The sequence below is a fragment of the Nannobrachium achirus genome (genome assembly GCF_963921795.1).
Source record: "Nannobrachium achirus genome assembly, chromosome: 21".
In the NCBI taxonomy this organism is placed as follows: Eukaryota; Metazoa; Chordata; class Actinopteri; order Myctophiformes; family Myctophidae; genus Nannobrachium; species Nannobrachium achirus.
In genome coordinates, this window is record NC_137828.1 from 4,780,972 (window position 1) to 4,925,150 (window position 144,179).

At 42.7% G+C, this 144,179-nt stretch overlaps 1 protein-coding gene and 1 long non-coding RNA gene across 3 annotated transcripts; one reads left to right on the top strand and one right to left on the bottom strand.

The window, feature by feature from the left end:
* Positions 1-9,258: 9,258 nt before the first annotated feature.
* LOC308307028 (complement C3-like) lies at positions 9,259-81,893 on the top strand. 2 transcript variants are annotated; one of them, XM_080752120.1, is made up of 45 exons: positions 9,259-9,355; positions 14,642-14,837; positions 20,423-20,585; positions 21,487-21,590; positions 22,672-22,760; positions 23,439-23,521; positions 24,074-24,161; positions 25,257-25,359; positions 26,530-26,650; positions 27,190-27,305; positions 28,160-28,306; positions 28,561-28,660; positions 29,346-29,440; positions 29,743-29,934; positions 30,183-30,338; positions 30,780-30,909; positions 34,088-34,138; positions 35,613-35,739; positions 36,709-36,797; positions 38,198-38,337; positions 38,664-38,882; positions 39,823-39,880; positions 39,971-40,060; positions 41,790-41,996; positions 43,119-43,194; positions 43,736-43,898; positions 44,567-44,662; positions 46,209-46,365; positions 46,741-46,826; positions 48,359-48,436; positions 48,816-48,971; positions 49,185-49,247; positions 49,569-49,650; positions 50,536-50,584; positions 51,111-51,201; positions 51,478-51,567; positions 52,426-52,528; positions 53,624-53,719; positions 54,865-54,990; positions 56,440-56,742; positions 58,437-58,632; positions 59,267-59,430; positions 72,942-73,079; positions 74,433-74,581; positions 80,345-81,893. In XM_080752120.1, the coding sequence occupies exons 1-45, from the start codon at positions 9,276-9,278 to the stop codon at positions 80,579-80,581; spliced, it is 5,643 nt and encodes a 1,880-aa protein (XP_080608246.1). In that variant the 5' UTR covers positions 9,259-9,275; the 3' UTR covers positions 80,582-81,893. The 2 variants fall into 2 exon arrangements, 1 of the variants encoding a protein (XP_080608246.1); XR_013963195.1 differs by lacking the exons at positions 74,433-74,581; positions 80,345-81,893 and adding an exon at positions 67,079-67,223 and having other exon boundaries at positions 72,942-73,080.
* Positions 81,894-91,834: 9,941 nt separating this feature from the next.
* Positions 91,835-94,285, bottom strand: LOC308307029. The gene is made up of 3 exons (XR_013963196.1): positions 94,150-94,285; positions 93,753-94,025; positions 91,835-91,965 (listed from the first exon to the last, which is right to left on the bottom strand). It is a non-coding gene; the product is annotated as an uncharacterized lncRNA (long non-coding RNA).
* Between the last annotated feature and the right edge of the window lie 49,894 nt (positions 94,286-144,179).

Genomic DNA, 144,179 nt, shown 5'->3' on the forward strand with positions numbered 1-144,179 from the left:
CTAGTTTTTCATTAGCTATACAGTATATACTGCACATATTGAAAGATTTGCACACATTTTCAAGATTTTCTAATGTATAATAATGTATGGTTAAAGTGGTTAAAACTATTGTGATGTTATATTTACACATTTTGCTGTGGACCCCCTGGTGGCCCCCCAAGGACCCCTAGCTGGGGGTCCCGGACCCCACTTTGAGAACCAACCATTGTGTTCCATTCCATTAAGAAGAGACTGGAATAATGAATTGCTCCTTTTGGTTTTCTTTTAAAAGTTTAAAAACTAAATCATTTTTGCGTTCAACTATATTATATGTGTTTCCTCATTATTTTATGTTTTATATTACAGTCAGAGGATTTTAGAGCTCAAACCTTTCCGTGTCAAGGACCCCCAAATTGATGGATGTGGCTGCGGACCCCCATCTGAAAATGTCTAGTGCCAGGGAAAGCCCCAGAAGTGAAAAATCAAAACAAAAATCATCCTTTTCTTTTTAAATATTTTTCAAACATTTCCCAAGAATAGCAGATTTACAAGCTCACAGCGTGGCAAGCTTGTAGATCTGCTATTTTTGAATAGCCAACGTAAACATGGATGAAGTGGTTAACATGATTGTGATGCTACGTATGTTAAAGGACCAGGTCACCTCTGGGACAACCAGATCTTATTTTATTGTTGTGTGGGACACGATCAACACAATCCTGAGTTATTCTTTGTGTTCAATCTGTGTTTTTAGATATGTTAGTATTTCAGCATGCTACAACTGGTCATATGATGCATTTTGCATCATATGACCAGTTGTAGCATGCTGAAATCGGCTGAAATACTAAAATATCTAAAAACACAGATTGAACACAAAAAATAACTCAGGATTGTGTTGATCGTGTCCCACACAACAATAAAACCAGTAAGGCTCCCTAATCGGGAGATAAGCGACCGTAGGTCACTTATCTCCACAAATAGGGCAAAAATGTGTTTTGCCAAAATCTTCCTGATCCATGTTGATGACATGAGTGTAGACATACTGTGTAGTGATTTTCGTGATTTTAGGGCAAAATCTGTAGGAGCAGTGTCCAAAAATGTGTTTTTAAAAATCGGCCTGGAGGTGGCGCTATATGGGAGAGATTCATGTTGATGGGATGAGTGTAGACATACTGTGTACCGATTTGCGTGATTTTAGGGCAAAGATTGTAGGAGCATGTGTCCAAAAATGTGTTTTGCAAGAATCGGCCTCATGGTGGCGCTAGAAGAGGGCCATGTGAGAAATGAGGGGTGGGGTCTCCGCGCCGGCAAGGCGGACGAATAGGTACCGGCCCCGGCTGTCCCGGTCGCTCCTAGCCGGAGTTACGGCATTTTATGTGAGCTGCAGTGTAGGGGGTCCTCCACTGGGGGCGCCACCACTTTTGCATCCGTTCTGGAGCACCAGGAGTCGGTGGTCCCCGGGAATTCCCCGTGAGCAGCCCCGTTGGGGTGGTCATTTGGTCAGTTTAGCACATTTGGTCATTTTTTACATCTGGGGGTCCCCCAGGGACCTGGGGGTCCCTGGAGCTCTGGGGGTCCTTGGAGGTTGTAGTTTGGCAGGTAAGGAGTGTGTGTGCAAAATTTGGCATGGATCGGGGCAACGGTTGCGGAGATATGAGCAGGGCAAGAGTGTGACGTGTGAGGTGTGACAGACAGACTGACGGACTGACGGACTTACACTTTGTGCAGGGTTTGATAGTAAATGCGACCTACGGTCGCAATAAGATCTGGTTGTCCCAGAGGTGACCTGGTCCTTTAACTACTTTTGCTGGGAACCCCCTGGAACCCCCCCCCTCTTTTGAGGGGAGTTCATTCCTCCAGTCTGCCACCCAGAAAGAAAGAATAAAGTACTATAATATGCAGGTTATCTAAATATGCCAGTTACATGCTCAAACATATCAGTAAGCTCATAATATCAGAGATACGATGTGAAGAATGACCATTGGAGTGTTAACAAAAGTAGTTTACATAAATGTATTTATTTTTTCAAGTTGTAAGTCTCACATGAATTGCTAATAGTCAGGGAGCCACAAGCCCAAAAGCTCAAGGAATAGGGTTTGAACCTGTGATGTTCTGCCATACTTTTTATTTCTGTTTTATCTATTAGTTTGGTCATTAAGGTCCACAGAAAGAGAGGCCTGCCCTGCCGGAAAGTTGAGGCCATTTGTATATTCACTGTCCCATCGACTTCACTATACAGGAAAAGAAACATTATTAAGTGTGCCTGCTATGCAATAGCAGAACACTTATTGTAATCCGCCATACTTAAGTAAGTAAGTAAGTAAGTCGGTAATGTTCTTGTAAATTTCGGCACGTAATAAGTGCCGCACGATTTACGCCACCGCCGCAATATATACATCAAAACGTGCGGCTCGGCCGGGAATGGTGTGCTATTACTTTTCTTTCCGATCCGCGTTACCATTGCGACGTAATTCGCAAAAAACTACGCCAAAAAACCCCATTCACTTAGAATGGGGGAAATTTCGCCACGTAATAACTGCCGCACAATTTACGCCACCCCCGCAATATATACATCAAAATGTGCGGCTCGGCCGGGAATGGTGTGCTATTACTTTTCTTTCCGATCCGCGATACGATTGCGATGTAATTCGCAAAAAACGACGCCCAAAAACCCCATTGACTTAGAATGGGGGACTCCGAAAAAAACCCAGAAACTTTGGCGCCACATAACTGTGCCATAGTTTTGCCTAGCAACGTGATTTAAACTTTAAAATGCACACACAACTTTGGTCTTTTTCCGGCCAATAGGGATGAGCTGTAATTGATTAAGCCCCGCCCCCTCTGTAACAGGAAGTGTCCTTCGCCAAACAGGAAGTGCCTCTATAACTCATGAACTGTTTGTCGTACAGACTCGCGGCTGGTGTCATAATTTTTTTTTTTTCTCAAAAATTTTTTTTTCTCAAAAAAATTTTTTTTCTCAGAAATTTTTTTTTTCTCAAAAAAATTTTTTTTTCCTCAAAATTTTTTTTTTCTCAAATTTTTTTTCTCACATTTTTTTCTCTCAATTTTTTTTTCTCAAAAATTTTTTTTTCTCAAATTTTTTTTTCTCTCAATTTTTTTTTTCTCAAAAACTTTTTTTTTCTCAATTTTTTTTTCTCAAAAATTTTTTTTTCTCAATTTTTTCTTTTTTTATCTCAAAAATCTCTATTTCGCCAAACAGGAAGTGCCCCTCACCAAACAGGAAGTGACCCTTTACCTCGTGAACCGTTTGTCGTACAAACGCGTAAATGTAACGCTAATGCTAACACCAACCGCTACACAAGGTTGCACAGACTTAGCGAGCTGCAGGCACACTTAAAATTTCTTAGAAATTTTCTTTTCTAGTTAGAAATAAATCTGCTTTAACACTTTGTTAGCCTGGCCGTACTTGCCCGTACTTGTCCGGACCACCCAGTGCGCCGGTCGTCTATTCCCGTACATTCCCGTACTTTTGATATAAAAGCTACTCGTAGCATCCAGCAGGCCGCGCCGTTCACTTACATTCTAGCTGCATGCATGCCTGGCCATTTGCTCCCTCCCTCCACGGAGCAGACAATCGACCACAACAACACCCAAAATGGCTGGATTACAAGCGTCTATGTTTCTGTACTTGGATCGCGGTCTCAATCACGCTCGGGCACCGCTTCCCTATCGCTATTTTCGCTGTTTCGCCGCACGTAAACGAATGGAAGAGATCTCCCCTCCGCGTCGCCAAAGTAAGATCGCCGACCTCTAGGATCAATATACACGCTCGTACTGAGCCCTCCATTACGTGTGTTATCATGTGGGCAAACATGTTTATACATATGTTTGTAAATAAATAGCTTATTTTTTCGGCAGTACCTCTGTTCAGGGGGTTCTGCCGCGGCTACCAAAGTGTAGCATGTGAGGGGTCAAACTAGGGGTTCTTCATGATTCTGAATCCATTGCAAGCATTTGTTTAGCATGAAAAACATCCATCCATCCATCTTCAACCGCTTATCCGGAATCGGGTTGGGCTAAAAACAGCCCAAAAACGGAACATTGAAGAAAAAAAAGCATGTACAATGCATTTTTTTCCTGTGTAGTGGAGTCAATGGGACAGTGAATATAGAAATGACCATAACCTTTTTTCGCGATGTTTCCAGCTGAGCAGACCTCTCATTCTGTGGACCTTAATGACCAAACTAATATAAAACTGAAATAAAAAGTACGGCATGACATCACAGGTCCTCTCACATAACCTTGCTTTCTGCATTGTAATTTGTCAGTGTGTTTGGTTGGGTTGTGGGAGGGGGCTGTGGTATCTTTATTGTAAAGCTATTGGTCAAACATTCCATAATGTGGTTATTATTATCATGTTTGACAAACTGGACAAGAACAGACAGACATTGTTACATAAATATTGTACTCTAATGCTCAAAAGAAATAAAACAAATGGTTTTGATGAAAACAGAAAGTTGATTGAGACATTTCTTATCATGACAACAGTATAGTACCTTGGAAAGAGATCCTAATATCAGTGGTTTGCCGGGTTCGTAATCCCGGAGAGCCCTCTTGTGGCGAGGATAAGAATTGAAGCTTGGTTGCATTGAACACACTGCCAGAACATCAGACTAGCTGCTTTAAGAAAAAAACACAATCTAGTTTCAAAAGACATGTGAAGAGAAATATAGAAACCCAAAGATTGTAAAGTACAAGTTCTATGCTAATGACACAGTAGTCACACATGAGCAGCCTACACCCATACATTCAATTATACAGGCAGGTCCATCCAAACATCACACACACACACACACACACACACACACACACACACACACACACACACACACACACACACACACACACACACACACACGCACACACACACACCCCCCGTTGTGATTACGATTCAAATATGTTTTCTGTTTTTACTTAATATAATTGTCATGGTTCGGGGGGTTTTGAGGTTCTACAGTAATCAAGCTGAGGTGTCCCAGATTGCAGTTGCAACAGGGGTGTCAATTGGGTATGGCAGGGGTATGCATCTGCCATACCCTGGGTCCAGGGGGGAAAATAAAAGTTACTTTTACATTTAAATCCATGAATGTCTCTGTGTCTATCTGTTCTGGTTATCATGTTGTTAAATTACAGTAAAATAACTACAAATGCAAAATTTAACAAAATGGTCACTTTAACAAGGTATTAGAAATTATGTTCTTCACACTTGTATTCTCCCCATCTTGACAAAATGGTATATTCCCAGGTTCTGCAGGTCAGCTGCACAGGTACAATGCATTATTGTTAATTGTAGCACATTTACTAACATGACAAGTTTAGCTGCACTTGAACAACCGTTCCAGGCTGCCATATCCAGCCCAATAAAACGTATAAATGGGGGTAAATTTTTGAATGTACTTCTTAAAATGAATGTATCATGCCTGTTGCTAAGGTATGGCAACATGACTGGTGTCGCGTGCAAGACACCAGTCATGTTGCCATACCTTAGCTTTTTCTGAACTGACGCCACTGAGTTGCAACTTGCAAGGCAAGCCTGCTGGACACTAGCATTCATTTCAATGGCATGTTTACATTTAAACCACCTCTAGTGCAGTTTAAATGTAATCCTTTACTGATGTTTAAATCGAAGTTTAAAGTAGTGGTGCAACAGGATTAACATTAATCCAGGTTTAGAGTGAGAAAAAAAATAACAAGATTAAAAGGATGATTTAAAACTAAACCTGATTAATGAAAACTAGGTTTAAAGTTTGGTGCAACTGGATTAAAAGAAACCTTGATTTAAACCAGGTTAAAGGACAACTTTAGTTTTTTACAACAAGGGTTCATATTTTCGATTGTAATTAAAGAATATAAAAGATGAGTGTTAAAATGATTTCATTTACTTCTTTCTATTGTTTTAGAGATTCTTATTTCAGTGGTTGGGGGCATGCGTACAAGTGGCTAAATATGTCATTTTACACAGAATAAGCCCATTCCCAAGATACAACGCAACCTTTCATGGTTGGATGTGACTTATGGGGGCTAGAAGTGTTACTGTAAATAGCAATAAAGAAACTGCTGACAACCAAAGTTGTCCTTTAAGGCTTAATCCGTGTTTGTGCAAACCGCCCTTTGTGTTGAGAGCACTGTTTGGCCTCTGTCCTCCCATACCTTTACAGAGAGTGTTGGACTTTATGTCTTTGAAGCCTTTTTGTGTTTTGAACCAAGTTTTGATGAACCGTGAACTTTTGGGATTTTGAGAATTAAAGCCTTTGTTTGTTTCTGGAATTGGACCATTATTTTTCTTGTCCCTCTGCACCTGGCTCTTATTGAGAATGTCTTTGGGTATTTTTTTCCCTCAGCCTGTCAGTGCTGAGGCCGGGTTTTTCCCCCTGGTCTGATAATAATTTAAGGGGTGTGTGTGTGTGTGTGTGTGTGTGTGTGCGTGCGTGCGCGTACGCATGCGTGCACGTACGTGTGTGTAGACAGACAGACAGACAGACAGACATGAATAAGTTGCATGATGTTTTTAGCCTTGATACAAGACAGTCATATATTCTATCAGACATATCATTATGACCGATGACCGTCTTGATCCAAGGCTAGCCTATTGATTGATTGATTGATTGATTGATTGAATACTTTATTATCAGTTCTCCTAGGAAAAGCACAGGACAGTACAGTTCAGATACCAGGTCGACTAATAGGCTTGTTTACATTGGGGAACTTGTGTACTGCTTTCATAGAGATGGTGATACGAGAGTCACTGTTTGAAGTCATTGTCCAGTACGGTCAGGCCTAATGTCTTATTGAATAACATGTTTTTATTAGTGCTGTCCGAGTTAACTAAATTAATCGCAATTAACTCACCGCTATGTTAATCGCGATTAATTATTTTAATCGCAATTAATCGCATATTTACAAACATTGGCTACAATATTGGCTATATTGGCTACAAGGTCCATCCCTGTTGATGCAACAAAATACAAAGCATAAAAAGCATAAAGGTGGACACAACAGTAATCATATTAAGTCAATTTAGCAGATGCCCATCAGCTGCAGTCTGTTTAATGCAATACCATTATGATTTATTCAGGTTTTTAATTGATTTTGAAATAAAAGATTGACATACTTTTGCATAAATCCAGCAAATATTTCCACTCCCAAGTTAATAGGGCCACGAAAGATATCCCTCTAAGTTACATTGTGACCTGATAAAAGCTGATGACTTATTTGCGATTAATCGCGCGATTAACTACATAAATCATGCGATTAATCGCGATTAAAATATTTAATCGTTGGACACCACTAGTTTTTATGTTATATGTGGAGTCTGCGGATCCCAGGAAGATTAGCTGTTGTTCTGCACTACCAGCTAACAAGCAAGACACTAACTGTTCACTCTCTCAGTGCAGACTGCAGAGTCCTGCAGAAACAAGACACTAACTGTTCACTCTCTCAGTGCAGACTGCAGAGTCCTGCAGAAACAAGACACTAACTGTTCACTCTCTCAGTGCAGACTGCAGAGTCCTGCAGAAACAAGACACTAACTGTTCACTCTCTCAGTGCAGACTGCAGAGTCCTGCAGAAACAAGACACTAACTGTTCACTCTCTCAGTGCAGACTGCAGAGTCCTGCAGAAGCAAGACACTAACTGTTCACTCTCTCAGTGCAGACTGCAGAGTCCTGCAGAAACAAGACACTAACTGTTCACTCTCTCAGTGCAGACTGCAGAGTCCTGCAGAAGCAAGACACTAACTGTTCACTCTCTCAGTGCAGACTGCAGAGAGTCCTGCAGAAACAAGACACTAACTGTTCACTCTCTCAGTGCAGACTGCAGAGAGTCCTGCAGAAACAAGACACTAACTGTTCACTCTCTCAGTGCAGACTGCAGAGTCCTGCAGAAACAAGACACTAACTGTTCACTCTCTCAGTGCAGACTGCAGAGAGTCCTGCAGAAACAAGACACTAACTGTTCACTCTCTCAGTGCAGACTGCAGAGTCCTGCAGAAACAAGACACTAACTGTTCACTCTCTCAGTGCAGACTGCAGAGAGTCCTGCAGAAACAAGACACTAACTGTTCACTCTCTCAGTGCAGACTGCAGAGTCCTGCAGAAACAAGACACTAACTGTTCACTCTCTCAGTGCAGACTGCAGAGTCCTGCAGAAACAAGACACTAACTGTTCACTCTCTCAGTGCAGACTGCAGAGTCCTGCAGAAACAAGACACTAACTGTTCACTCTCTCAGTGCAGACTGCAGAGTCCTGCAGAAACAAGACACTAACTGTTCACTCTCTCAGTGCAGACTGCAGAGTCCTGCAGAAGCAAGACACTAACTGTTCACTCTCTCAGTGCAGACTGCAGAGTCCTGCAGAAACAAGACACTAACTGTTCACTCTCTCAGTGCAGACTGCAGAGTCCTGCAGAAACAAGACACTAACTGTTCACTCTCTCAGTGCAGACTGCAGAGTCCTGCAGAAACAAGACACTAACTGTTCACTCTCTCAGTGCAGACTGCAGAGAGTCCTGCAGAAACAAGACACTAACTGTTCACTCTCTCAGTGCAGACTGCAGAGTCCTGCAGAAACAAGACACTAACTGTTCACTCTCTCAGTGCAGACTGCAGAGTCCTGCAGAAACAAGACACTAACTGTTCACTCTCTCAGTGCAGACTGCAGAGTCCTGCAGAAACAAGACACTAACTGTTCACTCTCTCAGTGCAGACTGCAGAGAGTCCTGCAGAAACAGAGGAGGGTGTCTGTCTGTCTGTCTGTCTGTCTGTCTGTCTGTCTGTCTGTCTGTCTGTCTGTCTGTCTGTCTGTCTGTCTGTCTGTCTGTCTGTCTGTCTGACTGACTGACCCACTGAGAACGAGGCATCATCATTCACTCTGACGTAACGGGACGTCACGGAAGAGGCATGGTCCCGAAGTAGAGGGTGTAGAGGGAGAAATACTGATTACAACTACAAATGTGCCTATGTCTTTTATATTAAATGTATTTGGACATCCTTAGGGGGTCCTTAGGTCCCTGCGTAGCCCTCCTTTATGCAGGCACCCTATTCCCTCCATGCAACCAGTGAGTGTCCTTGCATGAACGCAAGAATAAGCAGGCCATGGACTTCAGTGTCCCAGGAAGGTAAATAGAAAGATCAATAAAGCAGAAAGTGCAATGTTTTCTTTGTGTGTGTGTTTGGGGGGAGGGGGGGTTAGGGGAAACCCAGCAGAATGGGATGGGTGATAAGAGTCAGATATGGTGGGGTTTCAGAGCACATTAACAGCAGACCTGGCAGCAAGCAGGATGTGGGAGACATTACTCTGGCTTTGTGCTGCCTCTCTGGCCCTCTCCTCCTTAACTTCTCTGGCTGATGCGTCTCCATTGTAAGTATAGGCCGTCACCCACACCTACCTGTCACTGACGGGACCGCGGTTTTCCTAGAGGACCCTGAGCGCAACGTTGGGGGCTGATGTGCAAGGAGGGTCGCGAGTTTGACGTATTTATTAGAAGTATTCCACTATTCCATAGGATAGACCAGGGTTCCCCAATTAGTTTTCCCCAAGGGCCGAATCATGTCTAGGGTACCGAGCCGAGGGCCACAACTTTGCAGGGGGCGACGCCGGCGTTTCCGCTACTCCAGCAACAGTTCAGATACCAGGTCGACTAATAGGCTTGTTTACATTGGGGAACGTTTGTACTGCTTTCATAGAGATGGTGATATGGGAGTACACTGTTTGAAGTCATTGTCCTGTACGGTCAGGCCTAAGGTCTTTTTGAATATAATTCAGATATCGTCGTCGTCGGGTGAAAATCTTGTATGTCCAAAACCGTTCGTTTTGCATTTATCATTTATTAAATTATTTAAACTAGTGAAAACAGCCGATCTACAAGCACACAACGCCTCGCACCGCGAGGCGTTGTGTGCTTGTAGATCGGCTGTTTTCACTACTTTTGTGCCATGGCCTTGTATAATTTGCGAAAGAACGTACACATTTGGAGATACAAGATTTCCACCCGACAACGACGATATATTAGTGTTGTTGCTGCTCCTATACCACCATTATTACTGGGGTTGGTGTGGGCCAGACAGTAGTCCCCCCGCGGGCCGCAAATGGCCCGCGGGCCGCCTATTGGGGAACCCTGGTATAGACCGTCACCCACACCTACCTGTCACGGACGCGACCGCGGTTTTCCCAGAGGACCCTGAGCGCAAAGTTGGGGGCTGATGGGCAAGGAGGGTCGCGAGCTTGACGTATTTATTAGAAGTATTCCACTATTCATAGGAAAGGGTACAGTTTCATGACCGTAAACCAATATTATTGAGTCACTTTATTATAATATGTACACGTTAAGAAGCATATTTGGAAAAGTAAACGTATATCATGTATTTTAGGAATAGCTTTGTATGCTACTCAGCTTTCCATTTTGCAAAAATGCCTAGATGAGGAACCCATCATGATATAAAATGATGAGAGGCACTCTTGCTAATTTCGTAAGAGACTCGTCGCCAATTGCAAGATATTTAAAAGTTATTTGGGGCCATGATGATGACCTCTTCTTCCCACTACTAGACTAATAAGGATTTATATTGTCTGTGTAATTGTTTACAACCTCAATTATTCACGTTTGGCAAGATCGTGGTTCCACTAGTTTCACTAGTAGGCCAAGAGGCATTTTCAGAAGTTAATTTAATGTTTTCCATTTAATGATTTCCTTTATCGGATGTGATGTAGGGAGCTCGCGACCCTCCTTGCCCATCGGCCCCCACCGTTGGGCTCAAGGTTCCTGGGAAAACCGCGGTCGCGTCACTGACTCATTTTTGGGGGTCTTGTGTAAATGTCTCCTTTTTACTTTTATTATTACACAAGACCACTCAAAACAAGGATCTATAATAGAGAAATGTCAGCCTTCTGAAGTCAGAGTTGATTGAAGTCCAGTGGGAAGTTTCCACATTCAGTTATGATGTGGGGTGCTATGGTATCTGCATGTTTTTTCACACAATATTATAGATATAGATTTCCGGATTGTCATTGGTGTCTGTTTGTACGTATGGCCAGGGTCACTTTGGCCAAGTTTCCTGGGAAGCTTAAAGGGGAAGACCACCCATTTTCAATATTGAACTATGTCATTAATATACCTTAGAGGAGTTGTGTGGAAATAGAAAAAAAGTTCCCCCCCTTCTGTGTTGCCTAGAACTGGAGGAAAATCAATCCTCCATTTCATTTTCTATCTAAGTCACATGGTTTCATGTCGTTGCCGTGTCTCTTGCTGAACCGAAGGCTGTCTTTTGGCCAAGAGATTTGCAAGAGACAAAAAACCACGTGACCTTCATTGACAATGTCTCTAGGAAATGTTGATATTATTATATTAAAGGTCGTTCTGACCCAGTAATTGGTTGAAATAGGCTCTCCAGCCGTGCTGAAATGAGCTTGACAGCAGATGGTAATAGAAGATTTGAGAATGGATTAATGAATTGGAAATATCAGTTGTGCAGCTATTTTGCATGGGAAGTTCACAGAGGTATTTAGTAGGCCTATAAGTCTGGCTGATCATCTGGGGGACCGTACCTATGTTCCCCAGGTTCTATGTTCCCCATTACCCCCCGCCCCCCCCCCCCCCCCCCCCCCCCCCAAAAAAAAAGGTCCTATGTTCCCCAGGTTCTATGGGGACCGTACCTATGTTCCCCAGGTTCTATGTTCCCCACTTCCCCCCAAAAAAGGTTCTATGTTCCCCAGGTTCTATGTTCCCCAGGTTCTATGTTCCCCACTTCCCCCCCAAAAAAGGTCCTATGTTCCCCAGGTGCTATGTTCCCCACTTCCCCCCAAAAAAGGTTCTATGTTCCCCAGGTTCTATGTTCCCCACCCTGCTCCTCAAAAAAAGGTTCTATGCTCCCCACTAAACCAAACTAGAAAAGAAAATTTCTAAGAAATTTTAAGTGTGCCTGCAGCTCGCTAAGTTTGTGCAACCTTGTGTAGCGGTTGGTGTTAGTGTTTCGTTTTGAGAGGGTCGTTCCCCCTGAAAAACACGTTTTGGCATGAAACGGTTACGTTTTGCGCATTTGTGGTGCCCCCTATGGCTCGAAGTGGAAATGCTTTTGGGTATATGTTCAGTATAGCGCCCCCCACTTGTGGTTAAAATTTGGTGTTGACTGGATGTTTCGTTTGTGATTTATGGCTACTTCTTACAAAACGGGCTCCTCCCGCTAACTTTGGAACCCTGTTACGGAAGAACGGTATGGACTATCAAAATATCGTTTAAATATGTTTATCGCATGAGTCCATAGATCGTGTGTATCGATTTTTGTGACATTTGGAGAAAATATGTAGGAAAAGGAGCAAAAAGTGTGTTTTGAAGAAAATTCAAAATGGCGGAAAATCTATCCTGACGCAAATGGGCGTGGCCTATATGAGGAGATGCGTCATGACCCAAGGAATCCAGGGAAAAAGGAATTTTAATTTTCCGACCCACGGTTCAAGAGTTACAGGCCGAAAGGTAAAGTGGACTGTTATAGCGCCACCATGAGGCCAACTGACGAAATTATTTTTTATTTAATCCTTGATATCATTATAAATCTCCTCTCCAAGTTTTGAAACTGTAGCCCCTATGGTTTGCGAGAAAAGAAATATTGAATGTGAGTTTTTGCGATTCCCATTATAAGTAAATGGGTAAAATTAATTCACTAATAAATTAATATCAATTAAACGATACAACTTTTCTCTTAGAAAAGTAATAGCAACCTATTCCCGGCCGAGCCGCACGTTTTGATGTATATATTGCGGCAGTGGCGTAAATTGTGCGGCAATTATTACGAGCAGAAATTTGCAAGAACATTACTGACTTACTGACTTACTTAAGTATGGCAGATTACAATAAGTGTTTTGCCATTGCATGGCAGGCACACTTAATAAAGGTTCTATGTTCCCCGCTCACAAAAAAATGCAGGAAATGGTGGGCGCAAACCAAAAATGCAGGTAATGGTGGGCCCTGGGCAATTAGCCTTCGGTATATCCTTTTCAATAGAGGCATGATCAACATTAGCCATCATCTGCAGTTTCCAGGTGCTTTATTTATAAAGCAGATAAGACAAGTGTTTTACACACAAAAGTAAATAGGCCTACAATTATACAAGCTGAAAGGACAACTTCACCCATTTTCAACTATCATCATATAATTGGTCTTCACTAATGCTAATTATAATATGGTATAACTTTTACTCTGTGTATCAGAGGAGGTCTGTGGACACTACCAGTGACATAACAATTGGTGGCCCCATCTTCACTTAAAGTGGCCCACAGGTTAACATCAGAATTCTGATATATTGTTGATTTCAGCTGTCAAAAAACACAAATCCTAATTCAGTTGCCCAGTTGTCCAGGTGCCCACATGTCCCTATAATGAACAGATGTCTCCACCCCTAAGTGCCCACTCGACAAGGTGCCCACTTGTCCAAATGCCCAGTCATCCCAAAAATATGGTGCCCAGATTTCCCTAGTGCCCCCCTGTCCCACTATATAGTATTTGTAATTGTTTCTTGCATTTTTGTATGAGCGGGGAACATAGAACCTTTTTTTAGGTGAACGGGGAACATAGAACCTTTTCTTTGTGAAATCAGGTGGGGAACATAGAACCTGGGGAACATAGAACCTTTTTTGCGTAAGAGGGGAACATAGAACCTTTTTTATAGGGGAAAATGGGGAACATAGAACCTGGGGAACATAGAACCTGGGGAACATAGGTTGGACCCTGTTCTATGTTCCCCACTTAACCCCACAAAAAAGGTTCTATGTTCCCCGCTCAACTTACAATAGGTTCTATGTTCCCCACTTATCCAAAAATGCAGGAAACATTCCTTTATAATTATTAATAACAACAACTCAAAACACCCAATAATGGGGAGAGATTCTGAATGCTAGTGGGACAGGGGGCACTAGGGACATCTGGACACCATACTTTTGTTATGTCTGGGCATCTGGACGAGTGGGCACCTGGACATCTGGGCAATGGGGACATGTGGGCATTTGGACGAGTGGGCACTTAGGGGTGGAGACATCTGGGCACCTGGGCAAGATGTCCCACCATTTCCTGCATTTGAGTGGGGAACATACTTTTTTTGTGGAGAACATACAGTAGATCCTGTTTTTGGTTGAGAGGGGAATATAGAACCTTTTTGTGGGGAGGGTGAGTGGGGAACATAGAACCTGGGGAACATAGGGTGGACCCCATGATGGGATCATCAAATTATTGGCTTAGGAATGCAACAAAAACAAAATAATCTCTATGAATTCAAGGTTTAAATTAGCCTCCTGTGTGCGTAGTTAGGATGGGGTCTACGTGCCTGTGTTTTAACATCAGTTATTATGGTGGTGCTTGAAGACACATATATTTTCTGAGCCTACTTGGTGTAATAAGGCTGAGAACCACTGGTCTATATCAAGACTATTTCTGCCACCGCGCACACCCGTCTTAACCCACCGAAAACGTCACGTGCATGCACATTGGCGCACGTGCGTGGGGCGTTCATGGGGCGTCCCCCCACTTCCAAATGTAGCACTACAACACTGATTAGACATACTTATTATGTGTCTTCATGATCCATCTCTCTCTCTCTCTCTCTCTCTCTCTCTCTCTCTCTCTCTCTCTCTCTCTCTCTCTCTCCTTCCTGTCTACAGGCAGGTGTTGTCTGCTCCTAACGTGTTGCGTGTTGGATCTCCAGAAAACATCTTTGTGGAGTGTCAAGATTGTACAGGAGGAGAACAGAATGTCCAGATCATCGTGACGGACTATACGAATAAATCAAGGCTGTTGACGTCCACAGCTGTAACCATTAACAGTGCCAACAACTTCCAAGCAATGGGACAAATTACGGTACACTAGAAAAAACCTTTTTGTGCCCTGCAAAATGATGTCAGTCTATTTTGAAGTCTCAACCGAACTTTAAGGGCCCTATGTCCATCCATGCCTAATCCCTTATCTGTACACTTCTTTAAGGACCCTATGTCCATCCATGCCTAATCCCTTATCTGTACACTTCTTTAAGGACCCTATGTCCATCCATGCCTAATCCCTTATCTGTACACTTCTTTAAGGACCCTATGTCCATCCATGCCTAATCCCTTATCTGTACACTTCTTTAACTTTAAGGGCCCTATGTCCATCCATGCCTAATCCCTTATCTGTACACTTCTTTAACTTTAAGGGCCCTATGTCCATCCATGCCTTATCCCTTATCTGTACACTTCTTTAACTTTAAGGGCCCTATGTCCATCCATGCCTTATCCCTTATCTGTACACTTCTTTAACTTTAAGGGCCCTATGTCCATCCATGCCTTATCCCTTATCTGTACACTTCTTTAACTTTAAGGGCCCTATGTCCATCCATGCCTAATCCCTTATCTGTACACTTCTTTAACTTTAAGGGCCCTATGTCCATCCATGCCTAATCCCTTATCTGTACACTTCTTTAACTTTAAGGGCCCTATGTCCATCCATGCCTTATCCCTTATCTGTACACTTCTTTAACTTTAAGGGCCCTATGTCCATCCATGCCTTATCCCTTATCTGTACACTTCTTTAACTTTAAGGGCCCTATGTCCATCCATGCCTAATCCCTTATCTGTACACTTCTTTAACTTTAAGGGCCCTATGTCCATCCATGCCTTATCCCTTATCTGTACACTTCTTTAACTTTAAGGGCCCTATGTCCATCCATGCCTAATCCCTTATCTGTACACTTCTTTAACTTTAAGGGCCCTATGTCCATCCATGCCTTATCCCTTATCTGTACACTTCTTTAACTTTAAGGGCCCTATGTCCATCCATGCCTTATCCCTTATCTGTACACTTCTTTAACTTTAAGGGCCCTATGTCCATCCATGCCTTATCCCTTATCTGTACACTTCTTTAACTTTAAGGGCCCTATGTCCATCCATGCCTTATCCCTTATCTGTACACTTCTTTAACTTTAAGGGCCCTATGTCCATCCATGCCTTATCCCTTATCTGTACACTTCTTTAACTTTAAGGGCCCTATGTCCATCCATGCCTAATCCCTTATCTGTACACTTCTTTAACTTTAAGGGCCCTATGTCCATCCATGCCTAATCCCTTATCTGTACACTTCTTTAACTTTAAGGGCCCTATGTCCATCCATGCCTTATCCCTTATCTGTACACTTCTTTAACTTTAAGGGCCCTATGTCCATCCATGCCTTATCCCTTATCTGTACACTTCTTTAACTTTAAGGGCCCTATGTCCATCCATGCCTTATCCCTTATCTGTACACTTCTTTAACTTTAAGGGCCCTATGTCCATCCATGCCTTATCCCTTATCTGTACACTTCTTTAACTTTAAGGGCCCTATGTCCATCCATGCCTTATCCCTTATCTGTACACTTCTTTAACTTTAAGGGCCCTATGTCCATCCATGCCTTATCCCTTATCTGTACACTTCTTTAACTTTAAGGGCCCTATGTCCATCCATGCCTAATCCCTTATCTGTACACTTCTTTAACTTTAAGGGCCCTATGTCCATCCATGCCTAATCCCTTATCTGTACACTTCTTTAACTTTAAGGGCCCTATGTCCATCCATGCCTTATCCCTTATCTGTACACTTCTTTAACTTTAAGGGCCCTATGTCCATCCATGCCTTATCCCTTATCTGTACACTTCTTTAACTTTAAGGGCCCTATGTCCATCCATGCCTTATCCCTTATCTGTACACTTCTTTAACTTTAAGGGCCCTATGTCCATCCATGCCTTATCCCTTATCTGTACACTTCTTTAACTTTAAGGGCCCTATGTCCATCCATGCCTAATCCCTTATCTGTACACTTCTTTAACTTTAAGGGCCCTATGTCCATCCATGCCTTATCCCTTATCTGTACACTTCTTTAACTTTAAGGGCCCTATGTCCATCCATGCCTTATCCCTTATCTGTACACTTCTTTAACTTTAAGGGCCCTATGTCCATCCATGCCTTATCCCTTATCTGTACACTTCTTTAACTTTAAGGGCCCTATGTCCATCCATGCCTTATCCCTTATCTGTACACTTCTTTAACTTTAAGGGCCCTATGTCCATCCATGCCTTATCCCTTATCTGTACACTTCTTTAACTTTAAGGGCCCTATGTCCATCCATGCCTTATCCCTTATCTGTACACTTCTTTAACTTTAAGGGCCCTATGTCCATCCATGCCTAATCCCTTATCTGTACACTTCTTTAACTTTAAGGGCCCTATGTCCATCCATGCCTAATCCCTTATCTGTACACTTCTTTAACTTTAAGGGCCCTATGTCCATCCATGCCTTATCCCTTATCTGTACACTTCTTTAACTTTAAGGGCCCTATGTCCATCCATGCCTTATCCCTTATCTGTACACTTCTTTAACTTTAAGGGCCCTATGTCCATCCATGCCTTATCCCTTATCTGTACACTTCTTTAACTTTAAGGGCCCTATGTCCATCCATGCCTTATCCCTTATCTGTACACTTCTTTAACTTTAAGGGCCCTATGTCCATCCATGCCTTATCCCTTATCTGTACACTTCTTTAACTTTAAGGGCCCTATGTCCATCCATGCCTTATCCCTTATCTGTACACTTCTTTAACTTTAAGGGCCCTATGTCCATCCATGCCTTATCCCTTATCTGTACACTTCTTTAACTTTAAGGGCCCTATGTCCATCCATGCCTAATCCCTTATCTGTACACTTCTTTAACTTTAAGGGCCCTATGTCCATCCATGCCTTATCCCTTATCTGTACACTTCTTTAACTTTAAGGGCCCTATGTCCATCCATGCCTAATCCCTTATCTGTACACTTCTTTAACTTTAAGGGCCCTATGTCCATCCATGCCTAATCCCTTATCTGTACACTTCTTTAACTTTAAGGGCCCTATGTCCATCCATGCCTAATCCCTTATCTGTACACTTCTTTAACTTTAAGGGCCCTATGTCCATCCATGCCTAATCCCTTATCTGTACACTTCTTTAACTTTAAGGGCCCTATGTCCATCCATGCCTAATCCCTTATCTGTACACTTCTTTAACTTTAAGGGCCCTATGTCCATCCATGCCTAATCCCTTATCTGTACACTTCTTTAACTTTAAGGGCCCTATGTCCATCCATGCCTAATCCCTTATCTGTACACTTATTTAACTTTATTTGTCTTTTTTACAATTTTGAGACATATAGGACTATGTTTCACACAAAAGCAGGATAACAAGAAAAAATCTAATACAAAAGGCAGATCCAATACCATCAATACCAAATTAAACAAAAGATTACACAACAATATACTAGGACCACTGTTGTTCTTAATATACGTAAACGACATGTCATCTGCTTGTGACTGCAATCTGTTTCTGTTCGCGGATGACTCGGCTCTCCTAGTCTCCGGCAGAGACTTATTGCAGGTTGAAAAGGCCCTTAACTGTGAACTTAACAAGATCTGCACCTGGCTCAATGACAACAGACTCTCAATTCACCTAGGCAAAACTGAATGTATCCTCTTTGGATCTAGTCAGAAACTTAGCCTAGTTGAGAACTTCACAATTAAAGTAGGTGACACTGTGATAGAAAGAAAAAACTACATCTGCTACCTGGGTTGCATCCTGGAGGCTAACCTATCCAGTGAAAAAATGACCACCAAGGTAATCAATAAAGTCAATCAACGAATTCGCTTCTTGCAAAGAGTTGCCCCACTGATCAATATTAAATCCCGAAAGACACTAGGAGGTGCTCTTATTGGGCCCCTCATTGATTACGGAGTCCTAGTCTGGTATCGCGACGCCCCAGCTGCCTTAAAGCTAAAGCTCCAAACAGCCCAAAACAAACTAATTAGGGTTGTGCTTGGTCTCCCTCCTCTGACCCACCTTACCGAGCATCACCACGAAAGCGTGGGGTGGCTCAAAGTAGCTGACAGAGTACAGCATCTTGCAATGGGCCTGGTGTACAAGATACACTACACCTCCAAGATTCCCATGTACCTGACAAACTACTTCTTAAAGGTCAAGGATGTTCACGATCATAACACCAGAGGCAGCTCCACTAATCATCATCAGCGTAGATTTAACACTAAACAAGGCGCTAACTCGTTCTCCTGCTATACCATCAATATGTGGAACGCCCTTCCACAAGCCCTAAAGGAGAGCAAATCCCTAGCCTCCTTCAAAATTGGTATGAAAAGTCACCTTCAGACAGCAGCTACCCGTGACTTGTAAATAGACTAAGCCCCCATGCTCCCCCCCCCCCTTTTCTTTGTATTCTGCCTTTTGTATTTGATGTTATGCTTTTGAAACTGATATTATCCTAGATAAAGTACTATGTTCTATCCGTCTGTCTTTCAATGTTATATGAGATACTTAAAGTGTGGTTCCTGTGGAAATAAGCCTCGGCTTTCTAGGATCTCCTTTTAGTTGACCTTGTACCAGTGATTTGTACTGTCATGAAACTGTACTTTTTTCTATTGCAAACTTCTAATAAATTCTTCAATCAATCAATCAATCAATAACAACAACAACAACAACATAGTCTGGGGGCCAAAGCTGATATTGAGACATAAGCAGCTTCTCTGGGTAGAAGCTGCCAACCTATTCAGTATTAATCTTTAACCCCTTGGCATGTGTTCTAGCCAATGAATGTGCAACCATCAAATATTGAAGCTAGGGCTTCTAAAAGTCACCAGAAAATGAATTCAAAATGCCAACCACCTTAAAACGTCTATGGGTAGGCCTACAACACAAAGGTTGTCAGCTTCTACACAAACATTTTTGAAGCACTTTTCAGTTTTGGCCCCCTGACAGGGCTTTTACTTCTAAAAGACTATTTATACATTAAAGTTAAAAAAAACAACACAGAAGCAGTGCTCTTCCGAGCACAGGTCTCCGCCAGACCAGGTAGGTCGGTTATTGTGCCCCCCCCCCCCCCCCCAAAAGAGTGTGATACAAGCACCAAATTTTGCACAAGGTTTCCTCTGGACCTACTTTTCCCAAAAAGCACGTTAGCCACTCAATTTATTTAAAAAACTATGATTTAGTGATGCGTCATCACTTTTCACAGTAGTGTGGGGGCTATTTTTAGCCCAAGGAAAGTTTTTGTGCAAAACAAATGCTTGCATTGTATTCAGGATCATGAAAAACCCCTAGTTTGACCCCTCACTTGCTACTTAAAGCAGATTTATGTTTTTGTATTATTTTACTGTATAGAAAGTCAATGGGACCCCAACCCTTAAAAATAAAAAAAATAGTGGCTAACGTGCTTTTTGGGAAAAGTATGTCCAGAGGAAACCTTGTGCAAAATTTGGTGCTTGTATCACAAACTGAACGATTCTTCCAAAAAATAGACTTAATTTCCTAGACTTGCAGAGACAAAGAGGAAGAAGACAATCTGAATACTACAATTCAATGCCACTTTTAAAAGCAAATGTCCTCTCCCTGTACTGGTTTTAGATCCCCTCTGGTACATTTAAGAAGGACCCCAACTTGAAGCAGTTTGTGTTCCTCCAAGCTCAGTTCCCAGGACGACTGCTGGAGAAAGTGGTCCTGGTCTCCTTCCAGTCTGGTTACATCTTCATCCAAACAGATAAGACCATCTACACACCCGATACTAGAGGTGAGTCCACGTGAGGTGTTATGTGCTTGTAGATCTGCTTTTTTCACTAACTCTGCTCTAAACTTTGCACACTCACTTCTTGAGGGCAAAGCAGAACCTTTTCTCCCATTGTTTTACATCGGCGCCACCAGGAGGCTGCACAGGTTTACCAGGTTTACCAGTGAGTGGTGGGCTTGCGCATCCCCCAAAGATTCACAAGCCCAAGTACCCTATTCATATGGATACTTTAAACCTGTGTGAGCGCACGCATCCCATTCATTTCCAACTGAGTCTTCCTGCATAAGGGTGCAGGAAGACTGGGCACCTAAACATTGTGGGCACCTCAATGTTAAGTTGGATGAAATTATTTCTGTTTGTGGTTCTATATGGGCTGTCAATAATTTTGACCAAAAATAGCTTGCAGCAACCTCTAAAAAAATACATTTGAATAGCCAAACGTATACAAATATTATGGTTAAAAAAATAACTAAAAAGAACCAAGATAGCTAATTTTGGAGAACCATGAACTTTAGTTCAAAAATGTGGAATTATGAACTATGAAATTAACTAGTTCATTTTATAAGTTTTGAACTTGAATTTGAACTAGTTTGTGTTGAAAGTGAACATTCCCAACCCTGTTATTGTTGCCTTCTGTGCCTCGTTGATCTATTTTGTATTTGATTAAAAATAATGCAAATTATGTCTTTAAAATAACTTTTATGGTTCACTGTAAAAAAAAGTGATTGATCAATGTTGTCTGTCTGTCTGTCTGTCTGTCTGTCTGTCTGTCTGTGTCTCTCTCTCTCTCTCTCTCTCTCTCACTCACTCACTCACTCACTCACGCACGCACGCACGCACGCACGCACGCACGCACACACGCACGCACGCACACGCACACGCGCACACACCTCTACAAACTCAGTTAATTTCAGGGTGTTTGGTGTGAACCCTGGCATGGTGCCCATTGAGAGGGATTGGAACGATGCTAATGATGACCACCCTGAACGGATTTCTATAGAGATCGTGGTACAGTATCTTCATATTTAATGATATCAGCTGCATAGCTGTAGCTACAGCGTGTGTCAGGACCTGTGCTACTGGAGCACCATATGTTTTCTAGGGAAATGCATAGTGTTGCAGTGGGTTTTCCATTATTTATTCAGCATTATGATATTAGAACCCCCTCAGGTACCACTGGTGGTCCTCGGACCAGCTGGTTGAAAACCACTGCTCTGGTAGAATCAGGTCAACACATTATTGTTATCACCCAGTGTTAGTGGACATGAGACACAGCGTATAGAAAAGTATTTACCTGAGATCATGGGACACCAGTAAGACTCCCTAATAGGGAGATAAGCGACCGTCAGGTCATATACACAAACATTAGAAGGCAATGGTAGCCAATCGTAGGAAGGAATATGGGAAATGGGACAGATCCATGTTGATGACATGACTTTAGAGATACTGTGTACCGCTTTGAGTGATTTTAGGGCAAAATCTGTAAGAGCAGTGTCCAAAAATGTGTTTTGCAAGAATCGGCCTCATGATGGCTAGAAGAGGGCCATGTGAGAAATGAGGGGTGGAGATTGTGGTTTGGCAGCCAAGGAGTGTGTGTGTGCAAAGTTTGGCATGGATAGGGGCAACAGTGGCGGAGATATGAGTAGGGCAAAAGTGTGGCGTGACATGTGACGGATAGACTGACTGACAGCCGGGGGAGGTTTTGATAGTAACTGCGACCTGACGGTCGCAATTAAACCCTGGAGGACTGTGGTCAATTAGTTCTCATCAGAGCATAGCTAATGCTATACAATATAAGAGGGGAGCTTGTTTCATTCCAGCTGTTCAGCTGTTCTGACGTCTCTCCTGAATTTGTCAGCATGTCTCGTCACAGACAGTCATAGATACAATTATACTTCAGAATGCTAAAACAAAATAAAAACTCAATTCTACCCACTTGAACCCCAGCATGCCTGCCTATTCTGTGTAGAACATTCTCCATGAATAACAGATCAACTTTGCCCAGTTATCAACATGCTTTGTCACAAGTGAATGAATTACCCTGTAATGGTCGTTTAATGGTTGTTCACTATTGTTTTTAATTCACCAGACTCCTGACGGCATCGTTTTGCCTGTGGGGACTGTTGCTTTGAGGTCTGGGCTCCACTCTGGACGCTACGACCTCCCAGAAATCGTCAGGTGTTTTTTCCTTTTCTTACAAGTGACAATTTAAGGACTTTTAAGACCGTTTAATACCTCAAAGAAAGAAAAGAAAAAGACCAACAAAATATACTATAAAGAGATTTGACAAAAGATTTGAAAATTTACAATCTAATCGCTAAATGTAATGCCTCAACTCCTACCATTCCAAATGCTTGTCAGTCCCCAGTTCAAATATGGTTATTGCGGGGGTCACAGCCTGAAAATGTTGAGAACCACTGATGTAGGACAGAAAGTTTCCAAAGATGTGTGACTTGGTGCTATCTTTGTGTCACAACATCTTTTGGTTAAAGGAGTAGTTCACCCCCAAAATGACTTTTTTTCTATTGATTAGTCACGCCATGGAGAGTAGAGTTCAATAATATTTTTTTGTTTTTGTCGCATTCCTAAGAGAAAAATTTGTCTCAGATGGGGGACCCGTTTCGAAACGGGTCACCATCCGGAATCAATGGGGGTAAATGTATTGTTATCACATGTATTGTTATCACATCACATCTTAGGAATGTGACAAAAAACAAAAAATATTATTGAACTCTACTCTCCATGGTGTGACTAATCAATAGAAAAAAAGTCATTTTGGGGGTGAACTACTCCTTTAACGGAGTTTAATGTGTGCGTGCGTGCGTGCGTGCGTGCGTGCGTGCGTGTGTGTTGCAGTGTTGGAGTGTGGAAGGTGGTGGCCCGGTTCCAGAACATCCCTCAGGAGAGCTTCTCGGCTGACTTTGAGGTCAAGGAATACGGTAAGAGTTTTTATGCAGTGGTGGATAAAGTACTCAAGTTTTTTACTTTAAAGGGGTGCCATGATTTTTTCCCCCTCTAAAACATGATTATCAGCAATTATGATTATACTAGGAGGAAGATTTATTCCAAAAATGTGTACAGAAAGAGTTAAAATTTGGTTTTTATGTGGCCACACCTACCTGTTCATTAGTATGCCTGGTTGTCATGGTGGGTGGTGACCCAGCTGAAGTTAGCCACACCCACGTGTGTTGGGTGAATGGTAATTAGGGGAGGGTTTGATTCTATGATGTAATTGTATCTGTGTTTTTGGACCGGCACTTTTGACCCAAAAGGTGGCAGCCTACAGGAAAAAAACAAAACAAATACAAAGAGAATACATAATTGCTCCTAACAACCACACCAGGGGGGTCTAATGAAGTACTGTCAATCTCCTAGACACATGAACACCAGAAAAAGTACAAAACTTTGGCACCACATCTTTAAGTTTGTATAAAGCAAACATGAAATATGAATGAACGGATGAGTGAATTTCACATCCCTCTCTCTACTAGTGCTTCCTAGTTTCGAAGTGAATCTGATCCCTGACAACTCCTTATTTTACGTGGACAACGACCAACTACACATCTACATCAGAGCCATGTAAGTGAAATTGTTATCGTCTTTATATTTATTATATACCTTTTATTGAAAGTCTAACCCCTTGAGATGTATTATCTTGTTTTCAAGAGGGTGCTTAACACAGAAATACAGACAATACAATAGACAGAACAATACAACAAATACATCCGTGCAAACATATAGCAGACACAAAAACACAATCTCTCCCGAAACTGTCCGCTCCCACCTGATCACCCACAGAATGACAGACATCATGCATTAATGTATCCATGAAAGCGAAATGAACTAAAGAAAACATAACCTTTTATCCGTCTGTAAAAAGTGTCCTCTCCAGACCATGAATGCAGTTTTTACTATGGTGAAAGAAACACAAATGCCCCCCTCTATCCATGCCGTACCTGAAGGCAGCGTTCAAGATAATTGCCTTGTCCAAACTCTCCTTAACTTGAATGCAGCATCTTATGTTGAAATAATTGCCCTCTCTGTGTAGAAATCCATACCACATCTCCAGCATTCACTATATAAGCTTAGTTTAGTGTGGTATCAAGTACCAGAAAATAGCCGACCTCCAAGCTCACAACGCGTCACAGTGCAACGGGTTGTGAGCTTGAAGGTGTGGTATTTTCAATATTTTCACCAAAGGCCCTTTTAGAAATGTCATCCCCTGCCTCTCTAACATTCTTGGTGTGTTGTATGATACTCCATTACTTGAGCTACTGTGGATGCTCCTCGTCAAATATTGCTTAACTACAAGTTAAATTGTCCTGTCAAATGTGTACTTGAGTTTAATAAAGTGTGGATGCTCATTGTGAAAATAGCTGATCAACACGCTGCATTGTGACACGAAGTGTTGAGCTTGTAGGTATTGAGTCGAAGTGTGTGTATTTTCACTATATTTGAAATAGAACATAAGTGGTTCATTCATAATGAATTGTCCCCTTCAAGAAATGGAGTCAAACATAGTATTTACCATGTATAGACAAATTGGTACCATATTATAATGAGCATTAATGAGGAACAATTATATGAAGATAGGTTGACATGTTCATGCATTCATTATTTAATTTGGTCTGCATTGTGACCAATCAAATGTCTTTTCTCTACCTCTGCTTTCAGGTATCAGTCAGGTAAAGAGGTGGAGGGGACTGCCTACGTGGTGTTTGGAGTAGTTTACCAGGATGAAAAGAAGAGTTTTCCCCCATCTCTTCAGAGAGTGCCGGTTAGCATAATATTGTCAAATGCTGTCTGTCTGTTAGCATAGTGTCCTCTCTTTTTGATTTCTATGTTTTTAATGCTGCATTTAAACTGTCAAGTGAAAGTGGTCCTATTCCGATCTGCTCGCATGTGGCACAAACTGGATAATACAGTGGAATTGATAGAGAAGATAAAGTACTTCTCTCCAAACCTGGCCAATGTATAATTTCGACCATAGGTCGCAGTTAAAGGGCCATTTCATCTCTGAGACAACCCAATCTTATTTTATTGTTGTTTGGGACACGATCAACACAAGTTAACACAAGTTATTTTTTGTGTTCAATCTGTGTTTTTAGATATTTTAGTATTTCAGCATGTACTATATAGTGATGCGTTTTGCATCACTGATAATAACAATAAAATAAGATCAGGTTGTCCCAGAGGTGAAATGGCCCTTTAACTATGAAAACTGTCCGTCTGTGAGTGAGTAACGCCTCAATGTCTATAGCTGCTGACCTGTATGTTGACATTGTAACATCACATCGTTGTGACATCACAAATTTTTGGCGTACACCGAAATTTAGGCAAGTGTCAGCATTTATCATTTCAACGTGACTTTGACGTTGGCGTAGGGTAGGATCAAATCTCACGTCAGGTTCTGAGGTGGTGTAGGATTCATCTTACACCTCTTATTCCATTGTAGACATGCGGAGCAGCATTGTCTATACTATCTGACTCATGTATCCACTCCAAAATATATAGCTAACACACTGTGAAAATATAACATTTTATAAAAGCATAGGCTATCATGGATATGCACGCCAAGTTTATTTCCAAGTTACAATGACAAGCAATCTAACACAAGTGCTTTAACAGTCATTCAGATAAAATTGCCGATCTGCCATCGGCAAATCTTTTTTTTCTGGGATCTCCCACATATGGAGATATCCCTGATGTCATCAATATTGAGCCCATAGCTTGGAATGCCCATATATGGATATATTGTGTGAGTCTCATGTGGTCTATAACATAAGATCAGTCATGTCCATATTTGGAAAAATATTTTGTCCACATATTGTCCAACTTAAACAACCAACGGCAACTCGAATCACACTTACAAATGAATTCTGTCCTGTCGCTTTTCGCCCTTATTTTTACTCAAGTGACTGCCAAAGTAACATGATGCATGTTTTAGGTGGTAAGAGGTGAAGGAAAGGCCATCTTGCTGAGGAGGCACATCACAGATGTTTTCCCCGATATCATAGATCTGGTGAAGAGCCACATCTTTGTGTCTGTCAGTGTGCTGACAGAGAGTGGTAAGGAGGAGAGAGAGAGAGAGAGAGAGAGAGAGAGAGAGAGAGAGAGAGAGAGAGAGAGCGTGTATGTTTATGTTAACTTTTTTGGTGCCATGATTTTTTCTCTTCAATGTCCCTTGATGCCATGGTCTCCATAGACTTCCATGTAATTTATAGTGCACGGATCATGCACGCCCATGCCTAGATGATGCACCACGTGTGTGCCCACTGTTCACAGCTTTCAAACAAAAAAATCCACTTGGAAATCCATTCAGGCATTCATGATTTATCAGCCATTATGTTTTCTTCAGATGTAAACAAACATGGCTGCCATGTTTGAAAGAATGGGTTGGTATGGGGGTTAAACATGCAATTTCGTCATCGCGATCATGCCTAACACATTTCTGGAGGTCCAAAAAACTTTTTTGAAAAAAAAAAAAAAAAATTGAAAAAGAAATTGAAAAAAAAAAAAAAAAAAAAAAAACTGCCCAAACTCGGGAAATGTTTGTCTGTAACTGTGTGAAACTTGAAGACTGAATAACCTTTGCCTGCTCTTTCAGGCAGTGAAATGGTGAAGGCAGAGCTGAAAGGCATCCAGATAGTCACATCTCCTTACACCATCCACTTCAAGAAGACACCAAAGTACTTCAAGCCGGGAATGTCCTTTGATGTTTCGGTAATAATAATAGCTCTGATTTATTGCATTTTTCTAAGTACCCAAAGTCACATTACATTAAACTAGAATTGAAATATTTCAAGTGAAGTCGTTTTTCTTTAGCATAACAAAGAATATTAAATTCGGCTACACCAGTGTACTTGACTGTTTTGCATTTTTGTCTAATAAATTATTCAATCAGTCAATTTACTCTGCTATAATTGCGACCTCCCAAAAGTACAAAATATTGGGTCAAACATTTTGTACTTTTACTTGTAACTATAAGTGTCGATGCCAACACTTTTGTGCTTTTACTCATTTTGAATTCCGGACTTTCACTTGTCCCCCCAAGGGCCCCTGAGAGCCAAGGGCCCCTGGCACCGGCCCCACCGGCCCAATGGTTAATACAGCCCTGATTAGGAGGGGCACAAAAGCAAAAGCAGGGGGAAATCTCGCTCAGAGTGCGCGATTTCTACATCTTTGCAGCGCGAGTGCGCCATCCAAACGTGCTGTGAGCCTATAGCTCCGACCGGCCAAAACTTCTGTCGGAATTTTCGAGCGCTTCATGATGACGTCGCTTTAGGACAGTTTTGGAACCTGTCTATTGCCTGTGTAGCTTTTAGCTCCACAGCAAAAATTTGGAAGGAACCAAGTTCATTTAGAAAAGATTTGGTCGCATACCCCCATCTAATAAGATTTTGTGCCAGGGACGTCGCCATATTCTAAATTAATCATTATTCATAAAATTGTGACGCCATACTAACACATTCTGCTGGGGGACCCCTGGGACCCCACTTATTTTGATAACTACCTTTCATTACTTGGTGCATGGTTTGAACGGTCAGTTCAGCTGTTTGTTATGTGCTGTACGTTAGGTTGTGGTTCTGAACTCTGACGACTCTCTGGCTGTGGGCGTGCCCATCCGGGTGGGTCCTGGGGACTTGCTAGTGAGAACGGCAGGCAATGGCATGGCCACGGTCACCGTCTCTACAGTAGCAGGGGCCTCACACCTGGACATCACCGTAAGTCTCATTGGGCAATTTGTTTATTTTTCTTTTAGCATAGTACCAGAATGTATTGTCACTCTCATGTCTATGTCTTTGTCTCTGTCTCTCTCAACATAGTTCTTATCACTACTGTATCCTTACTATTTCCTAGCTGCAGTTCATGCATGGGAACTTAAAGTCATTTCACCCACTCTTCTGTGATGTGACAAAGAACGTTTTGCGGGTGAAGTGTGCTTGAACCTCAAAGTGGGCTGTGTATGTGATTCCAGGCAAAGACCGCTGATAGAGCCCTTCGAGATGACAGGCAGGCATCAGCTGTACACAGAGCACCACGATATACTTCCAGAAGCAACAGCTACCTCCACATAGGTACAAAAGAAAGGAAATAAATCATAACAATATTGACTCCATGTGCTTGTGGTGGTGGGACCTAAATCCTGTAGACAATGTACTAGGTAGAGATAGAAGGTAGAGATGCGACGTTCACGAACGAAACAAATCTTTTGATCGGTTCTTTGAAGTGAACAATGGGATCTTGTTCGCGGAGTAGGGAGCTGTTCATTTGGGGGAAGGGGGGGGGGGGGGGGGTTAACACAAAAGCTCCTCCTTGCTACTCCACTGAGCACTGACTGAGTACAGCAGTGAGAGGGAGAGAGAACAAGGGGAGGAGCGATTTCATTGTTGCCTGCTTGTTTTTTTGAGGTGTTGCATGAATAACATTAGTCAAGGTAGCTTAAGTTACACACGTTTTATGATAAGGGTAAATACAAAATTGTGATCTCAACTGTCAGCAGAGGAATGTGGAGCCACCTTGTGGATTCATGTTTCAACGAATGCTTCTTAAAAATATGTAACTATACAATGAGCCAAATGAGCCACTCTTTTGAACAGCTCTTTTAAGTGAGCCAGATCCATGGCTCTGGCTCACTTCAAAGAGCCATACATTGCATCTCTAACCACAGGTAGCTTGCATGCATGTATTTAATCAACGTGTTTAAGCAGTAAACAAAGCAGTACTTGTTGTACATTTGTGTGATTGTTTCTAACATTTCAGATGTGGGCTCATCTGAACTGAGATTAGGAGACAACCTGGAAGTCAACCTGCACCTTCCCAGGCATGCAGAGCCAAACCAAGACATCACATACCTAGTGAGTTGAGCTGTGTTTGAGACCTATGTCTGTATGCATTTACTGGTTTACTGTTTCTGCTACTCTAATGGCTCTCAACGGTTTCTGGTCCCACTAGAAATCTTGAAATATGTTCAAGTTTCATGTTTATTCCAATGATTAATCAATCAATAATTGTATTCCTGCTTGGATCAATGGCCGTTCCTATCTTTCAATAGCAATGAAAACAACATTTTCAAGGTTTTAAAATAAAACACAATCTCTTTTTAAATATTAATGTTATATATTAACTATTCAAATTGTATTCTCATTCATGACTGCAGATCCTGAGCAGAGGCCAGTTAATCAAGAATGCACGTTTTAAGAGACGAGGCCAGTCCTTGGTGACTCTGTCACTGGTCATTACCAAGGACATGATCCCCTCCTTCCGTATCATAGCCTATTACCACACTGGAACTAATGAAGTGGTGTCAGACTCTGTTTGGGTGGATGTAAAGGACAGTTGCATGGGTTCGGTGAGAGAGACACACATGCTTGCACGCACACACATGCTTGCACGCACGCACACACACGCAAATTGCTTTCAAGTGTCAACTGAACGTTCGTTGTCTCAACTACTTTTGTTCACTTTAGTGTATGAAATTGAAGGAGGGCATGTACACCCTTTATACTGTAGGAAAACAGTATAAAGGGTTGTTATAATTCAAACACTAATTGTTATAATTCATTCTACCTCTCCCACTGTCATTCCCTTTCATCATAGCTGAGGATAGAATCAGCCAGAGATGTGACATCGTTCCAGCCTCGTAAGAAGTTTGCTCTGAAGGTCACAGGAGACCCAGAGGCCACGGTGGGACTGGTAGCTGTGGACGAGAGCATCTACGTCCTCAACAACAAACACCGTCTCACCCAGAAAAAGGTATTTTATGTGTTGAGGGCACTTCTTTAAATCTTCTTAAAAAGGTGGTGCTTCCCAAAATTACTATTTTGGATAAAACATTGTTAGCTAATATTCACTGTAACAATATTTCTAAAAACCTGTTTACCCCCCCTCCCCCGCCCCCCCCCCCCCCCCTTTTTTTTTTTTATTGTTTGTTTTTGTTAAGCCCTATCATGGTAACTAAAGTCTAAAGTCCACTGCAACAGACTTTGGCTTGTTCTTACCATAACCGTTGTGTACACAATGGCCTTTGTTTGCTTCCTCAAATCCTTGGTTCACAGCGCTAAATTGTTACTTCTAATTTAGTTCAAATTTATTTTGACCAAATTCTAGTTTATGTGGTTAATTCCCCCCTTATTGTATAATGAATAATGTTATGTATTGTGCTGATTTGCAGTGTTGTGTTTGTGTGTGCATCAGGTGTGGGACCTGGTGGAGAAGTATGATACTGGCTGTACAGCAGGTGGGGGGAAGGACAGTATGGGAGTGTTCTCTGATGCTGGCCTGTTGTTTATGACCAGCGCTGAGGACGGGACTCCATACAGGCAAGGTAAGGTCCTCCCCTCCACTTCCGTCCTCTACTCAAGGGCGGAATCATAGGGGGCGCCTGGGAGCTTGAGCGTACAGTTATGAGAGCCCATTGATTTTTCGCCGACAATTCCTAGCACTCAGTCGTTTTCACAAGTTTTCCCAAACTGGCCAAACTGCATTCCTGGCACTCGGCCGATATCACACGTTGGCTTTGTCCCTTACAGCGTCAAAGACCGCCCCACATCCTGGCTGTATGTATAGCTCTGTTATACTGTAGCCTACCAAGACGAAGACGCACCGTCTCTGCGACCCCTGTGCCCCACACGCTGGACCACTAAAACGGCATCGCTGCAGACTGCAGTCCATTGCTTCCAACTACATTGCACTCAGCCCGTGGCCTGCGTATGCAGCTAGACACTTTTAGCACGTTTTTTTGCTTTGAGAATCATGCTAAAGTTTTTCTCACGTGTGGAAATGGTCAACACACATGTGGAGGATTGTGTTGTCGGAAACAGCGCCTGCAAACGCATGGTGCAATTCTATGGAGACGACTTTGATGAAGCCAGGCTGACACTGCATTGTGACGTTTGCCTGGAGATGGCAAAGACCATGTGGACTCACATTCTTTGCTTATTAAGTAAAAGTATCAATACTGCAATGTAGATGTACTTCAATTCAAAATGAACTTGAGTAAAAGTACGAAAGTATTGGCATCAAAATGTACTTAAAGTACCAAAAGTAAAAGTACAATTTTTTGGAAAATAGCAGATCTACAAGCTCACAAGGCGTCGTGATATGATGCGTTTGGAGCTTGTAGATCGGCTATTTTCAAACAACCTAGGTATAATGGCTAAAGTGGTTAATGTGTGTTTTAAAATATTATAACTTATATCCGAAAAGTAACTAGTAACTAAGTTTTCAAATAAATGTAGTGGAGTAAAAGTACAATATTTGGATCCGAGATGTACTGGAGTAGAAGTAAAAGTATTGGAAATTGGAAATACTCAAGTAGTACAAATACCTACTTAAAAAGGGGCGGGGTCAAAAACGAGCACCCAGCTCAATATTGAAACTTCAACGTCCCTGCCTCTACTTACCGGTATATGGTGTATCTTAATTTAGACAGACATTTGCAAAGCTTGGATGGGAACTGTGGTAATCATGTATGCAGTTGATTTTGCAGATTGATTTGAAATGTTTGCCGATACAGTTCATTCAAGCGCCAGTCTATTGGGAGGCTCCGATATAATTTTTGGTTTATTGCTTGGTGGTTTATTCTGAGCTCATTCGTGCTTGAAATGAAATATGTATCTCTTTACTCATCCTCTAGCGCCACCCTCAGGTAAAAATTCCCAACAAAATATCGCATAAGATTCCAGGTTGAACTGATTTCTGTGACCCGAGTTACCCTTTGGCCCGTTTCCAGATGTAAGGGGCAGCATGGACTCTAGGGTGCAAGTGTAGTTTTATATATACAGTATGTGGGGCAGACTACTAACTAGGGGTGTAACGATACATTTTAACAGTGATACGATACGCATCACGATACATGGTTGACGATACGATACATGGATGATATGGGTTCATTCATGGATTCAATGATTTAAAATCGATATAGTAACTAAATCTGTGGTGAAATTAAATCTGTGTGAAACGTGTCAATAGTGCAGTTTTTTTTAAGGCAAAATCTTTTATTATGCATATAAATGAGTAAACAATGTGATTCTATAGCAAATACATGGACATTATATTCAACACATGGATAAACCCGCACCTTGACATGAACACAGAGATTACACACATTTATCCATAGACCAACAGTAGCTGGAATTAGTAAAAAAAGGTTATTAGACCACAGCATTTTGGATCAGTTGGAGAGGCTTAAGTGCACATGCCGGGAGGCCAGTGAGGAGAGAGTTACAGTAGTCAAGTTTTGATGTCTGGATGAGGAGCTGGGCTGACTCCTGGGTGAGGAAGGGTCTGATTTGACAGATGTTATAGAGTGTGAACCTACAGGACAGGGTGACTGATGCAATGTGTGCCTTGAATGATAGCTGGCTGTCCAGGACCACACCAAGGTTTTTAGCAGTTGGAACCGAGGTCACCAATGCGTTGTCTATGGGAATCGTGAAATCTTGCATGGGGCAAGACTTAACTGGGAAGAAGAGAAGCTCTGTCTTGTCTGGGTTCAGCTTGAGGTGGTGGGCTGACATCCACTGTGAGATGTCGGCCAGACATGTGGCAATGCAACCTCGGTGGCAGAGGGGGGGAAGGATAAAAACAGTTGAGTGTCAACGTCATAGCAGTGATAGGATAGGTTGTGAGCAGAGATGACAGCACCAAGGGATTTTGTGTACAGGGAGAAAAGGAGGGGACCAAGTACAGATCCCTGGGGGACTCCGGATAGGAGGGTGCGGGGGGGTGAAAGCAAACCTTTCCACGATACCTAGGTCGGGACCGTACCTATGTTCCCCAGGTTCTATGTTTCCGAGGTTCTATGTTCCCCAGGTTCTATGTTCCCCATTTACCCCCCCAAAAAAGGTTCTGTGTTCCCCTCTAACCCAAAAAAGGTCCCATGTTCTCCAGGTTCTATGTTCCCCACTTACACCCACAAAAAAGGTTCTATGTTCCCCGCTCAACTTAAAAAGGTTCTATGTTCCCCACTCATCCAAAAATGCTGGAAACATTCATTTCTAATTTTAATAACAATTCAAACCACGGTAAACACCCAATAATGGGGAGACATTATGAATACTAGTGGGACAGGGGGCACTAGGGACATCTGGACACCATACTTTTGTTATGACTGGGCATCTGGACGAGTGGGCACCTGGACATCTGGGCAATAGGGACATGTGGGCATTTGGACGAGTGGGCACTTAGGGGTGGAGACATCTGGGCACCTGGGCAACTGAGCACCTAAATTAGGATTGCCCAAATGTTGCCCCATGAGAGGGGAACATAGAACCTTTTTGTGGGGAGGGTGGGTGGGGAACATAGAACCTGGGGAACATACAACCTCTGGAACATAGGGTGGACCCCACTCAGTAACCCAAAGCATTTTACTGGTGACGTTTAGGGGTGGCCGTAGCTGGGTAGTGAGGCTGTCGCCGGTTCAACCCTTGGCTGTGTAATCCAAGTGTCCCTGAGCAAGACCCTTAACCGCTGACTGCTCCTCCTTTGTTTTGTATTTCCAGAATTAAGGTGTCCAGGCAGCGGCAGCGCAAGGAGGAAACGAGGCACCCTGGGTAACTATTAACCACTTAGTTGACCAGAGTCCCCAAGGACTCTAAGGTTCCTCCAGTTTTCACTCTTATGCTCTAGTACAGTGTCCCCAAGGACTCTAAGGTTCCTCCAGTTTTCACTCTTATGCTCTAGTACAGTGTCCCCAAGGACTCTAAGGTTCCTCCAGTTTTCACTCTTATGCTCTAGTACAGTGTCCCCAAGGACTCTAAGGTTCCTCCAGTTTTCACTCTTATGCTCTAGTACAGTGTCCCCAAGGACTCTAAGGTTCCTCCAGTTTTCACTCTTATGCTCTAGTACAGTGTCCCCAAGGACTCTAAGGTTCCTCCAGTTTTCACTCTTATGCTCTAGTACAGTGTCCCCAAGGACTCTAAGGTTCCTCCAGTTTTCACTCTTATGCTCTAGTACAGTGTCCCCAAGGACTCTAAGGTTCCTCCGGTTTTCACTCTTATGCTCTAGTACAGTGTCCCCCAGGACTCTAAGGTTCCTCCGGTTTTCACTCTTATGCTCTGGTACAGTGTCCCCAAGGACTCTAAGGTTCCTCCAGTTTTCACTCTTATGCTCTAGTACTCTCACCTTCCCTCTCTTTCTAGCTGGGGAGGAACTGGTAAAGTTTATGCACTTTTTTTGCTATGGTGTTAGGTATGCGTATAAGGTTTTCAAAAACCATCGCAAACAAATTGGGCTTGCCCCCCCAGTGGTCTGTTTGCTATGAATCAAATATTAGATAGGTCAGTATATTGTAGACCACTAGGGGACGAGCCCAACTTGTTTGCAATGTTTTTTTGAAAACCTTATACCCATACCTAACACCATGTCAAAATTCAAAAACGAGTTAACAAGGACATATTTCTAATGGTTTTTTACATATTAAAACCCAGTTTATAGGCATTTTTATCTCCTAGCAGCCATTGTGGACGCCATCTTGAAAATGATGCCTTTCTGGTAGTTATTTCTTCCTGAATTTTTAGTATGTTGTTTATCATACCCAATAGTAACAGAATCCATTGAAAGAACTATTTTATCAATTATTTGGGGTTTCAACCATATACTGATGTATCTAATATTTGATTAATTGCAAAATGACCACTAGGGGGCGAGCCCAACTTGTTTGCGATGGTTTTCGAAAACCTTATACCCATACCTAACACCATACCAAAAATCTAAAACTTTACACCAAGTGCACACAATTTTGAATAGATCCTCCCCAGCTTTTCTTTCTTTCTTTCTTTCTTTCTTTCTTTCTTTCTTTCTTTCTTTCTTTCTTTCTGGGACATTGCATGTTCATGAACATGCAATATACATACAAAAATTCAATCAATTGAACAGGATCTCATGTAAACATGCCAGATTTAGCTAGAAGCTCATTTTTGATCAAATGAGCTTAATTGATCAATTAACCTACACCAGATTGGTTATTGGTGAGGAGAGAGAGAGATATCAGGATAATTAAATATTCTTTCCTATATTACAACTTAGGTGAGGAAGATGATTATGATGATGGTTATGAGGACAGCGATTGGATTATTACCCGTACTCATTTCCCTGAGAGCTGGCTATGGAGGGATGTCCAACTGCCTAGATGCGACCGAAGCAGTCCTAACTGGTGAGGCAAACTAAAAGCTACACACATGCACGCATGCACCACCTTGGTAGTAGCATTCTCTGGCCCCACCCCCAATCCCTCCATTGTCTGTATACATACCTTTTGATGCAAATATGTGTTGTACTGAATTGTATCATAATATGTATTATGAATTGAGTACAATGGACCACAATGGAAACAAGCACCCCGGAGCTTTTTGTGTTATCCTTTTAGCATGACGAGCTTTGACTGTATCAACGTGTTAACGTGTTAACCAGTAAGACGCCTAAGGACAAAAAAACCCTGCTCTGAGTATCTGACATCACTGTGATGTCACCTGTGATGTCACAGTGATGTGTCAGGGGAACCAGTGTCAGGCGTGACCCGTCCAGACGGACGGACGGACACCGTTCCCCTGACATCACAGTGACATCAGATGTCAGAGTGACAAAGAGAGAGTTGCGACACTTCCGTCGACTCCCATAGTAAGCGTGGAACAGGTGAGAACAGGTTCCATGCGTGCGCATGCGTAAGCTAGGCTAAGTCAGCTTCCCACCATAGAGTAACTATGGTGGGAAGCTGACTTAGCCTAGCTTACGCATGCGCACGCATGGAACCTGTTCTCATTCCTAGCTAGCCTCTGCTGCTCTTCGGCCCCCATTATAACCGAGGCATTTTCACTTGCTGGTAAGTAGACTAAATCACGTCTTTTTCACCCTTTTAATAATGTTATCTACCTTAGAGAGGCCTGTGAATGCGTTAAAATGGTGAAAAAGACGTGATTTAGTCTACAGAGGCTCGCTAGGAATGAGAACAGGCTCCATGCGACGCCACTTCCGGTCTGCGGCGAGTTCAAAGCGTATCGCCACTCTGCTTACACTGCTCTGGACAAACCCATATACGGTAAAAAAGTGTACGCACACAGACAAGCTGTGACGGTTCTCATAGTAAAACTGCGAGACTCTGAGACTCTCCTCTCTTCTCTTTCAGTGAAACCACATCTATTGTGAGAAATGAACCACTACCAGATTCCATCACCACCTGGATAGTCACAGGCATCAGCCTGTCCAAGACACATGGTGAGAACTTCTTCCTCTTGCCTAGATAAAATACTAGTAAGACGCCTCAGGGCGACATGCGACCTCGCCCTAAAGGGCAAGGTCACAGCAATTCTTGGCTATCTACCCTTGTCTCCCCTACCCTGTACATATACGTGTTTGTATAACTTTGATGATGTTTGTATGTTTTTTGTTATTTGTATAACCATGAGTTGAATACCTTGCGACGTAAAAAAGACGTGAAAAGACTTATTTGCGATGTTCCTTTTAGGCAGGGTGTTTAACTGTACTTGTACTGTATGTACTACATTCTTTAATGCATTGACTATACTTGTTATGTTCTCCACTTTTATCTGGCCAGTGATGTATATCGGACCAGTTACCCAATCTCAACAATGCCTGTTGAGATTGGCAGAACATGCCCATATATGGACATTCCCAGATATGCCCTTAATACTGATGACATTGGGACAGGGATCTCCATATATGGGCATAGAATGGACGTAATTTGCAAGTGTGATCTGAGAATGCCCATATATGATATGGGCATTCCCAGATATGTCCTTAATATTGATGACACTGGGACAGGGATCTCCAGACAGACAGACAGACAGACAGACAGACAGACAGACAGACAGACAGACAGACAGACAGACAGACAGATGGAGACAAGCTGCAACATTTCTCATGGTATACTGCGACCTTCGGTCGCAATCATACTGTATGTTTTAGAGCACAAGTTACAAAGTGCCTTTCCAAAAAGATCAAAACAATCAAATCACATCCAACTACAGCTCTGCAATTCTGGGTCTATGAAGTTTTTTGTCTCCACCAGCCGAAGGCAGGGGGAGAGTATGTTTTCGCCCCTGTCAGTCCGTGCGTGCGTCCGTCCTCCGAGTTTGTTACCAGCTAATCTCCGGCGCCGTTGGCCCGGTCGCTGCCAAACTGAGCACACACCTTCCCTGGATGCCAATTCAGAACCTCTGCCCCACATTTCTCAAATGGCCCTGTTCTAGTGCCATGAGGCAGATGTTTGCAAAACACATTTCTGTACACTACTCCTACATATTTTGTCCAAAAATCCTACAAATCGGTAGACAGTATCTCTACAGTCATGTGATCATCATGGATATGTCCGAGTTTCCATATTCCATCCTGATTGGCTACTATTGACTTCCAAAGTTTGCAGGATTGCTCCGTTTTGAACAAAATGCCTCAAATCATGAACACAGCGTGCAATCTTGGTGAAATTGGGCGTGCACGTTACAACTAGGTAGAGGAAGAAATGTCACTTCAGATTTCTCAAATCAACCTCATGGTGGCGCTATGGAGACCTGTGCTCGGAAGAGCACTGCTTCTATTTTTTTATTTATTTTTTAACGGCAAGACTACTAGTCTTATTCCACCCTTTCTTCCTAAAGGCATCTGTGTGGCTGATCCATTGGCTGTAGTGGTTCAGAAGCCATTCTTCATCGATCTCAGGCTGCCCTACTCAGCTGTCCGTGGAGAGCAGCTGGAAATCAAGGCCATCCTAAACAACAATAGTCCTGATGAAAATATAGTAAGTTATGTTCCTTTAGGTTGTTCTTTGTTTAGGATACAGTGTCGTCTGTCAGGACACAATTTTGCCTGTACATTTAACTGTTTCATTATTTTCTTTTGTTCAAAATATGTAATTTGGAGGCAAAAGGTTGTGTGTGAAAGTATAGACCTTAGCAGAGACTATTTTGTCTGTTCACAAACTGAACGGAAAACAACATGCAATTCAAAACCCTGAATAACATTGTTATTGTTATTATTGCTGTATCTGGTTTGACACAGGGGTTAAACCTTGGATATTTGTAGGTTTCTCTTTGGAGAATAACGCGATTAACTTGAATCCCATAGGTGCGTGTGGAGCTCTTTGATACCTCGGAGCACTTGTGCAGTGCGGCCTCTAAGCGTGGGAAGTATCGGCTCCCAGAGGTGACTCTCGGGCCTTACACCACACGGTCGGTGCCCTTTATCATTGTTCCCATGAAGGATGGCCGTTACCCTATTGAGGTCAAAGCCCAGGTTAGACACTCATATCTCAGCGATGGAATCAGGAAGTTACTACGAGTAGTGGTAAGCAAGACCGACTGCATTGTGTATTGGCATCCATTCAACATGACTCCTTCACACTGCATGCTACGGTATATACCAAGATTACCCACCCCCCAATGTTAGCAATATGAGTTTAGGATGACACAGTTTCAACCAGTCACATGCAATTAATTTCTGCTCATTTTAACCAGTCAGAAGCAATTCAAAGTGTGGTAGCTGTTGCATGTTATGTTGACTACTTGTTCTCACGTGCTATGTACCATAATTTATTCTGTTATTTACTGTTTGCGTGTCCACAAATGTAGAGAGCATGTTGTTTAGGCAGACACTACAGCAGGCGTGATATTTACCTTTAGCCTCGTGTAGTCTGACTTTAAGGACAAAAGTTTTTTCCAATTCCGATTTTCCAGATTTGTAGCACTTAATTTATTCATTTACAATGTATTTAGTTGATCATTACGACCATCAGGTCGCAGTTACTATGAACACCTCCACCGGCTGTCCGTCAGTCAGTCTGTCGCTCCGTCACGTCACACTTTTGGCCCTATTCTTATCTCCGGCACTGTTGCCCCTATCCATGCCAAAATTTGCACACACACTCCTTGGCTGGCAAACCCCCGATTTCTCACATGGCCCTCTTCTAGCGCCACCATGAGGTTGCTTTTTGCAGACAGCTAAACCATGCATTCTCTGGCCCTACCTAAGCAATACATTAGCCACGCACATGCCCCTACACTCAGGAACCAATGCCACTTACAGGGCAATTTGTGTATACATGCGACGTGGCGGTCGCTTATCTCGCGATTAGGGAGTCTTACTCGTTTACAGACCAGGGTTCAAGCCATTTCCTCTGATCTCGCACAACCCCCCTGAGCGTCAGCTAAATGTGTAAATTGTATTTGAAGCTGGAAACGACATTCTGTTTTATTATGCATTTACTTATTTACTGTATGTGTGCCAGCCTGAAGGAGAATTGGTAAAGGATTCAAAGCATGTAACCCTGGACCCTGCTAAACACAGTGAGTTTTCAAATGGTTGGAATACACTTTACATAACATATTATGTATTTTTTTAGAAGGCAACATAAACACTTTCCCCATGTCATTCAGATGGTAGACAGCTTCTAGTTATCAACAGTGGAATTCCTACGGCCGATGTAGTCCTAAACACACCTTCCAGCACCCTGATCTCAATAACAGGTGAAAGATCTGTCTGTCTGTCTGTCTGTATGTCAGTCTGTCTCTCTGTCTATTCTATCTATTCTCTGTCTGTCTGTCTGTCTGTCTGTCTGTCTGTCTGTCTGTCTGTCTGTCTGTCTGTCTGTCTGTCTGTCTCTCTGTGGGTAGGGGCCGCATTTTTTTATGGGTCACAATTACATATCCCTTAACACATGGGTGACTAACAGGTCATTTTGGCCGATTTTGAGATTGCAAAGTGCAATAATTCTCCCCGTGAAGGTCTCAGAAATTTCCCCTTCAATGACTTTTCCTAAATACTCAAGATATATGTTCTGTTTTTTTTTCCCTTCTGAAACATTTCCTAAGTATGAAATATACATTTATACCACTCTGACTGCATTTATAGGTCAAATTGACAGGTCAATTCTTTCAATTTTTTGCCCAGGAGAGCAACACCTCTTCCCCCCCCTGCCAGCGGGGGTTCTATTGTCAATAGAACAACAGACAATAGAACCCCTGCTGGCAGCAGGGGAGGAGGTTTGCTCTCCTGGGCAAAAAGGGAGAGAATTTACCTGTCAATTTGACCTATAAATGCTGTCAGAGTGGTAGTTTTTTTTAATTTTCAGTCACCCGAGTGTTAATAAACCAGTAAGACTCCCTAATCGGGAGATAAGCGACCGTTGGCCGCTTATCTCTACAAATAGGCCAAAAATGAGTTGTACCAAAATCGTCCTGATGGTGGCGCTAGATGGGACAGATGCGTTTTGATTACATGACTGTAGAGATACTGTGCGCTTTGCGTGATTTTAGGGCAAAATCTGTAGGTGTCCAAAAATGTGTTTTAAAAAATCGGCCTGAAGGTGGCGCTAAATGGGACAGGTCCATGTTGATGAGATGAGTGTAGACATACTGTGTACCGATTTGTGTGATTTTAGGGCAAAATCTGTAGGAGCAGTGTCCAAAAATGTGTTTGAAAAAATCGGCCTCATGGTGGCGCTAGAAGAGGGCCATGTGAGAAATGAGGGGTGGGGTCTCCGCGCCGCCGAGGCGGACGAATAGGTACCGGCCCCGGCTCTCCCGGTCGCTCCTAGCCCGAGTTACGGCATTTTATGTGAGCTGTAGTGTAGGGGGTCCTCCACTGGGGGCGCCACCACTTTTTCATCCCTTCTGGAGCACCAGGAGTCGGTGGTCCCCGGGAATTCCCTGTGAGCAGCCCCGTTGGGGTGGTCATTTGGTCATTTTTGCACGTTTGGTAATTTTTTACACCTGGGGGTCCCCCAGCTCCGGGGGTCCTTGGAGGTTGTAGTTTGGCAGGCAAGGAGTGTGTGTGCAAAATCTGGCATGGATCAGGGCAACGGTTGCGGAGATATGAGCAGGGCAAAAGTGTGACGTGTGACGTGTGACTGACAGACTGATAGACTGACTGACGGACTGACGGAGGGACTGACAGCCGGTGGAGGTTTGGATAGTATAGGAGTGCAAGTAACTGCGACCTACGGTCGCAATAACAACAAAAAAACAATCTTCGCACGCACAAACACAAAATCTAAGAAATTCCATTGATTACTAGATTACTAGCAGTAGTGAAAATAGACGATCTACAAAGATCTTCTTTTTTCGCTAGTTTAGGTCCCGGGTGACATACAATCTTTCTTTGGGGGTTTGAGCTAAAGGGTTTGGGAACCACTGGACTAATATATACTATATTATATCTGTGTGTCCACTTTATGTGTTATGTGATTGTGTTTAGGTGGACAGCAGATGGGTGTGTTTGTAGAAGAAGCCATCAGTGGGGACTCTATGGGCAGTCTCATCCGACAGCCTGCGGGCAATGGAGAGCAGAACATGATTCTAATGACTCTGCCCGTCATCGCCACCACATACCTGGACAAAACCAACAAGTGGGAAGACGTGGGTCTTAACAAACGCAATGAAGCCCTTCAACACATCAGAAGAGGTAGGAATGAATACAACTGACTGTACTGTCATAGCACTTTTCACAGAAAATTAAAGGGACTACACCATGAATTTACATTTTTCCAATGTTTATGTATTTTCTTGGTGTCCCACCAGCAACTTCTATCCTCACAAAGTCCTATTTCTGACCATTGTGTCTTTCTCAGTTTATGGGCAGATCTATGTTAGCATGTCTCAGAACAGTCCTGATTGTGAAAGGTCAGATTTGTGATGTCACAAGGCCTGAGAAGGAGGCAGGAGGAGCTGGGAGAGGGTTGGGGAGGGGTGGGCAGGCCTGAGAAGGAGGCAGGAGGAGCTGGGAGAGGGTTGGGGAGGGGTGGGCAGGCCTGCTGAGCAGGAGGTGGGGAGGAGTGTGGGGCCAAAACTGGCTCAATAGCGCAGTCCTCCCACTCAGGACAAGGTGGTACTGCAGCTGAAAATGCTCTGAAAGCCAGGCAGAAATGACAGGGGCTCTGTATTCAGGAGTGGTAATTTAGCCTCAAACCTTTTCAAAAACGTTTTTGGGACACAAACAGTGTTATATAAATTATTTTTAAATGCATGGTGTAGGACCTTTAAATTGTAATTTTAAATGACAATTTAATTTGATGTCATTCAAAAGATTATAATTTAGAGACATTTTCAGTCATCATTACACTCATATGAACGTCATACCTGACAGAAAATCCCTAGTATGCATGGATAGCTGGTGTTGATGTGCTTTCAGCCAAAAGTGTGTGTCCGGCTATATAGAGTCTCTATTACTATAGCATTCAGGAGGTGAAGTTCCAGACTCTATATGACATTCAGGAGGTGTAGTTCCAGACTCTATATAACATTCAGGAGGTGTAGTTCCAGACTCTATATAACATTCAGGAGGTGAAGTTCCAGACTCTATATGACATTCAGGAGGTGTAGTTCCAGACTCTATATAACATTCAGGAGGTGTAGTTCCAGACTCTATATAACATTCAGGAGGTGTAGTTCCAGACTCTATTACTATATAGCATTCAGGAGGTGAAGTTCCAGACTCTATATAGCATTCGAAGATTGTAGAATTGTTGACTGGCTGCTTGAGACTTTTTGTTTATTAACCCCAGATTTGTGTTTGTGTGTGTTCTAGGCTATGAAAACCAGCTTTCCTACCGTCAAAGCAGTGGGTGTTTTAGTGTGTTTAATAATCGTGCTTGCAGCACTTGGTGAGCCTGTCATACACACAATTGGATCAAAGATAGATGCAAACTTAGGACATGTTGAACACATAAAGGAGCTACTGTATGTTTTTTGAAAAACGGATGCTAAAATAAAAATAATGTTTCGAAAATATTTTATAAAAAATAAAAATAAGCTTCATACATGTGTTTCAATTCAAAAATGACCACAAAAGGCTTAAAATAATGATAAAATAATCATTTTGGCCATTGTCGGGCCGACACTTTGTTTACATCCTAGTCAAACACTATCAAAGAATAGACTAGAATGTAAACTAAGTGTCGGTCCGTCAATGGCCAAAATGTTTATTTGATGATTATTTTACGCTTTTTGTGGTAATCTTTGAATAGAAACATAATGTATGAAGCTCATTTTTTTTATAAAATATTTTCGAAACATTATTTTTATTTTAGCATCTGTTTTTCAAGAAAAAGTTGACTATAGCTCCTTTAAGCTAAACTTGTATTACCCCTCCTCTCATCTACTCTTTTCATTCCATTCCCTCTCCTCCCCTCTCTAACCCTACAGGCTGACAGCCTATGTGGTCAAGGTGTTTGCCATGACCAGTAAGATGCAGGTGCCTGTGCAAGACAATGTGATTTGTGATGCCGTCAAGTGGCTCATTTTAAATACACAACAGTCTAATGGCGTTTTCATAGAAATCGGACAAGTGATCCACAGGGAGATGCAGGTATGTACTGTGCACTGAGTTAACAATTACAATTTAGGCATTTTGCGTCATCCTGTTTGGTCAGCCTTTAATGGCAGACATCGCAACTTAGAGATCAGCATTGGAAGAAAGTTTTGTCATTCTCACAGTGAGACACACACAACAGCCTGCCTGCAGGCTGCTGTGCGTCGCACAGGCTGACGCACTCTGCAGCTATATGTTCAGTTGTATGTCCAGCGAAAAAGAACCGTCAGTTGTAAAGTACTGTTATTTTATTCATATTAAGCAGCTGTCAAAACCTGTCTGTTTACTGTTATGAGCTGAATATATCCTTCGCGCTTAATGAGAACCCAGTCTCTGCATCTGAGACAAGTGGTTGGTCACTTTTAGACGCCCACATCTCCCACAGCGAATGACAAATCATTCATTTGCCAGATTGACAGTTCGACGACGAATCAGAGAACACATTTATTTGCATCGCGGGTCGCAGATCCGTTTCTAGACTGGATCCAGACGGATATGGCAGGAATTCGCGGGAGCGGCCGGGATTTCCGGGAGGTTTAGTGCCACTCGCGGGTGTGCGGGAGGAGACGCTGATTTCCGGGAGACTCCTGCAACATCCGGGAGACTTGGGATGTCTGTAATGGTGGTCAGCATATTACAAATGTACATGTACTCTGCATATTCAGGGGAACATCCATGGAACAGATAGTGATGCCTCTATGACTGCCTTCGTACTCATCGCCATGCAGGAGGCACGCAGAGTGTGTCATGGCAAGGTTAATGTAAGGAACTCACACACATGCACACACGCAAAATATGTCGTTTATTTTTTTATGAAAACATGGTCATACAAAATAAAGTTGAATATAAAGTAACATTAGCCTTGATACTAATCTTAAAGGAATATCGTTGTGGTTGCCTCTGCATTTGAGATGACTCTTTCATCCTCAACACAGTTTTGTCTTCCTTCTCTTACATTTTTGATTTAGTCTTAACCCTTTTAGTGCCTATCCCGAACTAGTTCGGGATATTCGGGATCAAAAACAAATTTTTATTTGCTATTTTACTTACCCCGAGCTGCTTGGAGCAACGTGGGTGGTCCCGGCTCGCCCAGCGCTCACCAACGAGAGACGCTAGATGCTCCGACGATTTATTCCATTGAAAATGGTTTAAAATAAAGTTTAGACCCCCCCAATGTTCACCAAATGTTCATTGTAGGCGGCGCGACGTATTCCAGGGTGCCTATCCCAAACTAGTCTGGGATATTTAATAAAATGAATTATTTTATCAGAGGCCTCAACGAAGCCCCGGTCTAGACGTCCATCCTTGGCCGGGACTTAGACTCGGCCATCCACGGGCCGTATTCGCGCTAACGGCCGAATCGCGCCGCCCACTCCAATAATAAATCACATCTTTAGACAGGATTTTCTCCGGATTGTGTCCCCAGACCCAACGAGAAAGTTTTTTGCGGCTGAAATAGCTTTAGATCGGGCTTCTCAATGGGTTAGCATTTTGGCTACGTGTCAGCTAGCTTCCTCCTCTGGACACCCATAGGATTGACCGGAGTGAAAACACAGGCCAGTTGGGAGAGGGTCGACGAAAGCTATAAAGAAGGTCAATGGAGAAATTTCTGGCACTCTAGCACCCCTTGTGGCCGGATGGCACTGTATGAGTTAAGACTAGTCTTAGTCTTTTGGAATTAGTCTTAGTCTTTTAGGCTAAATATAACCACATGACTGAACAAGTAACTTTTCTACTGTGCAATATCAAACAGAGTCAGAAAAATACAGTGCAATTCTCAAAAAATAATAAACAAAGCACCATCTTGGCTGTAAATGATGCCATTGCACCTTAATATACAGTAGCAAATACAATACTTATGTAAAAGTAAAACTGCTATGGCTAGGCTACAATGCTTAGTGTGTGCCACAGTGCCACTGCCAGGTACAAAATCTCTGCTCGGCAAATAATATAGTAACAGTATCAATCACATCTGACACTGTCTGCTACTCTCTGTGCAAAATCAACCAGATTTGAAAAGAACAGATAAGTGCCTGCATTCTCAAATGTAAAGATAAAAGATGTGTTTGGGTTTAATTCCATTTAGTCTTAGACTTAGATTTAGTCTTAGTCTTAGTCTTAAAGACTAAATCATACAATTTAGACGTAGTCCGGTTTAGTCTTCTGAAATTGTTTTAGTCTAGTCTAGTCTTAGTCGACTAAATATCAAAACCTTAGTCGACTTAATCTTTATTCTTAGTCTTAGTCAACAAAATTGACACTGCTTCTATGCAACTTCATAGTGGTTTCTTTCTACTGTGTGTCCAGAGTATGGCAGGCAGCATAGACAGAGCAGTGGAGTACCTGGAGAGAAACATGCCCAGGCTCACCAACCCATATGCTGTAGCCATGACATCATACGCCTTAGCCAACGAAGACAGATTCTCAGAAGAAAGAAAACACTTTCTCTACACGTTTGTATCAGGTGACTTTGAATGATATTACAGCCTACACTGTGTGTGTGTGTGTGTGTGTGTGTGTGTGTGTGTGTGTGTGTGTGTGTGTGTGTGTGTGTGTGTGTGTGTGTGTGTGTGTGTGTGTGTGTGTGTGTGCTTGTGTATACAGTATGTGTGCGTGTGTTAAACAATTGTTTGTCCACGTCTATAGACAAATTACTATTTTTAGATGCTGTACCCCATCTATTGCATCTGCCTTTAGTCATTCTGTGTGTGTGTGTGTGTGTGTGTGTGTGTGTGTGTGTGTGTGTGTGTGTGTGTGTGTGTGTGTGTGTGTGCGAGTGCGAGTGCGTGCGTGTGTGCATGTGTGTGTGTGACTGTGTGTGTGTGTGTGTGTTCCTCAGACCTCAGTCACTGGCCTGTGCCCACTGGTCATGTCTACACTCTGGAGGCCACAGCCTATGCTCTCCTGGCTCTTGTCAAGGCCCAGGTAAGCGTATCTCACTAAAGGCTTGTCCATACTTTCACCGAAACTGAACTTTTCGTTGGAGAGTTCCGACTTTTCTGACGTGCAACTTTCTGAATCCGGTGTAATGCTTTTCAGAAGTTGCGAGTGACGTCATTTTGTAGTTGAACTGGACCTTTCCGACAAAAGGTTCCTATTGATCAGTATCACAATGAAAATGGCACAATGGTGCTTAGCGGGAATCATGAGTTGCATTCAGTATCCCCCTCCCCCCTTTAAGGGCAATATTTTAGATTGTAATTGGAGACAAAGAAAAGGTGAGTGTTAAAATGTTTTCATTTGCTTTGTTCTATCGTTTTAGCACTTTTAGCGATTTTGATTTCAGTGACTTGGGGCATATCCTAAATATGTTGTTTTAGACCCAATAAGCCAGCAATTTCTGTATTAATATTTACAGTAACACTACTCGCCCCCACAAGTCACATCTGCCTATGACAGCGTGCGGTGCATCTTGGGAATGGGCTTATTGTGAGTAAAAATACTATTTAGACGCATTCCCCCATGCAGCCACTGACATCTAAATCCTTACATTTGCTGAAACAATAGAGAGGAGTAAATGAGAACATTTGTGCGACCTCAACCTTAAAAGGGCGAGGGTCCATGACATCAAGGTTCTCCATATATGGGCAGGTCAGCCTCCATATAATGGGCAGGATGACATCAGGGATCTCTATAAATGGACTGGTCAGCCTCCATATCGGGGCAGCCAGGTCAGCCATAGGCATTGAGGTCAGCTATTGACATTGAGCTGCTTTGGAATCACGGAATCGCAGACCTACTGACAGGATGTGACAGTTTACATAGGCCTACGTAACTGCGACCTTTGGACTGTAACTCCATAAACTAGCAGTATTGTACTCAATCAATTGTCTTCTTATCTTGCTTATCTTACTTTTTGACTGCTTCATGTATCTACATAGGCCTATTGAAACAGTGGATCAATAAAGTTTAAAGGAGTAGTTCACCCCCAAAATGACTTTTTTCTATTGATTACTCATGCCATGGAAGACTAGAGTTCAATAATATTTTTAGTTTTTTGTCACATTCCTAAGACAAAAATGTGATAACAACAAATTTACCCCCATTCGTTCCGGATGGGGACCCGCTTCGAAACGGGTCCCCATCCAGAATCAATGGGGGTAAATTTACTCTAATACATTTTTTGTCTTAGGAATGTGACAAAAACCAAAAAATATTATTGAACTCTAGTCTTCCATGGCATGAGTAATCAATAGAAAAAAGTCATTTTGGGGGTGAACTACTCCTTTAATCCCCATATGTAATTCAAGCCAAATTAATTTAATGTATTGTATTTCGTTTCTGAGCGAATATATAAAGTGACGAGGTTTAAAGATGTTGGTGCCACTTATCAAACTACAATAGCAGATTGGTTATGTGCTACCACTGTCTTATCCCTTACAACAATATTATGAGTTTCCATTTCAACGATTCATCACTCAGCACCTTCCTCTTTTTGTTTATTTTTTTGAACGAAGGCCTTTGAGGAGGCAGGACCTATTGTCAGATGGTTCAACAAACAACAGAAGACTGGCGGAGGTTACGGCTCCACTCAGGTAACGCACATAGGCAGCTTGACGTACGTTTGTACACGCACATTACACACTTTCTCTCTGTTCTTTGCCTTGAGCAGAAGAAGCAGGGGTAAGAGAAGGTACTGCGTCACTCAGGTGCTTTTTATAGACATGGGAGGTATTACCTGCCGCCTGTCAGCGACAGGAGATTTATTGGATTGATTCCGTATGGCACCCAAGGGGGTGAGAACGCTATCTCGCCAAACTTATAAAAAACGGGGTTATATACATAACCTCTAGTTTGCCTTTCTTTACTGATAAATATGTTGTTTTGCTCCCTGAGCTACAAACGTAAAAGAGTTTCACTTCAATGTTACCTGTAATTGTGTTGTGACACTGTGTGGGTCGCATCTCCTTCCAGGCGACCATGATGGTGTACCAGGCAGTGTCTGAGTACTGGGCCGATGCCAACGAAATGGACTATGATCTGGATGTGGAGATCTTGGTGCCTGGAAGAGCAAAGCCTAACCGTTACAACATCAACAGAGACAACTCACATCTAACTAGAACATCTAGGGTCAGACACACGCACGCATGCACGCACGCATGCACGCATGCACGCACGCACGCACGCACGCACGCACGCACGCACGCACGCACGCGTTAGAGTTAGATTTCTTCTCATTAATTGCACGTGTGTGTGTGTGTGTGTGTGTGTGTGTGTGTGTGTGTGTGTGTGTGTGTGTGTGTGTGTGTGTGTGTGTGTGTGTGTGTGTGTACTCTTGGACAGATCGACGGTGTGAACCATGACCTGACCGTGACGGCCACAGGAAGAGGAGAAGCAACTCTCACCGTGAGCATCACTGTCCAGCTGCACTGACCTTTTGTTTTGTTGTTTTTGAGCGGTGGTAAACCGCTCCTAAGAGTGGCTGTGCGTGTGTCTGTAGCCACTTTTCCTCAGCGTTTTGCCATAGCCATGTGTTTTCCTCAGCGGTTCGCCATAGCAATATGTGTGTGTGTGTGTGTGTGTAATCGTGGTATAAAGAAATGTAGATAAAAGAAAAGATGCTCGGGGAGGGAGCGAAATCAGCGATTTAATTCAGGCATTCTATATTAGGACATTTTGTTGACATTTTGTCATTTTATAACATTAACTCTTTTCATCTGCTCACAGGTGGTCTCACACTATTATGTCTTACCAAGAGAAAGGAAGAGTGACTGTGAGAGGTTTAACCTCTCTGTGGAACTCATTCCAGGTGAATTGGATGCTGTATGCCTGTGTTTCATTTCATTTCAACCTTTATTTAGGTCTTGGTAACGACTGAGGGCTAGACCCTCTTTTTCAGCAGTGCCGAGATTACAACAATAGTACACAATAAAACAACAATATGCAAACAAAAGCAGAAGACAGAGCAAATATATAACTAGAGTACATGATATAGAGAAAAGGATATGAACTCAATTAAAACAGGTACAGTTTAGATTCACCATATTTGAAATATCCGATTTAAAACGATCTAAGGATACAAGTGAGCTATATTTGAGTGAGGCCTGTAGAGTGTTCCATGAGTTTGTGGCTCCACACTTAAAGGCTGATTTTCCAAACTCAGTTGAGGCATAATAAGGCTCAAGCATTAAATAGTCCTGTGAGCGCCTGTGATGGCCATTTGTTTTTTTTCCACTTCAAAAGAGAATTCAAATAAGGTGGTAATCTCCCAATTAAACCTTTATAAATGTGTGCAGTCTGTCTGTCATGTGTTGATCCGTTATAGCTGTCAGTTTAGTGCAGTGGTACTCAATGTGTGGTCCCGGGGAACCCCAGTGGTCCTTGAGGGGGTTCCAGGGGGTCCCCAGCTAAATTAGTTTATACAGCCTACAGTAGCATCAGAATACGTTTGACAACTTTATCCCTGTTTCATACTTTGGACTAAATTAAAAATGTGCTTTAATTTCTTTTCACAAATCTTCTTTTATGGGAGCCTAAAATCCATTCAGATCAGATGGTGGTCTGCAGACAGTGTGGCTGTTGTTTGTTTCTGGCTGTGTATTCCTTCATTTGTTTGCTGTATGTTTGACAGCGTCCCTTTGTTTGTTTTTCTTTGAAACTGAAATGTTTCATCGTTTCTGTTCATCTCCATCAGAGAAAACCGTGGGAGAGGAGAAGACCTACAAGATGAAAATATTGGTTTTGTAAGTAAAGTGAAAGATAAAGCTATATTGTCTGACCAGCAACATTATCTCTCTCATCTTTTAACACCCTCACCGAACACAAACAACTTAACTCGTTTAGTGCTAAAACCGAACAATTTCGTTTTTTTCCCCCAATCCAATCAAATGTTTTTTTTGCTATTTTACTTACCCTGAGCTGCTTGTAGAGACGTGGGTGTTCCTGGCTCGTCCATCACTTTCCAACAAGCCATTCTACGTGTTCCGACGATTTATTCCATTGAAAATGGTTTAGAATAAAGTTTAGAGCCCCCCCCCCAAAAAAAGACCCCTCACATCCTACTTTATAGAAAGTCGATGGGAGCACAACTTGATATGGATAATTATATGGGTAAATTTCAAAATTAAGTTTGGTAGCCAAGGCTAAAATCCATCGTTGGGTCCTAAAGAAGCCTCAAAAACAGTTTGGCGCTTTTATCCGCTTCGTTTCGATAATTTTGTTAAGCCAACCCACTCTTTTGACTAATCCATCTGTTGTCTGTCTCCTCAGGTTCAAGGACAGGCAGTCAGATTCAGGGATGGCAGTTCTGAATATTGGTTTGCTTACTGGATTCACTGTGAACTCAAATGACCTGGATTTGGTAGGGGTTTAACCAACACGCACGCACGCACGCACGCACGCACGCACGCACGCACGCACGCACGCACGCACGCACACGCACACACACACACACACACACACACACACACACACACACACACACACACACTAGAAGCTCACAGATCTGCTATTTTCACTATTTTTGACACAAGACTTCTGTGTGTGTGTGTGTGTGTGTGTGTGTGTGTGTGTGTGTGTGTGTGTGTGTGTGTGTGTGTGTGTGTGTGTGTGTGTGTGTGTGTGTGTGTGTGTGTAGTTAAGCGGTGGAGTCGACAGAGTCATTTCAAAATATGAGATGAACACAGTTCTGTCAGAAAGAGGTTCCCTCATAATCTACCTGGACAAGGTAAGTCCATCTCTCTGTATATATACTATTAGTCCATGGGCCATGGGAGATGTCGGTATCAGGTTATCATGCATTTTTGAAAAGCTCTATATCTGTAGATTATATTTTGGTATGATAACCCTTTCTGAGACACAACTAAATTGGTGTTATCAGCCGCTAGAGTCGGTGTCCCATTAACTTTACATTACAGGGAAAAAAGTAAAAAAATAATCTGCTTTAAGTAATATATGAGGGGTCAAACTAGTTTTTTTTTTCATGATTCTAAATCCATTGCTAACATCTGTTTTGCATAAAAAAACATTCATTGGGCTAAAACGGCCCCCACAAAAGTGTGTGAAAAGTGATGACTCACTTTTTTCATCACTGAACCATAGTCTTGTGGGGCCGTTTTTTAGCCCAAGGAATGTTTTTGTGCAAAACAGATGCTTGCAATGGATCCAGAATCATGAAAAACCCCTAGTTTGACCCCTCATATGCTACTTAAATTAGTTTATTTTTTAGCTTTCTTTCCCCTGTAATTTAAAGTTAATGGGACACCAACTCTAGCGGCTGATAATCATACCAAATTATAATCTACAGATATAGAGCTTTTCAAAAATGCATGATAACCTTTGCCACCTTTCCAATACCGACATCTTGTATGGCCCATGGACTATATATTGTTTATCTCTCTCTTTCTCTCTTTCTCTCTCTCTCTCTCTCACGCGCACACACACACACACACACACACACACACACACACACACACACACACACACACACACACACACACACACACACACACACACACACACACACACACACACACAATCAATCAATCTCCCTATTTCTCTTACCTTGGTGTTTGACTTAATCTAGGTGTCCCGCCTACGGCCAGATGAGATTGTGTTTAGAGTCACCCAGACAATGAGAGTGGGGAACTTGCAACCTGCAGCAGTGTCTGTCTATGAGTACTACGATGGTGAGTTGATAGGGGCACTCCCTCTGCCACTTCATCTCTTTACGGGTTACACAAACATACACACAATCATACACAAACAAACACACACATATAGCCTACATGATGCAATAACACACACTAAGGGCACTATTTTGATTTTCTTAAGTACCAGCTCTTATGCCTTAACTTAACTCTTTTACCGCTTCGGACGTTCCCGTTCGCCCCAAGTTTGAACCCAGCTCGTTGCCAATACGAACGCTCGTTCTTTTACCTTGTCTGATGACTGTAAGCTGATGAGGGATCGCGCGGGTGTGTACTGTAAAAACATCTCCCGTAATGCTGCTTTCAAATCTCCACCACGCGTAAACATCAATGATGTCCAATTCACTTCCTGGCTGTTCTCTGTGGACCTGATCTAGATTATGCATTTCTATGCTCTGAAGGACGGCAAGCGGAGCGGCCCAATTCATACCTATTCTTTGCATAAGGCTGCCCTCTGCCGCCAGATTGGCTAAAGTAGAACTGTTAAATGCCTGTCCATACTGTCTCCAATCACCAAACCTTTCGTCGCAAAGGTCCGGTTCAACTACAAAATGACGTCGCTCGCATCTTCTAAAAAGCATTACCCCGAATTAGAGTTCGGAAAGCTGCACGTCGGAAAGTCGGAACTCTCTGAAGAAGACGTTGGTGGTCGGAGACAGTATGGACAGGCCTTTAAGTTAAGGCATAAGAGCTGATACTTAAGACAATCAAAATACAGCCGATAGCATCATACAAAAAAGATATGATCCATATAAAATAAATACATCATACAAAATATGTACGTACTTCATACAGAAATATGCTACATCATACATAAACATAGATAGGTTATAGATATACTCTAAGTCACCCCTGCAATAAGGAACATGCAGACCAGTCGAGTGCTCCAGTATTCCTTATTTGGGTATTCTCCTGAAGTGCCCAGATGTTGTTCTGTCAGCGTGTTATTTGTAATATATGCTATATATGAGACGTTGGATCAAGTTGTCCGTCTTACATTTGTTCGTTCTATTTGTCTGTTTGTCTGCAAAGATCACAGCAATCTTTCTCTCTCTCTTTTTGTTCTCCTTGTAGAGAAAAGATGTGTGAAATTCTATCATCCAGTGAGGCAGGAGGGAGAGCTGCTAACGCTCTGTCGAAAGAACGACTCCGAATGTACATGTGCTGAAGGTCAGAACAATAACGCCTCATTTCCAGTGGTGTAAAAAGTAGGCCTACTCAAATTATTTTCTTAAAGCAGGACTTTGCCACTTTTCAAATTAGGGATGTGATGCGAATAAAAAATTTAATCTAATTAATTACAGGCTCTGTGATTAATTAATCGCAATTCATTGCATTTTAATCGCACATCGATATTTGACCCGAGAACACATTTTGTTGTACGAGTGAATCAACAAGTGAGTTTTTTAAATCTAAATTTTTCGCATCCACTGGGCCAAGCAAAGCGCTCTGATTGGCTACTTCTCCCTTTGCGTGTGTTGTCTCTTCTTGGTTGGTGCATCGCTATGACCGATATGCCCAAAACTGAAGGTTCTGTGGTGCAAAAACGAAGTGCGATTAAAATGAGTCATTTTTTTTAATCGCGTTAATTTTCTGTAATTAATTAATCACAATTAATCAGTTAAAGTCCCAGCCTTAGTCTTCATATAATAGGTCTTCACTAATGTTCATAATAAAATAGCACCATTTTTTTCTACTCGGTCCAAGTCTCTTAGGAGAGCTGTGGGAAGATCAGAAATCCATAGTCTTGTGACATCATCATTTTCCAAAAAAGAAAAAAAAAAAAAAAATAGACTTTTATTATCGTGAGAACAATGGCTTCCACTTTAACATTGGCAACTTCAGGAATAGAAAGCCTGCATTTTCTATTAGCTTGGATTCCCAATCGATGATGTCACAAGACGATGGGTTTCTGACCTGACTTTCAGTGCTCATGAGAAAGGTCTGCCTAGGCAAACCAGGTGAATTGGCCGACGCCGTAAAACCCGTCGCTTCCACACAGGTCGTGTACGTGACGCGTTGCCCCAGCAAGAACGACGTCACACAAGCGAGAAAATTCTCTATCCGATAGACTTGCCTTCAGGGACGTCGAGTCCAACGTGACTCCTATGAACGTGGTTTGATAACCTTCAATTAATCTCTCCTTCTCAGGGATCTCACAACTACTGTTCTCTCATGTTGCATTCTGTTTACAACGGCACTGCACTCACTCCTAATGGGCGGCAGGGCCGAAATCGAAACAAGCCATTCATGTTGTTTTGATCCTTCCAAAGAAAATCTTTGATTACTGACATTTGGACCAATCCAACTAACAGGTGCCTATCCTATGACTGACAGCACTGCACCACCTCTCTCTACGGCCGCACCGCCTCTACTTACGGCCGAACCGCCTCTACTTACGGCCAAACCGCCTCTACTTACGGCCAGACCGGCCGTGGAAGGTACTGAATTACTTTTTATTTATCACTATGTGAAGGTACTGAATGACTTTTTATTTATCACTTTGTGAAGATACTGCTGTTGTGATACACAATAGTCTTTTTAATGTGACATGCAGTGGTTAATCATCATAGTGATTCATGTTACAATAGATTTCTTCACATAGTCATAAATCATTGTGATTTGACTGCAAAAGTTAAAACATCATCTATAGCTTCCCTTGCCAGCAAATCCTTGAAAATCGTAGAATATTATATGGCATGGGTGTCTTAGTGTTGTAGTGTAACTTGTAGACCAGTATTTATTCAGGTACATGGGTATCTTAGTGGTGTAGTGTATCTTGTAGACCAGTGTTTAGTCAGGTACGTGGGTATCTTAGTGGTATAGCGTATCTTGTAGACCAGTATTTAGTCAGGTACATGGGTATCATAGTGGTGTAGTGTATCTTGTAGACCAGTATTTAGTCAGGTACATGGGTATCTTAGGGGTGTAGTGTAACTTGTAGACCAGTATTTAGTCAGGTACGTGGGTATCTTAGTGGTGTAGTGTATCTTGTAGACCACTATTTAGTCAGGTACATGGGTATCTTAGTGGTGTAGGGTATCTTGTAGACCAGTATTTAGTCAGGTACATGGGTATCTTAGTGGTGTAGGGTATCTTGTAGACCAGTGTTTAGTCAGGTACATGGGTATCTTAGTGGTGTAGTGTATCTTGTAGACCAGTATTTAGTCAGGTACAGGGGTATCTTAGTGGTGTAGTGTATCTTGTAGACCAGTATTTAGTCAGGTACATGGGTATCTTAGGGGTGTAGTGTAACTTGTAGACCAGTATTTAGTCAGGTACATGGGTATCTTAGTGGTGTAGTGTATCTTGTAGACCATTGTTTAGTCAGGTACATGGGTATCGTAGTGGTGTAGTGTATCTTGTAGACCAGTATTTAGTCAGGTACATGGGTATCTTAGTGGTGTAGTGTATCTTGTAGACCAGTATTTAGTCAGGTACATGGGTATCTTAGTGGTGTAGTGTATCTTGTAGACCAGTAGTTTGTCAGGTACATGGGTATCTTAGTGGTGTAGACCAGTAGTTAGTCAGGTACATGGGTATCTTAGTGGTGTAGTGTATCTTGTACACCAGTACTATTTAGTCAGGTACATGGGTATCTTAGTGGTGTAGTGTATCTTGTAGACCAGTATTTAGTTGGGTACATGCCTACATGGGTATCTTAGTGGTGTAGTGTATCTTGTAGACCAGTATTTAGTTGGGTACATGGGTATCTTAGTGGTGTAGTGTATCTTGTAGACCAGTATTTAGTCAGGCACATGGGTAATGGGTATCTTAGTGGTGTAGTGTATCTTGTAGACCAGTTGCTCATGCAGCACTCACAGCTGGAAAGTTTTATTCAAATCAAATTAATATTACTTTATACAGTTTATTCTCTTGTCTCTGAACAGAGTCTGGTGGTGTCAGGTTGGTGGGAGGAATCAGTAACTGTACGGGTACACTGGAGGTGAAATACCAGGGAGAGTGGAGACCAGCGACTGATTTAACGACTGAATTGAACCTGACTTCATCATCTGTAGTGTGTAGACAGCTGGGCTGTGGCTCTGCTGTTGACACAAAATGGACTTCTGGTTCTGAACGTAAACCTGTATGGATGATGACATCTTCTTGTAATGGATTTGAGACATCATTGGGAGAGTGTGTAACAATGCAGTCTGGTAGATCTGTGGAGACACAAGAGGTGATCTGTTCAGGTAACAAACAATGACTTCAACATTGACTCGGATGGATGGATGGATGGATGGATGGATGGATGGATGGATGGATGGATAGATGGATAGATGGATAGATAGATAGATATGTGCCATTTCAAAACATCACACGTCCTGCCATTGGCAAGACAGTCGATTTTCAGGGGATTTGCAGAACATTGAGCTTGTAGATCAGCTACTTTTCCACCTATGAAGGTGGATTCTGCTTTTCAATAGGGAATGGAGTGGTTTCTTGCCATTTGCGAGTTTCTGCATACATACACTCATACAAATTTAAAAGGCAAAACAGGGAAAGAAACCTGTGGAAAAAGTGCATACTGAAGAGTTGAAACGGCACATAGATCAATGGATCAAATCAATAATCTGATCTGTACATTGAAACAATACAAACTATAGGATGACAGGTTAACAATGATCTGACAACAGTCTACCTAACATACTATCTGCATACATTTTAAAATAACTTTGCACAAGGCAAGTGTTACAAGCTGAGGTGTACACACTGTGGCAAATACAGGTTTAACTGGACCAAACCATTACACAACACAGTTGCAGGTGCAAGCCATAAGGCGCGTTCATTCACAGTTTTGTTTACAGAGTGAAGGAAGCGGTGCAAATGTCAAACAAAACGTTCAGAGTAAAGGCAAACTGAAATAGTCTTGTTCTTTTCACAGAGGCATATACTAGAGTATCCCCCCCCCCCTTTAAGATTGGGCAACGTTCAGATAGCTCACCAGATCGGATAGGTTCAGGGGATTTAGCGGACTGTTCCTTTAAGAGAAAAGGTGTGTGGAACGCTTTAGAATAGGGCTTTCTCTTGCAGGTAGGTGGGTTAATCTTCTTCCGCAGGGCAAAGTGAATAACGATACTTTGCTATTACAGGGGCACGGAGAGTACGAACGTTACTTCTCTTCACAGGGAATCAGGCGGGCGCCAGCTCGGTCAAGTCCAGGCAGCTCACTTTCATGCTAATCTTAAAAAAAGGGCATAAGGGGCCATAGGGCCAGTGAGCTCCTGGACGTTCTGTAGTCTAATTAAAGGGGCGAGTGTAGTACTCAAAATAAAGGGGATGTGTGTTTTAGCTCAAGGCTTTCAAATACAGTCCATTTCCACTCCTTCTCCTCCTCCTCCTAGCCAGGCAGGCTCACAGCCGTCAGATTTCCTAGGATAGGATACGAGACAGTCAATATGTGGAATTTCTATTCAGAAATGAGCAAGAGTGTGTGGAGTTATCTCTTACCGCCCAATGCACGCTTTGGTTCCGAAGGTTCATTAGTCCGAATTTGTTAAGAATACTATGCCTAACTCTAACTCTAATCCTATTCCTAACCTTAACCTCAGTAACCCTAACTAAATTCGGACTAATGAACCTTCGGACTAATGAACCTTCGGACTTATGGGCAGTTCCCGGTTGATTGAGAAGGTAAGTGGGAACGTAGCGGCCCTCGATGACGTGGCCTAAGCGGGGGCGGGGTCCTCGGGGTTTTACTCTGCCTTCATGCCACTCTCTCGGCTTCCTCCTGGTGACCTGGCAGTATTCCTCTTATCGAGATACCACAACACACACACACACACACACACACACACACACACACACACACACACACGCACACACACACACACACACACACACACACACACTCTCACACTAACTCTCATGCCTTGTCTCCATCCAGCCCTGTTCTCCCAGTGTGGCAGAGCTCACCATGCTGATGTTAAAAAGGTCCGGGGAGGCAGAGGGTCTGTCGCTGGGACTCATCCATGGCAGGTTTCTCTGCAACGCAGAACCAAAGGTTCTTCTGAGCCCTTCAGACATTACTGTGGAGGCGTCCTCATCGCATCCTGCTGGGTCCTCACTGCTGCTCACTGCATGTAAGCTGCTCTGTATTCCTATGTTAATGCTGCTCACTGCATGTAAGCTGCTCTGTATTCACATGTTACTGCTGCTCACTGCATGTAAGCTGCTCTGTATTCACATGTTACTGCTGCTCACTGCATGTAAGCTGCTCTGTATTCATATGTTACTGCTGCTCACTGCATGTAAGCTGCTCTCAATTATTCATTCATATTTGATGGGAATATTTATGCAATTATGCATTTCCGAGGAGTGCTTTTCTTATGGCAATCTGATGTTATTCCATCCATTAACAAGTGATAGAGGCGGAGAAAAGTCAGAGTTCATATTGGAAAGTCACTTTCTTCCGAGTTAGGTCTGAGCAGAGATGGGAGGGGTCTATTTGGAGATGGGAGTGGTCTATTTGGAAATGGGAGGGGTCTATTTGGAGATGGGAGGGGTCTATTTGGAGATGGGAGGGGTCTATTTGGAAATGGGAGGGGTCTATTTGGAGATGGGAGGGGTCTATTGTGAGTTTGCCTCTTTGCAGCATTGGCACAGACATGACACTTTCTGGATACATTTCCGGCATTAATAAAGTCAGATGTCAACAAAACAAAAAACGCGTTTACCCGCACCATTAATGTGGCTAAACGACCCTTTTTCACCCAGTGGTAGCAGATCCAAGGAAATGCAGGTGGTCTTGGGGGGAGTGTACCTTATGAATAAGGAAGTGTTTGACCAGTTCCTCCCTGTGGGGAGAGCCATCGTTCACCCTGATTACCGGGAATCAAAGACCCCTGATGGGCGGCTCATCGCTCTCCGTAATGATGTTGGTGAGTGGATTTACATTATGTTACTGACTGACCAGTGGTGGAAAAAGTACACACATTTTGTACTTAATTAAAAGTATCAATACTGCACTGTAGATGTACTCCGTTACAAGTAAAAGTCCAGAATTCAAAATGTACTTGAGTAAAAGTATGAAAGTATTGGCATCAAAATGTACTTAAGTACCAAAAGTAAAAGTACTAAATGTTTGAAAATAGCAGATCTACAAGCTCACAACGCGTCGCAATGCGACGCGTTGTGAGCTTGTAGATCTGCTATTTTCTAATAGCCAACTTATGAAATAGGGCTAAAGTGGTCCATGCATGTTTTATAATATTATAATGTATATCTGCAAAGTAACTAGTAACTAAAGTTTTCAAAAATTGTAGTGGAGTAAAAGTACAATATTTGGAACCGAGATGTAGTGGAGTAGAAGTAAAAGTATTGGAAATTGGAACTATAGTAAAGTACAAATAGCTCAAAAGTGTACTTAAGTACATTACTTAAGTAAATGTACTTAGTTACTTTACACCACTGCACTGACACAGCATGTTGAACTGTCAAGCCAGTTTGCATTCTGAATCATTTATTGACATAAAAGAAGACATTTTTCAATGACCTTCATATCGTCACTGTCTGGCCAAAACCTCTTAGCTCCATTTTTGAGGTTTTAGATTTTTTTTGGGCATAAATCAGGGCTATTGAACAACCTCCTAACTCCACACTTTCTGCCAAATCAGCTAACTCCACCCGATTTTTTTGAAATATGTGCTATTGAACACCCTTTACGTTTGTGTGTTGGTTAAAATAATATTGAACCATTGAAAAGTAGTAAAAAGCCCTTCGGTCAAAACCTCCTAACTCCACTTGAGCTCATTTTCCCGAAAATGAACATTTTGGAGTTAGGAGGTTTCGGCCCGACAGCAGAGATATGATCCTCATTGAAACCCCAGGCCATGCAGAATTCCTACATTTTCAAGATGGCCGCTAGTGTTCAAAACGGCTGTAACTGGGCCTGTACGTTTTAAACTGTATCACTTAGCTGGGGCTGTACATCTTTGCTTTCTCCCTCATGTTCATAACAGTCAATGCTAGTCAGTGCAACACAAGTATCTCACTGCCATGTCTCTGGATAGATATGCCACTGCATTGTCTGAGAAGGATGCCAAACAAAAACACATTTTACTCTTATGTAGGCCTACCTGTACAAAAGACAATAAAGTAAACCTTGAACCTTGAACTTGAGCCAACACAGCAATAGTACTACCAACACAACCCAAAAGTGCAGGGCCAAACAATAAGTGTCCATAGTCAGTGCAAATAAATCAAGAATAAAAAAAGTAAAACATTAGAAAAGCAAGAAAGGGTGACGCAGCAAGACGCCACAAGCAACCCTCCCTGGGAAAGTAGTCAGAGGTCAGAGTCAGTACAGATATTGTTCCAGTTGAGTTAGGTAACAGTTGCCTACGTTATCCTAGGACAATTTGGCCTTGGCAAGCGACCATTGTGTGTCTCGTTGTATAGCTTTAGAGCAGCCGGCACAAAGGACTTTCCTAGTCTCGCACCTGCGACCTGGGTAGCGGAAACGGTTGTTTCCTCTCTTACTCCAGTCACCGAAGATCTCAGGGTAGAGGGGGTGGGAGTGGGAGTTATTCAAGATGGAGTCCAGCTGAAGCATCCTGCCAAACAATCTAAGTCTTCTCAGGAGGAACAGCCTGCTCTTCCCCTTGCTGTGAATCGCCTCAGCGTTGTCAGACCAGCCCAACGAGCTGTTCAGGTGCATTCCTAGGAATTTGTAGTTCAGGGGAGCGTTCTTTAGGTTAGATTATACTTTATTGACAAGAATGGCAGCAGCAACATAGCATATAAACATCAGCAAGATATGAAGGCAGCAGCACGATACATAAAGGCAGCAGCATACACTAGGCATACTAACGGCAGCAGGAGAGCGACAAATGCATGACATGTATACTGTGATACTATACTAAGGCCGCAGCATACCAACAGCCTAGGAATAAGAACAGCATCTATGGCAACTTAGGCAGGAGCATAACTTGGCGATGGATTCTGTATTCGGGTCATTTCCTGCAGGCCCACGATCACACGTGTACCATGTACGGCGAAGTACATGTATGGCTGTGTACGTCGTGGGCTTAACATATCTCTGCAGGCAATTACCCGAGACCCCCCGCGGGGTCTAACACAGAACCTACGGTGGAGCTGGGGTGGTGGCGGGGCAGTAGCTTGCGCAACAATACCTTACCTACAGGCAGGTCTACCTATATATTGTATAGGGGGCGGGACGCGCAGGTCCCGACCACGTGAGCGCACGCAACCTCCAGAACACTCCCCCGAACTCGCTTCGTCATTACACTCCTTCGCATCATTTCAGGGGAGCGTTCTTTAGGTTAGATTATACTTTATTGACAAGAATGGCAGCAGCAACATAGCATATAAACATCAGCAAGATATGAAGGCAGCAGCACGATACATAAAGGCAGCAGCATACACTAGGCATACTAACGGCAGCAGGAGAGCGACAAATGCATGACATGTATACTGTGATACTATACTAAGGCCGCAGCATACCAACAGCCTAGGAATAAGAACAGCATCTATGGCAACTTAGGCAGGAGCATAACTTGGCGATGGATTCTGTATTCGGGTCATTTCCTGCAGGCCCACGATCACACGTGTACCATGTACGGCGAAGTACATGTATGGCTGTGTACGTCGTGGGCTTAACATATCTCTGCAGGCAATTACCCGAGACCCCCCAAAACAACAACCCCCAACACAAGCAAAAGCTAAGAATCCACTGCCAATGCCAACCAACGGTGAAGGTTGCTCTGCTGTAAATAGGCGACTAGTGCTAAGCATAACTACACCAACTGCCTAACCTTAATACTCTAGAGCGATACCAGATGAATATGCAGTAATACTGGAATTAATGAATACTAACAGCGTGCAAAGACCAACCAACGGTGAGGAAGGTGGCGCAGCTGTACTTTTAGCGCTTACTGTGAGCAGGAGGCACTGAACTATATAACTACCTAAAACAATACTCTGGAAAGGCCAAGCTCAGTTATTAAAGTAACGGCGGCGGGACAGCTCAGAACATCCTACCTAAAGGGACACCCCAGCAACCACCTTGCTTTGCAGAGAAAATGGAGTGCGGCAGAGCAATGCAACTATTCATAAAAACGTATACTAGAATGGACAGCAAATGAAATACGCTGTAGTACTGACATTTATTAATATTAGCAGCTTGCCAAAGGCCAACCAACGGCGAAGAAGGTAGCACTGCTGCAATTTAGCGATTACTGCGGTGGGCAGGAGGCAACTAAAGTGTAGATACGCCGATCAACACTAGAACTCGAGCGCTATGCTATACTAGAATGGGCAAACGCGATAGAAATACACAGTAGTACTGAAGTGTATTAATATTAGCAACAGCCAACCAACAATGAAGGTAGGTGTCATTTTAGCGATGCTATACTGAGCAGGAGCAACTGCGTATAACACTGGTTTATACTGTTAAACTTACCCATCTAACCTAAAAGACACCTTGGCTTGCATATTAAAATGCATGTGAAGCGCAGCAGAGAGGCAGCCATTAACCTAAAAAGACACCCCAGCAAACAACTTGCTTTGCATATTAGGCATGTGAAGCGCAGCGGCAAATAAACACACAAACATATCGGGTACACGCCGAAGCAGAACGGCATAATGTAACCTTATGAAACCTGAGCTAGTAGCACAGCCGCTCAGTCCCGAGTTGCATGGCTTGATGCTCATTGGTAGCTGGGTGTGCTGGATTTCAGATTGCCGAGTCTGACGTAACGGACATAGCTGCCGATGCCCGGCGGCTAGAGGATTCCTGGTTGATGACAGCACCCGGAGCGCTGCTGTTGTCACTGCCCCGGTCCAGCGAGAGAGCTATGCGGGTGGACGGGTAGCCGGGTGGGGGGCGGCGTGCAGGTGGGCAGCTGGTTGGGCAGGCCGCAGCTCTCGGTTTTATGCCGTACCAGGCTCGTGTCATGGGTGCCGGGGGCAGACATCAGGCGGATGTTTCAGCATGGAAATAAAGGACGGAAAAGTGAATTAGTTCTGCTCCAGAGTCTGCTGATGCGTAATATAAGAAACTCAACAAAACCACATCTTGACTTTTAAGTCAAGCAATGCAAGAGCGGCCAAGCCAATATACCAACCAAGCTAATGTGCTGCTATTTACTAAGGCTACCTATTGTTTCCAAGCTTAAAGCGACTGAAACCCCAACAGCACCGAACAAGCAAATGCGCTGCTATTTACCTGCTAGAGTCTGGCTCCGCAGTGCTTCTAGGATAGCTGTTGCTGGTGAGAGGAATGGAGTTCCCGCCACTGGTGCTGGAACTGCAGTTCCCAGGTTCCTTTGCGGCATGATGGCGGCGTCGGCGTGTTGCGCCTCCGGAAGACGAGCCTGCGCCCCATGAGCTTCTAGCACGACACGGCGGGCAGGCGGGTGGGCTCACGGGCAGCGGGCTGGCGGGTGGGCTCGCGGGCAGCAGGCAGGCGGCGGGCTAGCGGGCAGCAGGCAGGCGGCGGGTGGGCTGGCAGGCGTGACGGCCGCCTTGCTTGGGTTGGCCGATGCTGTAGAAGCAAAGCCCTCTGCAGTGCTAATCGACTCCTGACTGGCCTCATGGTATTCTACAGCCGTGGACGAAGCTATAAAGATAACATGTTAATAGACAACGCAGCCACTGCAGCACGACGCTGCAATGGCAAACATGCTGTAGCGACAGCCATGCATCAGCTCCAGCCCGAATCTGAAAACCTGTTAGCAGGCATGTGGCAGCCGAAGCAAGAAGCTATGAAGAAAAACGCACTGTTAGCGGAACCTGTAGGAGCTTAGCCAGAAGCTGTAGGAGATTAGCCAGAAGCTGCAATGATCAAAATGCTGCTGTAGTAGCGGGCCTGCCACAGCTCCGGCATGGATCTGCAGTGATAAAGATTATGTTAGCTGCTGCAGTAGCAGCTATGCAGCCACTCCAGCACGAGCTGAAAATATAGAAATGTTAGCAGCAGACATGTAGCAGCCGCAGCGAGAAGCTATAAAGTAAAACATGATTAGTGGAACATGTAGCCGCTTTAGCATAAAGCTGCCATGATAACCTGATGCCGAAGCCGTGGGCCTGCAGCCGCTCCGGCCTTGAGCTGAAATAATAAACAGGATGTTAGCAACCAACATGTATTAGCTTTAGCATGAGCTGTAAGAAAACATAAAGTGTGCTATGTGACCCAATACTATAACCTTAGTTTGAAACGACATTTAAATTAAATCACTTTTACTTCTGATACACTGGTAGCAGCTTTAACATGAAGCAGTAACGATTGCAGCGGACCAGAAGTGCTTTAGCCAGGAGCTGTAATGATACAAATAATGTTAGTATCAGACACGTGGCACTGAGCATGAACTGCACAGATAACATGATGTCAGCATCCTACAAGCAGAAGCGTCAGTTGTAATTATTAGCAGCCATAACAGCAGCATTAGCAGCTTGAGTAGAGCTAGCCTCCGCCGAAACCACGGAGACATGACGGTATCCGACTGCGGCAGCAGCAACAATTGGCGTATTTATTTAGCATTTAATATAGCAGCACAACTGACAACTTAGAACTTATCAACTTTAACTAATAGCCTGCGATGCGAAGAAAAAAGCTGATGAGCTGCAGCTGATGGATGCTGAAAACTGAAGAGAATGGTTAGCTTTAGAGTAGACTACGTTTCCCTGCATGCACTAGCGACTCAACTGGTGACGTCAGGTCAGACAGGCACGACTTGCGTTAGCGGAAGCAAAACATTGATCGCACGTAAACTATGGCACCTATGAGCTAGCGGGTTCCTCCTCCCAGGAGCCCGCGCAGACAGACATCCTTTATAGCTTCTCAAACGAGCGGCCATAGAGTTATAATAGCGAGCGGCGATTAATGTTTTAATCATTCATCCCGCGAGGGCCAGACAGTGCAAAACATACACATAACCCAAGGAGAGGCAGAAGCAATATAGGCCCCAGATACTAACTAGATTAAGCACGCTGCGACGAAGCCTGAATCGCATGCTTTCCTCCTGGCCCGACGTGTAGTTCATACGACTATTACTTCTAGCACAACGCCGAGGCTTGGCATGATAGAGAACTACATTTCCCACACGCAGCGCTTAGTATGTGCTACCGTAAACCTCCTCCGTGAAGACGTAAAGCTCTGCTAGGTAGATTCATAGAGTTATAATATGCCGCTTACTGACACGCGCAACCTACATATTAATTTATTCCTCCTGACATGAGACATTACTGTTAATATTGGCAACGTTTTCACACGGGGCCATACTTGTGCCTAGAACATGGCTAGCAAGCTGTTTTACCAGCTAACAGCTATCCTTACAGAAGTTAGAAGCTAGCCGGCTAACAACAAGCAAAGCTAGCCCTTGGCTGACTGAAGAAAGGAACGCTGCTCAACAGTAGCAGATACGGCTAGCTCCGTCGACGACACACCACTGTTCCCGATAAGCACAACCAACTGAGTTTACCTTTATAGCGAACGGTCGCAAGCAAGCCAAGCACAATGAAGTTATTTTAGCATTAGCCAGTAGCCACAACTACTTCCATCTTGATCTGTAGTATGCAAAAATCGCTGGAATGGGCAACATTACCTTGATGAAACAGTAGTTAGAAGTAGACCTCAGCCGTGTTTACTACAAACAACAAACCCAACAGTTATGCCATAAGCCTTGCCTTGATCACAGCAGCTAAAAATGCGCTTTAGCAATAGTGAGCAGCCGAAACAAGAAGAGCAATGGCTTACAAAGGCACAATTAAGTTAGCTAAGCAACAACAACAACAGCACAAACACACTAAATTAGCCTAGCCACGACAACAACTGCCGCAAGGATCAGCAGCACTGCACTGCAGAATTCAGCTGGGAATTAGCAACATTAGCGGAGACCCACACACTTGTTGAAGCAGTACTAGAACACAGCATTGTCTACCCAAATCCACAATCCCAAAGTTTTTCCCATACAACCTTGCCTTGAATCCCTTGATCCTAGCGTAGACAGCGGCTAAAGACGCGAAAGACATGATCCAAGCAGAAGTCAGCAGCACAAACAACCAGTAGCCCCTCGAGACAGCCATGCGTAGCAGCAGCAGTAGCTTGCGCAACAATACCTTACCTACAGGCAGGTCTACCTATATATTGTATAGGGGGCGGGACGCGCAGGTCCCGACCACGTGAGCGCACGCAACCTCCAGAACACTCCCCCGAACTCGCTACGTCATTACACTCCTTCGCATCATTTAGGAGAATTTTAAGATTTGTTTTATAAAAAAAGTTACATAGTACAACTTTAAAGCACAAAATAATTGTGTGGGGGCCCGCAGTGAATCCTTGTACCCAGGGCCCAGAATTTGGTGCGACACCCTGATCACCAGTACGAGATAGTTAGGCCAGTGGTTCTCAAACTCTTATATCAATGTATTTGGATGCAGACCGCCATCTGTAAATACGTTTTGTGCCAGGGACCCCCATAAAAAAAAAAAAAAAAGAAAAAAGAAAAAAAAAACGCTATTTCTAAGGTATTCCTAGTTTTCCTACCCATATCATTTTGCTGTGTACAGGAAGTGGTCGCTGATGATCAGATGGGTCACAGCCAGCCAGTCTTTCAGTTCCTCTGTCCTTTGGAGCTGAACGAAGATGAACGTGACCTTCTCCGCGGCTTGGCCACCTTGCTGACCGCTGACCGCGGGGCAGCAGGAAGATGAGGTAAACAGAAGAAACATTGACTGACCTGTGTTGTTCACTCATGTTTTAAAGGACAACTTCTTTTTTTTTTTTACAACAAGGGTTCATATTTTAGATTGTAATTAGAAAAAATAAAATATGAGTGTTAATATGTTTTCATTTACTGTTTTCTATTGCTTTAGCAATTCTAGTTTTTTGATTTCAGTGGGTGGGGGCATGAGGCTAATATGTCGTTTTAGACGTCTTTATTACTCTTTACACCAGCCCCCATAACTCACATCAGGCCACGAAAGATTGCGGTGCTTCATGGGAATGGGCTTATTGTGTCTAAAAAAGACGATATATATTATTTAGATATTATTAGCCACTTGCATGCATGCTATGCAACAAGACTGAGTCCCACCATCTGACTTCCCTAAGAACTATGGGTAAGGGGGGGGCAGGACCTAGTGACCCACCCCCCTCCGCGCGCGCGCTCCCTTGGGACCGCCCCCTGAACTAGCTTTGATCCTTACGAATCGTCGCACTATTTCAGGAGACGATCACTTGGGTTAAGATATACTTTATTGACCAGAATGAAGGCAGAAAGCAAGCATCACACAGCATGGCATATTGAGCACCCTACTATAGAGACAGCATAGAATCTAAGCCTATATCTAAGCGCATAGTATTGGCAGCCTACCTTAGCTCTACTATAAGACAGCATAGAATCTATAGCCTAAGTTAGCATGGTTTGGCATGGGGTTCTGCCTCGGGCCATGGCTCGCTGAACCCACGATCCTCATGTTACCATGAGCATCGAGGGCATAATTTAGTTACAGCGAGCCCTGGCCCGATACCCCCCAAAACTACAAACCCCCAAAGCACGCCAAAATCTCAGAATCCCATGCCAGTGCTAGCCAACTGCGAGGAAGGCAGCTCTGCTGTGACTCTAGCAATTAAGTTATCATTACTGCGGGGCAAACTATGAACTGCCTTTCCTGCTAACGCAAAAATAATAATTAAGCATATTAGCATCTGGCAGAGCGAATATTACTAAGGCAAAATACTAAGCAATGATATTGGCAGCTTGCCAAAAACGCTATAAGTACTGCTAAAGCAATTTAATAATTAAGAATGTTAGCAGCTGGCAGACCGAACCAACGGTGAGGAAGGTGGTACTGCTGACTATAACGATATACTGCAATCTGACTGAAGCCATACTAAAACACCCTAGAGAAAAGCGGGAGCAGCAACATGGACGTATATATATATAGACAGCAGAACCAGAAGCAGCGATGAAACCTTTAATTCATATAACTACAGCGCCATACAGCTTCACATCCTACCTAACTAACACCCCAGCAACCACCTAGCTTTTGCATGATAGGGGCGCGTGCCCCGAGTAACGCAACAGAAGCAGCAAATAAAACATGCAACCTATCAGGGGCGCGTGCCCCGAGTAACGCAGCAGAAGCAGCAAAATGAACCCTATGGAACAACCCTGTTAATAGTGCCTGCAGCACTATTAGCATCAGCAGCAGAAGCGTTAACTGAAACGCGTCCAACTCCAGCTTGGAACCATTACGCTTCGGTCAGTCCTGTGTTGTGTGTGCTTGATAGCTTGGCGTGCAGGATCTTGAGTTAGCTGCGGGCACCAGAAGTGCTGGTGGTGTGGCTGCTCCGATCCGGAGAGAATGCAGAGTGAAGAGGGGCAGGCCGCAAATCTGGCAGCTCTCTCCGGGGGTCGTGAGACAAGGACGTCGGGCAGACAGCCCGGTGTTCAGCATGGACATGAAAGGACAGAAGGGAGAGTTAGTTCTGCGACTGACACTGGTGTACCTTCCCTGCTTAAACTGCGAGCTGCAATCTTCAGAGGCCATGTGCTAGTCGCATCATAAGCCTGGCCTTGGTGACCGCATGTGCTTGCCGCAGAAATTACCATCTTAGCTTTAGCTGACCATAACAAGGAAACCACGCCTAAGGTCGCTGACTTTTAGGATCACAGAGAACATTTTCGCAGCCCACGGAGCGCTCTGCTGCAGAGTCTGCTGCTGCACATATGAGAATCTCCACGAGATACCCGTCTTGACCTTTAAAGGCAAGCTATGCAAGCCTAGAGAGCGGCTAAATCCCAACATTCAGTACAAGTAAGTCGCTGCTATGTAACTATAATGGTTGCCTATTATTAGCAAGCTTAGAGAGCGGCTGAACGCTCACAGAATCGAACAAGCAAATGCGTTGCTATTTACCTGCTAGAGTGTGGCTCCTCAGGGCATCTGGGAAAGCTGCAGCTGGCGAGAGGAATGGAGTTCCCACCGCTGGTGCTGGAACTGCAGCTTCCCATGTTCCCTTGTGACCTGGCGGTGGCGACGGCGGTCGCAGCCTGACAGCGCCTCCGGAAGATGGGCCGGCACCACAGGCTTCCAGCACGACGCAGCGCTGGATCATGCTCATGGTAGCAGCAGTAATAGCATTAACAGATGCTGTAGCGGGCGAGCGGGCAGCCGGACGGGAGGGCCGACAGGCAGGTGGGAAGGCAGGCGGGCGGGAAGGCAGGCGGCGGCGGGCTGGCGGTAGGCCACTTCCGTCTGCTGAATATGGCGCGTGCAGGCGGGCAGGCATGCGGGCGGGAGGGCGGGCGGGCAGGCTGGCAGCTCATGGTATCGGCAGAAGTAGCGGAAGCTGTAGTAGCAATGCCCTCTCCAGTGCTAACCGACTCCTGACTGGTCTCATGGAATTATGCAGTAGTGGACGAAACTATAAAGATAAACATGTTAGCAGAAAACACTCAGCCGCTGCAGCGCGACGCTGCAATGATGGCATGCTGTAGCAGCCGCTATGCAGCGGCTCCGGCAAGAAGCTGAAAGGACAAACATGATGTTAGCAGCAACATGTAGCAGCCGTGGCCCGAAGCTATAAAGAAAAACGCGATTTAGTGGAACATGTAGCAGCTTTAGCCTAAAGCTGCCATGATAACCTGATTACGTAGCAGTGGGCCTGCAGCCACTCCGGCTTGGCGCTGAAATAACAAACAGAATGTTAGCAACCAACAAGTATTCGCTTGGCGTGAGCTGCAGCAACAGACATGTAGCACTTTAGCCTGAGCTGAAAAGAAAGCATGGCGTTATCAGCCTTTATCCTGGAGCTGCAATGGTGAACATGATGCAACAGTCCTGTGGCCGCTTTAATGTGATTGTAAAGATAAACAACTCGTCATTTTTCACTAGCAGTAGCCTTAGCTGTAATTATTAGCTCGAGTGCCGCAGCTACGGAAACACCGCAAGGACATACAGTGCGATACGCAGAGACCCAGAACTATAACCTTAGATTGAAACAATACGGCAGCTCGATAGAGGATAGTATCCAATGACTTCAACGCTGCCACACTCGACGCCGCCCTGATGCCAACAGACACGCGGCAGTTTCTGGCCCGAGCTGCAAACATAAACAGATGTTAGCGTTTTCACCAGAGTAGCATCGGCAACCATCATCAGCTGCTATGCCAGCAGGCAGCCGCAGCTTGGGCAAAGCTAGCATTAACCGAGACCAGGCAAAATCCTCATGAACAGCAAACGAAGCCTGTATGCTAAGCTTGTACAGTGCGCACAAGCGAAGCATAGACATTGATAATACATGCGCATCCCTGCCCTATGAACTGCGCGTGCACACAAAATAATATAATAACGAAAAAGAATCGTAACGGACCAGATGACCTGGAGGTTAAATGCTAGAGAGAGCCACATTACCCATGTGCTCAGAATGCGCAGACCGTGCGCCACCCTTCGCTTCGTGACGTTACCCTCTGCTAGCCTGTATGCTAGGTAGCTGCTGACCACGGACACACGCAACCCCCATGGAATAGGCAGCTTGAAGAGTCATTACGGAACGTTAGCAAACCTCTTTAGCTACATGAGTTCTGAGTTGCAAGCTAGCCGACCATCAACAGACAGCTCGTGGCTGGAATGAACGATGGCTCCTACCGTAGCAGAAGAGAATATTTAGCTGGAGCTACCGAGCATATAGAGAAGACTACGATTCCCTGCATGCACTAGCGAGTTCAACTGGTGACGTCAGGACAGACAGGCACGACTTGCGTTAGCGGAAGCAAAACATTGTTGCACGTAAACTGTGGCACCTATGAGCTTGCGGGTTTCCTCCTCTCAGGAGCCCACGCAGACAGACATCCTTTATAGGCTTCTCAAAGAGGCGATTACTGTATTTAATAATTCATCCCGCGAGGGCTTCTACGCCACGGTAACTGGCAGCAGCCCTACTGTGGTCCAAGAAGCGACAGAAACCATTTAGCTGCTATGGTATAGCAACTAGCCCTCATAAGCAGCAGCTGTTAAGACGGCCAGACAGTGCAAAAAGAGGAAAACATACACATAACCCGAGGCGAGGCAGAAGCAATATAGGCCCCATACTAACTAGATTAAGCATGCTGCGAGCGAAGCTTGAATCGAAAGCTTCCTCCTGGCCTGACGTGACTAATAATTCATACGAATCTTGCTACTAGCACGACGCAGAGGCTTGGCATGATAGAGAACTACATTTCCCACACGCAGCGCTTAGTATTCGCTGCCGAACGTCATGCCGTAAATCACCGCTTGACGTGACTCGGCTAGCTCAGAGCTAGGTGAACGCTGCCGTTTACAGACACCTGCAACCTACAAACTGAATCCTCCTAGCGTGATTCATTACTTGCTACGGGGCCATGTTTTCACGCGGGCCGCCGCTCTATGCCTCGACATGGCTAGCACATTGATTTACCAGCTAACAGCATCCTTACCGAAATAGCCGGCTAGCAATAGCCACCTAGCTCCTAGCTGACTGTACATTAAACCTGTTGTTCCGCGCTAGCTGATACGGCCCGCGCCGTTGCAAAGCACTGACATATCGACAAACCCAACAACTGAGATTACTTTAACTCATGGTAGCCCAGTATAGGCCCACCAGGGCACGAAATAAGTTAGCATTTAGCCCGTAGCCACAGCCAACTTCTATGATACTGAGTTTACCTTTAGCAACTTTAGCAAGCCTGTAGCACCTTTGAAATAGCTTTAGCAACAAACAACTGAAAGTACAGAAATCAGCTAGGCACCAGCAACGATAGCAAGCAATCTGAACCTTGAAACAGCAGTTTAGAATTCAGCGATTACCAGAATAACAATCTCAAACTTCCCATACAACCTGGCCAATAACACAGCTTCTTAGTTTGGCAGCTAAGAATATGAATTGAGCGATAGTAAAATAGCAGAAACAGCCAGAAATACTCAGCCAAGTTAGGCACCCTCTCCAAGCGGTGGGCAACAGCACAGCTACCTGCAAGCAACAAGTGTGGCACTTGTGTGTGTACTGCAGCGTGGTAGCAGCAGCAGTGCTATGCAACAACCGGGGGTACACGATTAGACGTACGAACGTCCGCGACCATCTCCTTGGTCTTGCTAGCATTAAGCCGGAGATGGTTGGTCTTGCTCCACTGCACAAATTCCCTCAACACACCATCATGCTCAGCCATGTTTTCACCAGTGTTACATCCCCAGCAAAGTGATATGGTCTAAAATGTATAAGCCCAGTTACAGCCGTTTTGAACACTGTCTGCCGGCCATCTTGAAAATGTAGGAATTCTTTCTGGCCTGAGGTTGATAATCACCTGTGCCAAATGTTGTGCTTGTATCACCAACTGAGCTATCATGTCCATATGACATGCCTGACTAATAGTCAGAGATGCTAATCATGTACCTTTCTGTGTGTCAGCTTTGCTTGAGTTGAACGTCACCAAGGCTCCTCTCTGTGCCATGGAAACCTTCTATGTTAAAACTGCCTGTCTGCCAAACCAGCTCTTCTCTGATGGTGAGGAGTGTGTGGTCTCTGGATGGGGCCGCACTAGAGAGGGTACGTATCTATCTACACATTACCATCTGATCTGAATCACTGGTATGAATCTATCTACACATTACCACTGATCTCAATCACTGGTATGCATATATCTACACATTACCACTGATCTGAATCACTGGTATGCATATATCTACAGAATTACCACTGATGTGAATCACTGCTATGAATCTATCTACACATTACCACTGATCTGAATCACTGCTATGAATCTATCTACACATTACCACTGATCTGAATCACTGCTATGAATCTATCTACACATTACCACTGATCTGAATCACTGCTATGAATCTATCTACACATTACCACTGATCTGAATCACTGGTATGAATATATCTACACATTACCATCTGAATCACTGCTATGAATATATCTACACATTACCACTGATCTGAATCACTGGTATGAATCTATCTACACATTACCACTGATCTGAATCACTGGTATGAATCTATCTACACATTACCACTGATCTGAATCACTGGTACGTATCTATCTACACATTACCACTGATCTGAATCATTGGTATGAATCTATCTACACATTACCACTGATCTGAATCATTGGTATGAATCTATCTACACATTACCACTGATCTGAATCATTGCTATGAATATATCTACACATTACCATCTGAATCACTAGTCACTACTATGAATATATCTACAGAATTACCACTGATGTGAATCACTGCTATGTATCTATCTAGACATTACCATCTAAATCGCTACTATGAATATATCTACAGAATTACCACTGATGTGAATCACTGCTATGAATCTATCTACACATTACCGTCTGAATCACTTCCATGAATATATCTACAGAATGACCACTGATGTGAATCACTACTATGAATATATCTACAGAATTACCACTGATGTGAATCACTGATGAATCACTGAATACGTTGCTGCGAGATATTATTTGTCAAAATGATTTCATCCAATTCAACATTGAGGTGTCCACAATGTTTAATTATGTTCCCACTCTTACTGCACCCTTTGCAAAGTGAAATGCCACCGAATCGGTTATCCTTTCCCACTGTCATTGGCCTGGTTTCCCAAAGCAATTTTAGCCCTTAGTAGCTCACGCGTGGTTGTAGAGACCTAACCCTGACCATCGTGTTCCCGGGTTTACACGGGTTCGGGCAAAGCGACATATTTATCCCCCTACAACTACACCAACATTCAGATTTCACAAACAACGTGCTTAATAAAGCTCACACCTGTCTAAATATGGAACTGCCTTCTGTAAAAGTTCTATATAAAGTGTATTTTATTTGATAGTCCCCCTAAGTTTGCAGGATCAGTCAGTGTTTCTTTCGCTCTTTGTCTCTGTGTTCAGGGAATAAAAAACGTACCAACAGGCTGTTGGAAGCAAGGGTTCCTTTGATCTCCAAGCGGAACTGCACGGCCCCTGATGTCTATGGAGACCGTCTGGACGACACCATGATCTGTGCAGGACACATGGAGGGAGGAGTGGACGCCTGCCAAGTATGTGTTTATGTGTGTGTGAACCCTTTTGACCTGAAATGTATTAAATATTGTGATGCCCAAGATGACCTGCTTGTTCAAAAAACAAAAACAAATATAGCTCAAAGCAGCGATAACGTGGCCAAGCCGGGAAAAGCAGGAATGCCAAAAAGCAGCAAGGCCAAGTAGCGGGGCAGGTAAATGCATTTTTGCACTAAAATACTTCACAAGTGGAAAGAAACCTAAAACTTTTCACAAGTACTCCTTAGGGGTTGTTCCTATGATAAAACACGTTAGACACTGAAAAATCAAAATGGCTGCCATGTTTCCAAGATGGCTGCCTCTGAACAGTACGCCAGCCAGTTAATGTCCGATTTTCATAATATTAGAGTTGTTTTGTAGGTTTTAAAACATCGTGAGTTCATTTATTACTCTTTTAAAGCAGCCAGAATAACTTTTCTGACTTTTGGTTGGGGTCTTTCCTCACCTGGGACCCCCCAAACAGACCCCTGAGCTTATCTGAGTAGTCGCTTTGCTCCTGCTCCAGAGCAATGTTAAATTAGATCATAACTGAAGCATTAAAGTTGTTGTAACTGGGCTCTGAAAGCAAAAATGAGTAGTAGCAAATACCCAGGGGTCTTCCACAGGGGTCCCGGACCCCTAGGGGGTCCTCAGAGTTACTACAGGAGGCCTGCCGAATCTTGATGGGGAAGTTCCTTTTTTTTTATATGTATATATATTTTTACATTTGAAACTGTTTTTATTAGTATTCTCAGTATTATTTATAACATGTGTGTGTTAGACAGACAGGTTCACAGGTATTGCAAGAATTAAGGTATTGCAACTTCTCACTTTGGGCGCACAGTCTAACATGTCCATTTATTGCATTGCACTAACACTGACAACACAACACACACACCTCTTTGTTATCGTCACCCCAAAACCCGCACCCTATCCTCTTAAAGAGCTCACGGTCAATTGTACCCAAAGAAATTCACTACTATACATGTCCTCCCTAATAATGTTGACAGTTTCCACTATATCATTTGCAGGGAGGAGAGTGCAAGGCAGGTTATTGTTTGAGCAGCTGCACCGTCCCTTGTAACCTGCTTTGCAAACACATTTGATGAGCTTTGCCTTTGCAGCAGGGATGGCAAGAAACCTGACTGGAACATACCCTCCACTCTCTGAATTCCATCTATTTTTTCAATTGATGGAAGCTCAGGGCAATTTGTCAGGTATGACGAAGTAGGCATCATAATACGATACCTTCATCAAGGGACATGATTTTGAGGAAGTGCAAACACATGAAGAGGCTGATACCCCGATTCCTTATCAAGTCCTTGCCTCCGGTACAAAAAAAGGAAATTGATATATTCGAGTGAGTTCAAGTTGATGTTACAAATGTCAAGGGTTCCTTTGCGTTTTTCAGGTGTTGACTGGGGAAGAACATTTGTTGGAATCACCAAAAAGACATGGGTCAATGCCTACTTGATGATGATGATGATGATGATGATGATGATGACCAAGCCACTAACCGCTTCAAGGACCTTGGCAAGGTCATTGGCCATTCCTCCTGAGCTTATAAATTGTGAGCTTCCATCAACATTGCAGTCCGAACATTTTGCATGCCATGTTTACAGTTTAAAAGGTCCAACAACCCTGGGATTACTCAGATGGGAACTATTTCTGTCAAATAACTTGGAGGGTGAGATGCTACCTCCAACTCGTGCTGCACTGCTACCACATTACCTCCGTGCCAACTCCGTCACAATGCAGGATAAATCATACCTGACAAATTTCCCTGTGCTTCCACCAATCGAAGAAAATAGATGGAATTCAGAGAGTGGAGGGTATATTCCAGGTTTCAGTTTTCTTGCTCTCCCTGCTCCAAAGGCAGTACTTGAGCCCATCAAATGTGTCTGCAAAGCAGGTTGTAAGGGACGGTGCAGCTGCTCAAATAACCTGCCTTTCACTCTATGCTATGGTGGAGACTGTGTCAACACTATTAGGTTGGACATTGAAGATGATGATGATGATGAAGACGAATATATCCTGCATGTCTGAAATTACTGTAGTGTAGTGAATCTCTTTGGGCGTAATTAACCATGGGCTCTATAAGAGGATAAGGTGAGGGTTTTGGGGTGACAATAACAAAGAGGTGTGTGTGTGTGTGTGTGTGTGTGTGTGTGTGTGTGTGTGTGTGTGTGTGTGTGTGTGTGTGTGTGTGTGTGTGTGTGTGTGTGTGTGTGTGTGTGTGTGTGTACAAACATTCCCGTGTCATTCCATCCATGTTTCATCTCTGTGATAACTTGGAAATGTTTGCATCTTTGACAGCTAATACACCAGATGTTGTTGTGGTTGATGAAGAGTCCAGGGAAGTGTCTGTATTGGAGATGGCCTGCACCTTTGACCCTAGCCTAGAGGAAGCTTTCATGACCAAGGTCATTAAATACCAACCTCTCCTAAATACGATCTCAGAGCTGGGGTACAGGTGCAGACTATTTGTTTTCATATTTGGCAGCCTAGGACATACCCACAGGCTGGTTGTTAGAGGGTTTCAACAACTTGGAGTGCCTAAAAAAGAGGCAAAAAGGCTGGCAAAGTATTGTTCCGTCTCCGCTATAATCGGCAGCCGCCACATATGGCGGAGACGCTGTTACTTATACCCGTAGAGTACCAAGTGCCTTGCTATTGTATCATGAAGACATAATGCCATGATTTTGTAAATGTTACTCTACTGCACCTATACTATTTGTGTCCTTGTATGCCTCTCCTTTGTGTGGACATAAATAAATGGTTAAAATGTGTGTGTGTGTGTGTGTGTGTGTGTGTGTGTGTGTGTGTGTGTGTGTGTGTGTGTGTGTGTGTGTGTGTGTGTGTGTGTGTGTGTGTGTGTGTGTGTGTATGTGTGTGTGTGTGTGTGTGTGTGTGTGTGTGTATGTGTTGTCAGTGTGAGTGCAGTGCAATAAATGGAAATGTTGTTCTGCACCCAAAGTGAAAAGTTGCAATACCTTCATTATTGCAATCCCTGCAGTAACAGCTGTCAACCATAACTGTTTTAACACAAAAAACATTATAAATAATACTGAGAATACTAATAAACCATCAAAGTACAATACATAAAACCAGGATACATAAAAACATTCAAAGTTTCAAATGTAAAAAAAAAAAAAGAAAAAAAAAAGATCTCATCGAGATTTGGCAGGCCCCCTGTAATAGCTCTGAGGACCCCCCCAGGGGTCCCGGACCCCCCGTGGAAGACCTCTGTTATTTGCTACTAGTCATTTTTTATTTCAGAGCATATTTCAGATCTAATTTAACATTGTTCTGGTGCAGGAGCAGAGCGATTACTGAAATAGGCTCAGGGGTCTGTCTGGGGGGTCCCAGGTGAGGAAAGACCCCAACCAAAAGTCAGAAAGGTTATTCTGGCTGCTTTAAAAGTGTAATAAATGAACTCAGGATGTTTTAAAACCTACAAAACAACTCTAATATTATGAAAATTCGATATTAACTGGCTGGCGTACTGTAAAACATATCCGAAAAGGCGGCCATCTTTAAAACTGGCGGACATTTTGAAAATTAAGTGTCTAATGTGATTTTTCTAAAGAATGACCCAAGAGGTACACTCTGTAAAATTGTGGTGCTTCTTTCCAGAACTGAAGTATTGTTCTCCTTAACAGCCCCGCTAAAGGGGGGAAAAAAACGGGAAAAGTGGAAAATGAAATCAAAGAAAAAACTAGAAGCAGTGCTCTTCCGAGGTTACATCCTCCCCCCACACAACGCATGCACGTCCTGTTGCATGTTAACCCTTCTTGTGCCTATCTTGGACAAGTTCAGCTTTTTTTCAATACAATACAATATTTTTTTTTGCTATTTTACTTACCCTGAGCTGCTTGTAGAGATGTGGGTGGTCCTGGCTCGTCCTACGCTTCCCAACGACCGAGTCTAGATGGTCCGACGATTTATTCCATTGAAAATGGTAGAATAAAGTTTAGAGCCCCCCCAAAAAAACTCAATCTATACTGTCGGCGGCGCGACATATTCCGGGGTGCCGATCCCGATCTAGTCCGGCTTTTTTAATAAAATGAATTAATTAATCGGAGGCCTCAACGAAGCCCCGGTCTAAATGTCCATCCAGGCCCCGGGCCGCGATTCTGTTTACATCGGCCCGTAATCGGGTAACGCCGCCGCATCGCGCCGCCGACTCCAATACAAACTCACATCTTTGAAGCTAATTTTTTCTGAACTGTGTTCTTCTGGAAGCGGAAAAGTTTTATTTCCGGCTAAATCGCAGAAAATCGATCTTCTAAATGAGTGTTAGCCTATAGCTTTCCTGTTGCCATTTTCATCCGGGTCTTTTTCATCACATGCACAAACGTGAACACGCACGTCACTGCTACGTGAGTCCCTGCATGTTGCAACGCTCCTCTATGAGATGGACCCTGGCCACTCAACAGACTTTGGCGCAGGATGTGTTAAACTACATGGATTTGATTTTCCATTATCCATTGGGTCATGGAGGGGGGCCCAAACTAGCAGAAACAGCCGATCTACAAGCTCTCAACGCATTGCTATCCGAAAAGTTGGGAGGTGATATCACAGGTGACATCACCTATGTAAAAGTCCATATATGGGTATTCCCCAGAATCCCTTTTATGCCCATATATGAAGATCCCTGATGTCATCGATATATATACAGTATATATCACTGGCCAGATGGCCAAGACATGGCCCATATCTGTGTGGCTGGTTCAGATAGGGATCTCCATGTATGGGCATAAAATATATTGTATGTTGTGATGTCATGGGAACCACTCTAACAGAATCCCTTTTATGCCCATATATGGAGATCCCTGATGTCATCAATATTAAGCCCATATCTAACAGGACTTCATATGGGAATGCCCATATATGGAGGAAGACAGCCCATATTTGTGTGGCTGGTTCAGACAGGGATCTCCATGTTTGGGCATGAAAGGGATGTACTATATACAGTACATGGATCTCCGTACCAGGGGTCTCCATATGTGGGTACCAGGGGTCTCCATATATGGGTAACTGGTCCGATATACATCACTGGCCAGATGGCCAAGAATTGGCACGAGGTCGCATGTCACCCTGAGGCGTCTTACTCGTTTATATCAGGTTCCACGTTGTTAGTGGTGACATCACCGAGAACGCTGCTCCCTCATTGGCTAAAGGCCCTGCCTTTGTACTGTCGGGCAGAAACAGACAGCTGGAAACAGACCACAACAAACACAGTACTTGTGCGCTCTGCTGGCTCAAGTAATACAAAGAAAGAATGGAGGGGGAAAAAGGGGGCAAGAGAAAGTGAAATATCCCTTTAACTCATGCCAATGACGTCTTTTTTCAAAAGCCCTGGGTGCCAATGACGTCTTTTGTGTTTTTTGTATAGAAAAAAAAAGATTTTTTTTTTTTAAAGATGTCAAAATTACCTGAGATCAGAGAGATGCTTTTCTCTGTTTGTGTGTTGGCTCCCTCGTTTAGCTGATTGAGAAAATGTGTGTTCATTCTAGTGGATAGACACTTTTTTTTATTCAAACAGCTGTATCTCTGGAACCATTTGTCTGATTGACAAAATTATTTTGCCACTGAATCACAACAACTGTGTCTGTTTCTGTGGGAAGAAATTTCTATTAAAAAAAATATTTTTTTTTCATTGCACAGTAAAGAAAAACATACCAAATCCTAGCACATCTACCTTGGAGCCATTTTGGCATTTGGCACGGTTGGAGTTAAACTGGTTGTTTGTTCTTCCAGGGTGATTCAGGGGGTCCTCTGATGTGTGAACAGGATGGGACTCATTACATCGCTGGTCTGGTGAGCTGGGGACCTCAGTGTGTTCAGAGTGACAAGCCTGGTGTCTACACCAATGTCCACAGATTTGTGGCCTGGATTCGTGAGAAAATGTCTAACGTTGATGTTGATTACTCTTATGATGATATCACTGATAATGTTGACGCTGATTACTCTTATGATAATATCACTTATTATTGAGCACATGTTGTAAGACAGGTTAAAGATTGTAAGACAGTTTGTAAGGCAGATTTAAATACCCACACCGGTCATGATTTTTTTATTGTGTTTTGGGAGCTTTTCTCTGAAAATCCTATTTGTCACTCAGCATTGCATGGCCTTCATTGGCCCGCCCCTGTGACAGCAGGTTTGACGGGAGAGTGTTTTTTGCAGGTCTTTCAGTCCGAGTGTATCAAAAAAGCAACTGGGTTAAGGCGGCGGAAGCTTGTGATTGACTGCGCGGAGGTACCGGAAGTCGGGGGAAAGGAGATACACCTAAACCTAACATTAACCATAACCCTAACCTCAGTAAAACTAACGCTGGTGAATGCTAACCTGGTGAATGCTAACCTGGTTGGACCAACGGTCCTTAACCCAGTTGCTTTTTTGATACACTCGGACTGAAAGACCTGCAAAAAACACTCTCCCCAGGTTTGACACACATTCATGATGTCATCCTGTCACAGCCAGGGACAGGCCAATCACGTCCAGAAAGAGCTTAGTCCCTTCCCATCTCACATGTTTATGCACACAGATATAAAAAGCTAGATACCTCCCTCCGGTTTTTATATCTGTGTTTATGCATGCATGAAGTCAGCCTCTGATTGGGCAACATACCAGGAAGAAATCAGGATCAGGAAGTAAACGACACACAGAACCACACTGTTTGCTGCTGTTATTTTTCAATAAGTTTGCACAGAACACAATTACATTTATTCTATCACTGCCTACATCGTACATTTATATCAAAACTAGGTTACAATTTTTACAATGCAATTCCATTCATAACTTCATTCATTCAAGTCTAATGATAATAAACAGAGCCCACATTAAAAAAGTAGGCTATAGGCCTATTCAAAATGTTGAGCCCTGATAAGGCATAATTAGTCTAATGTTGCAATTGGGGGTTCTAAATGTTGATAACAGGGATGTGGCATATTAAATGAGGGTACGGGCAAAGTTTAGGATCCCATAAGTTCATTTGTTTTGTTTTTATTTTTTTCCCTGGAGGCTGCCACCTTGTGGGTCAAAAGTGCTAGTCCAAAAACACAGATACAATTACATCATAGAATCAACCCCTCCTCTTTTACCATTCACCCAACTCTGTGGGTGTGGCTAACAGTTCGTCCATGACCGTATGCAAACGCTTCATGACCCTCTTTTGGGCCGTGATCCACCACATGAGAAACCCTGGTCAAATGTTAGGTGAATGGTGGATGGTTTTGATCTGCTTTATGTTTAAGAAAACTGTTTTGATCCCGCTTTGTATCAATAAAATTGACTTGATGGACAATTTATGCAATGAATTTTAATTATAGTACAGTTCCACCTTTCTTACAAGGTAAACTTGTCAGGTTTTACTTGATCACTAATCAAACCAAAAACCAATGACTAGAGTCATTTTATTCCCCATCAGTGAAGAGTATGATGTCACGTCAAGAGTGTCATTATCACATTGTGGAAATACTTTTTAAGTGAAAGTTCAGTATTCCAAGTTGACTTGAGTAAAAGTGCCAAAGTACTGGCATCAACATGTACAACAAAGCAGCCTACCAAAATTAAAAGTAGGCTATACTCATTAGGCAGAATGCCCCATTTCACAAGTTCAAAATGGTTTATTTTGAAAATAGCTGATCTGAATTTGTCGAACATTGTTGTCTGTCTGTCTGTCTGTCTGTCTGTCTGTCTGTCTGTCTGTCTGTCTGTCTGTCTGTCTGTCTGTCGATCGATCGATCTATAAACCATGTCAATCTTTAGAAAACTGACGTGTGGCTCTGTCAAAACAACGCTCAGTCTAAAATGAACACACAAAATGAACACACCATTAAAGTCATTGCGCTTTGTTTCCATTGGGGTCCTATAGGTATTCAATTCATCAACATTTAGGCCTAAAGCTCCAATCCCACCGGGCATGATAAAGATAAAGATATCCCTCTAAAAATCCTTCTCACTCATGGTAAAGTCCACAGTCCACACCACAACGAAAACACAGATATAATTGATATGAACATATTAAAGTAGCATCAAACACATTCATAAGGATGCTAGGGTTCAAGTCGATAAAAAAAAGAAGCGAAAATAACTCCTATTAAATTAAACAAAGATGTGTCGCCCGCATGTGAAACTAACAACTAAACAATCAGCTAAAACAGGAAATGTCCAAAAACTCACTCACTCACACACACACACGCACGCACGCACGCACGCACGCACGCACACGCACACACACAATCGCTTCTTCTCGGCTGAGGACAAACAACAAAATATGACCATAAGAGATGAATAGTAACACACTGCTTTATTGAGCAAAGATACCGCGCGTGCGTGCGTGCGTTCGTGCGTGCGTGCGTGCGTGCGTGTGTGTGTTGTGTCCGCACAGTCACATCATTTATAGTTTAATTTGACAAACAGACGATGTGAAGAAACAGACTTAGTTTTGGTCCTAAAAAGAGAAATGTTTGTTTTATATTTTTAGGAGTTATCGGATTACAATTAATACAATATTCAGGTTAGGATTAGACATAATATCAAGGTCACATTTAGGATTAGGAGTAGACATAATATCGAGATCAAGTTTAGAGTTTGGATTCATGCCCCAAAAAACTCATAAAAAAAGTAATATCGAATAATTTCTCTCTCTCTCTCTCTGTGTGTGTGCGTGTGTGTGTGTGTGTGTGTGTGTGCGTGTGTGCGTGTGTGCGCGTGCGTGCGTGCGTGCGTGCGTGCTCCATCTGTCAGTAATACAAGAGACTCAAATCAAACAAAGCCGTTTAAATCAAACTCACAACAGTTCAACTGAACCACTTATTAACCCTTTGCTGCAGTGGACCGGGGTTCCCCAGGGCTCTGTGCTAGATCCTCTACTTATATCTCTGTCTACAACAACACGGCAAAATGACGGCGAAATATGAGATCTACGGAATTCTCCTTTAAGTGGTCAGATAGGAGGACCGCGATACATTTTCAGAGTTCAATTTAATGATCATGGAATCAATGGAACTAACAAAGTATACTTTTAAGTTCCTGTTTATACTTTTCAAGATTTTATAGATTATAAACAATTCATATTGTTGTTGGGTTTTTTTGCCAGTTATTTATGGGGGACCATCTTGCGATATCCCCACGGCCCACCAGTGGGCCCCGGACCACAGTTTGGAAGCGCTGCACACAAGGGTTCAAGTGGTAAAAAAAACTAAACAAACGATTAGATATTATAATGATGCAAATGATTACATAGTATAGTGATCCAAAAGATTACATATTATGAATGATCACATTATGAATTGAATTATGAGCTTTTTCCACAAATATGAATTAAATATTTTCACTGAAAATTTAGACAATGTTAACCATAACGCCAATAAGTTACATTGTTACATCACAAAACAACATGCAGTAATCCTGGTCTCTATACTGCCTCCCCCTGGGCAACCGGGCGTCTGATGGAGGGGAAAGGAACAGGTTGGAATAATATGTAACTCTCTCGTCAGGTGATAAGAAGCGGCCTGCTCACTCCTTGTGCGGAAGCAATCAGAGCTCTCCCCAGCTTGGCAGAGGGAGAGCAGAGCCCAGGATTACATTTGAGTTTGATTAATGATTTTTTTGTGTGATTAATTAACCCTTTGTTTCAAATTAAGTGACATCACACTGGAGGGTGTGGCTTTACCCTGGTTATCACCATGACAGTGATGCAGTCAGGAAGGGGGCGGAGCCGACTTCCACCAGCATCACTGAAGCAAGGTTCTAATAGTTTTAGATTGTTCATTATAGTTTAGTTTTAGTTACCGGTAGTTTTGACAATTGTTTTTCTAATTTAGTTAGTTTTAATTAGTTTTTAGAGTGGGGTTGGTAGTATTTATCCGTTTATATTTTTGTGACAACACCTATAGTTTTAGTTTAGTTTTTATTAGTTTTAGTTTAGTTTTTATTAGTTTTAGTGTTAGTTTTATTTTATACTTTCAGTTATTTGTCAGGTACGAAAATGTCAGAATAAGTAGATTTATTGTGTAATAAAAAACTCAACAAAATATATAATTAAAAATATATATTCAGTTACTGTTGGTACTGTTTTGTCAACACACAGTTAGTAAGTTATCATCTTATTCTTTTAGTCTAGTTTTTATTTAGTTCAGTTAAAGTGGGCATGACACGGCCAAAACAGCTAATTATGGCTATCAAATTAGCCAATTTTTTTAATGATGTCATGTACCCCCATGTTAAATTACCCAATCAAATTAATTTATTGTAGATACTGTACTGAAAGTAGTACTTTCTGTACAGTAACTGAATTAAATTAATTTGATTGGGTAATATGACGGGAGGGGCGGAGTTGAGCGCTGAGTATTATCTAGTGAAACAACCCCAACAGAACTGTGCGAGGAGAAAATGCGACAATTCATAAAACAAATTTTAAAACAAGCAGTTCTAGGGGTAAAAATTTGATATAATCTGCTATAGAATCCCCCCTAACCGCGTACAGGGTACAAGTCTTCTAACAAAAAGGTGTCAGAGATTAGAACGAGGGTCCTCCGCAGCACAGACCACTTTTTAGCAGCCATCTCTGCTAAAAAGTGCTCCAGTCCAGCGCTTCACCGGAGCTGCGGACCACTTTTTAGTAGCCATCTCTGCTAAAAAGTGCTCCAGTCTTCACCGGAGCTCCGGAGGACTGAAGTCTGTGGCAGGTAGCCTGTGTGTGTGTGTGTGTGTGTGTGTGTGTGTGTGTGTGTGTGTGTGTGTGTGCGTGCGTGCGTGCGTGCGTGCGTGCGTGCGTGCGTGCGTGCGTGCGTGCGTGTGTGCGTGTGTGTGTGTGTGTGTGTGTGTACAGTGCACACACACAATTGCTCTTGAAAATAGCCGTGCGGTGCGGCGCTACCAGCTAACAACAACACATCAACGTTGTGCGCGGCACCGCACGACGGATGAAGTATACATTCACTAATAACTGATACGGCCCCACCTCCTTTTCAGACCGTTTGAAGAAAGACCACGTGACCTACTGTATCATAATGTTAAACTTCGGCCGGTGTCCCGCCCCCTTTAATGATTTTTTTTAAATAGTAGTCTTCGTTATTTCATTATTTTTCATTAACTAGGCCTATAATAAACTTGAAGTAACAATAATCACGTTAAAGCCACCCTCCAGTCTAAGATTGAGATTATACAACAAAGTTATCATCAGAATAAAACATAAAACGTATTCATATTGTGTGGAATTTCACTCTCAAAATAACAACATCGAGTCTAACATTTGCCAAACTGAACACACAGAGCAAAAAACAAACAAACAATTAACTAATCTCAATTCCATTGTAATCAATATATTAATCTATTCAATAGAAATTCTAAATGTTTTAATGGAATATTATGCTGCTACTACGTCTGTGAACTTCCCATGCAAACTAGCTAGCGACAAGAATTGTATATTTTGATCGGATTAATTTGAGAACGGCTCGGTGTGATGTCATGCTCGTTTGAGCCCGGCTCGGGAGCCTATTTCAACCAATCAGAATGATTGGACAGAACTACCTGTGGTATAATACAGCGTAAATGTACAACACAATACATGTGTTGTCACTGATATATATTTATTGTATAAATAGCCAATTATTGTTCACACCTTTTTCTCTCCAATGTAGTAATTATGCTAATTCATTACTTCCACTTGCCACTGCTGTGGTATCCTATTGGCTCATCTGCCAGTGAGGAGCCCCCACCGGGAGGACATATTTCACTGCTGTCGTATCCTATTGGCTCCTATGCCAGTGAGGAGCCCCCACCAGGAGGACATATTTCCACATGAGGATCTAATGATCAGTAGACATAATGAATGTCCATGGATCCTCATCTGAAAACATGTTGTACCAGGGACCCTCATAAGAGATATGTGCAAAAAACTATAAAAACTATATATCATTATTATTCTCTCTCTCTCTCTCGCTCTCTCTCTCTCTCTCTCTCTCTCTCTCTCTCTCTCTCTCTCTCTCTTTGTTTCCAGACTTTTAAACATTTTTAATAACCAAAGTATAAAATAAAATGTCCTGTTCAGGTTCACGTTTATAAAAGATCACTTTTGGTGAAAAAAGAAGCAAAAACTGCTGTTTTCAGGGAATTCTCTTGAACGTTGCCTTCAGGAAATAACATGACGTCATCAACTGAACCTACGATCGGAACCTCCAGTGCAACTCCAAAATGATTATAGCTTAAAATGGGTTTAATTTGGTATAACCAATTAGGTTATTTTGGTATAAGAATCGTTTGGTATGTGACTGTCCATTAACTAGTCTAACTCGTAGCACGACTATCGAGAATAAACCCAATTGATTGACATTATTTGAGGAAAATTTTACTTTCTTAATCTGCCATGACACAAGGTTACAATCTGGGGACCCATCGTAAAAATAATTAAAGAAAACAGCTCTCTGCTGTTTTATCCACGGAATCTGTTCTTGAGAGATTTACTCTCAGCATGATTGACAACCATTAAGTATTCATAAAAAATATGAAATATTTATAAAAATATAAAATATAATTTAATTTGTTGTAGGCTCACACAATGTAAACCTAATGACCTTTATCCTTAGCTTGTTGTTTAAATGACACATAATATAAATGTTTAATTCAGGGGTGATGGAGCTTCAGGTCCGTCCATCCAGGGTTTTAATACCACTCATTTTCAACATTGAACTGTCATTAATATACCTTGGAGTTGTTGTGTGGAAATAAGAAAGTCCAACCCCCTTCTGTTGGTTAGCATTTGTTTTTTAGTTTTTTAGAACCATCTTTACTGATTATATTGTGTTTTTTTTTTCTAGATAGATGTTCATTTGCATTTGTTATATTGCTGTTGATGTACTGACATATTATCTTGTTTATTATAGTGATGTTTTATCTGCTTATTGTAAGTCGCTTTGGATTAAAAGCGTCTGCTAAATGCCTAAACTGTAAACTGTAAACTTCTGTGTTGCCTTGAACTGGAGGATTGATTGGGGTTTGGCTTACACAATGACATAGTTCAATGTTGAAAATGAGTGGTAGGCCTATTCACCCCTTAAGACTCACTTTATTAATTTGGCTTTTGACCGCTTAAGTTTTAACCTGATTACTTCTTTGTGTTCGTTTATTTGATTGTATTTGGTTGTTTTTCTTTTGCTGTACAGCACTGGTCGACACTGTCGTTTTTAAATGTGCTGTATCAATAATGTTTGATTTGATTGATTTGATATTATTAGTATTACTATTATTAAATATTTGTATTTAATTGTATTATAATTCATAATTATGATTATATTTAACAGCTGACTGGTCAGACATGTAGTTCCTCCTCTCCCCAGAAGGGGGCAGCAATGACTGCTTTCATCTGTGGAAACACAAAGGTCCAGTTAGAATGACAGGGAAACAATGAACCAATCAGAATGGTCCAGTTAGAATGACAGGGAAACAATGAACCAATCCGAATTAGGCTGAGTGGACCTTTTAAACCAGTTAACATTCAAACTGATTAGTTAAATATAAATCACAAATTACCAAGTCTGTAATCTGACTGTTACAAGTACAACAAGTCTACAACATATTCATCAATCTGATTGTATTAATCTATATCACAGTTAGCATAACCTGGTAGACATAACCAGATTAGGATTTATTTGACCATGTAAACACAATTCATCTGGTTTCATTCCATTTATAGTTGAGATGAATGTCTTTCTATGTTTCCCTTTCAGTAGTGACATAAAGTTTATAGTTACTACAGATTCTATGTTTCCCTTTCAGTAGTGACATAAAGTTTATAGTTAGTATAGATTCTCACCTTCAGTTTGTGGGCACAGGGATGCGTCCTGATAGGAAAAAACAAAGAGAGATGGTTAAAAGAGGTGAAATACTGACCTCTACAGGACACACTGTGTAACAACCATACCAGTTACCATGTTACTGGGTTGTTGTTTAGTGAAACCAAGGGTGTCAAACTGGTGGCCCGTGGGCCACATATGCCCAGCGAAGCGGTCCAATCATAAAACCATGTATCTTATGTAGTCCTGTCTCCCTCAGAGTCCTCAGCAGTGAGCTGTTTGTGTAAACAGTCTATTAATAGACCAACCCTCGCTATTTGCATACTTTAAAACTACATCATTAAGTAACAGCTGTAGCCACTGTTGCTATTCACTGCTGTTGTTACTAACGTTGTCAAATACAATTTAAGTTGACGTCTTAAAGGAGTAGTTCACCCCCAAAATGATTCTTTTTTTTTTCATTGGTAGATGAATCATCCTGGTTACATTTAATGACATATGTTAATTAAATATGTTAATGAGCTCTCCTCCTCCATTGGTAGATGAATCATCCTGGTTACATTTAATGACATGTGTTAATTAAATATGTTAATAACCTCTCCTCCTCCATTGGTAGTAGATGAATCATCCTGGTTACATTTAATGACATGTGTTAATTAAATATGTTAATAACCTCTCCTCCTCCATTAGTAGTAGATGAATCATCCTGGTTACATTTAATGACATGTGTTAATTAAATATGTTAATGACCTCTCCTCCTCCATTGGTAGTAGATGAATCCAGACACGCCCATGGCCACGCCCACAACCAGACCAAATGTTCCGATGGCCATCTTGTTCCACTCTGACTCTGGCATGGAATCATCTGGATAAAATAATAAACACATTAATATGATTAGGGCTGGGACTTTAACTGATGAATTTAGATTATTGAGATACAGACAAATGATGTAGCATTTTAATTGTGCTTAGTTTTTTCACCACCGAACCTTTCTCACTGGACGAGTTTCAGGTACCAACCAATAGACAACAAAGCCCAGTGGTAACATGTCATTAGGTCGAACACCCTTTGGATCGACCACCAAACTCTAACCCAAACCCTAATCCTAACCTCAGTAAAACTATGCCTAACTGACTCTAACCCTAACCCTAAACCTAACCTCAGTAAAACTATGCCTAACCCTAACCCTAAACCTAAACCTAACCTCAGTAACCGTGACGCAGGTGATTATCTAACCTGCCGACGCTGTTCGACCCACACTCAATGGGAGAAGAAGCCGATCATAGCTTTGATTGGTCCAGTGGATGAGAAATTAAGATAAAAAAAAACTCACCCATTGATTAACTTGTATCTAAAATCTTAAAATAAATCCTGAAGGAGACTACTAATCCTAAATATGACAGTTTAAGACCATTTTAATACATAGGAAAGAGAGGTAAAAAGACCATTATATACTGCAAAAACTATACTATAAAAACTGGTCAAAACATTGGGCAAATTGTCAAATGATATAAGAAAGAGTTGTGAAAATAGCCGATATGCAACGCCTCGCAATGCTTGTAGATCGGCTATGTTCACAATATTTATCTGTGGAACCAAGTCAAAGAAAATGTAATGACTCAACTCCCACACTTCCAAGTACTTGTTAGGGAGGGGGTCCCCATTGAAAAAAATGATTATTTTGGCGGGTCGTGGCCTGAAACGGTTGAGAACCACTGACTGCAGTAGACTGTACTGTACTACTGCATTAAGCCAAAGTGCAGTAATTATACAAAGAGTTAAACTGATAAAAAAAAGGTCTTCAAAGTGTTTTGAGGTAAGTGTTTCCCCCCCAAAATCCTGAAGGCTGATTTCTGTGCTGTTTTTTTTATATTTTTTCTTCAAACTGCTCATAAAGTATTGAATCAATGTGCAGGTTGTCTTTGCAGGACAGTGGATTACAGCAGAGTACAGTGAACATTACAGTAGAGTCACTTACCCCAGTCCACCACTAGGGGCTCCATGAGATCGGGGTGTTCCACCATGCATGAGATCTTCTCTCCTGATCTGTAACACACACACACACACACACACACACACACACACACACACACACACACACACACACACACACACACACACACACACACACACACACACACACAGTATATTACATTACTTAGTAGTGGTTACTACTAGTTATCTCTGCTAGTAGCCTATACCCTATAGCAGTGGTTCTCAACCTGTGGTACGTGGACCACTGGTGGTACATGTTCCCCCTCTGGTGGTACTCAGAGGAGTTTCCCAAAAATAAGAAACAATACATTTGTAAGTGGAGTGAAATGTTGATATTATACTATGCAGGTCGTTCTTCTGAACAAGCAATTGATTGAAATAGGCATTCCAGACATGCTGATATGAGTATGAGAACGGATCAATCACATTAGAAATATAATATACGTTTGCACGGGAAGTTCACAAATGTAGTAGTTAGCTACTGGCTGATGACCCATCAAATTATTATCTTAGAAATGCAACAAAAACAAAATCTCCATGAATTCAAGGAATAAATTAGCCTCCTGTGTTAACTGTGCCTAGCTGAATAGGATAGGGATAGGTAGGTCTACACACCTGTATTTTAATATCAGTTATTATGGTGGTACTTGTAAAGACAGATATTTTCTGAGGTGGTACTTGATGTAAAAAGGTTAAGAACCACTGCCCTATCGTATCAAACATCAGGTGGGGATGCTTAGGCTGAGGTTGTCATGGCAATCAGCTGAGTTTGAGGCTGAGTTTGGGACATGCAGAGGGGCGGGGGAGGGGGGTATCGTCCAAATTTGACACTACATAAAATGTCAAATATGATTGATGAAAATATTTTGTGCATAACATATATTTCCAAATAGTAACCTCTGCGTTTTAATACGTAAAATGCATTTGGACCCCGGGCGTTTACTAGTGATAGGGATATTATTTGGAAATATATATGCTCGTAATTATGCAACTCTCCTGGGTGTGTAGTGGAATGTATAGATGTCTATTACAGTGGGTGTATAGTGGAATGTATAGGTGTCTATTAGGTGTGTACCTGGGTGTGTAGAATGTATAGGTGTCTATTAGGTGTGTACCTGGGTGTGTAGTGGAATGTATAGGTGTCTATTAGGTGTGTACCTGGGTGTGTAGAATGTATAGGTGTCTATTAGGTGTGTACCTGGGTGTGTAGTGGAATGTATAGGTGTCTATTAGGTGTGTACCTGGGTGTGTAGTGGAATGTATAGGTGTCTATTAGGTGTGTACCTGGGTGTGTAGTGGAATGTATAGGTGTCTATTAGGTGTGTACCTGGGTGTGTAGTGGAATGCATAGGTGTCTATTAGGTGTGTACCTGGGTGTGTACTCCAGGAAGGAGTGGTACTGGTAGGACCAATCACCATCTGACACCTCATCGGTGGAAGTGACATCAGAGGTGGTGGGTTGTCCGTCTCTCAGCCAGGTGATGATGATCAGTTTAGGATAGAACTTGTAGGCGCTGCACACCAGCATGTGTGAATGTCTACCACCGGAGTGGGCTGCTGAGGCCAGGCGCACTTCAGGCTTCACTGAAATTACATTATTATTATGATGATTATTATTTGTATTTATTTGTTTCATATTATGACCAAAGGTAATCATGAAGAGTAATATATTAGTTCGTCAGACTCCTATAAAAAGTAATCATATGCACACAAGTTATGGCATCATTAGTGAGATGGCGAATGCTTAAAAAGAACAAATCTACAAGCTACAACGTATCTTGTAAGTTAAAGGCTTAATAGAGTTTATCTGTGTCATAAACAAATCAACATTGTAACTGTGTAACTAAAGGTCACTTGCATTAATAACTTTATTACTGTTTAGGCAGTTGTAATAAGTTAGACTACTAATCACCGGGGAAAGTAATAATATTACAGTAATATTTTTCAATTAGTAAATAACTAAAAGTGTAGTCTGTACACTACTGTGTATTTTATTAGTTTATTACATCATTAATATGAATCATACATCAGTAATGTCATCATACTAATAATAATAATAATTACAACAACAACAATTATTATTACGATAACAACAACTGCAACAACAAATGATAATACGTTTGTCGGTTTGATGCCTGCCTGGTAACAAGTGATGAGGGCAAATCGTGTTTTTTCATTGGGTGTTGTAGAGTATTAGTCATAATTAGTACATACAGAGTATTATTATTAGGCCTATTATTATTATTACCCTTATTATTATTATTACTAGAAGCTTTCGGGCGGCCCAGCGTCTAGTCGGCGACCTGGCCAACTCGGAACAATGTAAATAGGGAATGAATGCCCCGCCCTTTAGGACCCGTTTTGACCATCTGTCTGCCTGTGTCCATTTATGCCCATATATGGAGATATCTGTATCTGTCTGTCTGTCGGCGTCCATTTTATGTCCATATATGGAGATCACTGCAGTTATAGTTCTGGGTCCATTTTATGCCCAGATATGGAGTTATCTGTCTATCTGCGTCCATTTTATGCCCATATATGGAGTATCTGTCTGTGCCTCCAACTGTGTTGCAGACACAGTGCCGGTTCCCCCTTTAATGCAAACCTCATTATAGGCCTACCTGTTGTCATAGGACCCGTTTTGAACATCTGTTTGCCTGTGTCCATTTATGCCCATATATGGAGATATCTGTATCTGTCTGTCTGCGTCCATTTTATGCCCATATATGGAGATCTTTGACCATCTGTTTGCCTCTGTCCATTTATGTCCATATATGGAGATATCTGTATCTGTCTGTCTGCAATCCATTTTATGCCCATATATGGGGGCATTCATTTTATGCCCATATATGGAGAACGCGCGTGCCCGTGGGACGAACGGTTCTCGAGATACGCGGATTACATACATACATACACACTCACAGAGATTTTTTGTTGACTCATGTGGCGTACGTAATGTCAGAGCCTTTTATGAAGTGATGTCACAATGAGTCAGAGCTTTCGCCGATTTCCTCCGGAACAGCCTGATGTCAACAATCAACCCCGCATAAGGAGATTCCGAACGTTTCGCGCCGGTTCGGGAAAACCGCGCGTCGGGTCGGGTCGAGACCCGGCACTGCACTCCGTGCCGCGGCGGGGAACGCGCGTGCCGAATCTGAAGCCGGTGGGACGAACGGTTCTCGAGATACGCGGATTACAGACACACAGACAGACAGACACGCAGAGACTTCTCGCATTTATAGATAGATTAGTAGTAGTAATAGTAGTCGTAGTAGTCGTCGTCGTCGTCGTCGTCGTCGTTGTAGTAGTATTAATAGTAGTAATAAGTATAGTTTATAAGGTGTTGTGTGTTGATGATGTGATCAGCTCACCTCTCTTATCCAGAGCATGGGAGTAGTCAATTCCAACGATCAGTTTGCAGTACGTCTCTCTCTGTGCTCTCAGTGCAGCCATAAATGTAGGATCATTATTCCATCTCTCTGCCTGCTTCACACCAGCCTCAGTGTATCCTACAACCTTCCCTACTCTGCTGTCAAACCTGTTAATCTCATATTTATTGTAATAATATGATTTGATGTACTGTATGTCCTCCAGCTCACTGGAGTTAAACACACAGAGTGCAGCATCAAAGAGGGGATATCCACCTGGAGATAGAAATGTATAAATGTGTTCACGTATATTAAAATGATTTATTTTTATTTTTAATTTCTATTATCTCTATAATATCAACACAGACTGAATGTAAATAATAATGTAAATAAAGTTTACCTGCTGCATAGAAACAGATGAAACACAGTGAAACACAGAGCCAGAGTTTAGTTGAAGTCATGATGAGTTGAGATGTTTCAGAGTTTAGTTGAAGTGTTGATGAGTTGAGATGTTTCAGAGTTTAGTTGAAGTGTTGATGAGTTGAGATGTTTCAGAGTTTAGTTGAAGTGTTGATGAGTTGAGATGTTTCAGAGTTTAGTTGAAGTGTTGATGAGTTGAGATGTTTCAGAGTTTAGTTGAAGTGTTGATGAGTTGAGATGTTTCAGAGTTTAGTTGAAGTGTTGATGAGTTGAGATGTTTCAGATTTTAGTTGAAGTGTTGATGAGTTGAGATGTTTCAGAGTTTAGTTGAAGTGTTGATGAGTTGAGATGTTTCAGAGAAATGAACACTGAATCACTTCTCCGATAGTCTCTACTCTACATCAACCAATGAAAAAACACTATTCACTCTCATCACTTGTTACCAGGCAGGCATCAAACCAAATATTCGATGAACACATGTACTGCATAATGGGTTTCACTGCACCAGTGTCTTGTTTACACTATGCACGGTACCAATCCATGGACGTATTATTGCTTTTATTATAATAGGGAAGAAAAGCAAACCTTTTTTATCCTATGCACATGCATTATTACATTTTGGATCACTACAAAGGCAGATATTGCGTATCACTTGATTCGATATATTCATAGAGTTGGGGATATATTATGTTGCATGCACTTGCACAGCAACTTCCTTGCAGGTGGGGGGGGGGGGGGGGGGTCTACTTTCTTAGATTTGTGTTGTTGTCTCGCCCCCTAGCTGGCTGGTGATGAAGCCTGTTGAATTGTGAGTGTGCATCCACATATATTTTGCATGCTTTCGTGTTGTAGGCTACATAAGAAAATATGGCTGTGACTGTGAATGTATTATTGGGCTCTGCTGCAATATTGGCAGATGGTGGATACTCACGGGCATGTGCACGTCAGAGATTCCGTTAGCCGGTATTTACCGGCCATTGGCCGGTTAAATATTTAATTGGCCGGTAATTATAAAATCCACCGGCCACCGTGGCCGGCTGGGAAAATGCCTCTTAAGCTGCATTCACACTGCAGATATATAGTTGAACGTTTAGCTTGCTTGGTCAATGTTATCTCAATGGAAACCAGCTTTAAAGCTTGCAAAGCTTTGTCTTGTGTGTGTCCTGTATCTTTAAAGCTGGTTTCCATTGAGATAACATTGACCAAGCAAGCAAAACGTTCAACTATCTGCAGTGTGAATGCAGCATTAGGCTATTTTATCATTTAATCTTATTATACACATAATTATTTGTCTGAAGTAGTAAAGCTACAACCATTAAATCCTATCATAATTTTAAATATGTATCATGTTCTGTGAGTCTGTCTGACGACAGCGGAGCTCACCGCCACTGCTGCTGCGTCATGGTGCGCTGTAGAGGTGGGACGTTCGCGAACGAATCGAGTCTTTTGAACGGCTCTTTGAAATGAACGATAGCATTGTGAGCTTGTAGATCAACTATTTTCAAATGGCAGATATGTACCTATATATGTCCGAAATAAATGTATATAGGGTTGAAGTTATTTGTAATTATAATCAAAATCTACAAAGTAACTACTAGAATGAGCCAGTCTTTTGAACGGCTCTTTGAAAGGAACGGATCCCAGAGATCCGGCTCACTTCAAAGAGCCATAAATCCCATCTCTACTGCGCTGTGCATTGGACATATCAGAGCTTCAAGCTCACAACAAGGCGACGCTGTGAGCTTGTATGTCTGCTATTTTAGACACGCACACGGCCTGACGGAGAAGCACACATCACGTTTCACAGCTGACAGTTCCAGCACCTTGTAACAATCAGCGTGGGTTTAGTGTTATAATCAGAACGAACTGGGGTTCTTCAGAGGTAATCTATACCAAGCTGGACCCAGTAGACGATAATAAAAAAGGGACCCGAACTCTGTGGAATCATGGATATTATACAAGCACGCACATGACTTTCTGATCGCATGGATGTGATGCCATCGTGGTCAAAGCAACAGAGGCAAGTCAACCTTCCTTGCGCCATCATAACATAACATTAACAAAATAAAACAAATGTGTGTAAAGGTTTAATGAGACGTGAAGCCAAAATCATATACTATTAACGTATTAATTTGTAGGCCACTGTGTGGCAGGGCGCGCAAACGGTTCGCTTGAGTTGCGCGCCCACTTTAACCTATTCACTTCTTTTTTTTTTGGCAAGCGATACCTCTACATAAGTAGATAGTTAGGATATTATTTTGTTGGAACATATTGCAATTGCATCTGTGATAAAGAGGAAGGAAGCCCAGCGCAAACATAAAATGGTGTAATTATCAGTTGGGTGCACGGTGCACCATGCAGATACAGTATCTCATCTGCAAACACGTATGTGACGTTCAATATAATATGGCCGATAAATTAATTGATTGGCCGGTAAAATATAATCCTGCCGGCCAAGGTGGCCGGCCCCAAAAATGCCTAGCGGAAACCCTGGTGCACGTGCGCGGGCATGTGCACGTGCGTGCATGTGTGCAGCAGCCATCGAAGGCCTAGGTGTAAAACCCACGGCCCGCCCCTGGAGGCCAATATAACATACCTGACCTGGTGGAGACCTGTGCTCGGAAGAGCACTGCTTCTAGTTCTGTCTGTGGCAGCAGTCAATCAAACACAGGTTAAAGTTTAATTTAACCAATCATGTCACTTAAATACAGGGTCATGTGATGGGATTAGCCAGGCTCACTCCTGCTTTCTAACCTCGCCTCGTTTACAACGGCCGTTTGATCCGGTCTAGGCAGAAACCACAAGCAGAAGAAGCAGCGTAGCTTTGTTTTGGTTTCCCCCGTTTGTTTCCCCAATCCCTATTAAAATGCTCCAGTAGCCTAGTGTAGTCTTGCCAGTCGCTACGAGTTAGACTAAAAGATGCATTTACCAAACAAATTTTCCATGGTTCGGGGATCCTTTTTTACGTCCTCTTGATGTAGAGCTAAAATAGAGTTCTGGGAACCTATGGGTGGGGCCAGCAGTGCTGCTGCTCTTTTTGGGGACCTTCCCTGTATTATATTTATAATAATCTAGAAGTTATTGGGGGTTTGATCAGGCTGAAACCTTGCCTAAAACATTGAGAAATATATTGTGGATGACTGATGTCAATGTCATAGGGTGTCTAATGATGATGATTGATAATGAAATGATTTAATTGACAATTATTTACTGTACCTCATTTTTATTCATTCAATATCTGTCCACTTCCTCCCTAGTGGGCTGCAGGTGTACTGCAGGTAATCAGTGTTTTGCCAGATTTTGCGAGAGAAACAAGCGACTAGGTTTATGAAAACAAGCCCATAAGAATCAACTATGCTGCTAGGTTTTACCACTTTACATCATGTAAAGCAGATCTACAAGGTCACTACAAGTCACATAGCTTCTAGATCTGTTACTTTAAAAATATGTCAGGGAAAACATTACACACACACACACACACACACACACACACACACACACACACACACACACACACACACACACACACACACACACACACACACACACAAGCAACTATACTACACCAAAGTCATTTATAAGCAGATATGGCAACACAGGAACCCATTGATATATGTATGTATTGGGACCCCCCCAGGAATAAGGTGATTGATATTTTAATATTTTAATAGTTGCACTGGTTTCCTTTGATGAGGAAGAAGGTTCCCATGGCAACCCCCAGCACAGCGATGGTCAGTCCTACTGCACAGTACACATCTGGACCCACACTGGACTGATGCTGAATGTCCACATCTGGAGAGAGAGAGAGAGAGAGAGACACCTTTTTTAATCCGCTACTACTGTATGTCCCTGAACCTCTGATGAAAACTGCTAGATAGCCGACAGAAGCTGGCAGCTCTTTTGCGAGCCAGCACAGTTGATTTCTTTCTTTGAGGAGACCTGAAAAAAGTAATCTGGGGGTGAACCACTCTTTCAGGCTGTTTACAAGCACCTTTTTGACGTAAATGCTGTTAAAGACGGTGGGTTGCGAGTGACAAGTCAAACTAGAAGCAGTGCTCTTCCGAGCACAGGTCTCCACCAGGTGTGGTATGTTGGTTGTGGGTGTGCATTGGGTGGTATTGAATTAGGTACTCTTGAATGAGCGGGGTCAAACGCAATCCAAGGAGACATAATTGCACTGTGCGTTTGTAATTTGAGGCATTTTGTTAAAAACTGCCCAATCCTACAATCTTTGGAAGCCAATCTTAACCAATGAGGATGGAATATGGAACATCAGACAGATCTGTGTCGATGACATGACTGTAGAGATACTGCCTACCGATTTGTAGGCTTTTTGGACAAAATCTGTAAGAGTAGTGTATAGAAATGTGTTTTGCAAACATCGGCCTCATGGTGGCGCTAGAACAGGCCCATTTGAGGTAGGTCAGAGGTTCTGAATTGGCATCCAGGGAGTGTGTGTGCTCATTTTGGCAGCGACCGGGCCAACGCCGACTGAGATTAGGTGGTAACAAACTGCGAGGACGCACACACAGACGGACGGACGGACGGACGGACGGACGCATGGACGGAGACGAAAACATACTCTCCCCCCATGCCTTCGGCTGGTGGAGACAATTATTAATAACTGCGTGACCCACGGGTCATAAAAACTCCTGACCATCACATCACTAATATGGACATTGTTTAGTTAAGAGCCGATTTAGTGCCATTCCCGAGATATCTCGCGAAATGTACTCGAGTATCTGGAGTGCCATTCCCGAGATATCTCGCGAAAAGTAATATATTACTGTAACGGCTGTTATATTACCGGATACAATGGCCGGAGGTCCCGATCCGATCTCCGTCGCTGATTTGTCATCATCACGGCTCCACGGGCACAAAATAGTAATCCCATAACATTGAGGTGGACGGGGGATCTCATCTTTAATGTCCATTATCTCAAAACTACACTTTAGAAGCGAAGATGGAGGCAGATGCTCGCTTATATAACACATGTATAAAAGCACTGATCCGAGCCGCCATGACACCACGTAAACAACGATCGATTCCGGCGCATGACGCCATGACGTCAGACCGGAAGTGTTACTGCTATGGACTTCTGGCCTTCAAAATAAGATAATGGCCGTTAATGGGGCCTGAGGGAGGCACTCTGGACTTTATAATCCGTTAATGTCTGGGGCTCAGAATGAGTTAAGAGTAAAGTAAACACCTACTAAACTCTTAAGCTGGGTCCAAACCTGGATGGTTCGAGCGGCGCGATTACATACAAAGTGAATGCAAAGACGAGACAACACGTGGCCGGGCACGATGCGAACGGGCGCGGCGTGAACGATCCGAGCGGGGCGCCGCGAACGGTAGCTTCGGTATCTTCTCCCCACTTGGAAAAATCCAACTGAAGCGACCTTCACTTCACCCCCGCTCCACCCATCGCGTCCTGACAGACAATCAGCGTTGATGTTGTCCGGAGATGTTTTTGGTGTTTTGTGTTGGGACTCCCTTTTTTCTGGGTGTTTCGCCTTGATTCAAACAGGACATGATTTTTTACCAACGCGGACCTGCATGACCAAAGTGAAGCGATAGAAGCGACTAGAATAGAAGAAACAGCTTCAGGTTTGGATGCAGCTTTAGAGTTCATCAGACAGAGTTCTTACACCACATGGAGGTCTCAGGTCCAGGCAGTGATTGGTGGTTGACCGTACAGCTGTAGATGTCTCCCTGCTCTGGAGTGAACTTCAGTCTGGAGAACTGGTAGAAGGTCACGTCTCTTCTGTTGAGGAGCGGGACGCTGGTAGTGATGTCATCAGTGATGTCATCAGTCAGGTTGAGGGTGTTCCTGGTCCAGCTGATGCTCACTGGAGCAGGAAAGAACCCGGTCACATGACAGATGAGAGTGTTGGCCACGCCCACTTCTACAGGATCTCTGGGATACAGCCTGGTGTCAGGTTCTGAACACACACACACACACACACACACACACACACACACACACACACACACACACACACACACACACACACACACACACAGTGGATCACTCAAGACCGACAAGCTGGTGGTGGCAAATTTCTTTAACAGATTTTTTCACCACCATTGCCACCCAATTGGTCAGTAAATTCCCTCCTCAGGTGTTTATGATTCTCCCACACATTGTGCGAGCCTAATATGGCTTAATGTAGAAGACAGGGTTAAACAACTGAAAATGGGACTGACTTTAAAAATAGTCAATGCAAATCTGCCCTCCATCCCCTCAGTGCCAGCATATCTGACCAAACATCTACAAAAGGTTAGCGACACCCACAGCCCAAGGCTCTCTTTGCGCCGCCAAGGCGGACGCGTGGGTACCGGCCCCGGCTCTCCCGGTTGCTCCTAGCCCGAGTTACGGCATTTTGTGCGCGCTGCAGTGGAGGGGGTCCACCACTAGGGGAATCCATTCTGGAGCACCAGGAGTCGGTGGTCCCCGGGAATTCCCTGTGAACAGCCCCGTTTGGGTGGTCATTTGGTCATTTTTGCACTTTTTGGCGGCGGCGGAAGGGGGTCCCTGGGAGTCCCTGGAGCTCCGGGGGTCCCTGGTGGGGTGGAGGTTGTGGATTGGCAGGCAAGGAGTGTGTGTGCAAAGTTTGGCATGTATTGGGGCAACGGTGGTGGAGATATGAGTTGGGAAAAGTGTGACGTGACGGACAGACTGACTGACTGACTGACAGCCAGCCGGTGGAGGTTTTGGTAGTAACTGCGACCTGACGGTCGCAACAACACAAACCCATCTGCCCCCACTTCTCCCCTGTGCTGAACACACACACACACACACACACACACACACACACACACACACACACACACACACACACACACACACACACACACACACACACACACACACACAGTAGTTATCATAGTTGTAATAATAGTATTTATGTACTTTCTTCCACTGGTGGGATGTTGAAGTTCTTGCGGATGGCGTCCAGGTTGCCTCTGCAGGCATACAGCAGACCCACAGCATATGGATAATCAGCAGCGTATGGATCTATATAGTCAGGAACAGGAGACACCATCTTCTGTTTGATGTAGTCAGCGTACAAATACACCTCACCATCCAGTCCCTTCATCGCCTCTCCTTCTGTGTCTGAACATCCAGTGACTTGAAGATCCTCATGTAGAACTGGAAAGAAAACAAAGATGACATTAAATCAAAGTAACACATCACTACATCACATCATCAGACATTAGGCCTAATCATGTTTGGTTCTAAACATGAATATGAAGTGTACAAGGTAGCTTCATGTCACACAGACCTGCTGAAACAATGCACACTGAAACACATGCAAATGTGTGTGTGTGTGTGTGTGTGTGTGTGTGTGTGTGTGTGTGTGTGTGTGTGTGTGTGTGTGTGTGTGTGTGTGTGTGTGTGTGTGTGTGTGTGTGCGTGCGTATGGCGGCTTTTCCGTGCCAGCTAAGCGAAGCGACGCATGTGTGGCAAATGGCTTTTTGTTTACATATGCGTGCGTGCATGCATGCGTTAGTTCTGCTCCAGTGGCACTCCGGGGCACACGTTGCGCTGCATCAAAGCGTCTGGACGCATCGCGTCTTTACACGATGGTTCCGCGAAGGTACGCGTGACATGTCATGTAAAAAAAATAAAAAAATAAAAAATAAAATTCTCAGATTTTTTTTTTTTTTTACAGAATTTAATTCTGTAAATGTACAGTGATTCTTATATCAATGGTTTAATTGTATTCGTTTTAAGCAGTAACTCATTCCAGTTCAAATACAGACCAAACCATTCAATTCTATGCCATTGCCATCCACTATTGTTGCCTGTTCCGTTGCATTTAACAATGCAGATCTAAGAGTTTAAATATATTTTACTCTGTTGTGAGTAAAAATTAATCTGATTATTATAGAAGAGGGCTTTGCACATAAAGAGTGCTGCTGCATTATATCCTATATAAATTATATGAAGAAGTAATCCATTATTTGGGGTGACGACAACCAGAATGCAGAATAGACTATCATTAGTTGGCTGAGAATAATGCCACAATGTTTTAAATGATCTAATGTAACTTTGAGAAGCGCAGAGCTGGTCAGAGTCCAATCAGACCATCTGCAGGTGCGCTAATTGGGTTGACTCGTTGACCTAGGCCGACCTATGCAATGACAGTAGGCCTATTAATTCATTTATCAAAATATCAAAATTCATTAAATTTGTCCACACATCCAGTGTGGAAGACAGACAGACAGACAGACAGACAGACAGACTGATTGATTTCATTTTCCCATTGCACATGCATATAGAGAACGTCAAGTCAGTCAGTTTCAGCACCACAGCCCCTCATCACACAGATAGACAGCTGTTAAAAGTGGTTGCACATAAACAGAAATAGGCCTCTAATATTTGACAATTTGGCCAATGTTTAATTTGTCACGGTTAAGGTATGTCCTCACCGGCGAATTAGCGAAAGCGACGTGAATAAAGGTCTCTCTCTCTCTCTCTCTCTCTCTCTCTCTCTCTCTCTCTCTCTCTCTCTCTCTCTCTCTCTCTCTCTCTCTCATGATATGTATACATTGTATAGGCCTAGGCCTATATGTGATGTTCTGTCATGACAAACAGCCTTCTTTTTTTTCCAATACTCTCCAATACTTCTGAACATTTGGAATCAGTTTTGAAAGAAGATCTGACACTGTCATGACAGCGCTTCTGCCTATACGCTGATGCATGTGTGAATGAATAGCCTTAATCAGTCAAGCAACGAAACATTCCCTGGTTAAATTAAAGTATATAAATAGGCTAAACAAATAAAATAAACAGCATTTGTTATTTTAGTCCGTAACACAGCACTTTTCTTTGTATGAATCAACACTTATTCGTTCAGTTTAATAGTCCCAAAAATCCAGCGCTGGGCGCAAGGCCGCGCCGGGAGGCCCCACCGCCGCAGGGCGCTCGCTCAGAGACAGAGACACCTCGTCAACCTCGTCCTCTCCCTCGTCAGCTCTGTGCTCATTTTGCCACTCTGCAAACTCGTTGTCTGCATTTTGGGCCGGAGGAGCGGCAGCAGCAGCATCCTCATCCTCTCCATCTGGTCTTGGTGCAACAGGCACATATATTTGTATTTTTTTTTTTTCCCCCTCAAGCCCGACCCAGCCCAAAGCCCGACATGTGCGTGACAAATTGAGCCCGGCCCGGCCCGCGCCGCGCCGACCCGTCGGGTCCCGTCGGGCTCGGGCTGAAATTCTAAGCTCTTGTGTGCAGGCTGCTGCCTCAGTAGGCCTATGCACTCCAGCCGACAAGTGTGTGACTGCATGCCCTGGTTCTGCTGCTGCTCACTGTGCACTCTTGTGACGTTGTTTTAGGCAGAAACAGTTGTCTGATTTTCACAGTAAAAAGATGAGTCCAATTACCAGTAGCCTACTTTCCTTCTACTCCACTACACTTCGGATCCTTTTGTAAGGTGTTGTAGCCTATTCATTTTAAGCTCTAACTCATTCATGAACACAAGGGTCCATTTGGTTTCATCTTATGTTCTAAATAAAATAAAGGTTAACGTCAGTCTTGCCTGACTTTCATGAGGGCAGAGGTATAGGCCTACTTTTTTTTTTCTTTTTCTCGGTGATATACACGGCAGCACGTCATTACTTTCTTTCTGACAGTGGATTTCAACCAGTGGTCCGGGGCCCCCCAGTGGTTCTTGAGGGGGTGCCAGGTGTCTGTCTGTCTGTCTGTCTGTCTGTCTGTCTGTCTGTCTGTCTGTCTGTCTGTCTGTCTGTCTGTCTGTCTGTCTGTCTGTATATATAAAGATATTGGCGAAGCATACGTTGTGCCATTGACCGTTAAAATGTTTAATTGGCCGGTAATTATAAAGTCCACCGGACACTGTGACCGGCTGGGAAAATGTCTCCCTTATATCATTTGGCTCCCTTTAGGCTATTTTATCAGATTTAAGCCTATTATTCTTATTATTATTTGGTTAAAGTAGTAGGCTACAACCATTAAAACAACATCATCATTTTTGTATCATGATCTGTCAGCATGGTTTAAATCCCGAAGGGTGAGCGTGCTGCGGGCTGCTTCTTCTGTGCTGTGCGCTGTTAAAATCAGCCTATTCGTCGTACGATGGTGACGCGCGTTGAAAATATCAGAGCTACAAGCTCACAACTCGTCGCAATTCGCCACGCTATGAGCTTGTATATCTGCTATAGATACGCAACACGGGGCGAGCTGCCTGCAGCTCTAGCGCTTGTCCCAAATCAGCGCTGTCTTGTTCGCTGGAGACCCTGCAGAGTCGGGGTTTACCAGTGGCGTCAGTTCAGCAAAAGCTAAGGTATGGCATGACATGACTGGTGTCTTGCACGCGCGCCCTCGCGTGCGTGCAAGACACCAGTCATGTTGCCATACCTTAGCAACAGACATGATGAAAAGTACATTTTATTATTTCATCCATCCATTCATTACACATCCATTACACATGCAGTGTCAGCGTTACACTTGTCAAGCCGACATTTCATTGAATTCATAGGGTATTTATTTTTGTTCGATATGATTACAGTATATTGAGTCTACAGCAGTGGGTCTCAACCAGTGGTCCGGGGACCACCAGTGCTGTGTTGGTCCTTGAGGGGTTAGGGTTTCCATGCAGGTGATCTCCAGTTAAAATATGGAGAGTAACCAAACGGAACTATAGACCCTTAACTCTTGAGAGCGTAAAATGAAACCAAATGGACCCTGCCTGCCTTGGTTTTGTACTGCGCCGTTGGTTCGTTCTGGGCGAGCGGTTGTTTTTTGTGCAACTAAAATACTCCTGTGCACATTACATTGGCGTAGGCCTATAGGAAAAAATAAATAAAGCCAAGGAGAACTATTAACGGCGAAACACAGGCCCACGAACAAAATATTTATATAGCGAATAGGCCTATATTTGTTTAATTTCGCCGTTATAAAGCACCATGCTGGCGAGGAGGCTGCGCAAAAAAAGTGATTGTGCTGTCAAACAATGAAACTATATGGAATCTATGAAGGTTGTGGGGATCCCTGCTTCATCTCTCTCGCCTGTGACACCACGCAAAGCGTTTCGGGGTATTCCGAGTTTTGCACGATCTGATCATCTGCTTCAAATACCACCAGTGGTCCTTGAGGCTTGAGGTGGTCCACAATCCCCAGCTTATTAATGATGGAGTTGGACAGTTGGTAACCAAATGGACCTCGGCGCTTGCCGAGATCTCTCTCTCTCTCTCTCTCTCTCTCTCTCTCTCTCTCTCTCTCTCTCTCTCTCTCTCTCTCTCTCTCTCTCTCTTGCTCTCACTGGGCGCAGTGGGGCAACGTAACTAAGTAGATTTACTTATACTGTATACTCAAGTAAAATGTTGAGGTAATTAAAATATATGATTAGGCCTATTATATTATAAAACATCCATTGATCCACTTTAGCCGTACGTTTTATGCCTATATGCCTATAACAAGACAACTAAAGGAAAGAGAGAGAGGGGGAGGGGTTATTATTACCCTTATTACTATACTACTAACTAGGTAACCTCGCACACCAGGCTTTACTAACTAGGCAAGGGGCTGCCTCTCCGCTGAGCGCATGCATGCATTGCTGCGTGACAGACAGACAGACAGACAGACAGACAGACAGACAGACCTGGCCCTATTGCGAAGGGCAAATGCGTTGTACAGTAGTTATCTAAACCGGAGCATGGAGGAGCTTGGAACATGCATGGTACAAAAAAAATGGCGGAATGGCAGAGAATCTATGCAGATTAGCAGTAGGCCTAAATGGTGAGGCCACATTCTCATAATATAATTCGGTTTAGTCGTGCGAATGGGAGGGGTGAAGTTGCCACATTCTTGCATATTTAATTGATACGTTTGCGCTCGCACTGCACTTTGTCATCCGAAACAAGGAATCGTCCGTGCACGTCTGTCCAGGGACATGAATGTATCCAAGCTGCATAATAATGCCTCCTCCATCTCCCTGTGTGTAACCGCAGGACCCCCGCAAGCGCCGCATTAGCCTATTTATCAGCGGTCAACGTTCGTAAACGGGCAATCAAAAAATAAAACCAGCGGCGGCGGGAGAGTCTCGCAAAATCAACCAGCAATAAACCAGACAGAAAATACTTTAGCAAGATATGAATATCTACGAAGAGGGCAACGTCTCTCTCTCTCTCTCTCTCTCTCTCTCTCTCTCTGCCCCTCGTCTTGCCCTCCGCTGGCTCACTCGCTGCGCAAAAGCGTCTCCATTTGGACATGATTTGGCACAGAGAGCAGCGCGCGCGAGCTAGGGCGAGAGACCCACACATCGGCCTATATTATATTAGCCTATAGCCTATATATGATATACAAGTGACTCCAGAAGCACTTTCCTTTCATCTAAATGTGAGCAACTCCTCACAAATAATACACTATGTGCGATGGAGGGAGGGGTGATCAGAAATTAAATCAATGAGGGGAGGAGGCGGCCAGAATGGTCAGAAATCTAATGTAACCTAACCCTAACCCAAAGCCCGATACATAATTGACAATTGGAGACCGGCCCGGCCCGAAGACCGACATTTTTCTAAACAAGCTTAATTGCAGAGTGCGTGTAGCGGCGGCCTTTTGTTTTCATTACATTTTAAATATTGGTGAAGAACAGAGACATGATACCCCTTTCCAACTGTCTTTATTCAAATGTGAAACAGGTCCCGACTCCCGAGGACAATTTAACAATGAACAATCCTTTGAGTTTGCGTTGTGCGACATTTGTGCAATTAAAATAAACAATCTCAAGTTAAGTATGTGTATAAAATATTAGAATGAATAGCCTTAATCAGTCAAGCAACGAAACATTCCCATTCCCTGGTTAAATTAAAGTATGTAAATAGGCTAAACAAATAAAATAAACAGCATTTGTTATTTTAGTCCGTAACACAGCACTTTTCTTTGTATGAATCAACACTTATTCGTTCAGTTTAATAGTCCCAAAAATCCAGCGCTGGGCGCAAGGCCGCGCCGGGAGGCCGCACCGGCGAATAATCCAATCAGACAGCAAGCAGCTGAAATTAAATACAATACATTTATAAATAAATGATAAGATCACAAGAGACCAAGATGACTACATTCTACGTTGGCCATTGGGTATATATTGCCAACAGTTAAAGGCTAGGCTGTACTCACCGATCTTATAAATTGTGATGAAGAAAATCGTTCAACGATGTCCTTCGCTCGGAGATGGTTCTGCCCGCAGCGCTGAAAACCCGTTCACTGGAACTGCTGCTGGCCGGGATGCAAAGCACAGATCTTGCCAATTTTTTTCTTTATTTATTTTTCTCAAGCCCGACCCAGCCCAAAGCCCGACATGTGCGTGACAAATTGAGCCCGGCAGGCCAGGCCGCTGCTCAGAGCTGAAGTTAACAACAAAACAAACAAATAACGAAATAAAGGTCTAAACACAACATAACTGAACAGAACTAAACAAATAATAAATAAAGCAATTTAACTGACAACTTAACCAGAAGGCAGCCATTCCGAAGGGCTCAACTTAGGAACACCAAACAAAACAAAAACAGTTAAATAAATAAATAAATAAATAAATAAATATAAATAAATTAACGAAATATGTATAGTCTCAATCAGTCAAGGATTAAAACATTTGGTTAAAATGCAAATATAAAAATGGGCAAAACAAATAAAATATCCAGCATCTGTTATTTTAGTCCATAAACACAACACACTTCTACTTAATATATTAGTCCCAACCAGCAGGGCGCAAGGCCGTGACTCATGCATGCGCTGATCTGAAAGTTACATTTCAACATCACATCATCGCCCAAATAATAATAAATAATATATTCGGAATGGCGGGGTGTTTCCAGAAAATGAAACGAAATCTATTTGGTTTCACTTTATACTCTAAAGATTTAAAAGATCCATTTGGTTAACAACTCTCCATAATTTAGCTGTGGACCACTTGGAACTTCCCCCAAGGACCAACGGTGGTCCTTGGCCAACGGTGGTCCTTGGAGGGGGGGACCACCAGGACCACCAACTCACCAAAGGACCACCGGTGGTCCTTGAGGGTCTGTATTTTATCCCAATTCAAATAGGCCTATATAAAGCAAATTTGCTACGTCAGCCCTAAGGAGCACAGAGAGCAGCCAGACAGTGACAGACCAACGCATGCTCGCATGAACGTCTGGATGGATGTTTTATTTGATATACACGTCTACACACACACACACAGGTTTAGCGCTGAGAATCAAATGGGTGGCACACATCTCACACGTGCGTTCCAGAGCAGAGCAACAAGTCAATCACGCGTACAGTTCATGGCGGCGCTGCATTTGACCGTGTCGTCTCACGCATGATGGCCACATGGCCATTAGATGTATGCGTGCGTTAACACATGCGTTCGCCACAAACGCCTAACACTACGCGACCTCGCGTTCCCCTGTGAGGCACAAAAGAGAAGGCACACGGGGACGCGTGCCGGCGACGTTTGCGCGTTCTGATTCAAAAGCCATTTGAAAATGACAGGAGACGTTCATGCGTTCAGTACAACACAGATAAAATCGAATGCGTGCGCGCGAGTGTAGCAACGTCCATGTGGCACGATTTGCGCTCGATAGCGTGCGTGCGTGCGTGCGTGCGTGCGTGCGTGCGTGCGTGCGTGTGCGTGTGTGCGTGCGCGTGTGTGTGTGTGTGGTTCCCAAACTGTTGATGTCTCTGGGGACACAATTGAAAATAGACTTATTTTCACTTCCACTAAAAAGTTAGTTTTGGAATTTAGTTATTTTTCAAATTTTATGCTGAATTATTGCGACCGTAGGTCGCATTTACTATCAAAACCTCCACCGGCTGTCCGTCCGTCTGTCTGTCACACGTCACACGTCACACGTCACACTTTTGCCCTGCTCATATCTCCACAACCGTTGCCCCCATCCATGCCAAATTTTGCACACACACTCCTTACCTGCCAAACTACAACCTCCAAGGACCCCCGGAGCTCCAGGGACCCCCAGGTCCCTGGGGGACCCCCAGGTGTAAAAAATGACCAAATGTGCAAAAATGACCACCCCAACGGGGCTGCTCACGGGGAATTCCTGGGGACCACCCACTCCTGGTGCTCCAGAACGGATGCAAAAGTGGTGGCGCCCCCAGTGGAGGACCCCCTCCACTGCAGCTCACATAAAATGCCGTAACTCGGGCTAGGAGTGTCCGGGAGAGCCGGGGCCGGTACCTATTCGTCCACCAAGGCAACGCGGAGACCCCACCCCTCATTTCTCACATGGCCCTCTTCTAGCGCCACCTTCAGGCCGATTTTTAAAACACATTTTTGGACACTGCTCCTACAGTTTTTGCCCTAAAATCACGCAAATCGCTACACAGTATGTCTACACTCATCCCATCAACATGAATCTGTCCCATATAGCGCCACCTTCAGGCCGATTTTTAAAAACACATTTTTGGACACTGCTCCTACAGATTTTGCCCTAAAATCACGAAAATCACCACACAGTATGTCTACACTCATGTCATCAACATGGATCAGGAAGATTTTGGAAAAACACATTTTTGCCCTATTTGTGGCGATAAGCGACCTACGGTCGCTTATCTCCCGATTAGGGAGTCTTACTGGTTTTAATACTACAACAGTGGATATAGCATAAAAATAACTTTAAATGTCCCCAAATACATTTGTTATAGCGGATCTTCAAGCCCATGAGCTTGTAGTTCGACATTTTCTGCAAATCTTACAAATCTTTACTCTCTAGAGGTACTGACTAAGTTTTCTTCAACAATTAATAAATACAAAAATAAATGTTGTTATGCTGTACATAGCAACAAATATGTATTGAAAAATTACAAAAAAAATATGGTATTATAGGCCTAGTGTACATAGCAACAACAACCCCAAAAGTGGTTCCTGTCCTGAAAGGTAAAAACCACAAAAGGGATTCCTGTCCTAAATGGGATAAAATCATCAATCATTGTGGGAGACCTTGATATAAAAATGTTGGAGAACCACGGTATTAAATATCACATAATAACATTATTCTAATATTAATTATTACATCATAACAACATAAATGTGATTGTTACCTCCTCCTCCTGCTTTGACATGAAGTACAGAGAGGAGGATGAGGAGGGAGGCTGTGATCTTCATCCTCAGAGACAATCTGAACTCAACTGATCTGAATAAACACTGAAATAAACTGATTAAAAATAAACTGATTAAAATAAACACAGTTAAACTAATGGATGTTGTCTTCAACAGAAACTCTGTCGTCTGACACTGAGGGAAGGAGGGGGAGGGGCTGCTTTAGTTTAAGGAGAAATCAGCCAATCAGAATAAAGATGAGCCGTTGTGTCATCTGTCTCCGGAGAAGACAACTCTGGACCTTTTGAGAGAAATGTATTATAAGTTAGATATAAATGATATATGAAAGAAAGAAAGAAAGAAAGAAAGAAAGAAAGAAAGAAAGAAAGAAAGAAAACAGCTAAATTAGCAGATCTACAAGTAAAGAAATATATATTTTTGTATACATTTTAAACCTTTTAAAAGTTGTGAAATGGGACATTCTGCATAATGAGTGATTTCTACTTTTGGTACTTTAAGTACATTTTGATACCAATACTTTTGTACTTTTACTCAAGTGCATTTTGAGTTCCAGACATTTACTCTGTAAGGCCACAGTCACACTACATTCTACCAATGAGGGAGGATTTTGACAATGCATTTCAATAGGAATGGAGTGATTTGCTGCCATTGAAATGCATGGTAGAATCCACCCTCGTTGGTAGAATAAAACAGAGTATTTCTGCATTGCAGTATTGATGCTTTTACTTAAAGGAATAATTCACTCTTATGACAATAATTTGATTATAATAAATGTACCCCCATTGATTCCAGATGGAGACACTGATTCTTAAAAATGCAACAAAAACAATGATTGTATTGAACTCAACTCTCCATAGGGTGAGTAATCAATAGAGAGAAAGTCATTGTGGGGGTGAACTACTCCTTTAAGTAAAGTATGTGAGCACCTTTTCCTACTGCTTTGATGTAACATTGAGGTTCAACACAATGTACACAAAACACAATGTACACACCATGTTCACACAAATTGACACAATGTACACAATGTTAGCTATATTTCTGTCCGTTCCATAGCCCTTATCCCTAAACATCTTTGCCGTACATCTACATCATCTACCGTATTTAAAAAAATCATTTTTAAATACTTCAAACAGCGGTGTCAGTTCAGAAAAAGCTACGGTATGGCAACATGACTGGTGTCTTGCACGCGCGCCCTCGCGCACGTGCAAGACACCATGCAGTCATGTTGCCATACATTAGCAACAGGCACGATTACAGTACATTTTATTATTTTCCCCTATAGCCAAGGTATGGCAGCTGCCATAGCTTGCCATACCCAATTGACGCCTCTGACTTCAAATAAACGATCTACCATTAATCAACTTTCTGGAACATTTCTGCTTCAGTGGTTTATGTTTTTAGGAAGCAGAGAGTTTCTGTTCTGCAGTTTGCTGCTGTGTGTGTGTGTGTGTGTGTGTGTGTGTGTGTGTGTGTGTGTGTGTGTGTGTGTGTGTGTGTGTGTGTGTGTGTGTGTGTGTGTGTGTGTGTGTGCGCGCGCGTGTGTGTGTGTGCGCGCGTGTGCGTGTGTGTGTGTGTCACATGACTAAAGTGTCACATGATCAGAGGTTTGATTTTGCTGAACTCAGCAGTGGAAAGTCCCCAAACTTTAATTTACCTCAGAGCCACTCAACAGCCAATCAAATGTCTTCTTTTAACACGCGTCACCTGTCGCTAGAGGCAGACATGCTGCTGTTGTGAACACATGTGAGTGCATAGCTACATATTTATTTTTTCAAGTTGTAAGTCTCACATTAAATAAATACCTGAGACGAATAACAGTCTAAGTAAATTTTCTTAATATAGATATATTTTTTATTTACCAGACTGTAAACCACAAACTAGTAATGTTTAATCTGTTAAATTGTTAATGCACTCCCCCCGTCATTTTGTTCAATTGTCTTTTTTAATGTTATCTGCTCCCTTTGTCTGCTGAATATTGCTTGTATGGACTTATACTGTTGTTCCACAAACTGTTGGAGATATACTGTTTTTACACTTTCCATAAGTATTATGTCTTTTAATTCCTAATATAGGCCTATAGGGTTAGGGTTGACTTAAGTAAAAAAAAATCAACAAAATGAGGAGGGAGTGCATTAATAATTTAACAGATTAAAAACTTCTAGTTTGTGGTTTACAGTCTAGTAAATCAAAAACATATCTATATTCAAATTTTTAAATTATGGACTATCGTCTCAGGTGCTAACCTTATTTACTGCATTGTAATGTCAGTGGGTTGGGGTGGGTTGTGGTAGGGGGCTGTGGTATTGCCAAATATTCCTTAATATGGTATTTTCATGTTTGACAAACAGGACAAGCAATTAAGATATTGAATGAATATTATACTCTAATGTTTCTCAAAACAAATACATTTGTTTTAATGAAAACAAAGAAAGTTGCTTGAGACATTTCTTATCATGAAAACAGTAGCCTAAAGTGCCTTGGAAAGACACCATAATATCAGTTGTTTGCAGGGTTCGTAATCCCGGAGCGCCCTCTTGTGGTGAGGATAAGAATGTAATCTTGGTTGCATTGAACACTGCCAGAATGAATGCCAGTGCCAGATCATCAGATTGCTAAAGAAAAAACACCATCTAGTTTCAAAAGACATGTGAAGAGGCATCTAGACATCCAAAGATTGTAGCTTACAAGCTGCAGACAGGTTCTATGGTAATAACACAGTATAGTCACACACATGAATATACACACAATTATACAGGTGGATTCAGACATAATATACACCCATACTCATACAGTTTCCACAGTTAGGATGATTATGATATTTTTTCCCCCTTTTGTAGAATTGAAGATTTATATGTAGGCCTTTAATATTTTCTCTCTTTCCAAGGCAAAAGGGGGATCGGAGAACAAGTTGATGGTGATAGCCTTGATCCTTGATACAATCAGACAAATCAAGACCGAAGATCATCTTGTTGATCCAAGGCTACATCATTATGATGGATGATATTAAAGTCACTCTTAAAGGAAGATTTACCTCGTATATTTTATGTACGTCATTGCCCTGTAATGTCATATTTTTATATTGTGTGTAGACCGCAGGAAGATGGGCTAAGCAATAAACTCAATAAGCTCAATTAGGCCTACAATTAGCCAGTAGCTATGCCCCTCCCGAAAAAGCTTTTGTCCACTGCTAGCTTAGCAACCGGCAGCTTGCCAAGGCTGTTGCCAAGGCAAGCCTTGGCAAGCAGGAAGTAATTCTAAGCTAGCATTGGACAAAAGCTTTTTGGGAGGGGCATAGCTACTGGTTAATTGAGGCATTTGATTTCATGATTTGGTACTGTGGTTGTCAAACAACGTATTCATGTCAAAGACCCCCAAATTAGCCCTATTCACGGCCCGCCCACAAATTTCTTTTTTTTGATTGATTGAAGAATTTATTTGAAGTTTGCAATAGAAGAAAAGTACAGTTTCATGACAGTACAAATCACTGGTACAAGGTCAACTAAAAGGAGATCCTAGAAAGCCGAGGCTTATTTCCACAGGAACCACACTTTAAGTATCTCATATAACATTGAAAGACAGACAGATAGAACATAGTACTTTATCTAGGATAATATCAGTTTCAAAAGCATAACATCAAATACAAAGGCAGAAAAAAAAGGAAAGGGGGGGGGGGAGGGGGAGCATGGGGGCTTAGTCTATTTACAAGTCACGGGTAGCAGCTGTCTGAAGGTGACTTTTCATACCAATTTTGAAGGAGGCTAGGGATTTGCTCTCCTTTAAGGCTTGTGGAAGGGCATTCCACATGTTGATGGTATAGCAGGAGAACGAGTTAGCGCCTTGTTTAGTATTAAATCTACGTTGATGATGATTAGTGGAGCTGCCTCTGGTGTTGTGTTCGTGAACATCCTTGACCTTTAAGAAGTAGTTTGCCAGGTACATGGGTATCTTGGAGGTGTAGTGTATCTTCTACACCAGGCCCATTGCAACTTCCTGGTGCTGACGTCAGTTTTGTAAGGGGAAACTAACACAGAAATCGCTGGACTTAAAGCCAACAAATCATTATTTCGAACGGTAAAGTAAATTATAATGCTGTCTTTTACTATCTTGTGTTCTTGATCATGCTAGCCGTAGTTTATACTTTACTATTCGGAAATTGCATTTGCTGTAAACTTGCGATTTCTGTGTTAACTCTGTGGGCTTTTAGCTGGGTTTCCCCTTCAAAATATGACTTCAGCACCAGGAAGTTGCTGAGTGGGCGGGCTGTGAATAGGGCTAATAATAATGTAGGCCTATTTGACTTTGGACCCCACATCTGAAAAGGTCAGATGTCCATGTCCTCCTGAATTTCACATCAAATGCAGGGACGGATTAACCCCCGCGAGGGCCCCTGGCCTATAATTTTTTAGGGGCCCCCCCAACCTCCACCATAACCCCCCCCAACACATGTAGACAATAGAGGAGGGGCCTGCACATTTGATTTTTAATTAATGTATACATTTAATTTGAGTAAATTGTCAATGACCATGCGGTCCAGTTCCCCCAAGGGCCCCTGAGAGCCAAGGGCCCCTGGCAACGGCCCCACCGGCCTAATGGTTAATACAGCCCTGATCAAATGTGATGGACACTTTCCACCAGTAGTGAATTTGTAAAACGTGTTCCTTCCACTGGCATTATTATAATGGTAGCCTATCTTTTTGTAGTCTTTTTCATAGTGCCATGAAATAAAAACATGAAATAAGGATTTGATTTTGCCGTTAAATAAACACATTTATAAAACACTACAGTAGGCCTAGTTCATGGTTCATGTGCTCAAATCAAATGTGTCAGGAAGGATAGGCCAGTGGGCCAATTAATTACATGAGTTATATTTTGTCGTTGTCGGGTGGAAATGTCCAAAACCGTTTGTTTTGTATTAACCCAGCAAGACCCGAATTAATTTCTACTGGCCAAAAATAATTAAAAAAAAAATAAAATCAGATGTTGTTGTAGCAGTCCTAATCACAGGAAAATGTAATTTAAAAAAAATAATAATGTTTTTGTAAGGTTTTATAGCCATAAATCATAAATCATGCTCTAATTTGCATTTTGGGGATATTCTTCACAATATTAACATATGCACGTGTTCTAGACATTCTAATGATCACGAAAAAAAATATTACAGGCATTTTACTTATGTTTTAGTGAGGAATAGCTTCAGTTAAAAAGTGAGATGTTGTTCGTCCAGACGCTGGAATTTCAACTTCTCTGGGAGGTGTGAATGTCAGCCGCTGTGGGGCGTATTTATATGCAAATATCGTGGCCAATGGCATTGTAATACTAAACAATAGGATTTAATGGTGATGTTAATGTGAAAAAAGAACAGGAACACTAATTATAACATTTTTTTTTAAATGATTTAAAAAATGTTGCCAAAAAGCAACGCTGGGCCTTGCAGGGCTAATCATTAAAAAAATGATTTAAACTTGTGAAAACAGCCGATCTACAAGCACACAACGCCTCGCGGTGCGAGGCGTTGTGTGCTTGTAGATCTGCTGTTTTCACTTTTGTGCTACGGCCTTAATTGTATGATGAAGCAGGGCTTTGCTTTGCAAAAAAAATTTACACATTTGAAACTTGGAGACGGTGACGATTTACTTTGTTGGCCGCCCAGCCCCCGAAATGGAAAGAAGGCCGAAAAAGAAAAAAAAAAAAAACATTTTGTAAATATTTCAAATAGCTGATCTACAAGCTCACAACGTATCAATGTAGATCGGCTATTTGAAGTATTTTAAAATCAAAACCCTACTTTTGATGCTTTTTATCTCGTTTTCAAAATGTTTAAACATATTTAGAAAATAGCCAATCCCACAAGCTCAATTCTACAACATGTTGTAGCTTTAATGTTCTTCTTTCAATGCATTGTATGCTATAGTACTAAAGCCACCTGGTGGATGAACAGTGCAGCTGCATGTATTCTACTGTCCTTTTGTGCTCACCATAGTTTGCCTCAGAACAGGAAGTGACTCCATGCTACAGGTAGGTTCATGAGAACTTGGTTGCAAACAATAAATATATAGTCTATATTTGTGCTTTATGTTAATCATTTGCAGTCTTTGTTACACAGATGTGTGTAGTGTATGCTGCTGCTGTGCTGTTGATGACCAGTTAGCCCTGTGACAAATTGTCAAAAAGTGCTTTAGTTTTCGAGATACCCCTACCGGAGGTAGAACCAAACACAAGATAGTTTTTCCTCATCTCTAAGGCCTCCCATACATGAAATGAATTCTTGTATAAAAATATTTTTTTGCAAAAGTGGTGAAATTGATATATAAAGTTAAACACCCCAAACTAAAAATAAGGCCTGTCCGTCTGGGGGTTGAGACATATAAACTCCTGTAGATTCACAATGGAAGCTCTGAGAGGTTTAAAACTTGCCATACGTGAAGCCAGGACATCCCTCTACATCCTAGAAGAGACCAAATGTCAATATCTGAATTGAAATGGGAAATATAGGCATTTGAACACATAACTACAATAGGCGGAAATGTAAATCTATGTAGAACACTTTCTTAACTTTCTAGTGACTCTGACATGGATTGCCATATCAACACACAAATGTACATGCGCCCATGTGCACGCACCCATATGTTTTACCTTGCCCTTTAGGGTGAGGTCACAAATGCTGCAGTATACTGTAACTCGACTCTAACCAAATAAGTTAAATGATATAAACTCTTCAGAATTGAATGACTTGCTTTAATGAAGATAATCTTGCGCATCAAATGGATGGAGCTTGGTTTCCTTCAGCCAGGTTTGCTAAATAGTTTGTAGTAGAGTACTGTAGAACTCCATTTCTCCCTGCACTATTGTTGCATAAAATGTCAAAATGTCATTTTCTCAACTTTGGGACATTTAATACATTTCCTTGAACTTCTACTCAAGGTAATTTGTAAACATTTTCCACCCTTGATAAGTGAATTGAAAATAAAACTAATCAGTGAGATATTGTACATTGTATATGGACAATTTCATTTACCCCTCATTTGGGACATCATATACATTTAGTGATATAACTCCATGAGTATACAAGCTACCTTTACACAATTTGTATTGTTGAATTCAGTAGAGCCACACCTTTCCAACAAGCCATCATGTGTTGATATGGCAATCCATGTCAGAGTCACTAGAAAGTAAAGAATGTGTTCTACATAGATTTACATTTCCGCCTATTGTAGGTATGTGTTCAAATGACTATATCTTCCATTTCAATTCAGATATTGACATTTGGTCTCTTCTAGGATGTAGAGGGATGTCCTGGCTTCAAGTATGGCAAGTTTTAAACCTCTCAGAGATTCCATTGTGAATCTACAGGAGTTTATATGTCTCAACCCCCAGACGGACAGGCCTTATTTTTAGTTTGGGGTGTTTAACTTTATATCAATTTCACCACTTTTGCAAAAAAATATTTTTATACAAGAATCCATTTCATGTATGGGAGGGCTTAGAGATGAGGAAAAACTATGTTGTGTCTGGTTCTACCTCCGGTAGGGGTATCTCAATTTTCTGGACCCAGAGTCACAGGCCTAAGTGTCATGTATTAATGCGTTAAAACCAGGTAGGCTTTGTTGAATATCAAACATTGTTGTGTTGAAATTCCAGCATTCTGAATGTGCGTGTTTTGTAAGTCAGGGGTGTCCAAACTGTAACATGTCATTGGGTCGAACACCCTTTGGATCGACCACCAAACTCTAACCCAAACCCTAATCCTAACCTCAGTAAAACTATGCCTAACTTTAACCCTAACCCTAAACTTAACCTCAGTAACCGTGACGCAGGTGATTATCTAACCTGCCGACGCTGTTCGACCCAACAGGAGTTCGACCTATGGGGCAGTCCCCGTCCAAAATTTTTTCAAAGTGGGCCACATTAGAAAATATTAAAACACCCTACTGGCAGGCTCCAGTAATAAATCGATGGGCAGGTGAGGTGTTGAAAGGTGCGCTGATTGTTGCTGAAGCTCTTAAGCTCACAGCAAGCTAGACTGGACCACACTGGACACAGCACTGTAGATTATAGGGTACTACGCTTTAATTGAACAACACGGTCACAGCCACTTTTATTTTGTTAAAGAGGTGCCATAGTTTTTTACTTTTTCTGTTTTGTATGTGTCTATGGAGTTAACATTAATCTAATAATGACAACCATGACAACCAGGCATACTTCATGAATTGGTGGGTGTGGCCAAATAAAAACCTAATTTTAACACTTTCTGTACACTTTATTGGAACAAATCTTCCTCCTTGTATAATCATAATACCTGATCATCATGTTTTAGGGTGGAACAAAAATCATGGCACCCCATCTTTGAGACAATGTTGGAAAGAAGAGTAATTTGCACGCTTGTTTCAAAAGCAACGGTTCAAAATGAAGCAATGTAATTGTTAATTGTTGCATTTTGAACCTGTCCTCCTAATAGTTGTCTTCCTGGTGTAAATCTCTCATTTCCTGCAAGATATGTTTTAAGCCTGTTAGAATAACATGATAAATATCCCCTAAGTTACAGCATATGGTCTGATTGATTGAAGACTTTATTAGAAGTTGTCATAGGAAAGTTTGGATTTGGTCAGCTTTGCTACATCAATCGCATAACAATATTTCATAGCAAAAAAAAGGGGTGTTGTAAGGTAATCAGTGGTGGAAAATAACTAAGTACAAATACTCGTGTATTAAGTATAAGTTTGAGGTACTATAAATCTTTACTTTTACTCCTATCTACTCCACTACATCTCGAATATTATACTTTCACTCCCCCACAAATATTTGACAAAACATGCATACACATCTTCAGTCCTTCAATTTGGCTAGATATGAAAGTAGCCGATCTACAAGCTGTGGGCTCTTATGTAGATCTGCTATTTAAAAAGATTCTTATACATTTTAGACATTTGAAATGGGACATGCTGCAAAATGAGTACTACGCACAGTGTAGTGGGTTAAAATGATATGTGACGATGACTGGTGTGGTCTCATTCATGAAGGCTGCAAGATACTTTACTGATAGTGGGTTAAAATGATATGTGGCAATGACTGGTGTGGTCTCATTCATGTAGGCTGCAAGATACTTTACTGATAGTGGGTTAAAATGATATGTGACGAAACTGACGATGACTGGTGTGGTCTCATTCATGAAGGCTGTAAGATACTTTACTGATAGTGGGTTAAAATGATATGTGACGATGACTGGTGTGGTCTCATTCATGAAGGCTGCAAGATACTTTACTGATAGTGGGTTAAAATGATATGTGACGATGACTGGTGTGGTCTCATGCATGAAGGCTGTAAGATACTTTACTGATAGTGGGTTACAATTATATGTGACCATGACTGGTGTGGTCTCATTCATGAACGCTGTAAGATACTTTACTGATAGTGGGTTAAAATGATATGTGACGATGACTGGTGTCTCATTCATGAAGGCTGTAAGATACTTTACTGAATAAATGGTAAAATATCCCACTGCCAAAGACTGCCGTTTCCACTGTGCACCGGTCCAACATACTGCTCCGGCTGGGCTTGCGTGTGTGTGTGTGTGTGTGTGTGCATGTGTGTGCATGTGTGTGCATGTGTGTGCTTGCCTGGTTATTAAATCAGACTCTTATCACACACTCCGTTTTGGGAAGAGAGTCTGGAATTTCGGGGAGAGATTCTTTTTCTGGTGGGCGGGCTAAAGCCTATGTAATGTTAGGGCCTAAAGCCACGTAATGTTAGGGGCGGTTTAAATGTCAAGGTGACTTGCTCTTAATTGCTCCCTTTGAACTTCAAAGGGGTTGTAAACCGCAGTAATTGATTGAGCCATACAAGTGTCAATAGCTCGTTAGTGTTCTCTCTAATCAGTGAAACATTAAAGACAACTACCTCTTTGATGCCTGTCATAGAGGGGAGGGGGAGGGGGGAATTGTTTTTTGTCCACACAGCCTACAGCCCTGATTGGCTAACCCTTTCTGGTGGCTGGTGGAAATGGATTCTCAATTGTGAGGCTCCAGACCACACTACACCACGGGGTGGTGTTGTGCGGTCTGGTTTAATTAACCAGGCTATGTGTGTGCATGTGTGTGTGTTGTGGTCTGTGTGGGACGAGGGCCCTAAAGACCCGCATTGCAGAACACAAGAGCACCATTCGTAATGGGGACGAGAAAAGCCCAGTGGCAGTACATTTTAAGCAGGCACACCACAATGTCTCATCACTAACATACCTACTGTAGGAATAGAGAAAGTGCATCCTCCGACACGGGGAGGAGACATAGATAAACTCCATAAAGCAAGTCATTGCTCAAGAGGAAGTTGTGGTGGTTGGTTTCTGTTCTCCATCAGAGCGCGTGGCTGAGGCTGCAGTTACACAGTCAGCTGCAAGCGTCGTAACCCCCATCCACTCCCATGTTAAAGGAGTAGTTCACCCCCAAAATGACTTTTTTTCTATTGATTACTCATGCCATGGAGAGTAGAGTTCAATAATATTTTTAGTTTTTTGTCACATTCCTAAGACATAAATGTGATAACAATAAATTTACCCCCATTCATTTCGGATGGTGACCCGTTTCGAAACGGGTCACCATCCGGAATCAATTGGGGTAAATTTACTCAAATCAAATTTTTGTCTAAGGAATGTGACAAAAACCAAAAAATATTATTGAACTCTACTCTCCATGGCATGAGTAATCAATAGAAAAAAAAGTCATTTTGGGGGTGAACTACTCCTTTAAGACTATTGCCTTAACATGGGAGTGGATGGGAGTTACGATGCTTGCATCTGACTGTCTGACTGCAGCCTCAGTGAGGACACTCAGCCGCTCCGGGGTCATCATTGGCCAGGGATTGACGTGTGTGTGTGTGTGTGTGTGTGTGTGTGTGTGTGTGTGTGTGTGTGTGTGTGTGTGTGTGTGTGTGTGTGTGTGTGTGTGTGTGTGTGTGTGTGTGTGTGTGTGTGTGTGTGTGTGTGTGTGTGTGTGTGTGTGTGTGATCACATGTGACCGCAGTCATTGTTAGGAAGTAAAGCCAGTCGTCCACTGCGTTCATTCAGGGTGAGAGATTTATGTTCTACAAGTTCATTTAAAGTGTTTTATGACTCATTCTGTTCATGTTGTTAAAGTTAAGGTTGTTTAAGTGTTTATATCATAAACTAGAAACCTTCTGTATCGTTTACAACAGTTTGTCTGAACTTAAACAATGGAGCACTTTTTACTTTTGTTTTCCACTTAGGCTATTACGCCTCTGTCTGTCTCGTGTGTGTGTGTGTGTGTGTGTGTGTGTGTGTGTGTGTGTGTGTGTGTGTGTGTGTGTGTGTGTGTGTGTGTGTGTGTGTGTGTGTGTGTGTGTGTGTGTGTGTGTGTGTGTGTGTGTGTGTGTGTGTGTGTGTGTGTGTGTGTGTGTGTGTGTGCGCACACCACAATGTCTCATCACTAAGATACATACTGTAGGAATAGAGAAAGTGCATCCTCAGAGACGGGAAGGAGACATAAACCATGTTTCCATAAACTTATTCGAATTAGGGAAGCGAATTATCAGAAATGCGTATTAAGACAAAGCGAATTTAGTCTGTTTCCATTTGCGGGTGTCATTCAAATTAGCGACGGTCGCATGGGTTGACAGAGTGCTCATCCTGCAAGTTTCAGCGTCCTCTGGAAGGTGGGCGATCTGCAAGCTCACAACGCGGCGCGGAGACGTGGATGCGAGCTGCTGTTAGCTTGTAGATCGGCCACTTTTGGCACGCAACACTGTGTGATGAGGAAGAGTTAGCCAGCAGGGGAAAGTGTTAAGTTGGAGGACGATATGGAACCAGAACGTCATAATGTATTCACATTTATTGTCTGACCCGTTTCCATTCACAAATGCGCATTTAGTTTATAAAGCCTCAAAATCCACCTCCTCCAAGCGGATAATTCTTTTTGCGGATAATGAAAGTTTATTCTCATTTTGAAGTGTTTCCATAAAAAAAGATTTTGCGAATAAGCCGTAAATGCGCATTTAGAGGCTTTATGGAAACGTCACTATAGATATAGTAAGGGGAACATGAGAAAATCTGCAAAGTAAATCGTTACCAAGAAATTTCTTCACCAATGTGTTTCTAAAGGTGTGTAATAATATGTACTAAAAGGTTGAAATTCAACTCCCGGGGGAAACCTCATAAAAAAACTGATTTCTGTTTGTGTCCCATTAACTTTACAGGAAAAAATACAAAAAATAAATATGCTTTAAGTAGCATGTGAGGGGTCAAACCAGGGTTTTTTCATGATGCTGAATCCATTTCAAGCATTTGTTTTGCACGAAAAACATTCCTTGGGCTAAAAACGGACACACAAAACGATGGTTTAGTGATGACTCCACAGAATGTTTTTCGTGCAAAACAAATGGTTGCAATGGATTCAGCATCATGAAAAACCCCTAGTTTGACCCCTCACATATTTAGCATATTTATTTTTATATATATAAAGCATATTTATTTTTTGTATTATTTTCCTGTATACTAAATTAATGGGACACAAACACAAATCAGTTTTTTTATGAAGTTTCCCCCTGGAGTTGAATTTCAACCTTTTAGTACATATTATTACACACCTCTAGAAACACATTGGTGAAGACATTTCTTGGTAATGATTTACTTTGCAGATTGGTCAAATATCTTATAAAATCACCTTACTAATAAACTCCTTTTGAGGAGAGAAGTGTGGTGGATCGATTACCTTCAAACCAGCGCACCTGTAGGCCTAAACGAAGAGTTTGACATCAGGCCTTTTTTGTAATGAAACTACTAGAGTGTTTATTGTTGTGATAGTGTATTGTCTGTTTATTATTCTGTGATTTGGTCAACATGAAGCTTTGAATTAAGTCAGGATCTGATTTCCTTTGTGAGCCGTTTTTTTAATATTCTACATTTTTATAAAAAAAGAAAAAACACAAATATTGATGCACTGGTGGCAGAAATCATGTATACCTGCATTTGCAGAACACCGTATGTATTGGAAGAATCATGTAAACATTTTTTGTAATTCCCAGTTTGAATCATGTTTATAATTAAGAATTATTTGTTTGAATTATGTGTGTAATTAACAATCATTGGTGATTGAGCTCCTACTGCTTACAGACGCTGGTTTCCCTTCTTCCCTTGCCCCCTAGGGATACCAGAAATATGACTTTTGCACCACTGGACTGAACACTACTGCACTTTACTTTATATTATTTATTATTTATGTTCTTGCACGGTGTTGTTTGTTTTCATGAAAAAAAATTGAGGATTGAATGCACACACTATGTTACCAAAACAAATTCCTATGTGTATTACACAATGGCAAATAAAGGAATCTGAATCTGAATCTGAATCTGAACCAGGTGGAGCTAATCACCATTCAGTTCTAATGTCTACTTAATGACACTGCTTCCAGTTTCCGGATATACTGAAGAAGACCAAAACTGGTTGAAAAGTCTATTATATTTGTTGCTGCTTGTTAATAAAAGTTTGGAGCGACCAAGAAAGTGAGTGCGAGCTACCTTCTTTGTTCCTGTGTGGGACGTGGACATGAAGGGGACTGAAGCGTGCGGAGCAGTGGAGTAAACTCTCTTCTATGACATTTCCTTATGTCGTAATCCGGTTGTTCTGGTCGTGAAATCGAGAATATTTAAGGGTGTGTTGTTTTAGTTCAGCCGGCAACGCTGGGATCAAATGTAGGCCAGGGTTGGCTATTTAGGACACTTTTGTAAATGCCACTTGAACGTGGTCTTACGCAAATATTTGGGGATATGCTGCTTTTTACACTCCATTGATACATGAGGGCCAATGTCTGTCACCTGGCTAAAGGGGACAAACAAGTGACACCTCACATATTAAGCGTCTCTGATGTCCTGGTAATGACGTCAAGATCATCCCCATATGGGCTGTGATCTGGCCTAGTTCTGAACATCACATCACCGGAGTCATCGGAGGACGTTATCATGACGTCATTTGGCTTGCAGGGAAAGCGACCGTCAGGTCAGCAAGTGGGAGAAGACGACAGCCAGCCCCATGGCCTCCCCTAATTAACAAGAAATCTTGTGAAATAAAATGTCGCCAACCAATCATCAAGGATGATGATACACGAGAGAAGAAGAAGGTCGCGTGTAAAAATTGGCCTGATGGTGGCGCTAATTGGGACAGATCCATGTTGATGACATGACACTAGACATACTGGCCCTCATTTATCAACGTGGTGCAGATCAAAATTTGGGTGTACACCGAAATTTAGGGAAGTCTCGACATTTATCATTTCAACTTGACTTTGACTTTGGTCTAGGGTAGGATCAAATCTCACGTCAAGTCCTGAGGTGGTGTAGGAATCATCCTACACCACTTTGTTCCATTGTAGACGTGCGGAGCAGCATTGTCTAACTATCTGACAGGCAATGGACACATGTATCCACTCGAAAATGTATATCCAACACAATAATAAATAATCCTGTGAAAATATTACATTTTATAAAAGCATAGCCTATTATAGCCAGCTACATCATAGACATGCACGCCGATTTTATTTCCAAGTTACAATGACAAGCAATTAAAATCTAGCAATATAGAAGCAATCTACTGTTAAGTGCTTTAACAGTCTAAATCTTAAGATTGCAGACCTGGCTCAGAACAAGCACATTATAGCCTACGAACGCATGCAAGAGCATTTTCGGGTCCAGCGTGGCGCCGCTGTGATTTACCGTGAGGCGTGAGCCTCCAATTTATACAGTGACGCGAGTCCTTTTAAATATGGATAAAACCCGAAGGTCCAAACCTGGCTGTGCCCAGCCCAACACACGCACGCTGCAGGGAGAAGACCCGCCCGTGCGGGAACGGTGCATGATTGCAAGTTCAAACACTCAAACGCGCATTGTGCTCGTCGCCGAAATTGGGTTAAATTTATATCCAAAACGTAACTGTGGGGTCTCTCAATTTATACAGTCGCTACAGTACTGTAGTAGGCTTACACTATGCTGGGGTTAATGATGAAACCCGATGTGGTGAGAGTGAGACCGTGACATTCTTTTCGTGGACCGTGAGGTATTATACAAGTGTGTCCTCTTATGGAGTTATGTATTAAGGATAAAACCCACCCGACGCTTCAAACCTTCAGATTATAACTGCCTCCTTGTCAGTATCTCTCAGAGTAACATCGCATGCACGGCATCCTGTGGTTTCGGGAATACATGATTTTGCGTTCTTTTTTTTCTTCTTTTTTTTGTAACCACTCAAACGCGCACTGCAGCGTTGCCGATATTGGGTTAAATTAATATATTCCATTTGTGACAATGACTGGTGTGGCTTCACTCATGTAGGCTGCAAGCTTAGGCTACTATACAAAATAAATGGTAATAATGGTTCCACAGTGAACCTAAATGCTGCTGGGCTTGGTGGTGTGTGCGTGCGTGCGTGCATGCGTGCATGTGTGCGTGGTCTGTGTGGGACGTGGACACTCTTCTATTGGCTTTCCTTTCGTTGTTAGGTCGTATTCAGGTCGTTCTAGTCGTAAAATCGGGGCGTTTCGAGAATAATTAAGGGCGTGTTATTTAAATTTCAGCCTGCGCATTTATCAACGCTGGGATCAAATGTACGCCAGGTGTGTCTGTTTAGGAAGCATTGATAAATGCCGTGCACACGTTGTCCTACGCAAAATTTGGTGAAAAAAATAGACCATTTTTTACACTCCATTGATAAATGAGGGCCACTGTGTACCGCTTTGCGGGATTTTAGGGCAAAATCTGTAGGAGCAGTGTCCAAAAATGTGTTTTGCAAGAATGGTTTGGCAGCCAAGGAGAGTGTGTTTGGCATAGATAATGGCAACGGTGGCGGAGATATGAGTAGGGAAAAAGTGTGACATGATGGACGGACTGATGGACAGCCGGTGGAGGTTTTGATAGTAACTGCGACCTGACGGTCGCAACCATGTTGAATACATCCGACATATTAATATCAACCATTTCGGCTGACAAAGCTAATATGGTTCTGCTTGCGTTATGGTTAAACAAAACATTACAGCTGTTGCCATAGCAACAGGTCATGTGACAGAAAGCCAAAAAGCAAGTCATTGCTCAAGAGGAAGTTGTGGTGAGCAGAGCTAGCGTCAGCAGCAGATGTTGACTTCTTTTCCAACGTCTCCACCTTGTTTCTGTTCTCCATCAGAGCGCGTGGCTGAGGCTGCGGTCACACAGTCAACTGCAAGCATCGTAACCCCCATCCACTCCCATGTTAAGACTGTTGCCTTAACATGGGAGTGGATGGGGGTTACGACGCTTGCGTCTGACTGTGTGACTGCAGCCTCAGTGAAGAAACTCAGCCGCTCCGGGGTCATCATTGGCCAGGGATTGACGAGTGTGTGTGTGTGTGTGTGTGTGTGTGTGTGTGTGTGTGTGTGTGTGTGTGTGTGTGTGTGTGTGTGTGTGTGTGTGTGTGTGTGTGTGTGTGTGTGTGTGTGTGTGTGTGTGTGTGTGTGTGTGTGTGTGTGTGTGCATCATGTGCACCACAATGTCTCATCACTAAGATGCCTACTGTAGGAATAGAGAAAGTGCATCCTCCGAGACGAGGAGGAGACATAGATCAACTCCTTTTGAGGAGAGAAGTGTGGTGGATCGATTACCTTCAAACCATGGCACCTGTAGGCCTAAACGAAGAGTTTTTTTTATTGTTGTGATAGTATTGTCTGTTTATTATTCTGTGATTTGGTCAACATGAAGCTTTGAATTAAGTCAGGATCTGATATCCTTTGCGAGCCGTTTTTTAATATTCTACATTTTCTACATTTTTATAAAAAAAAGACAAAAACACACATATTGATGCACTGGTGGCAGAAATCATGTATACCTGCATTTGCAGTACACCGTATGTATTGGAAGAATCATGTTTATAATTAAGAATTATTGGTTTGAATCATATGTGTAATTAACGATCATTGGTGATTGAGCTCCTACTACCAGGTGGAGCTAATCACCATTCAGTCCTAATGTGTACTTAATGACACTGCTTCCAGTTTCCTGGATATCCTGAAGAAGACCAAAACTGGTTGAAACGTCTATTATATTTTTTGCTGCTTGTTAATACAAGTTTGGAGCAGGGACGTGCTGGGCCCCTGATTCAGCCCGGGAAAAAGAGTTGTAGAGGCCCATTGCGCGCTATAGAGAGAGATCTCTCTCTATAGCGCTGCTGCTACTCAAAGATTTGCCATTTCAGATCATGACAAGTGACAAGCCAGTGGGCCAATTACATGAGTTATATTTCGTCGTTGTCAGGTGGAAACCTTGTATGTCCAAAACCGTTTGTTTTGTATTTATCATTTTAAAAATGATTTAAACTTGTGAAAACAGCCGATCTACAAGCACACAACACCTTGTGTGATGAAGCAGAGCTTTGCTTTGCGAAATCTACAAATTTGAAACTTGGAGATACAAGGTTTCTGCCCGACAGTGAAGATGTACTTTGTTGGCCACCCAGCCCCCAAAATGGAAAGAAGGCCGACATTTTATTTGTATTTTTTCCAATCGGCCGTTCGGGAGTTGTCCCGCTTTTCCCAATGGCCAGCACGTCCCTGGTTTGGAGCGACCAAGAAAGTGAGTGTGAGCTACCTTCTTTGTTCCTGTGTGGGACGCGGACATGAAGGGGACTGAAGCATGCAGAGCTGTGGAGTAAACTCTCTTCTATTGGCTTTGCTTATGTCGTAATCCGGTTGTTCTGGTCGTAAAACGGAGAATATTTAATGGCGTGTTATTTTAACACAATTAGCGCCGTTCCCGAAAATACTCGTGAAAAATACTCGAGTAGCACATGGTGCCGATCCCGAGTATACTCGTGAAAAGTACTCTATTACTGTAACGGCGGTTCTCCTAAAACCTGCTGGGTAGATTAATCTACCCAACGGCTGAGTAAAACAATGGTTTACCCATTATGGGTTATTAAAACAATGGTTTACCCATTATGGGTTATTATAATGGTGTTCATACATTACCCAGCTGCTGAGTAAAAATAAATACATTGTTTTACTCAGTATTGGGTAGTTTTAAACTTAAGTTGGTCACCTGTTATGCAAAGCATGCTGGGAAAAGCATTTCTCTAGGTTTTCAGGGACATTTTCTAAGCTTTCGGTAGCTAAAAATGCTAAATGTATCATATCCATGTGTCTGCCTTGGCAAGCTGACTGTCATATGTCAGAATTTGATTTGTCAGTATTTGAGCCAAAACCCTAACCGTAACTGCTAGGCTGCTAGGTTATGGTTGAGCTCCCTCCCCCTGCTGTTCTGAAAGAGAAGAACTCATGGTAATTTTGGTAATAGTTACCCAGGGGTGAGTTCACAGATTGCGTTAGACCGGTAATTGCCGGTTTTGTCCGATTTTTTATGGCCAAGACCGGAAAATAAAATTCCTCCCGGACATTCTGACCGATTGAAAAACCAATGGTCATTTATTATTATCGCTGTCTGCGCAGGCTGCCTCTCACTCTCTCTCTCTCTCTCTCGCTCGCTCGCTCGCTCGCCCGCCCTCTCTCTCTCTCTCTCTTGCTCGCTGGCTCGCCCGCCCGCTATCTCTCTCTCTCTCGCTCGCTACCTCGCTCGCTCTTTTTAGTGTCAGTTTGCGACGCACTGCATGTAAAGCCATGGGAATTAAGAAATACACGGACGGTCAGCAATCAACCCATAAGTTCTTTATGAGGAGATCGAGTGGAGACAGTAGGAAGAGCCTTTTCAACTCTCCCAAAGTTGCATAACATGCGCACGGACGCACTGTCTGTCTGTCACCACTCGACAGTGAGTATTGGATTCATTGCTGGCCAGATTAATCCATCAACCTTATGAAGCAATGGCTATTTTTCAATATTCTTAAGTCAAGACATGGTAGGCTATTACTGTTGGCGTCAAAGATGATGCAACAGAAAGACCTTGTTGTGAAAGCAGTGTGCCACATGCAGACAGCCTGCGCGATTTGTCCAATATAATTAATTCCCTTATGCAAGATTGAAGCGTTTTTTTTTTCTTTCTTTCTTTTTAGCCTACTTTTTCATTCAATTCGTTTTCAGTCCCAAATATGCAGTGAGTAGGCCTAATAGGCCTACTTTAACTGTTGCTATTGGCTTTTTGTGCACCTGCTTGTAATTTAAAATGTCCGGTATTTTCTGCAGATGTCCGGTAATTTTTTATCATGCCGGTCACGGTGACCGGCTGTTAAAAATCCAAGCGTGGGTGAGTTATAATACAACCCAAATTGGGTTATTTTAACCCAGCCGTTTTTAGTGTGTATTTTTATAGGTTTGTAGTTAAACTGTAGTTTAACTGTAAAATAACTAATGTATTGTGCTTGATTTAATTTAACCTAGAATTGGCTAAAGTATAATAAGTGAAACAACCCAGAATTGTTCATAATTTGACCCAGAATTTGGGTAGAGTATATACTAAATAATAGTGGTTGGCCCAGAGCTGAGTAAAATATTCTACCCAGGATGTGGTAGAATATTTTACTACGGTGCTGGGTAGAAAGGACCTACCCATTTTGCTGTGTAAGATTTACTACTGTTGGGTAGGTCCAATAGTTACCCAGGGGTGGGTTAGAATACAACCCAGATTGGGTTATTTTCAACCCAGATATTTTTAGTACATGCACGGAAGGTCCTCAGACGATCGCCCTCGCCGATTCATCATCATCACGGATCCACGAGCACAAAATAGTAATCCCATAACATTGAGGCAGACGGGGAATCTCATCTTTAATGTCCATTATCTCCAAACAACACTTTCAAAGGGAGGATGGCAGTAGATTCTCGCTTATATAACACATGTTGAAAAGCACCGATCCGCCATTACACAACACCATGTTGACGACGAGCGATTCCGGTGATGGACGTGATGACGTCAGACCGGAAGTGTTTACGCTATGGACTTCTAGCCTTCAAAATAAGACAACGGTCGTGGATGCAGCCTGCGGGAGGCGCGCTGGACATTTTAATTCGTTAATTTCTGGAGCACAAAATGGGTTAATTCCGCCGGCAACGCTGGGATCAAATGTACGCCAGGGTTGGCTGTTTAGGACGCTTTAGTAAATGCCACTTGAACGTGGTTCTACGCAAATATTTGGGGATATGCTGCTTTTTACACTCCATTGATACATGAGGGCCAATGTCTGTCGCCTGGCTAAAGGGGACAAACAAGTGACACCTCACATATTAAGCTTCTCTACCAACCCCCCAATGACATCAAGGATCTTCATATATGGGCATAAAGGGGATACCCATATATGGAATTTTACATAGGTGATAGGTCACCTGTGATATCACCTGTGATGTCACAGTGACAGTATGGATATCCTGATCTTTGATGGTGATGTCACGTGACATCACTTCCTGTATGGACTGACGGAAGGACAAGCTACGACATTTCTCATGGTATAGGCTACTATGACCTTCGGTCACTACAAACAATAACAATAATCCTATAGTCCATATGACGTCCTGGTAATGACGTCAAGATCATCCCCATAGGCCGTGATCTGGCCTAGTTATGAACATCACCGGAGTCATCGGAGGATGTTATCATGACGTCATCATGACGTCATTTGGCTTGCAGGGAAGCAACCGTTGGATCGCATGTAAAAATCAGCCTGATGGTGGCACTAAATGGGAGAGATCCATGTTGATGACATGACTCTAGACATACTGTGTACCGCTTGGCGTGATTTTAGGGCAAAATCTGTCGGAGCAGTGTCCAATGTGTTTTGTAAGAATCGGCCTCATGATGACGCTATAGAGGGCCATGTGAGAAATGTTGTTGTGGTTTGGCAGCCAAGGAGTTTGTCATGGATAGGGGCAACGGTGGCGGAGATATGAGTAGGTTTTGGTAGTAACTGCGACCTAACGGTCGCAACCATATTGAATACATACCGACATAATAATATGAACCATTTCGTCTGACAAAGCTAACATGGTTCTGCTTGCGTTATGGTTAAACAAAACATTACAGCTGTTGCCATAGCAACAGGTCTTGTGACAGAAAGCCAAAAAGCAAGTCATTGCTCAAGAGGAAGTTGTGGTGAGCAGAGCTAGCGTCAGCAGCAGATGTTGACTTCTTTTCCAACGTCTCCACCTTGTTTCTGTTCTCCATCAGAGCGCGTGGCTGAGGCTGCGGTCACACAGTCAACTGCAAGCGTCGTAACCCCCATCCACTCCCATGTTAAGACTATTGCCTTAACATGGGAGTGGATGGATGTTACGACGCTTGCAGCCGACTGTCTGACAGCAGCCTCAGTGAGGACACTCAGCCGCTCCGGGGTCATCATTGGCCAGGGATTGACAAGTGTGTGTGTGTGTGTGTGTGTGTGTGTGTGTGTGTGTGTGTGTGTGTGTGTGTGTGTGTGTGTGTGTGTGTGTGTGTGTGTGTGTGTGTGTGTGTGTGTGTGTGTGTGTGTGTGTGTGTGTGTGTGTGTGTGCGTGTGTGTGTGTGTGTGTGTGTGCGTGTGCATGTGATATAATGTGACCACAGTCAGTAGTAGGAAGTAAAGCCAGTCGTCCACTGCGTTCATTCAGGGTGAGAGATTTATGTTCTACAAGTTCATTTAAAGTGTTTTATGATTCATTCTGTTCATGTTGTTAAAGTTAATGTTGTTTAAGTGTTTATATCATAAACTAGAAACCTTCTGTATCTTTTACAACAGTTTGTCTGAACTTAAACAATGGAGCACTTTTTACTTTTGTTTTCTACTTAGGCTATTACACCTGTCTGTCTGTCTGTCTGCCTGCCTGCCTGCCTGCCTGCCTGCCTGCCTGCCTGCCTGCCTGCCTGCCTGCCTGCCTGCCTGCCTGCCTGCCTGCCTGCCAGCCTGCCTGTCTCTGTCTATCTGTGTAGCATAATCTCTCTCTCCCTGCTGCGCTGGCTTGTTTCGGATTCAGAGATCTCACGCCGTTATTCAAGGGTCCACCTCAACCAGCTGTTGAGCAGTTTTGCCACACGTTAAGACTTGTATCGTGCGTGAAAAACACTATCGCAGGAGTGTTTTTCTTACGTTGTGAGTACAGCCCGCCCTCCCGTCCTATGTGCCGGGGGCTATTGGGGGGAGGGGAAAGGGGTATGAACAAAAGCGTAAACGGAACAGTTTAATGAAATGAACGAACGGCTCACGTTTCGTTCTTATAAAGGAATAACTTATGAACAACATATCACTACTAGGGAGAGCAGCTGTGATTTGCTTTTTGGGGTGTGATCTATGACACAACTAGAAGAATATGTTTGAACCATGTTATTAAATGTTTATAGCTACATATCAGGTATAACAGCTTCAACAGGCTTGTGCTCATGTGTTCAGCATTTCATGTTTTCTGATCTGTTTCATTTTCTGTAACGTTGACAGGTTTAATAAAGACTTAACGATGATCTGTTTCATTGTCTGTAACACTGACAGGTTTAATGAAGACCTAAAGATGATCTGTTTCATTGTCTGTAACGTTGACAGGTTTAATAAAGACCTAAAGATGATCTGTTTCATTGTCTGTAACGTTGACAGGTTTAATGAAGACCTAAAGATGATCTGTTTCATTGTCTGTAACGTTGACAGGTTTAATAAAGACTTAAAGATGAGTTGGTCACCTAAGTCTCCAACGTCCAGCTGTAAAGGAAAACCTCCTGACCTACCTGTGAAGAGTGACCGGTCTAAAGGACTCCTCTTTGACTTACATTACAACCTATTACAACCTATGCAGTAAGTACTGGGAGCTTATGTTAGGTGTTGTTTTAAGTACTGGAGGCTAATTGTCTAAAGGAAAACCTGGATTTACTAATGAACCTGGACCTCCACACACACAGTATGTGAATCCTCCACAATATACGCAACACTATAACATGACAATGTCATCTCATGAGTGTACATTATTAGGTGTCAGTAGTGCTGTCGCCTCACAGCTAGAAGGTCCTGGGTTCGATTCCCGCCCGGGATGCTGTGGGCGCTGGAGGCGTGTTCTCTCCTCTGGGTCATCAGTGCCCACACCCTAGGTGGGGTTAGCAAAGGGCCTTTCTGTGTGGAGTTTGCATGTTCTCCTCGTGTCTCCTGGCGTAGGTACCCTCACATAAAACATGCAGTAATCCTGGTCTCTATACTGCCTCCCCCTGGCCAGCTGAGGAGCCTGATGGAGGGGAAAGGAAGTAAGGAACTGGTTGGAATAACGTGTTCCTTCCACACGCTACGTCTCCCCCCTGTCAGATGAAAAGAAGCAACTTGGACTCCTCATGCATAGAAGGAAGCATGAGATCAGTCCGTTGCTCTCCCCAGGTTGGCAGAAGGAGTGTAGCGCCCAGGATTACATTAGATAATTGACACCGGGTGAAAAATGGGTTACAAAATTGTGGGATAAAAGTTATAAATTAAAAAAATAAGTGCACGTTATTCAAATTAAAACATTATTTAGCTCCCAATCGACAATGTATAATGAATGCAGAAGGTACATTAATTAAGATAGATTTAATGTGGTGTCAAGGTAGCTCAGTCGGTAGAGCTCTCGCCTTTGGAACGCAATCAGTGGTGTGTTCTACCGTGATACGGGTATACGTGATACGGGTATATATGACATGAAGAAAATAAAAATAAAAGCGTATGCCCTCGTGAAACTTTAAAAGTATCGTATCTGATATGCACTGGAGGAGGCGCTGGCCACAGGGATGGTTGTGGACCGTAGTTCTGAAGCGATCCAAACACATTAACTTAACAATTAGACCTGACACCTCCCAGACTCACTTCATTAATATTCAAACTGTGCCTCATATCACACTGTCTGTAATGCAAGGAAGGCCTAATTAACATTCGTCTAGAGGTTCTGTCTATGAAGCATCTGTTTTTGCAGGTAGCAGTTATTGGATTTTCCCTGCATGCATTTTTTTTTCTTTAGCCTATAACTGTTTGTTATTGCTGCTGAAATGTGTGAGGAGACATAACTAAAGATACAAAAAGACAAAGTATTATAATAAATAACACACACACACACACACACACACACACACACACACACACACACACACACACACACACTGCCGTGGCGCTCCACCTCAGTAATCATCTTCCAGGGGTCAAAAGCATTGTAACATGTTATATGTTGGTTTCCACGTGTCATCATTTTAATTCATTCATTAATTATTAATACATATGTAATAGTGTAATTTATACAGAACTAACTTGACTCTTGTCTGTGTGTTTTTCTGCCAGGACAAAAAGACCAGCAAAACCATCCACTGATGATGAGGGCTGGAAATGTAGATTATGTTGCTCCAGGAACACTGCTAAGGATTTAAGATGCAGAACCTCATGGTGCTATGTGACGAAGATCATAAACACAAGGTAACGTTGTCTCTCTGTCTGTTGTGTTTCTTTCTGTGTGAACCTCACTGATGACACAATGAATTAATTCATGTTGAAATGATTCATAAGGTAGAACTGTTCTAGCTTGTTTTTACTAACAAGTAGAAAAAAAAAACATTAAAATAATGGCCACTAAACAGTCCATTACGATGACGATGATGACGATGATGATGATGATGATGATGATGATGATGGTAATGGTGGTAATGTCTTTATAAAATGTGTTTAAAGCTGATCAGGTAATCAAGTAACCACATAATGTTACATAGTGTATTATTTTATTTCATTATCATATCACTACTATTGTTCTTTACACTATAAACCACACACCACACGCACGGACGCACGTGTACACACATGCACGCACGCACGCACGCACGCACGCACTCACTCACTCACTCACTCACTCACTCACTCACGAGACAGAGAGAGAGAAAGAGAGACATAGCGAGAGAGAGAGAGAGAGAGAGAGAGAGAGAGAGAGAGAGAGAGAGAGAGGAGAGAGAGAGAGAGAAGAGAGAGAGAGAGAGAGAGAGAGAGAGAGAGTCCGGTCATCTTCCATCTTAACAGTTACATACTGTAAAATAATATTATGACATAATATTATAAGGATAATGTGTTCCTCATTGTTTCTCCCTCCTCTTTCTATGTCTCTTTGTCTTTTCTATCATTGTCTTTCTCTCAGCTGGGACTCCATCACAGCCCTCCCTCTCTCTGCAGCAGACATGAGGAGGTCTTGGCATGAAGACATCACACAGGACGACCGTGACTTCTGGGTCCGCTGGCTGTAAGTGTTCATCACACAGAGAGCAGAACCAATACAATGTGTTTTCACCGTCTTGTAGACCCCAGACCAGCTGAACAATTATCACTTATTGAATGATGAGTTGAATCTGATTGAGTCTGATGACTTTGTCTCTTTCATTCTCTGTGTTTTGGTGAGCAGTGCAGCGGTCATGTCAACAGGAGACCCAGCTGAGGACATTAAAGACCTGCTGACTGTTGCTCAGAGCATAGAGAGGAACATATATGAGTCAGCTAACAGCCTGGTAAGAACCTAATATTCTCTCCATGACATTTATTTTCATGTTCTAATGAATACATGAGCTAAGATGTAGCGGTTCCAAATACATGTCTAACATCTAACTGTAAATATTACAAAAATAAACAATAACATTTCAATAGTGATGCCAGGTAACCACTTGAACCCTAGCGTCCTTATTCTGAGGTGAACATTCGGGGAAAATAGACGATCCACAAGCTTACAATGAATCTCAATGCAACCCACTGTGAGCTTTTAGATCAGCTATTTTAGGCGAAGAGATTTGGTGTTGAGAGAATAAGTATTGGGCCTTGTTCAGAGCCCTGGGGGACCCCGTTCAACTATGTATGAAGGGTTAATGTGGTTATCGTTGTTGTCGGGCAGAAACCTTGTATCGTGACATTTTGAAGCTAGGATTCATGAGGTTAACAGTGTTCTACTTACATTAAACTGTTCACTTATACCCAGCGAGGTCCTGATCTGTTCAGTCTTTTATTTTGAAAATACAGGAAGTTAAAGTTAATTCCAACCAATGTTTAACAGTCTGTTAACATCTTGATGTAGTTTGACTCTCATTGTCTGTTGATGTGTGAAATACAGGAGGAGTACAGGATACTGATGAGAGAGAAGGAGTCTGAGCTGAGGGAGAAGAGGAAGAGAAGGGGTAAGACACACACACACACACACACACACACACACACACACACACGCACACGCACACGCACACGCACGCGCGCGCACACACACACACACACACACACACACACACACACACACACACACACACACACACACACACACACACACACACTACATGCTTTCTCTCTCTCTCTCTCTCTCTCTCTCTCTCTCTCTCTCTCTGTCTCTCTCTCCTTTGTTTACACAGGGTCCCCCAGGGGTCTGTACTTGGTCCCCTCCTTTTCCCCTTCTACACCAAATCTCTTGGCTGAAAATATCTGCTCTGGGAGCTCACAACAGGATGAGCTTGTAGATCAGCTATTTTCGCAGATTGTGTGCATATTTTCATTGAATGTTCATTGATTGATTGAATACTTTATTAGTAGCAGTACAGTTCAATACAAAGTATGCTAAGGGGATTTTAAACCCAAGAAAGCCTAGGCTTGTTTCCATTGGGGTCCTTTGTACTCAATTCATCAAAACAATTAATCTATTACATCCTGGTCAGAATAGTGAGTCTAGGGTTGATGTGGTTAAACTAACATGTTCACACTGTGTCCATTTAACTCTTACTGCATACTGGAGGGGGAGGGGCCACCTCCAAGTATGATGTAAGAACAAAATGGCCGCTGTGTGAATATGTTTAATTGAGTTTGCAGTGATATGTATGTAACAATGTATCAGACCTCATGTCTTCTATACTCATCATGTGTAATGAAATTGTTGGTTGTTCTTTTGTAGAGAAGAAACAGTCTGGTCAGATGGACATTGATGACGGTGATGACAGTGAGCAGTTGTCCATACGTCACAGATCAACATCTCCTCTTGATGACAAGGTGATTATAGTTTTACAATTATATTCCATGTTTAGTATTTTTTGTTTTTGTTTTTATCCATTTTAAGCCTTAGTTTTAGCATTTGTAAAACATATAATATAGGATATTTGTCAAAAAGTTCAGGACATGGTATTATTGCGACCGAAGGTTGCATATACTCTGAAAAACCGTGTCGCTTGAGTGTCCTTCCTTCCTTCCTTCCGTAACCTCTGTGATGTCAGTGTGATGTCAGCGAGTTGTGACATCATTTCCTGTACGGGGCGGCTACACAAAATGTGGATAACACTATATATGGAGATAGTCCAGTCCATCATGTCATATGGGACTACCGTCATAGACAGTAGCCAAAAGAGAAGGATACACAAGACTAAGAAAGAAGGAGGAGGAGGATAAAGATACCAAAAGGAGAGAGAAGAAAGGGTGGATGAGGTACAATGTGTCTCAGAAAAGAAAAGGAGGTGGCAACGGGGGCGGCTAGATAAAGTTATTAGGCCTGGATCCGACTTTAAGTCGACGCACAGGATTGTGTAGCGCTTATTCGCTCTTGTATCAAACTGGTACTCGAAACGTTCTTAGAATTTAATATATATTTTCTAAAGTAAATATGGGGGCGGCTGTGAAAAAAAGAGAAGAATAAAAAAGAAAAAAAGGAGGAGGAGGATAAAGATACCAAAAGGAGAGAGAAGAAAGGGTGGATGAGGTACAATGTGCGGTATCCTCCTTGTCAAGCTCGACGTTGGTCATTTGGACCTATACATGGAGAAATGGAGCGAACCTGTTTGGCCTAAACATGGAGATGTGGTACAGAATGACTCATATATGGGCATAAAAAGTATGTCATGTGACATCACTTCCTGTACAGACAGTCAGACAGACAGCCATTGACTCCGGCCTAACAATGGCTACTGTCTATGACGGTAGTCCCATATGACATGATGGACTGGACTATCGCCATATATAGTGTTCTCCACATCTCCATGTTTAGGCCCTATCGCTCACACCCTAGGTGGGGTTGGCGATAGGGCCTTTCTGTGTGGAGTTTGCATGTTATCCCCGTGTCTCCTAGGGTTGATACCCTCACAAAAACATGAACAAACTCCCCCCAGAATGATAACAACTAGAATCATCAGAGAAACGCTGTGGTTGGCCAGATAGTCAAGAATTGGCGTGACCTCGCCCTTTAGTCGCATGTCACCCTGAGGTCGCATTCCACCCTCAGGTGTCTTACTAGTAGTACAGTATGTGGTCAAAACCCACATGAATAATATTATAATATCCACTCACAATATTGCTCTTCCTATTGCTGACACTTGTCATTCATGTGAACTTGCTTTTACACTTTACTGTCATACTATTTCTAATAGAAATACATTTCTTTTTCTCCTCTCACCTTGGCAAAGCACTAGTTTCACCCTGAAATATTGACTTAATACTGAGTCACAATCTTCTGATTCAGTGGTTTTCAACCTTTTTACACTGAGTACCTCCTCCAAAAATATTTGGCTCTCCATGTACCATCATGGATTAGAGAGAGAGAGAGAGAGAGAGAGAGAGAGAGAGAGAGAGAGAGAGAGAGAGGGGGGGGGGGGGGGGGGGAGGGGGGGTGTAGGGTTCCGGCTAACTTTTCCGGCTTTGAAATGCACGACACATGAAACTGTCTTGAGTTTGATTGTAAGATGCTGTTTGTCATACAGTACAGTAGATGTTTTTTTCCCCCCATGCATTCATATTACAAACACTGCGATAAGACTGTAGTTATCACATCATATTAAAGAAACTAGTTTGTACTAGTCCTACTATTTTAAGTTCTGTGGTCCAAGACATCCACCATTCAGTGTCTACAGTTCTGCTAGTTAAAATATTCTCCTTTTGATCCACTCTTATATTTACAGTTCTGAGCCACAATTGCATCATTTTACACAGCTATTTATTATCCTGCCACCGTTTAGCTTGTTGTGATGCGTTGTTATGATCTCTGCCGTATCGCCGACACGTTTATTGAACATACACATGGATGGAGCACACTGACAACGAGTTCATTGAGGAAAGCAAAACTTGTTTTCAATCCCATTTCTATGTTACAATAGTAAAGTTATTCCTATAATCATATGAGTATTTAGACAGTATCCTATTATGTTTTTTATATTTTTAAATAGTCTATCTCAGTCCACTTTCTGTCTTTTTCTCTTTTTCACTGTTTTTTTCTTTCTTGGGGAGATTCCTCTTAGAGCCCTGTAGCGGGGCAGTTAAGGAGAACAATACTTCAGTTCTGGAAAGAAGCACCAAAATTTGACAGAGTGTACCTCTTGGGTCATTCTTTAGAAAAATCACATTAGACACTTAATTTTCAAAATGGCCGCCAGTTTTAAAGATGGCCGCCTTTCGGATGTTTTACAGTACGCCAGCCAGTTAATATCGAATTTTCATAATATTAGAGTTGTTTTGTAGGTTTTAAAACATCCTGAGTTCATTCATTACACTTTTAAAGCAGCCAGAATAACCTTTCTGACTTTTGGTTGGGGTCTTTCTTCACCTGGGACCCCCCAGACAGACCCCTGAGCCTATTTCAGTAATCACTCTGCTCCTGCTCCAGAACAATGTTAAATTAGATCTGAAACATGCTCTGAAATAAAAAATGACTTGTAGCAAATAACAGAGGTCTTCCACGGGTGGTCCGGGACCCCTGGGGGGGTCCTCAGAGCTACTACAGGGGGCCTGCTAAATCTCGACGAGATTTTCTTTTTTTTTCTTTTTTACATTTGAAACTTCGAATGTTTTTATGTATCCTGTATTGTACTTTGATGGTTTATTAGTATTCTCAGTATTATTTATAATGTTTTTGTGTTAAACAGTTATGGTTGACAGCTGTTACAGCAGGGATGCAATAATGAAGATATTGCAACTTTTCACTTTGGGCGCAGAAAAACATTTCCATTTATTGCACTGCACTCACACTGACCACACACACACACACACACACACACACACACACACACACACACACACACACACACACACACACACACACACACACACACACACACACACACACACACACACACACCTCTTTGTTATTGTCACCCCAAAACCCTCACCTTATCCTCACCTTATCCGCCCAAAGAGATTCACTACAATACAGTAATTTCAGACATGCAGGATATATTCGTCTTCATCATCATCATATTCAATGTCCAACCTAATAGTGTTGACAGTCTCCTCCATAGCATAGAGTGAAAGGCAGGTTATTTGAGCAGCTGCACCGTCCCTTACAACCTGCTTTGCAGACACATTTGATGAGCTCAAGTAGGCCTACTGCCTTTGGAGCAGGGAGAGCAAGAAACCTGACTGGAATATACCCTCCACTCTCTGAATTCCATCTATTTTCTTCGATTGGTGGAAGCACAGGGCAATTTGTCAGGTATGATTTATCCTGCATTGTGATGGAGTTGGCACAGAGGTAATGTGGTAGCAGCACGAGTTGGAGGTAGGATCTCACCCTCCAAGTTATTTGACAGAAATAGTTCCCATCAGAGTAATCCCAGGGTTGTTGGACCTTTTGAACTGTAAACATGGCATGCAAAATGTTCCGACTGCAATGTTGATGGAAACTCACCATTTATAAGCTCAGGAGGAATGGCCAATGACCTTTCCAAGGTCCTTGAAGTGGTTAATGGCTTGGTCATCATCATCATCAAGTAGGCATTGACCCATGTCTTTTTGGTGATTCCAACAAATGTTCTTCCCCAGTCAGCACCTGAAAAACTATGTACGCAAAGGAACCCTTAACATTTGTAACATCCAATAACTTGAACTCACTCGAATATATCAATTTCCTTTTTTTGTACCCCAGCAAGGACTTGATAAGGAATCGGGGTATCAGCCTCTTCATGTGTTTGCACTTCCTAAAAATCATGTCCCTTGATGAAGGTATCATATTATGATGCCTACTTTGTCATACCTGACACATTGCCCTGAGCTTCCATCATTTGAAAAAAATAGATGGAATTCAGAGAGTGGAGGGTATGTTCCAGTCAGGTTTCTTGCCCTCCCTGCTCCAAAGGCAGTACTTGAGCTCATCAAATGTGTCTGCAAAGCAGGTTACAAGGGACGGTGCAGCTGCTCAAACAATAACCTGCCTTGCACTCCTCCCTGCAAATGCTATTGTGGAAACTGTCAACACTATTAAGGAGGACATGTATAGTAGTGAATTTCTCTGGGTACAATTATTGACCTTGTGCTCTTTAAGAGGATAGGGTGCGGGATTTGGGGTGACGATAACAAAGAGGTGTGTGTGTTGTGTTGTCAGTGTGAGTGCAGTGCAATAAATGGACATGTTAGTCTGCGTGCCCAAAGTGAGAAGTTGCAATACCTTAATTCTTGCAATCCCTGCAGTAACACCCGTGAACCTGTCTGTCTAACACAAAAATGTTATACATAATACTGAGAATACTACTAAAAACTGTTTCAAATGTAAAAAAATAAATAAAAAATACCCATAAAGATTCGGCAGGCCCCCTGTGGTAACTCTGAGGACCCCCTAGGGGTCCCGGACCCCCTGTGGAAGACCCCTGGGTATTTGCTACTACTTATTTTTGCTTTCAGAGCCCAGTTACAACAACTTTAATGCTTCAGTTATGATCTAATTTAACATTGCTCTGGAGCAGGAGCAAAGTGATTACTGAGATAGGCCCAGGGGTCTGTTTGGGGGGTCCCAGGTGAGGAAAGACCCCAACCAAAAGTCAGAAAGGTTATTCTGGCTGCTTTAAAAGTGTAATAAATGAACTCAGGATGTTTTAAAACCTACAAAACAACTCTAATATTATGAAAATCGGACATTAACTGGCTGGCGTACTGTACAGAGGCAGCCATCTTGGAAACATGGCAGCCATTTAGATTTTTCAGTGTCTAACGTGTTTTATCATAGGAACAACCCCTAAGGAGTACTTGTGAAAGGTTTTAGGTTTATTTCCACTTGTGAAGTATTTTAGTGCAAAAATGCATTTATCTGCCCCGCTACTGCATGGGCCTAAAATGTGATGCCCGGCCCGGACTGGCCCCTGGCCTGCTTGGTGACACTATTTACATCCCGAGAACGTAGTTATTTATTTATGTATTATTTTTGAGCGTGTACTTTCACTGGTGCGGATAGCAGCTACACTCTCAGCTGTGTACTTGAGCTCTGATTAAAACAAACCCAGAAGAAGTCAAGAGCACAGCAACACACACATCACAAGTATGACATCTTCCTCCCGCTACCGTTATTTCCTTGCAGCAAAAAAAATAAATGCTATTGATAATTGTCGGCTTGCTGTGGTTACCAAACGCCTCGCAACATACAGAGAATTTAATGAACTTATACAGGAGGACGGGGAATCAATATGAATTACAGGGTAATTTATTTGAGAAATGACAGCTTGCTGTACATGTATGACGTAAATACCATACTGTACGGCCCTGATTCCCATGGTGAAATGCAGAAGCGGGCCGGGCCGCGCTCTGGTCGGGTCCCGAAGGGCTTGTAGGGCTATAATTCCTCTGCTACCACCAGAGCGGCCCTTGCGTACCAGATGTTGAAAATCACTGCTTTGATTTGAACATACCTGGCAAATAAATATTCTCTATTATAAGGGACTATTAAGGCTCATCTTTGTCTAGGCTGAGTGCCTTTTACTAGTGTGTCAACGTGGTTAATAAGGTAAATGTCCAAGATTTAATTTCCTTTTCTCTTCTTTTAGGGAACTACTCGTTCCCATGGTGTCTCTGGGACTAAATTCAAAGAAGAGAAGGTGAGCACTGTAAAGGAAAAAGGACGTCTCAAAGCCTCCTCCTCCACAGCTGAAGGAGTGAAGCATAGTGACATGGAAGACACTTTAGGTCAGAAGAAAGAAAAGAGCAGAGTGTTCTTTGGAAGAATGTGGGAGTACATGAGAGGAGTTATACCTAGTGAGATGGAAGACAATTCACATGAGAAGGAAGGGTTGGATGTAGAAGAAGACAGAACAATAGTGGAGCAAAGTCAGATAGAATACACTGCAGAGTCCCAGTCTCTCCACCGGATCCCTCCAAGCATCACTCAATCACTGGAATCCCTTCTCCACTGGAATCCCTTCTCCTTCCCCTCTGACTCCACACTCAGCAGACCACACATGGTTTCTTCACAGAGAACACAAGACAGAAAGAGAAGAGAAGAAGAGTTGAAGGAGACTGATCTTCCCTCATCAAACCTCCCTCTGCTTCCCTCTGCAACTTTAGATGAGTCTGATGTTCCCTCGTCCCAAGATGCTCCACAGGAAGTAATTACATCCAACATGTATCCCTCCGTTGTTATAGTCTCCCCCATGTTGTCTTCCACATCACAACAGTCCTCCCACGATTCCCCAGATGACATGTTGTCAAGTGACACAGCCTGTGATTTGTCGACCACAGACCATGCTGTTACAGAGCCACTGCCCTCTCCCAATCCTTCATTGGAGCTCCAAGATGAAACTGATCTTCGTTCATGTTTCAGCGGTTTGAGAATAGAATATTCCATCTCTCTGCCTCGTTCTCACAGCTTACCCTCACTGATTCCATGTTTAGAGGACAAGGCAGGTTTCAGAGCAAATCGCTCACACAGCTTAAATGATGTTACACTACTTGGCAAAACACAGAGAATTACACCTGATATCATTGTTGTGGAAAACCAGGAAAGCTACAGGTTCCACTCTACCCAAGCAGGACTGTTCCAATGCAGCGTGACCGACCTGGTGTTTAAGATGAAGGCAGAGGGAGATGTGACTTACAGGACAGTCCCATGGTACCAAAGGATTCTATCCCAGATAGAAGGCAAGAGGCCTGCAGGACCACTGTTTGACATAAACGCTTCTCAGGGGTCTGTGTGTCAGTTACGCTTTCCACATTGTGAGATCCTCTCCACGGGTGCAGGCAAATTCTTGTCTGTTGTCCATGTGATGGATGATGGTGTTTTGGAGTTTATCAAAACCCATATGATCACGGAAA

Excerpts from the sequence above, each read along its gene's own strand:
- LOC308307028 (XM_080752120.1), top strand. The coding sequence starts at position 9,276 with ATGTGGGAGACATTACTCTGGCTTTGTGCTGCCTCTCTGGCCCTCTCC. Across the intron at positions 27,306-28,159 it reads GAATGTCCTTTGATGTTTCG|GTTGTGGTTCTGAACTCTGA; the intron begins GTAATAATAATA and ends GCTGTACGTTAG. Across the intron at positions 41,997-43,118 it reads CCTTCAACACATCAGAAGAG|GCTATGAAAACCAGCTTTCC; the intron begins GTAGGAATGAAT and ends TGTGTGTTCTAG.